Source organism: Xenopus laevis, chromosome 4L, assembly GCF_017654675.1.
Source record: "Xenopus laevis strain J_2021 chromosome 4L, Xenopus_laevis_v10.1, whole genome shotgun sequence".
NCBI classification, from domain to species: Eukaryota; Metazoa; Chordata; class Amphibia; order Anura; family Pipidae; genus Xenopus; species Xenopus laevis.
Genome location: NC_054377.1, coordinates 85,932,249 through 86,076,008, shown reverse-complemented (window position 1 = coordinate 86,076,008; position 143,760 = coordinate 85,932,249). Strand labels below are relative to the sequence as shown.

Genomic DNA, 143,760 nt, shown 5'->3' with positions numbered 1-143,760 from the left:
GTTATCCTTGATTATCCTTCATTTCTCATATCCAGTCACTTAAATGGGAACAATCATGAAAATCAAATTGTACAGATAGACAGATATGATGAAAAGAATAATATTCTCAAATATATTTAACAAAATGCTTGCTTTTTTATAAAATAAATAATATTACATACTGTTAGGAGCCTTTCTATATTTTTTCTGATACTAAGGTATCTGTTAAAGTTCTTTAAAGGAAAACTATACCCCCAAAATGAACACTTAAGCAACAGATAGTTTACATCACATTACATCTTACCAAACTGGTCTATATATTTAAGTAAATCTTGCCCTTTTACATGGCATGCCTCTACAACTCTTAACTCTAACAGGAAGAATTGTTGAAGCAAAAGACAGAACTCTGTCTGTTAATTGGCTCATGTGACCTAACCTGTATGGTTTGTTGGTATGTTTGTGTGCACCGTTAATTATACGATCCCAGGGGCGGCCCTTATTTTTTAAAATGACAATTTTCTATTTATGATTATCCAATGGCACATACTACTAGAAAAGTATATTAATATGAAAATAATTTATTTACACATGGGGTTTTCACATGAGCTGTTTTATGCAATATCTTTTTTATAGAGACCTACATTGTTTGGGGGGTATAGTTTTCCTTTAAGGGGGTTGTTCATCTTTGAGTTAACTTTTAGTATGATGTAGAAAGTAATATTCTGAGATAATTTGTATTGATTTTTTATGGGTTTTGAGTTATTCAGCAGCTCTCCAGTTTGCAATTTTAGCAATCTAGTTTCTATGGTCCAAATTACCCTAGCAACCATGCATTGATTTGAATAAAAGTCTGGACCATGAATATGAGAGGGCCTGAAGAGAAAGAGAGAGACAATAAAATACCAATACATTTTACCCTTGCAGAGCATTTGTTTTTTAGGTGGGGTCAGTGACCCCCATTTGAAAGATGGAACAATTCAGAAGATGGCAAGACATTTAAAAAGTATAAACAGAAAAAATGAAGACCAATTGAAAAGTTGCTTAGCACTGGTCATTCAGTAATATACTAAATGTTAACTTAAAGGTGAACCACCCCTTAAAAATAGCCTATAACTCATTGCTCATTATTGCTGTAATTTTGGCAGATGAAAATGAGCCCAACATCCTATGTTCTTATCCCTCTATAGCATATCATTCTAAAATGATATGTTGATACAACAGGTTAAAAAAACTTTTCCAGAAGCAGCCCAGCCCTTCCATTCTTCATGGGGTGTCGGCATCGGGTATATGTGCAATATTCTCACTTGCCCCAACCCCCCCCCCCCCCCCGGAAAAAAGAATGGGTTGGGTTTAAGAGGAAGGAGACTTTTTTTTTTTTTTGTTCAGAAACCATTTAAGGGAAAAGATCCATCGCCTTCGATATCTATCCATCGCCTTCGATATTTGTCCATCGTCTCATATAAGGCTAATGCCACACGAAAATAATCTCGAGAATCAGTCCCTGTGCTGGTATCAGCCTTCTTTCTTTGCCAGCCCCCAGAACCACTGTGTCGGCCAGATGCAGGCATTCAGTGGGTTTCAGCTCCAAAATGCAAACTGTAGCGTTTTAACAATGAAGTCTTCTATGTGTGTCTGGGTGCAGGCAAAGAAGAAGGCTGAGCAGCACAGGGGCTGTTTCTCAGCCTGCGGGTTTTCTGCATTCCAAGATTCAGCCCTGTGTAGCAATAGCCTTAATGTAACACTTAATGTAATCACCCTGAGCCATACCAAAGAGTAATCAGTATGGGTTTCCAGAGCCTTAGCAATAACTTAATTCTACCCTGATAGCTGCCTTGGGTTCAGAATAGTGATAGAAATTGGGAAATAAATATCTCTAGTTTATTATTCAGGCAAATCTTACTAAATAGGCGTTATTTTTATCATATGAGGTTGAATAGACAGTTGGCCTTGCATTTCAAGTGTCTCTGCACAGTCACAGACAAAAAGACACACACAGAGATACACAGAGACAGGCCCGGACTGGCAATCTTTGGGTTCTGGCAAATGCCAGAGGGGCTGCTGTGCGATGTCATAGACTATTTTGTGGGTCACTATTTAGTGGGCTTGTGGGCCTCTTTAAACTTGAAATGCCAGGGCCTATTTTGACTTACAGTCCAGACCCACAGAGACAGACAGACAGACACAACTACCTCTAGTCCACCCCCAAAACTTTGTGTAAAGTCAGCAGCATCAGTAGCTCTCCCTCCCTGACATATTCACAGAGAACTCCTGCTCTCCTTACCCCTCCCCCCCCAAAGCCGCATGTTAGCACCATGGCTCTGCTCTCTTCCAAAAGCATGTGTAAGGCTGGTGGCAGACATGGTGATTGTAGGTAGATTAGTCACCCAGCGACAAATCTCTTCTTCTTCTTCTTCTTCGGACAACTAATTTCCCCCGAATGCCTTCCTGCCGGCTAGAATGTAGATCGCCGGCGGAATGGCACTGATTGCTTTGGCTTTCCGAAGTCGCCCGAAGTTTCCTCGTGAAGCAATTTCGGAAAACTAAGGCATTCGTCGCCCCCAAGAAGAAGAAATTTGCCGCTGGGCGACTAATCTTCCCACAATCGCCACATCTGCCACCACCCTTAAGGCATCGTTGGTAGTTTAATGGCTTCAAAACTACTCTCTCTGTTCCGGACAGATTCATGCAAAACTCCTGCTTGTGCCTTCTTCAGCTTCCCCCTCCTCTCCCCCAGACTGTGTGAAAAGTCAAAATCAGTAACTCAGGAGCTCCACCCCCTTTTCGTGCCACACGTGTGCCTTTGTGTGATCACTGTAACTCGCAAGTACTTGGATCCGGTGCATGATCTGTAATGGGTCCCAGCATGGATCTTGGGGGTGGGGAAGATGTGTGGCTATTAGGCTTCTGCCCCTCCGTGAGCGAAAAAACTCTGATTTCCTCAGAGGTCCAATGGGGGTTCCTGTCCCTTTGTAAGTCTTTTGGCTGGAGGGGAACAGATAAAGGTACCCCCCTAGCCTTGTAGCAAAGGGGTATGAAGACCCTTGCCCCCCTGCCTGTGCCTTTCGTTCCGGGGGGGGGGGGTCAGGGATAAAGGCGAATGGGAGTCCGAAGATTCTATTTCATTGCGGGCCTTGTGGCCGGGTGACTTGCAAGTTTTTTGGTCTCTTTTCAGATGGGTCCACTGCACTGTGTGAGTTTTTAATTCACTTTGGGTGATTTTGAAGCATTGTTTGGGCTTCAATAAAAAAAATGTGCTACTAAAACTGAACTACTACTAAAATAACTAAGCTGGCTTTCCACAGTTCAAGAGTGACAGCCAATAAGAGTCATGCAAAATAACGCAACCCCAACCTCAGGAGCACTAGAGCAGCAGTAGCTGCCAGTGGGACTATGAAAATTTGAAAATTTCAAAAACTGTACAAAATTTATAATACTTTATATGTAAAGACTTTCATAATTTAATGTGATGATTAATTTCTGTGATTATTAATTTCATCCCATTTAATAAATCATGCCATATAAACCTAAGGAATATTTATAATCATTTATTATCCAAGATGCCACTAAAATTCTGATTCACTCTTTCATCATATCATGCATTAATAATCATTTATTATCCAAGATGCCACTAAAATTCTGATTCACTCTTTCATCATATCATGCATTAATTACTGTAACCAATAATTTGCCTTCCCATCCACAGGCTGTAACCTCTCCAGTGATGAACAATCTCTGTAACATATTTTACAACTGTGTTCCAATGTGGAGGTGTTTTTTGTGGAGGATGCTGCATGGAGATGCAGGAGTTATTTTACCCAAATTAGCTCTTTGGGGACTGCACCCACGGAAATGCATTGAAATGCTGAACACAGATAAAATACTGCTTGTTGCCTTTGACCTGCGTTTGGCGTTTCAGCTTGATTCTGTGGCCCATGTCCCCATAGAGATGAATGTGGGTCAGTTTACGGTTATGTTTCTTTGCCTTGGAATCACAAATATGCCACCGCATGGAAATGTAGTTGTTAATGCCCATATGTAAGGTCCCTAAAGTAGTGCATAAACATGTTAGCTCAAATGGATAAAGGATAATAACAGGTGCGTGCTTGCTAGGGTGAGTCATGCTATCTGTTTTTTAGGATCGCTTCTCGGCTTTTTGGCTAAGATCAAGTGTAGTACCTTCTTATGATCCTATGTGAGGAAGTGGAAACACTTGGTCTTTAGGCCACTAAGATCATGTGTAGTCAGATCCACTTGATCCACTGGAATAGACCGATGAAGTGGAAGCTTGACCAAAACGATGCATAGTGATCCTATATGGAGAAGTGCTTGATCCACTTTTTTTGGGTCTTGCATAATACACGTGCTTGCTTAATCTTGCTTCGCTTCCCATATCCCTGGCTGCTTGGCTAGGGGGGGAATCTTTTCTCCACTACTCCTTTCCTCTTCTTTCTTTTTGCCGGCCGCCAGCCAGAGCCCTAACAAGGCAATCAATGGCATTGCACCGCTCTCTCCAGCACCCTTTTCGTGTTTGGTTTGGCTGGACTCGCAGGGCATGACACGCCCTTGGGGAAGCTTCGGCAGAACCCAGGGTAGACGGGACTCCCCCTAGCTTCAGCGATGGGGAGTCCAAACGACCCCAAACCCCTTCAGGGGGCGGGGATGGTGGGCCCTCCCTAGCTTCGGCGAAGGGGGACCCCACCCACTCAAGCTGTCCGCGGGCGGTGCCTGGGACACTTGGGCAACGGAGCCCATGCCTTCGGGTAGGACTTGGAAGGATGATTCAATATCTGGTTTTTAGACTTGGTATTGACAAAGCTTTGTTTTAAGAGATGAAGTATGAAATTTAATTTTCTTTTTTCTCTGGTTAATATGGCATCACTTTACATGAGGGTTCTACCAAGCAATCTATGGGTGGGTCAATAAACACATAACAATTTCTGCCCAAAAAATAATAATCTTTTATTGTCCTGCCAACTGTACTGCTCTTAAAACTTCGCCTCAGATGTTGACCTCACATCCAACTGGTAATGTTTCAGAAAAGTTGCGAAAGAGCTCCACGTTGCAGCTTTGCATACTTAATCTGGTGAAATATCTGCCTCAATAGCCCATGAGGTACTTACAGCTCTGGTGGAGTGTGCCTTAATCCCCTCTGGCATCTGTTTTCCTTTTGCAGTATAAACTCTTTATATACTTAAGATGATCCATCTACTTATGGTAGAGACTGCCGCTGCCTGTCCCTTTCTTGCCCCTGAAGGTATTACAAATAGCTGTTGTGATTTCCTCCATTTAGCTGTTCTTTCCAGATAAATAGACAAACATCTGACTAGGTCAATTTTACTCCACTTTCTCTCTAGATCAGACTGAGGCTCTGGAAAAAATGTAGGTAATACAATCTCTGTATTTAGATGAAAAGGTGTCACTACCTTTGGAAGAAAAGACGGATTGGTTCTTAAAATGACCCTATCTGTCAACAGAACCGTGTAAGGCTGCTGGGCTGATAGCACCTGCAATTCACTACCCCTCTTTGCAGAAGTTAGTGCAGTTAATAACACAGTCTTATATGTCAGTATTGTCTCTGACACCTCCATCAAAGGTTCAAAAAAGCCTCCAACACCAAAGGTAAGTTCCAGGAAGGTGAAACATTCTTCCTTGGTGGTCTCAATCTTAATACTGCTGCCATAAACTTAACCATCTCTGGCTCTTGAGCCCATGCTCTTTCTGAAAAAGCAGATATAGCAGAGACCTGGGATCTCAAAGTTCTCATACTGAGGCCTTTGTCTAGACCCATCTGTAAGAAATTTTGAATTTCTGTAATCGTGAGATTCTTCAGTTGCATTCCAATTTTTTCCAGATATGCTACAAACACCCCCCAAGTCCTTTGGTATGACTTATTTGTGGATGTCTTTCTTGCATTCATCATGGTATCAATTATTGCTGTTGATAATCCTGCTACCTCTAGTCTCTCCCTTTCAAACGCCAAGCCTTGAGTGTTAACGTGTGCACCTGTGGATGTTCCACCGGACCCTGCATCAGTAACCATCCATCCACCATTCTAAGGCTGTCTTTACTCTCTTGGAAACAAATATCTCTTGGTCCCAATCCTGTCTCAAACTGTCCCATTGGGAAAGAAATTCTCTTTGTGGAATTCTCATGTTCCATCTCGCCCACTGAGTCATCGGTATTGTCAAAGTCAATAGTCCTATTAAACTCATGAACTGTCTTGCGAACAACTCGATGTTTCTCTTATCCATTCAATCTTTTCTCTTATTTTCTGTTTCTTTTCTTCTTTCATCGTAACTATTCCCTTGTTTGTTCAAAACCTTTCTCCTAGATATGTTAGATCTTGTGAAGGTGACAATTGGCTCTTCTCTATATTTATGACCCATCCATGTCTTTGAAGAAATATGATTACCTGGTCTCTGTAACTCATCAGAATGTGAGGATATCGTCCAGGTAATAATAAATGTTGATCTTTCTTTCTCAAGAAACTCTGGGTGATGTTGCCAGACCGAATGGCAGGCAAGTGAATTGGTAATGCTGTAGTGGACCTACTGTAAAATGAAGAAATCTCTGATGGGCTATTGCTATTGGTATATATGTAAATAGGCATCTTTTAGATCTATTGACAACATCCAGTCTCCTCGTATCACTTCTGGAATTATGGTGTACAATGACTCCATCTTGAATCTCTTTATTACCAGATGTTGATTCAACCGTCTGAGATCTAAAACTAGTCTGTAATCCCCTGTCTTTTTCCTCTCTGAATAGAATCCTGTCTTTCTCTGTGAATACGGTATCTCTGTTACTGCACCCTGTGCCTTTAACTGTTGTACATACTCTTGCATAATCTGTCTCATTTCTTAGCTTTGCCTATCTGTTGCAGGCTCTGCCAAACATTCTGGTCTACGATCCTGGGGTAAAAAGACACTTTTCCCCCCTGTCACTTTCTTTATTAACTCTTCTAGTTTCGATCCAAAATGCATGTCTCCTTCAAATGGCATATTGCACAAGTTTGTCTTGGATGCCTTATCTGCACTCCAGGATCTAAGCCATAGTGCTCTACGTGTTGATACCGATAGGGCTAACGCTCTAGATGATGTCTTTACCAGATCAATCGAAGCATCTGCCATGAAGTCAGCTGCAATCTTTAGTTCTGTTAACGATTTGATGATACTTTCACGTTCTATTCCCTGTTTTAATGACCTTTCCACATTGTGTACCCATGATTGCATGGCATGTGCCACCGATGTTAACGCTATGGCTGTTCTACATGTAGCTGCTGTAGCTAAATAATTATTCTTTAAAATAGTCTCCATCTTTTTATCCATTGGGTTAGCAAAAGAGGATATATCATCTACCGGTAACACTGTTCTCTGACAGTCTTGCCACAGCTGCATCCACCTTCGGTGGTCTCTCCCAAATCTTTTCCTGATCCGCAGCGAATGGATACAATCTCTGCATCCTGTTTTGTACTGTGAATCTCGCATCTACCTTTCCCCATTCGGTAGTAATTATTTCCTTGATGGCTTCATCCACTGGAAAAGTGGCCTTTTCCCTCTTTAGCATCTTAAAAAGATTACTTGTCAATGGCTGACTGTCCTGAATTTCCGACAGTTTTAATTCTTCTCTTACTGCATTAATTAATGGCTCTACAAAATTTAAATCAAACATTGCAAATTGCTCTGACAATTCTTCCTCTGATTCTCCTATTGACAATTCCCTCTCAGGAGAATCTTCACTGGTAAATGCTTCCCCCTGTGTAACTCGCTTCTGTACCTGCCTTGAGGTACTTGGTTCTGTTGCCTCTTTTATACCCTGTGCCACTCCTTTAATCCATGACATGATGTCTACTGAATCTGCTGATGATTGTCCAGAAAGTTTCTTTGCACAGCTCTGACAAAATTTTGAATGTCTTGCTGGAGGGTTGTCACATGAGCACACCTTGACCTCTCTTTGATTCTTACTGGGGAAGACACACTGCCAATGCATATTTTCCCTTTAGATTCTCTGACCAAAAAAACTGCTATCCTCTCTGCACATAGCTTTTGGGCTATGGGAATGTTGAATCTCTATCACTCCTTAGACTGTGAAGAGAAATACAACCATGAATATCATATTATGAAGCTTTTCCTAAGCTTCCTTAAACTATACATACCAATTTCGCCAACTGTAGCGCTTAGCAGACACGCAGCTGTCCGTGTAACACACTGCACACGCGTTACTGGTTTCCTTAAGCCGTTTCCCTGTGCGGCAAAACTCCTCCTCTTCCTGTGATGTCAGTACGCGCATCACAATGCGGAAATATTGTCTGTTGCGCTCCGCAACTAACACCCGTTACCTGCCATATCAGCCACCAGGTCTGGCCTACTGCAGATTTTCTTGCTGTTTTACCAAATCACCAGGTAAAGGTCTCTCACAGCCACTGCGTATCCGCAAAATATTCTACCCTGCTGAAAAGCCACCAGGCGTTCATTTGCTAGGGTCTTATGGAGTCTAAATACGAGACAATTTTCTAGTGGGCAGTTTAAAAGAAAAAAACACACTCCGCCAGTCATGAGAATGGCAGAGAGAAAAAAGACAAGGGGGAGGGGACCAGCTGATATAGACTACAGGTGAGGTTTTAATTGCTATGTGATGTGCTCTGTCCAGTCAGAGGTGGGGGCGGGAATTACCCTCTTGCAAAGTGATGCCATATTAACCAGAGAAAGACACCCAGCTCTACAAACCTTCACTTGTCTCTCCACCAGATCATTTACTCATTTGCATACCCATGATGCATTAGGAATGCCTGTGTTCGTACCCATGTCAGTAAATGCTGTTTTTGGTTGATATGATTCCTACTTCTTTCAAACTCTGCCTCTGAGGAAGCTTGTTCAGTTGTTGGCCTGCTCCTGTCAAAGGAACTCCATTTTGGGAGTTGAAGACAGGGGCCCTAATAGCTCTCAGCAACTTTGCGGCCGTCTACTTTGCAGGCAGCCTTTGACCTGGACTTAGTTTAGCATACTCTGGTTTCTTTTCATATCGAATAAATCTTTCGCCTTTTACTAAAGATTTCCGTGGAGAGGAACAATTATGAGTTTCATTTAATTTTTTGAGGCTTGGTTAACACCAGGCTATTGAGACAGTTACAAAAACAGACCATATGGAATGAGATAGTGATAGAGTGGTGTGTAAGAATCTATCAGCAGCCAAAAACTAAATCTCCTTCAAAGACAGACAGAGTAAAAGGAGTAGAGAGGGAGCATATGTGCTCTGAACTGGCCAAAAAAATACTACTTTTACAGGAGAACGGATAGTATTGTGGCTTCTCTGTAATTTAGCATAGAAAGTAGCTTGTTTGCTGGCAGACTGGCTCCAGGAGATGGAGGTGGGACAGGCACGACTGCTCGAGAAGCAGTCTTCCTGTGAGTCTTGCCTCCAGATAAACTCATTTGCATACCCATGGTGCATTAGGAGTACCTGGTTGTGGGACAGTAGGTGCTGTTTTTGGATCGTACGATTTTGTCTCCTTTCAAACTCTGTCTCGGAGGGAGCTCATGGCCATTCCCTATTTCTATGAGAACAAAGAGGCTAAATAGATGGAAAAATAGAGTACAGTATGTAAAGAAAAGAGACTAGGAGAATAGAGGCTGAGTGAGGAGAGGAAGAAAAATAGTACTAAGAGTGGGCCCCTGGTCTAAGATTATTTTGTGGGCCCCTAGTCAAAGGTTTTCGGGTGTGCCCTGGTGTCCCAATATGACACTGCTAGTGAAAAACTCAAACCTTCAAAACCTTATCCAGATCGTGTGTGTCCCAACGATTTTCGTACCATGGTGATCGGTCGTTCAGTCAATCGGACAGGTTAAAGGATTTATATTGGCTACCGATAAGATCTCTGCATGTATTGCCTATCTGACAATATCAATGGGTGACTGTCATTGCTCTTTGTCGGACATAACTTTCTTACATTTGCTGTCTGTCAATTAATGGCCAGAACATTGTCGGATTTGTTTTTTTTTTCCACTTTATTCAATCTGAGATTACAACATGCAGTCGTTCATCGAACATATGGATATATCTGTCTATGGCCAGCTCTACTTGCAAAAGGTTATCATTGTAGAACCCATATCTTTTCGGTCTGTATGCTACTTCTGTGGGCACTTCTGGTTTCAAGACAGGGATTTTTTGGGAGTAGCAGGTAGTGCTGGCATAAACCACACCATTTTTGCTGGTTTTTTTTTATTTTTATTTTTTTTAGGACTATATGGGGAGTAAATTACTACCCATATATTCCTTAAAAACAAAAGTGTGGTTTATGCCAGCACTACCTACTGGACACTCACACACTCTGTATTTGTCTTTAATGTAGAAGAAAATCTGCTCGCTTCCTGGCTGACACACTTGAGGAGGAGGCAGCAGGATAGACCGCCAGCTCTACAAATGTCGCTAGTCTCTCATCCAGATCATTTACTCATTTGCATACCCATGATGCATTAGGACTGCCTGTGTTCGTATCCATGTAAAATGCTGTTTTCGGCTTATATGAGTCCTACTCCTTTCAAACTCTGTCTCTGAGGAAGCTTGTTCAGTTGTTGGTATGCTCCTATCAAAGGAACTCTGCTTTGGGAGTTCAAGACAGGGGACCTATTAGCTCTCAGCAAGTGATGAGCACGTCTGCTTTGCAGGCAGCATTTGACCTGGGATTTTAGAAGACATACTCTGGTTTCTCTTCAAATCGAATAAATCTTTCGCCTTTTACTAAAGATTTCCGTGGAGAGGAACAACCATGAGTTTCATTGAATTTTTTGAGGCTTGGTACACACCAGGCTACTGAGACTGTTACAAAAATAGACCAAAAGGAGTGATAGACAGAAAGAGGGGTGTGCCAGAGTCTATCAGCAGCCAAAACTTTTATCTCATCCAAAGACAGGCAGGAGTAGAGAGAGAAGGGAGCATATGTGCTCTGAACTGTCCAAAAAAATTCTACTTTTACAGGAGCATGGATAGTATTGCTTCTCGTCTTCTCTGTAATTTAACAGTAAAGTAGCTTGTTTGCTGACAGACTGGCTCCAGGAGATGGAGGTGGGGCAGGCACAACGGCTCGAGAAGCAGTCTTCCTGTGAGTTTTGCCTCCAGATGAACTAATTTGCATACCCATGGTGCATTAGGAGCACCTTGTTGTGAGGCAGTAGGGGCTGTTTTCGAATCATAAGAGTTTATCTCCTTTCAAACTCTGTCTCGGAGGGAGCTTGTTGAGATATCTGCATGCTCCTGTCAAAGAAACCCTGTTTTGGGAGTTCATGAGTGGGGTCTTATCCACTCTCAACAAATGTACCTGCTTTGCAGCCAGCCTTTGATTTGGGACAATGCATAATACACTCTGGTTTCTCTTCATATTGAATAAATCTTTTGCCTTTTACTAAAGATTTCTGTGGAGAGGAACAACCATGAGTATCAATTAATTTTTTGAGGCTTGGTTCATACCAAGCTAATGATGTAGTTGAAAAGACAGTTAATGGGGAGAGCAGTGTCTAGTGCGAAGGGTTGGCTTAAAGCATTAGCCATGTTATGGTTAAGAAAAACTCAAACCTTCTAAATCTTATCCTGCACCTGACTCTTAAACTGGCCATAGACTTAAATATACAGTGGTACGATACAAATATTTGTATAATTTTCAGATATGCGTGGATTGTCCCGAAAATTTTCGTACCACGACAATCGGTCGTGCAGTCGGACAGATTAAAAAATTTACATTGGCTACCAATAAGAACTCTGTGTGTATAGCCTATCATAGCATATCATAGCGCCGACAAGATACGCAGTGTTTTACCTTAGTTATAACAAACAGGGAATAAATGGTAGATAAAAAACAAGGGTTTGCAGAGTACAATAGGATTAGAGGGCCCTACAAATTATGGTATACAAACTAAAGGTTAGGGTACAATTGAGACAGGATTTTAGAAACAATTTTGTGATTTATGATACAGCAATGATTGATTAAGGTACATTGAATAAGCTTCTTTAAACAGGTGGGTCTTTTGAAAGTTTGGAGAGAAGGAGAGAATCTGACAGCTCGATGCAGAGAGTTCCAGAGAAAATCAGAAGCCCGATAGAAGTCTTGTAGACAAGAATGGGCAGAAGTGATAAGAAGAGAGGCAAGGTCAGAAGCAGAGCAAAGGTTGCGTGAAGAAGTGTATTTGGAGATCAGAGATGAAATATAGGGAGGGGCTTCATTGTTAAGGGCCTTGAATGTGGGTGTTAGTAATTTGAATTTGATTCTTGAGGAGATTGGGAGCCAGTGAAGGGACATGCAAATGTTGAGCTGTGAGATAGATGAATGAGTCTAGCAGCCACATTTAGAACAGTTTGGAGTTGTGAAAGGCGACTTGTTGTAATACCTGCAAGGAGTAGATTGTAGTAATCAAGGCCGGAGATAAGAGACTGAATATGTGTTTTGGTTGATTCTGAACTGAGATATGGTTGTAATCGGGCAATGTTGCGCAGTTGAATACGAGAAGATTTTGCAAGTGTTTGGATATGTGGTGAAAAAGACAGATGCACGTCTAGTATAACTCCTAGGCAACATGCCTGTGTGGTGGAATGAAAGGTGGTGTTGTTTACTGTGAGTGATATCTAAGGGACAGGAGAGGATCTTGGAGGAAATACAATGAGTTCTGTTTTTGAAAGGTTCAATTTCAGGTGGCACTGTGAAATCCAGGAGGAGACAGCAGAGAGACGGTCTGTAACATGGGAAAGGACAGAAGGAGAGAGGTCAGGAGAAGACAATTAGAGTTGGGTGTCATCAGCATAAAGGTGATACTGACGTCCAAACGACTGAAGTGAAGTAGTATAGAGCGAGAACAGCAGAGGGCCCAGAACAGAGCCTTGAGGAACTCCAACAGAGAGAGAGGGAACATAGTAGAAGTAGAGTTAAGAGAAGGCAACTTTAAAGGAATGGTCAGACAGATAAGATGTAAACCATGAAAGAGCAGTGTCACGAATACCAGCTGAGTATAGGAGTGGGTGGTGAACTGTGTCAAAGGCTGCAGAGAGATCAAAAAGGATTAGTATGGAATAGTGTCCTTTACACTTCGCCAGTTGAAGATCATTGGTTACTTTGGTGAGTGCAGTTACAGTTGAGTGTGTTGGGCGGAAGCCAGATTGCATGGAGTCGAGAATGGAGTTATGAGTGAGATGCTGGATCAGGTGTTTGTAAACACGCCTTTCCAGTAAATTGGATGTGAATGGAAGAAGGGAAACCAGACGATAGTTAGCAGGAGAGCTGGGATCAAGGGAAGGTTTTTTGAGGATAGGAATAATTAGTGCTCGTTTGTATAAGGATGGAAAAGTACCAGTAGAGAGTGAAAGGTTAAATAGGTGGGTAAGTACAGGAGAGAGTGCATTAGAGATTGGATAAAGGAGGCGAGAGGGTATGGGGTCAAGAGAGCAGGTTGTGGGTTTTGAGCAGGCTAGAAGTTTATTAACTTCATCTAGTGTTGCAGGGGTGAAGGAGTGAAAAGTGGATGTGAGTGGACTGCACATTAGTCTGAGATTGTTGTCAGACGGTACGCTCAGTCTCAATGGGTAACTGTCACTACTCTTTGTCGGACATAACTTTTTTACAATTGTTGTCTGTCAATTAATGGCCAGGACATTGTCTGATTTGTTTGTTTTTTTTTACTACTTTATTCAATCTGAGTGGTTAGTTGTAGGTCGGGAAATTGCAATGTACGGTTCTTCGTCAGAAATAAGGATATATTTGCATGTCTATGGCCAGCTCTACTTGAAAACGTTGTCATTGTAGAACCCATATCTTTTCACTCTGTATGCTACTTCTGTGGGCACTTCTGGTTTCAAGACAGGGAGTTTTGGGAGCAACAGGTAGTGCTGGCGTTAACCATACCATTTTTGCTTTTTATTTATTTTTATGACTATATGGTGTGGGGGTTCACTCGCTGGTAGGCTGCAAATGAGGCGACTTCACGCACCAGGATCGGTTTAAGGGCTTCCTGCACGCGTTTATTTTTCAGCAGCTGCAGAAATTTTCCCTCGCAGGGGGAAGGTAACCGAAAAACAGCAGTTCAACAGAAATATGCAGCCTCCTGGCTAACACAAAATAAATGTTTTTCTTTCTCTCCTGAAGCTGAGCACTCCAGCAGTTTGTCTCACATACATTCAGCACTGCTGCTCAGCATCAAGTGTACTATATAGGGCATAGGGCCTCTTGAGGCCAGTAAGACCAGCAAAATTACAAAAACCTTGCAGAGAGACATAGGGGCAAATTCACTAAGATTCGTAGTTGCGCCAGTGTCCGCTTCGCCGCACTTCGCCAGGCGTATTTTCGCTAGCGCTACGCAAATTCACTAAGATCCGAAGTAGCGCTCAGGGGAAGTGTAAGGTTGCGAAGTTGCACTAGCGTTAATTCGCCAAGCAAAGCGAAGTTACGCTAGCGATGCTTAATTTGCATACGGCGCCAAATTAAAGTTACAATGGATATATGTAGCATCACTACACAAGCCTGGGAAACCTTCAAAACAGCAAATAAAATTTTTATTTTGCCCTACACATGTGCCCACTGTATAGTTACATGAGTTAGGAAATGTAGGGGGGAAGGAGGGTAGCCCCAAAAAAATTTTCAATCTTTTTCAGCCTATCACCCATAAAAAAAGAAAAAATGCACGCCAATTTTTAACTTTTTTTGGAGCAATCCCTATCTACTCTATTGCACTTCGCCTGGTCTGAGGTGGCGAAGGAAGTCTGGCGTAAAAGGTAGCGTTCAGAAAAATGCGCGCGTCAGTGAATTTGCGTAGTTACGTCCGTTGAGCAAATTCGCCAGGTGTAAGGGTGCGAAGTAACACTAGCGAATTTATGCCAGTGTCCGTTAGTGAATCGGCAAATTAACGAAAATGCGCTACAGTAGCGAATTAACGCTAGCGTTAAGCGCTTCGTCCTTTAGTGAATTTGCCCCATAGTGTTTCTCTGCTAACAGCATTACTGGTCTCACCTCACTAACAATATCTGAGAATCCATGGGGACCTTTTTTACTACCACAATGGGTAGTAAATTACTACCCATATATTCCTTAAAAAAAGTGTGGTTTATGCCAGCACTAGCTACTGGACAATCACACACTTTGTATGTGCCTGTAATGTAGCAGAAAATCTGCTCGCTTCCTGGCTGACAGACTTGAGGAGGAGGCGGCAGGATAGACCGCCAGCTCAACAAATGTCTCTGGTGTCTCCTTCAGATCATTTACTTATTTGCATACCCATGATGCATTAGGAATGCCTTTGTTCGTATCCATGTCAGTAAATGCTGTTTTCGGCTTATATGATTCCTACTTCTTTCAAACTCTATCTCTGAGGAAGCTTGTTCAGTTGTTGGTATGCTCCTATCAAAGGAACTCTGCTTTGGGAGTTCAAGACAGGGTACCTATTAGCTCTCAGCAAGTGATGAGCCCATCTGCTTTGCAGGCAGCATTTGACCTGGGATTACAGAAGACATACTCTGGTTTCTCTTCAAATCGAATAAATCTTTCGCCTTTTACTAAAGATTTCCGTGGAGAGGAACAACCATGAGTTTCATTGAATTTTTTGAGGCTTGGTTCATACCAAGCTATTGATACAGTTGAAAAGACAGACAAAAAAGGAGGAGTTAGAGAGGAGGCTTGTGTCCTGAATTGGCTGTAAAAGCACTTCCTGTTCAGGATCAAAAGTAATAATGTAGTAGAAAAAACAGCTTGCTTGCTGACTGACTCCAGTAGGAGGTGAGGTAGGCAAGACGGGGTTTGAGAATCTGCCATCCTGCTGAGTCTTGCCTCCAGATTAACTTATTTGCATACCCATGGTGCTCTAGGAACACCTGGCTGCATGGCGGTAGCTGCTTTGTTCGGATCATACAATTTCTACCGCTTTCAAATTGGAGGGAGCTTGTTCAGTTGTTGGCATGCTTTTGTTAAAGGAACTCTGCTTTGAGAGTTCAAGACAAGGGGACCTATTAGCTCTCAGCAAATGAGAGCCTGTCTGTTTTGCAGGCAGCATTTGACCTGGGATTATGAAAGGTATACTCTGGTTTCTCTTCAAATCGAATAAATCTTTCGCCTTTTACTAAAGATTTCCGTGGAGAGGAACAACCATGAGTTTCATAGAATTTTTTGAGGCTTGGTTCACATCAGGCTAATGATACAGTTGAAAAGACAGACATTTATGGAGAAGTAATATGGGACTTGTGGTTGTCCTGAACTGGGTATAGAAGCACTTGCTTTCAAGGAGCTAGGATAGTAATGTGTCAGAAAAGCAGCTTGCTTGCTTGCTGACTGACTGGCTCCTGTAGGAGGTGGGGCAGGAAACATGGGGCTTAAAAGAGAAGGAAGCCCCCTGGGTGCAAATCCCCCCCCCTCCCCTGTGTTGCTTCCCCTCCCCCCTGGCCTACCTGTCCCGCTGGGCAAATGCCCCTAACTTGTTACTCACCCCTCTGTGCAGGTCCTGTCCACGGAGTTCACAGTCGCCATCTTCTCCCACGCACGTCTTCTGGCGCATGCGCAGTAGTAACAGTTACCGGTATGGATCTACTGCGCATGCGCCGAATGTCACAAAGTTTTGCGATTTCACTTTGTGACATTCGGCACATGCGCAGTAGATCCATACCGGTAACTGTTCCTACTGCGCATGCGCCAGAAGACGTGCGTGGGAGAAGATGGCGACTGTGAACTCCGTGGACAGGACCTGTGCAGAGGGGTGAGTAACAAGTTAGGGGCCTTTTCCCAGCGGGACAGGTAGGCCAGGGGGGAGGAGGGAGGGGAAGCAACACAGGGGAGGGGGGGAGGGGATTTGCACCCAGGGGGCTTCCTTCTCCTTTAAGGCTTGGCTAACACCAGGCTATTGATACAGTTATAAAGACTGGCCAAAAGAGACGAGAGAGAGGGGATGTGTAAGTGTCAAGCAGCAGCCAAAATAAAAAGCCTGACAAGACATGTGTATAGGAACTAGAGAGAAGTAGAGTGTGTGACCTGAACTGGCCAAAAAATTACTGCTTTTACAGGAGCAAGTATGTGAGCTTAATCAAAGGTATGACAGAATCAACTACTTTAATCCAGGAATTTCTTGGATGGGGGGGTATAATGTATAATTCAACATTTCTTGGCATAGAATAATAGGGCTGGAATCTCAGCCTTGCATGGGTGGTATGCACTAGGTGCTTGACTACACCCTGTAGACTTACAATTGGAGATAGCACCTGTGGGAAGTCAAGGGTTGTTGCGAGGGAGGCCATTACCTGAGACCAATATGTGCTTATTACTGGGCAGGACCAGATCAGGTATATAAGATTGGCTGTTGGGGTTCTACACCTAGGACAGGTGTCATTGTCTCGTTTTCCCATAGCATTAAGTTTTAGCGAGGTTGTGTTAAGTTGATGGGAAAACTTTATACTGAATTAGTCTGTTTCTCACTAGTATTATGCTATTATACATAGTTTCTGTGGCCTCATCCCAGTCTTCTTGGGTGAGCTCTGGGATCTGCTCCTGCCATTTAGTTTGTGCTGTATGAAATGGAGGGGGAACACTGGCTAATAGGTTTTGGTAAAGTCTGGACACCAGCTTTGTAGGTTGTTCTATTGAGAGGGTGTCCTCTATTGCTTGTGTGGTCAAGGCTGGAGAGAGTGTACCAAACTGGGCCTTGAATACATGACAGATTTGAAAGTATCTAAACAGCGGGGCACATTTAGTTTTGAGCCCAGGATATGAGATAAATTTGTTGTTCTGTAGGAGGTCACCCAAGTATTTGATTCCTTTTTGTGGCCAATACAGAAAACCATCTAAGTTTCGGAAGTGTGGGAGCTTAGCATTTCCCCACAGCAGCAGGGAGGAGTTAAGACGTATAGGTCTTTTTTTGAGTGTTTTCAATCCTTGACACCATGCCATGTGGGGTTTAGTAATAGTAGATGGTATTTTGCCTGGATCTGAGAGTTTGCGGTAGGAAAGGTTCTTTAGGCCTACTAATAATCCTACTATGTTGGTTTGCAGTGTCATTGGGATTATATGGATCAGGGTGGTACCACCAGTGCAGATAGTACAGTATATCTGGGCCGCCAGGTAGTATAGTTGAAAGTTGGGTAAGGCTAGGCCTCTATCCTCTTTTATCAGCCGTCAGTTTCTCCCAGGCAATTCTCGGCACTTTGGGATTCCGTATAAATTGGAGAATCAGATGATTGATTTGTTTGAAAATATACTTGGGGATATGGGTTGGTGCAGGTGGTATAAAAATTTGGGGAGATACACCATCTTAATGAGATTGATTCTTTCCCACAGTGCGATGGGGAGATTGGGCCAAATTTAGAGATCGGATTCCGGTTTTGAAATTATAAGGCTAAGATTGCTCTGTACGAACTGAGAAGGGTTCGCTTGTATGTTGATCCCAAGGTATTTGAACTCCTGAACCCACTTTAGCGGAGTGGGGGGGGGGGGGCTGGTTATCTATGTGGATTTGTTCCAGTTTATCTTTAGGCCTGAGAATAATCCGAATTACTCTACTATATTAAGGAGTGTGGTCAGAGAGTTTTGAGTGTCTGCTAGGTATATTAACCAATCATCTGCATACAGAGATATTTTTTCTGTGAGTGGGCCAAGAGACAGCCCAGCAATTTGCTCCGAATCCCATGTAGCTATGGCCAAGGGTTCAATGGCTAATGCGAACAGAAAGGGTGATAGTGGGCAACCCTGGCAGGTGCCACGTCTTGGATAGAATGGGGTGGATATCAATCCATTAACTCTGACCCTTGCAGTTGGCTGATGATATAGCAGTTGCAGCTATTTGATAAATTGTTCCCCTAGGTTGAACCTGCACAGGGTCTCCCAGAGATAGGACCATTCAATGGAATCAAAGGCATTGGCGGAGTCTAGTGAGGCAACTACCCTGGTTCTCACCTGGTTGTGCTATATTTCTACATTGGTATGCAGTCCCCTGAGACTTATTTGTTGATCTGCCTGGCATGAATTGAGATTGGTCTGGATGAATCAGATCAATAAAGTAACGTTGGCGACGCGTGGCTAGACTTTTTGCGAGTAATTTGGCATCAGTGTTTACGAGAGAGATTGGCCTGTATAAGCTGCACTGATCGGGATCTTTGCCCGGTTTTGGAACCACTACAATGAGGGCTTCACTGAATGAAGGGGAGAGAGACCTTGCTACAAAGGAAGCTTGGAGGGTGGTCAGAAGGTGGGGGGGGGGGGGCAGTTGACCTGATAGTATTTTATATCAATTAGCTGGAAAACTTTTTAGTTGAAAATCTTTTCAAGCGATATCGTCCAGTAGCAGCCCCAAACTGGAAGAGGATATAACGTTTATGCTTTTGTTTAAACTGCTTTTCAATGAATGTTCCTTTTTGTTGCGTTTATTCGACGCAAGGAATCCAATGAGAATATTCGGAAGAATCGTTCGTGAAGATAAGCATATTTATGGATGATAGCAGGAGGGCTGCACTAGCTTTACTGCTATTAACCTTCATAAAGAAGAGGAAAAAAGAAAAGATCAATATGGAGCAAACAGTGGTTATTACACCGTCATAAATTTTCACATGTGGGACTTGTCAAAGAGCTGAAAGAAAATAATCCAGATGATTTCAGAAACTACCTACAGATGTGTGACTCAAATTTCTGCACAAATTCTAGGCCGAATCATTCTGTAGACATGTAATGCAATTATTGAGGCAATGAAGGCAGAATATCTAAAGGTAATTAATTAAAACACTTTATTTAAAACACTTTGTACTATAAGTGCAATGTTAACACAAATAACAATACAAACCAGTAAAAAGTAAAATAACACAGAATAATTTAATAAAAACATATACCAATAATAATAACTAATGATATAAGTGCAAAACATTCTTCTGGTGGTTATGTATGTAGTGGTTACAAATTTTCATATTGCATGCTTTCATGTGGTGTCGGTGGGGATTGAGAGGGGTTTGCCACTGGTGGGTAAAAACTGTGAGAAGGGGAGTACCAGGATGGTTGTGGGTATAGTATTGATGTCTGGTTATTTTCCATAAATGTGGTATAGTCTGATAGTTCTGTAACACTTGTGTGATCAGGCTTTCAGCGACCAAGCGATGTTCCTCTTCCATACGACTCAGTTTAGAGGGGACAGTAAAAGCAAATGCATCATGTTCATCTGTTTTTTTTTTGGATAATAGTGTAGCAGCATCAGTTATTAATTTCTTTGTGTTATCGGTTTGTAGTCTTCATTTTTTCCATTTTTGCCTAGGTGGGGTGTGTGTGAAACATCTGGAGTAGTGCTTGTCTGTTGTGGAGTTTCCAAAGAACATGTGGTGATAATTGTCTGCAACAAAAAATTGTACATGTTTTTCAGTTTCCGGAAACAGCTGAAGAATGGAAAGCCATAGCAAAGCAGTTTGAAGACTATTGGAATTTCCCAAACCGAGGAGTGGCCATTGATGGAAAACATGTACGAATACAACCTCCTGCCAACTCAGGATCCTACTATTATAATTATAAAGGATACTTTAGCATTGTGTTGTTGGCAAAAGTAAATGCCAAATATGAATTTATAATGGTGGATGTTGGGAAACATGGAAGAGTATCAGATGGAGGAGCCATAGAACAGACTGTCTTCTATCAGAAGCTAAAGCACTAAAAGTACAACTGCCTACAAATAATGAAACTACAGAAGGGCTAAACTTTGTATTTGTTGCAGATGAGGCCTGTGCACTGCAGGAACATATTCTAAAACTCGGTTGAAAATTCTCTGTAAAAAAACACTGACATAGCAAAGGAGAATATTTAATTACAGTCTTTCACTGGCAAGACATAGATATAGAGAATGCATTTGGAGTTCTTGCTAATCACTTTAGAATCTTCCATACAGCCATTACTCTGTCACCCGCCGAGGTAGAGCTTGTGGTTTTAACCTACTGTGTGCTACATAATTTCCTACGTCATACCAATGGAAATGTTTATATGCCAAATAACATGATGGACAGAGAAGACATTGAGTATTGCTCTTATTTATGGGACAGCGCACAATAGAAATGCGCAACTAGAGTGTGACTGTTTGTTTGTATGCCACTATGAGGCACCTACCATTTCCGGTCACTGCCATTACGTTCAGACTGCAGCAGGCAATGATGGAAGAGGAGAGAGACAGCAGGAAGGCAACGCTTATGAGCAAAACTGAAATTACCTATATGGTGGCTGCTTTTGACAGCCAAGACTGTGACTGCCGGCTGGCACATTACACAAGACCTAATACAAGGAAGAACACCATATTGGAGAAAGTTATAGAAGCAATGCAGAGATGATATGACATCACAAGATCCAAAGATCAGTTGAGGAAAAGATGGTCAGACCTGAAATTATTAGAGAAGGTCCAGCTGATAGGAATAAGAAAGCTCATTAAAAAAAAAGTAAGTTGTTATTTAGGTGCTATTATACTTACTTATATACTTTTTGTATATATGGGTGTGTGTGTCTATTTATATATATATATATATATATATATATATATATATATATATATATATATATATATATATATATATATATATATATATATATATATATATGTTCTTATATGTGTATACAAACAAACATTGTATACTCGTGAGGAAGATCCTTGTGGGGAATCGAAACGTTGAGCCACAATAAACATCTTTTTTGTTTTTGCAACTTTAAAAAACCTGTGAGTGTCGCTACTTTCTACTTTTGCATTTATCCCAAATAGGCAGGCACCCAGGTACTTTCACCTGTAAACGGTGTGCACCTTCAGACTACACACACACACACACACATATATATATATATATATATATATATATATATATATATATATCTCTATATATATATATATATATAGATATATATATATCTCGAAACAAAATGGAGTGGAGTGTGTACCCAGTCCGTGACTTAGTCCAAATAAGGACACAATTTATAATAAACAAAAAAGTCCAGACGACTTGTCTTGTAACCGAAAGAAAATTCTTTATCAAGCAAGAATATGCAACGTTTCGAAGCTCCCGCTTCTTTATCAAGCAATAAAGTTTACAATGATCTCACATCCTTAAAAAGGTTACAGCTCTAAACACACCCTCAAAGGGGTGGTATATATTTAAATGCAGTGTATGACCAATCTAAATGAAAGGAAAAGTACACCCTTGACATCAAGGTATTCATGTAGAAACAAATGACTGGTCAGTCAAAATGTATCACAGTACAAATGTATAAACAACACATTATAAAGATACAACATATATAAAGGATGTGTAATAGTATCATTGTCCCAACCTCTACCCTATATGCATAAGTTACCAAGTTTACTACACTATATGAAAGCATACAGGTCATACTCTCTATTTAACCCTTTAGGGTATAATGTTTGTAATGTATGTATCCAAAATTTTCTGTGATTGAACCTTCTGGGTACCTAGATCTGTCTTGACTAATCTATCTCTAAGATTCTTCGTACGTTTATAAGATAATAATGGTGGCCCCTGAAATTCTGGAATAGTGGGATAGGCCTTGTGTGATAATGGGCAATTTTTATATATGATATGGTGAATTTTACGAGTACATGGGTGATATGTATGAACAAACGGTATACGAGTCATTTTGGACATATGACGTGTCTTTTCCTGTATAGTGGAGTCACGATCCAATTCTCTCACTCTGGCTACCTCTTGGTCAAGTATCTGTCTAGGATAACCTCTCTGTGTAAACTTCGTGGTCATCTCATCCAACCGTGTAACGAGCTGTTCCTCCTCTGTGACTATGCGTTTAACTCGCAACATTTGTGATCTGGGGAGAGAGGAAATTTTAGCCCTCGGATGTGCACTGTCAAAGCATAATAGATTGTTGCGGTTAGTGGATTTGACAAATAAGTCTGTATACAGGCGTCTTCCCTTACGATACACGCTGGTGTCTAGGAATGTCACCCTTTCCTCACTATGACTGAGCGTAAACCCAATAGTGGGAACACATGTATCTATATGTGATTTGAACTCCATAAGGGATCCAACGTCACCCCTCCACAACACCAACAAATCGACGATTTAGCGCCATTTTAAGGAATGTTTCTTGTATAATTCATTGTCTTATACGAAATTGTGCTCAAAGTAATTCATAAATATGTTGGCGTAGGTAGGGGCGACGTTGGACCCCATGGCTGTCCCCTGTACCTGGAGGAAGAATGTGTCCTGGAACAAAAAATAATTTTTGAGGAACCAAAGCCAATAGTTCCATAAAGAAATCAATCTGTGTTGTGTTATAATGTGAACCTTCTAGGGTAAACCGCACTGCCACTGAGCCTAAGTCATGTGATATTGAAGTATACAAGCTGTTTACATCGAATGCTGCCAATAACACCATCCCTTCTCCCAGATCAATGTCACGAATCAGGCGTAAAAAATGAGAGGTATCCTTAACATATGACTCGCCTGATATAACAAAAGGCGCTAAAATCTTATCTAAGAAAATTGATAACGGGGATAAGATTGAGTTAACACCAGCCACTATAGGTCGTCCTGGTGGGGATTGTAAATTCTTATGTATCTTGGAAAGGGTGTAGAAAACAGGTATACATGGATATTTTTTCATAAGGTAATCTTTTAAACCATCAGTAACTACACCCTGTCCCTGATATTGAGACAATACCTCGGATATTAACCCTGCAATTTCATCTGTGGGGTCTTTACTGAGTTCTACATAGGTGTTTGCATTGCTCAATTGACTCACTATTTCCTGTACATAATACACTTTATCAAGAATGACCAATGCTCCCCCCTTACCTGCAGGTTTATATATCACATCCTTGTCCCCCATTAATGCCTTAAGGGAGTCCCGTTCAGTTTTAGTTAAATTATTATGATACCGCATATTGCTCAACCCCTTAGGATCTTGTATAAATTGATTTATGTCCCTAGACATAAGGGATATAACAGTCTCCACTGGATGGGACGAGGTAGGAGGAAGATATTTACTCTTTTTATGTAAATCAAATTGCTGTGGAGTTAATGCTCCAGTGTAAGTCTGTGTCCCTCTTATGTCCTTGTCCATGAACTGAACCTTTAAGCGCAAAAGTCTGAAAAACCATTGCAGGTCAATATCTAACGAAAAAGTATCAAACTTAGTTGATGGACAAAAAGATAGACCCTTCTGTAATAGATTCAGTTCAGGTTGTGTCAGTACCTTTTTAGAGATGTTGATCACGATTGAAGTCCCTTCATGAGTGCTGACTTGGTGACCCGCGTCTGTCATGGTTTGGTCGCAGCTGTTGCGCCAGACTCTGGGGCGCCCACTTCGCGTTCCCTGTTGCTGGAAGGAGCGCTGTCGTCACCTAAAAAACAAGAAGAACCGGAGGAATCCGTGGCTCGTTGTGAGGACGTCTCCCCCGAACTGCTGCGTGCGACCTCTTGCCGTCCTTCGCGGCTTGCCCCACGTGGCACACACGCCTGCGTCTTACGGCCCCGAAAGAAGGACGGAGTTGTGTATGTATATGTATATGTATATGTATATATATATATATATATATATATATATATATATATATATATGTTAATGTGTTAAGAGTAGGAAAAAAGCTAACACCTGTGTAACATAGAAAAAAACATGTGCATATATATATATATATATATATATATATATATATATATATATATATATATATATATATATATATATATATATATATATATATGTATGTATGTATGTATGTATATATATATATATATATATATATATATATATATATATATATATATATATACAGTTGCGAATAAAGTAACAAAAGTGAGTCTCTGAAAGCATGTGCTGTTTGCAACATTGTTTATAAAATACATATCCAATCTTCAGGATAAAAGTGCTGCTAGTTCCCACCGGTTGTTTAACTTTAAAAACAACGTGACAGACAAGCTCATCAGGTTATACAGGTTAAATTTGACCAAATTTATTTATGCACCACAGCTGGCCAGCGTCCCAGAACTTATTGTTTTTCTAGATGGTACTCCTTTTGTATATAGTCGGCTCTGTCATCTGGACCAGGAGTGGTTCACAAGGAGTATATCTGTGTATACGGGGTCATTAGACCCAATGAGGGAAATACATAGAAAAAATCTTGCCTCCTAGTTTGTTTTACTGCTCAACTATAGTTATTGCTGAACTATAACTAACAATGGGGTGCACACAGAGTAGTAGAGCACATGTAAAAGAGCTATTATGGAGAGTTCTTGCTGAACTATAACTCACAATATGGTGCACACAGAGTGGTAGAGCACTTATATGGCGTGGAGGGTCCTTGGCAGGCCTGTCTAGCCATCTCATGCCCCACTGTGACCCATGGTACACCTAGTACAATTTAGGGGTTGGTTCAGCTACTATGACAGGTCGCTCAATGCATGGACCACTCTCATGGCAAATTGGGTACACAACCGCTCATATAGACATAACCCACATCAGCCTAAAAAGGAGGTAGTCTTAACTGGGAATGGCTGGTTATCAGTGGTGTCAATGCTACACCTGAACTTGTGGGATCATAACTAGAATTTGTTATTTAGACCTGATGGGCTCCGGGGACATGACAAAATGAAAGGCAACACTTTACAGTGAACAATTAGCAAATATCACAAATGGAAAACCAAAAATAACAAAGAAAACACAGAACCGACGGTCCCCTGGGAAAATCAATATAGTACTGTAACTTTCTGTTATACGTATAAAAGTTATCAAGTACCTCAGTCAATCCAAGCGAGTGAAAGGAAAAGATTACCACAAAGAAAAGGGGAAGGATTAACATCACATGTTAGTCCATGCCCCAATAAGAGCACATTGTTTCATTAGGCCCCAAGACATGGCTATAATAGTCAGTGTTTCAAATAAAAATGGATAAAGGCAAATGTTCATTTAGGCCCCTAGGAGCTAGTGTGTCCAGTCTATAAATCCATCTGGATTCCAATCTCAGGAGTTCCAAATTTCTGTCACCACCCCATGTTTGGATTAAATCCTGTTTGAATTACTTAGACGGGGGCCCAGGGAATGTGCACTGATTAATTTGGCCAAGTCAGTAGCACTTCCATTATATTTTAATACATTTTCACTTAACCTTAGGAGTGCTCCCACAACCCCCCTTTTGTATTTGAAATGTAGCCTGAAGCTGTGGCTGAGCTTCATGTGGTTTGTAGCACCCCCATACCTACCCTGTTTAACTAATGGTGGCCCTATGTTTTTAACTTCATCTAGTAACACTTTTGCACCAATTTACACTTACTACACCTATTACTACACCTAATTTAGTTTGTCCTTTTTTACTTGTTTAGCTCACATCTATATTCTTACCTATACCCACACATATATACACACTTTCCAAGTGTGCACCTATACATACAATTTTACTTTGCCTTCACTATTTTTACATTACTACATTTTTTTTTAAAAAAAAGGGCATTGGTTTGGGCAATCACTCTCTCTTAAAAGCTGCAAGCTAGTGGCCGGGGAGGATCTAGCCCTCAGACTGAAACCAAGGTTCAGCAGACATTTACTTCAATTAATGCTACTATGCAGAGAGGCACAACTGCTTTTATACTATGACCAGAGGTAAACAAGTTAGGGACCACCATGTGGGGTTTACCTTGACGTGGTATGGTGGCTTAATGACAAGCAAAATTGGAGGAGAGAGAGGGGGCTTATGTGTGTCCTGAACTGGCTAAATAAATTGCTTCCTTTCAGAAGCAAGTGTAGTTATATAACAGTAAAACAGCTTGCTTGCTGAACGACTGGCTCCAGTAGGAGGCGGGGCAGGCAAGGTGGCTTGAGAAGCCGTTCTCCTGGTGAGTCTCGCCTCCAGATCGTTAACTAATTTGAATACCCATGGTGCATTAGGAGCGCCTGGTTGTGTGGCAGTATTTGCTGTTTTCAATTTCAACTCCTTTCAAACTCTGTCTTGGAGGGAGCTTGTCCAGTTATTTGCATGTTCCTGTCGAAGGAACTCTGTTTTGGAAATTCATGATAGGGGGGGGTCCTATTCACTCTCAGCAAGTGAACGTGCACCTGCTTTGCAGGCAGTCTTTGACCTGGGACGTATGATGGTATACTCTGGTTTCTCTTCAAATCGAATAAATCTTTCGCCTTTTACTAAAGATTTCCGTGGAGAGGAACAACCATGAGTTTCATTTAATTTTTTGAGGCTTGGTTAACACCAGGCTATTAATATGGTTCCAAAAACAGGCTTAAAGGGAAAAGCAAGGGTGCAGCAGCAGTCAATGATAAAACCCTGCTTATTCAGGAGTGAGGGTGCAAAAGTAAGTTTGCTCATTACAGGCTCCAGGAGGTGGGTCAGAGAAGAAGGCTTGAGAAGCCATCTTGCCTCCGGATCGCTTACTCATTTGCTTACCCATAGTGCAGTAGGAGCGACTGGTTGCAGGGCAGTAGGTGATTGTTCTGCCTTCAATAAGGATTAAATATTTCTTGGTGAAAAAAAGAAAAACATTAAATTATTTAATTGAAATGGAGTCTATGAGAGATGGCCTTCCTGTAACCTGGAGCTTTCTGGATATTGGATCCCATACCAATACATATCTTTGTATTTAGGTTCCTTCTATCATATTCCTCTCTTATTCCAGCCACTGCCAGTTGATATTGTAGTATGAAACCGCCACAAACTGCTAGAATTCTAAAATAGAGAGCTGCTGAACAAATATTGTTTTTAAGCTTATAAACTCGAAAAATTTGAGGTATTAATAAAAAATTTTTTTTTTTTTTTTTTTTTAGATTTGATTTATTCAAGTTTAATTATTAGTAAATTAGCCAAATTCATGGATGGGAGATAAGTCTAGTTTGTTTCTGGTAAAATGTGAGAGAAAAAATGAGTTTTAGTAAATAACCTCCCTAATCTCATGTAAATGTCAGTGCCCCTTTATACTAACTCAAAAAACATCTTTGTGATTGGGACAGTTTTCATATTAAAAATTACTAATATCAAGTAAGGTATGGTAGCCTTATTACTTTTAGTAAATCATTTTTTTTCTTTTTACCGTATTAGCAATTTTTATGGTTTGTGAATAATAATATTTTGTAAAAAAAAAAAACACCCTAAATGCATTATCCTTCCCTTCGGTTTCCTTTCTTACATTTGATTTGGTACAGGTTGTTTTTGTGATTGTTTTGTTAGCGAAGACCTGAAATAGGGTAACAGATATACTTTTTTTTGCTATATTTTCCTATCTATGAATGTGTTTTGTACCTTCTACTAACTGAAACTTGATGATGCAGTGTAAAAAAAATTTTTTTTATGAATTACATAATTTTGGGATAATGTCACAAAGTAACTGTCTAAAAAATTTACATATGTTTATTTTTTATGGTTGTATTTATTAATTGATACAAAAAAAAGTTTACAATAGAAAAGAAAACAGAAACAAGTTGATGTGTCACCTGAATACAAAGTTAGCACAGCAGTTGGAATTGGTAATGGATACTAAAAACATAGGTGTAGTCAAGTGTGAGTTTATTGTCATTTCATCCATATACGTTTGTACATTACACAGTGAAACAAAACAACGTTCCTCTAGGACCATGGTGCTACACACAACAGAGATGTACTGGACAACAGACAAAAAATGCAAGTGCAAAAATATGCAACTCCTGCAAGAAAGGACAGCATAGTGCAGGGACAGGACAAGACAGTAGATGTAATATGTTAAGTAAATAATGCTAAACATCAGACATGATGGGTGTATCATTGTGATATGATAGTAGTAAGAACATGATAAAGAACATGATAAATTGCAGGTGTGCTCATAGAGAACAATTGTATCCAATGGCTATTTATTAATACAATAAGGTCAGAGTGAGTGTGAGAGAGATCTGTCCGGTCCCTGAGTATTCAGGAGCCTTATATCTTGGGGGAAGAAACTGTTACACAGTCTGGTAGTGAGGGCCCTAATGCTTCGGTACCTTTTTCCAGATGGCAGGAGTGTGAGGGGTGTGTTGGATCAGCCACAATGCTGGTGGCTTTACGGATGCAGCGAGTGGTGTAAATGTCTGTGATGGAAGGAAGAGAGACACCTATGTTCTTCTCTGCTGTCTTCACTATCCTCTGTAGGCTCTTGCGCTCCATGACAGTGCAGTTCCCAGCCCAGACAGTGATACAGCTGCTCAGGATGCTCTCGATAGTCCCTCTGTAGAAGGTTTTGAGTATGGATGGTGGGAGATGGGATTTCCTCAGCTTGCGCAGGAAGTAGAGGCGCTGTTGGGCTTTCTTGGCTAAGTAGCTGGTGTTGTGGGACTAGGTGAGGTTCCCCGCCAGGTGGACACAAAGAAATTTGGTGCTTTTGTCGATCTCCACATTAGAGCCGTCGATGTACAGTGGCAGGTGGTCACTTCTAGTCTTCCTAAAGTCAACAACCATCTCCTTTGTTTTGTCTACATTGAGAGACAGGTTGTTGGTTCTGCACCAGTCTGTTAACCGCTGCACCTCCTCTCTTTATGGTGACTCGTTATTATTGCTGATGAGACCCAGTAAAGACTAGTTGAGGGATCCACATATGGAAATACATTTGTAGTAAGAGTTAAGGCACCAAATGGTGTCCAAAACAGAATCATCCTTCATGAGTCCTACTTGAAGGCATGAGCTCCGTTGCTCAAGTGTCCCAGGCCAAAGAACAGCATGAGCGGTTGGGTCCACCTTCGCCGAAGCTAGGGTGAGCCCCCATCATCCCCGCCCCCCCCAGGGGGTTTGGGGTCGTTGGATTCCCCTTTGCCTTGCAGCTAGAGGGAGTCCCGTCTACCATGGCTTCGTAATGCAAGCCCTTGTTCTTAAAAGGATTCTGTCCTGATATCTATGGTGTAGTTTTTATTTCTAAATTGCGTTGTTTACACTGCAAATAGTTCACTATACAATATTCTTGAACCAACAAGTGTATTTTTTTTGTTGTAATATTGGTGTGTAGCCATCTCAGATAATTTTACCTGGTCATGTGCTTTTAGAAAGAGCCAACACTACATGATAGAACTGCTTTCTGTCAAGCTAGTGTTTCTCCTACTCAGTAACTGAAGGAGTTGCAGTGGGACCTGGATGCTATTCTTAATTGTACCAGGGAACTGCTATCTATTTACCATCCCGTTGTTCTATTGTTAGGCTGCTTGGGGAGAAATGGGAGGTGGTGACATCACTCCAACATGCAGTGCAGCCGTATAGAGTGACTGGAGTTTAGCAGAGCACAAGTCACATGACTGCGGGCACCTGGAAAACATGTTTTTTTAAAGAAAAATGTTTTTCCTGTGACCATATCCCTTTACAATAACAGACTCTACAAGACAGGAACTTGCTTCTTGCTGTATTTCTTAGCACATACACGTAGGGGGTTATTTACTGAAGCTCGGTTTTTTTTTGTGGAAAATAACTTGTATTTTTTGAGATTTATTATACACGAAACTGCTAAAAGTCCGAATCTATCATCTCAAACCTGCCAAGCTCACGTGGAAGTCAATAGCACATGTCCCTTTTACAGTTTGAAGATAAAGTAATTTGTGCTAAATTTCATCCGATAATCCGAAAAAATTCTGAGACTTCGGGCGATAACCCAAAAAAAATCTAGTGATTTGGTTGTCAAATCAAAAAATTTTTGCTCAATTTTATTGTCTTTTCCCTCACCAAATTTGTCGAGTTATTTTATTAATAGATAAGTTAAAATTGTGGATGGGAGTTTGGTCAGCTTGGTTAAATAAAAAGATGAGATAAATTTAGTAAATAACCCCCTGAATCTCTTTAACCGTGTACATTTATATATTTTTTTGCAATGTTATGTCCCCCATTTGTTTTATTTCTGTATTTTAAAAATTTACAGAGCTAGGTAGTGCTAATTAAATATATATAAAATACATATATATTAATTAGTGCATTATTTTTCTTTCAGCTGTCCAACTTATTAAAGAGCTTATGAATACTGATGTTCGCCCAGCACTGCTAAAAGGATTAGTAGCACTTCTGAGACCCTCACAAAAAGAAAATAAGAAGTCTAAACCACAAATTTTAGAAGGTACATCCCACAAGACTATGTCTTTCACCTGTTTAATTTATTTTTCTAAATAAACCTTCTAAGCATCTTCCTTGTTGTTTAATAGCAATTCAGATACACATGAAGTAGGCGTTTCCTTCATTTGAGTGGCAATATTTGTAGCTTATTGACCTTAATCCATACTTCCAAATAAATCAAGTCAAAATGTTGTTATGCTACTAAACAAACAAAAAATGGTCACCAGTTTTTAGACTTATTTACTAACTGAAGCATTTACTTTTTCTAGATACAACTGTTGAACAACATTCAGGACCATTACCATCTTTCATTCAACAAGCAGCAGCAGTGAGGGCTATAGGGTAAGAATTTATACCTTTGTTCTTTTGTTTTCAACCTATAAACCAAAAACCTTGGTGTTGGTTTACTTAGTAATGTAAGAATCAATCACTGTTGTTGCCAAAAAACCCTTAGTAGCCAAAATGAACAGGGAGAAGAACAAGGAGACAATTCTGCCTTACAGTACAATGTAGAGCACTGTATGATGAATGTTTTTGCCATATGAGTATAGAGCAATGTGTGTCTGTGAAGAAAGTCTTTGCCATATGAGTGTATGGATTGGGGGGGGGAGCAAGTAGGGCACCCCAGGCGGCAATACTTTGTGGCCCGGCTCTGCAAAATTTGCTATTAGCTCTACCAAAGCCCCAAATTTCATACAGTGATAAGATGTGGGATATTTTGAATCACATGTATTACACATTTTTGAGTAACAGACATGTTATAAATGAATACATACATACAAAAGTTTAAGCAAACATTTACATTTTCAGCACATGATATTTGTTAATGCAAGCCATGCCAATACACACACTCCAACCTTCAATAAATAAAATATTTATTTTTCCGTTAGGGCTTTGTATGGAAGTAATACTGAGAAGATCAGATTATATACTCTCACCCAAAAATCAAACTACTCTTGGGTAGGTCCACCATATGTGGCCCATGGTGCCAGGAGTTGCACAACCTCAGAAACATTGTTTATTAGGTCCATGAAATATTTTTGCTAATTTGACTGGATACTAAATACCAGCAAAAGAGGACTTTGTAGCCTGCCTCTGATAGGACCGTATTAACCAAACGGGTTGTCTCACAGTTTACACCATTCTTTCTCAGTTAAATTAACTCCCAAGTTTTTGTCCCATGACTTAATATAAGTAAGATCTGTAACATTCTTGAGTGAAATCATATTGCGATAAAGAAGTGATATAGCTTTAGGAGGTGGCGTATTATTTGTGTACCAGCTCTCAAAGTATGTCTGTGTAGCTGCCTCTGGATTTCTCTGTTCCTATCAAATTGGTAAGTGCTACTGATTAACAAATTAACTACATGCATACAATATAGAGGGGGATTGATCAATGCACATTCTCTGGTCCCCTGTCTCGTAAGTAATCTAATATCATGTATTTACAAAAACAGGGGTTTTTAGTTACAAAACTGTGATCATAAAATTGGTAAGCCACCATACTATATCACATGGTGGTCCCTAACTATTTACCTCTGGTCATAGTATTCAAAGGTTGGCACCTCACTGCATGGTAGCACTTATTTGTACAAGTGTCTCCTGACCTGATTGGTTTGATTGGTTTTAGTCCGAGAGCTTAGTCCTCCCTTGCCATTATCTTTTAGAAGATTGAGATTCCCAAACCACAGCATTAGTGCCACAGGGTATAAAAACAAGTTGGAGTAGCTGGTAGCAACTTTACTTGCCATCACTGTGCCTAGTGTTGGAGATGCTTCCAGGACACTGGCTCCACAAAATGAACTGTACTTTAAATAGGATGGCAAACTGGTCACCAAAATGTCCATATATTCTGCTAAATTAGAGTTCACTGAACCCACTCCACAAATATGTCCTAGGAGCAGGGGCGCGCCGCCAATGAGGCGAGCTGAGCCGCTCGCCTCAGGCGGCAGCGCCTGAAAGGATTCCAGGGGCGGCAAAAAGCCGCTCCTGCACCTTTAAGAGCCGAATTTCCGGTTTTTGAACCGGAAAGTCGTCTGTACTATTGCGAGAGAGCGCAATTGCGCTCTCCGCAATAGAGTTTCTGCCTCCCCTCCCGACACGCAAGTTGGTGAGGGGGGGGCGGCATTGCAGGAGCCGCCTCAGGCGGCTCCTAAATCTGAATCGGCGCTGCCTAGGAGAGGTTGTCAGAATCTTGTAGATCTTGGGTTAGCAATAGAGATTCACGATCTTGGGGAATTTAATGTTAATCTATTCTTTTTCATGTTTGTTTAAAACTCCTTTTGTATATGCATGATCAACCAAATCATATATTTGGATGTAATATATTTAGTGGGATCCTTATTGAATTTTTTCATATTTCATTCAAATACCTGTCCAAAAAAGTATTCTACCCCCTTTATCAGCCGGTTTAATGATAATCAGTTTATTATTAGCTAGATCTGTCTTTGAAGAATCTGCATTTTTTTCCATTTCCTCTATATAATTTAATACTACTCATTATGTCCAACAGACTTGTTCTTTAAAGTGGTGTGCATACAGTAACTGTCCAGAGTTGTTGCTTCAGGCCAACACATAAAACATTTCTTTACACATAACTTCCACATTTATTTATGAATGTCCGGACAAACAAATTTTGAATCCACAATCCGTGTGAAGCATTAGCTAGTTGCTCAATCCAACAGTGATCTGGTTTTGCCACTTCCAGAAAAAGTGTATCGTATAGAAAAAAGGTTCACTGGAGAGCTGTAGTTTCAAGTGATTTATTTAAGTTGCAAGGCACAACATGTTTCAGACCTCTAGGGTCCTTCCTCTGGTGAAGTACTAAATACTTGAAACTACAGCTCTCCAGTGAACCTTTTTTCTATATTTATGAATGTCAACATAGGCGCTAAACATTTACATGTTGTCTATTGGTGCTACTTAAGTCCTTTTTCTGAAATCTCTGCCTCTGTGAACTAATATGAGCTGAGAATAAAGATGGATAACCCTTTCTGAAACCTCTCTCTATTTTCTTTTAATCGTTATTTTTTTTTTTTTTTTAAGGGGAATATTTTACCTTTTTTTCTATTTCTGTATAACATTTTCTTTTTTTCTCTTTGTGTGATATTTGTGGATAGGAGTATCTTGTTTCTTGTATATCTAACTGTCTATATCCTTTTAGTAAAAGAAAAAAAAAACTATAGTCTATGCCAGGACTTCAAACTAAGCAACGTTTAAAGAAAAATGAATTATCCTTTATCCCCTACTTTAAAAACCCCACTCTAACCCTTTTTAAATGATAATCCTTATTACATTTTGTTCCAAAAAAACTAGAGAGAATATATAGTGAATAAAGTACCCCCTTTTGTAAAATATAAGGATATTATAAGTTACCGAGGAGTTTCATGACCATATAAAAACACGAGGCCGAAGGTACAACTGGGGGTACTTTATTTATTATAATACACAAGTTTCGGTGAGTCATGTGACAGAAATGACATCAGAACTCACCGTTTATAACTGATGACATCAGAACTCACCGTTTATAAGGATATAATTTACAGGATATTCATGGCTTTTGTGTATTATACACAAATAACCTATCTATAATTCTTCAACCCTCTAATTTGCCCAGGGTGTCAGGTAGGCCAGGGGGGAGGAGGGAGGGGCCTATTTAGGGTAGGGGGAAGGGGGATGCAAATTAGGGGGTTGAATTCTCCTTTAAGATCTTAAAAAAGAATCATTCATTCAGCTGTAATATATACCACAGTGCTTATAAATATAAATACTTTAGGCTCCCTTAGGTTTTGTTAAAAGGTTTTAAGGGCATATACCATTGCCTATAATCTTGTAATATTTGGAGAGAGCACACTGCAACATTCCCTGTAGTTGTTATTCAGTTCCAATTGCAATGTGCATAAAGTAGGGATGCATCAAATCCATAATATTTGTATTTGGCTAAATACGAAACAATTACGGCAAATCCTGGACCAAATTAAAACTATGATCATCATATTCAGATATGAGAATCAAAAAAAATGTTACATAAGGTATCCCAACCCCAGATCAAACCCCATGGTCCAGGTCTGGACAGCCGCCTTTCGCTTTGGGAGGTGCTACTCAGCTACTCAGATGCCGCCAGTTCTTATAGTTAGAGGACCAAGGCGCGAGAGTTCTGGGCAGACAAAGAAACCAAACATGTGCAGGAATTACAGGGAACAAGGAACGTGGTTGAGGGACAGGACAGTCAGACAAAGAAGAACTAAATCAGGAGTCAGGGACTTAGTCGGGGTCACAGGCCGGGGTCAAAACCAACAGTAGAGAAGTACAGAAACAGGATCCAAAAGAATGACCAATAAACAGGCAGGTCAGTACAGACAGCAACACAGAAATGGTCAGAAGACAGGCAAGGGTCAGAAACACAAGATCAGACACAGAGCACACCCATGAACTCTAAAATACAGACCAATGTTGGGGAATGTGAATAGGGGCATGGTGTTTTTAAATATTTAAAATTTGCGGCAAGTGTGATGACATCAGACGCAGTGTGCCCGTCAAAACCCAGAAGTGGCGCGTTACATGCTAATCGGCATGCAACAGAAGAGGAAGTGGCAGGCATCCATGCCTCACCACTAGACTACCAGGTATTCTCACAATGAGTATTCAGTGAAGAAAATAATTATAGCATTCAGTTTTTCAGAGTTCACATGACTTTAAAGGTTCTGATCCAGTTCAGCTGAACTGATAGGATAAAGCCAAAGTACTAAGAGTTGGCTGAATCCTGGATTCAGTGCATCTCTTGCAAAAATAATGGTGACATTATACCAAAGCTGTCCTATACGTTCCCTTGTATCCTGTCCTAGATGTAAAGCTTCATGAATAATATTTGCTCTGCTTTGTAACTAGGTACAATTCAGCAACCGCATATTTGAGACTAGAATGTCATAAAATATATTACCTTATACTTTATTAAATTTACTGCCACGCTGCCTTAAAAATGTGTTTTGTTCTTTAGAATGGTGTCTCAGGAATCAACAGAACTATGTGAACAGTTAATACAACTGCGTTTAATACATCACTTGCTGTTTGTGATGGGGAACAGAGACCACAGTGAAAGTCAAAGGCAAGCTAGTCTTGTTTTAGAGGTGAGATATTTTTTTCCGGTAATTAAAGAGGACAGATGACTCACTGATACTGGTTATAATAAAAAATAATGTACCTCCTGCTGTAAAATGCATTCCATGATCCATATAAAAGAATTGGGCCTTTATATGGTTATGTAACTGTTCATCACAGTGTATGCAGTGCTTGTATGCAAGCTCAGCTTGCTGGAACTCCACCCCCCCCCATTTCTGGCGTTGACATTAAAATACCGTATATACTCGCGTATAAGCCGAGATTTTCAGCACCCAAAATGTGCTTGAAAATCCTACCTCGGCTTATACGCGGGTCATACGTCCTCAGACCGAGCAGGGCTTTCCCGGGGCCGCTGTCACAGCGCTTGGTGCAGGTTCCGTATCCGGAGGAAGCGGCCGGGGGACTGGGCAGCTCGGGCCAGTGGTTGTGGTTGGGATCCTGCTCCATGTTCTCCTCATCTTCCTCCTGCATCGCCGCTCCGCCCTCTCACCGCTCTCGAAACGCACACATCCCGAGTCTGTCAGGCCCGACATCCGGCAGCCACACCGGAAACTGCGCGGGGCATGACGGGAAAGTCCGGGCGCTGCTGGGAAATGTAGTTTAAGGCCCGGATGAGATACTCCCAGGCCGACATGGCGCCACTTTCACTCGCTGCCTCTCTCTGTTCTTTTGTCTCTCCCTGAGCGGAAATGACGCGCGCTGCTGCTGGGAGATGTAGTTTTTATTGCGCAGTGACCGCAGAGCAGTCGTGCCATGGTGTTAACGGGCAGTGTGGACGTGCCAGAGCAGGACCATCAGCGGTAATTATTTTCCCAGGTAGGGGGGTCAGCTTCAGCCCATATAACTGTTGGGGTCTGGGGGCCGTAATGGGACTGCTCATCTATTTGCTGTGATGCCACTTTGTACAATTTCTACTCTGTTGGGCTCTGGGTTGCCTCGATGTGTCATGGCTGCATTCATTGCTTTGATAAGGGTTTCTGGCGCAGCTCTAATGGCCCCTGGTGCTTCTGGATATCTGTGGGTATCACTGATGGGCACTGGTCCAGTTTGGAGTTGTAGTTGGGCACAATATGAAGTCACTGTGCCACTCTGGCTTCTTTGCTGTGCCTGCCACTTTTTATGTAGAGGGACATAAACTTTTGGCTGTGGGGCAGGTGTCCTGCCTTTCATCCATGTTATAGCAGCCACGTTAGATGCAAAGTAATAGCTTTCTGCTCTTCTGTCTGTCAGAACAGCTACAGGGGACCATGTCAGAACAGATGTGTACCACCCTCTGCCCTCCCTTCCATTCTGGCTGCTAGGCTTATACGCGAGTCAATACGTTTTTCTGGTTTTCATGGGTAAAATTAGGTACCTCGGCTTATACGCGGGTCGGCTTATACACGAGTATATACGGTAATGTGTGTGCCCAATTCTCTAAATGCAAGTTTGCTGTTTTAAATGGCTGTAGTTCCAGGGTTCCCCTGCGTCAATGGGTGTACGCAAAATTCAAAACGAGGCAAGATATATTTATTATAATCACTGGTCATTCTGTATGTTTTTTTTAAATGCTATCAAGTAACCTCTTTTTTTCTTGTTTAAATATTTTATATCTTTTTTTGTATATGGAATTTGGAATATGTCCACAACCCACTAATTACTGATCACTAAAATACTCTGTACAGTACATTTAATATTACATTTATTTTCATTTATTTGCATTGTCAATTTAATATTTTGTGGGCAGATTAGTTTTTTAAAGAACAGTCTCTCTTATAGAGAGAGCACCTACATTCATTGTTTTCAGACTTTTAGATCATACTCTGCCTCTCACCTGCAAACACACTTTCCAAATAAACAAACAGTCTCACAAATTCTCTCCTATTCCCATCCTCTACTGCATTCTTTTGTGGTGGCCTTTAGTTAGCCACACCTCCAGACCCGGAAACAAACAAGGCAGAGGACTTGGCATCTTGTGATCTGAGCAGTGTTGATTCCAGCTTATCTTCATATATTGTACCTTTCCTCACATTTGCCTCATCTTGCAAACGCCCATGAAATCTGTATATACACCTCTTTTGCATTATGCGTTGCACCCCCAGAACTCGCATTCCAATTGCTGGATGATTTCCAACCTAATTCCTACCATTCCTTTCTGCAGATAGCCCTGCAATAATCTTGGCAACATTCCCATTGCAACTGATAGGTCATCTGCTTCTTAATCTTACTTGGTCCTATTGGCTTATACGATGAACCTCAACTACATACCCTTGACCTTGTCTTACTCATCCCTGCTCTCTGTCTCAAACTCTCACCTAACCCATACATAGTTAAGTTCTGTTTAACCCTGTGAAAATCCTTTCCCAGTTAATATGTTGCCCTTATACTGGCAAATGTGCATGTCTTAAGTTTAGTGTTTTAGTTTCTCCCTTATAGAGTTGTGTCTGCAACATAATCTGAAAAAAAAAAAACATGTTATGATCACCCATGCAAATGCTAGATATTAGTTTAGTATTATTAGTTATTACCAGATCCAAAAGAGAGTCATTCCTAGTGGGTTCTTGAACTAGAGGAAATAAAAAGTTGTTATTAAGCACATTTGCAAACCCATTAGCTTTTTCTGACTTGGCAACCCCATTACCCCAGTCAATGTCTGGATAACTGAAGTCACACATAGTAATAACTTGACCTAGTTGTGAATCGGCCTCCATTTGAAATAGTAGTTGGGCCTCAATGTTGTCGCCTATACAAGGTGGTTTGTAGCATACACCAATGATAATTTTCTTTGCAGAAATGTCAACCAAAGGGATTCCACACCCTCCCTAGTGCCATCTATGGTTATTTCATTAGAGCAAGACTTTAATTCAGGTTTTACAGAAAGACAAACTCCTCCACCATTTTTAATCCCTCTGTCCCTCCTAAAAAGGGAATAACCATTTAAATTGACAGCCCAGTCACAGGTTTCATCCCACCAGGTCTCAGTGATACCAATTATATCATAGTTATTAGCACATGCAATTAACTCTAACACTAACATGCTCCCTTCATCACATTAAAGGGATACCGTCTTGGGGAAACTTGTTTTTTTCCAAAACAAATTAGTTAATATTGCTCCTCAAGCAGAATACTGTACTGAAATCCATTTTTACAAATCAGCAAATACATTTATTTACATTTAAAATAGAACTTTTACTTGAGGCAAACAATTTCCTTACATGACCAAGTCCCCTCAGCCTTGTGAATTGCATGCTCTGATGTCAAACCCCTTCCTCCTAGTAGCTGATAGCATGCAAACAAAGGTAAATCTGGTCATTATATACATACTACTTATATCTAGACTAACTTGACACTCACCACAACAATGGCCACCCCCACTTTATGTCTCACTCCCCTTCCCTTTTTAACTGTATGCTCTTTTGAGAAGGCCCTCCCCTATGATTAACACTGTGAATTCTATATTGTGTGTCTGCATCACGAAGATGCTATTTTTTGTATATGTAATTTATTTTTGTTTGTAGTGCTATATAAATAATTGTTTGTGGTGCTATATAAATAATATTAAAACTGTCTATTGAAAATGTTTTTCTTTTTTTTCAGTATTTTGTTATGTCTTTTCCTGTTGTTGAAGAACAAGTAAGAAAAACAATTGGTGATACTCTGTTCCAAATGCTAATGGTAAAATATTTTTGTCTATTTTATTACGTAGGTTATTTTGACCCCCAACTCACTTAAACATATATATGCATACCGATCAATACACATATGATAAACATATACACATACATATATTAATCTAACTGTAGATCTTCAGCTTACTGTAGCCTTGCATATTATGTTGCAACTCTTAAGGGGGTTATTTATCAAAGGTCAAGTTTGTGAGGTTTACCTCTAATAGACTCACCACTCGAATGTTTGCTTATTTATGAAAAAACCCAAATGTAAAAAAACTCGATTGAACGCAATTAGGGGGAAAACTTGAAAACCTGGAATTGATCAAGTTATCATTTTCGAGCTCAACCTTCTTAAAAAAAAAACATATTCAAATGGTTAAGGCACCTCTGCCATTAACTTTGACTTTGGTTTTAACTGGAGTATTTTCGGACTTGGGCTTTTAGCAGCTTCAGGGCCTAATACATTTTAAAAAATTTTTTTTTAGTGAAAATACCATCACATTTTTTGGGAAAACACAACTCAACCCTTAATAAATACCTCCTTTACTTATATCTGATTTGTACAATTTCTCTAAGCAATTTTCTGTTAATTTATATCCTGGACCCAAAAATGCACTACACACACAAGGTAAGGCCTTGATGAGGAAGAGGCAAAATTAAAATAAAGCCCTTTTTATACAGGACAGAACTTTTTAGAAATACACTGAAACTGCTTAGTGTTGTACAGTCCGTTATCCGCAAAAAATCCCAAATCCTTCTTAATTAAGGAGGCCCCCAACACACTGCTATTTAGTATCTAACTACCATTTATTTATTTATTTTACCTTGCATTTTTCAGCATTTAAACACATTTGCCACAAGTTCGGTTCTGCTAAAATAGACACAAAAGTATCTCTCTATGCAAATTAAATAATACATACAAATAATATAATAAAAAAATTAAAACACTTAAAAGATGTTCGGTACAGCTAAAAAGGAAAATAATTTCCAGGTCTTCTGCTTTCATTTAAAAAAAAAAAAATAATACTATGTTTTGTACATATTTTATAATTTTATAAAAAATGTTGGTAGCTAAATCGCTTTTGGGGGCCTGGACAATAACTTTACAGCACTGCCTAGGCTGCTGGCCAGCCAGCAGCCCTATTGGAACTTTAATAGCTGCTCCATGGCTACGTAGTAACTGACTTATACAAACTATAATAGAGGCTCGCATAGTGAGTGGAGATTGGGCAGTAGAGGTTAATGAGACAAGTTTGTCATAGTTAAGAGGGGACAGTAGGGGGCTGGTCTATAGCTAGTCCAAAGCAACAGATTTGCCATTTTGGGTGAAGTTGCTAAGGAGGACAGCTCTGAACTGGCATGTATGGAGCAGGTTGACTCTCAGAGCACCCTGGGAGGCAGCTTTTCTAATATGTGCAGTGGGGAAAATGCTTTAAAAAAAAAAAAAAAGCTAATATAAAGGAAATAAATATTCTAATCAAAAAGGTAGTTCACCTTTGAGTTAACTTTTAGTTTAATGTAGAGAGAATATTCTGAGACAATTTGCAATTGGTTTTAATTTTTTATTATTTAAGGTTTTTGAGTTATTTAGATTTGTATTCAGCAGCTCTTTAGTTTGCAATTTCAGTTGCTAGGAGAGGAGAGGACCTTGACTAGAAAGATGAGAAATAAAAATTAGCGATAACAATACATGTGTAGCCTTACAGAGCATTTGCTTTTTAAATGGGGTCAGCGACGCCCATTTGAAAGCTGTAAAGAGTCAGAAGGAAAAGGCAAATAATTCTAAAACTATAAAAAATAAATAATGAAAACCAACTGAAAAGTTGTTTAGAATTGGCCATTCTATAACATACTAAAAGTTAACTTAAAGGTGAACCACCCCTTTATGAACTCATGAATTACAGATTTCAGCACTTGAATTCTAAATAATTAATAAGCCCAAATGTAAATATTTGTCATCTAAAAAGCAGCTGAGTTCCTGTATACGTTAATAGGAGTTGTTCTTGGCAATATCAGCATTTTCAAGTTTTTAAAGTTTTTCACATTTTTTTGAGTTGGTAGATCCATTGAAAACAATGGGTAGAATACACATTTGCTGCATCCAAGTGTTTTTCACATATTTACACATTTCACAAGATTCATGTTTTTCATAAATAAGCACACATTCTAGTTTGGCATCGCTTAGAGTTACAAATATTCTTTTTTTTTTGTGTTATTGGTACTTTGACCTTTACAGTCATAAATGCTTTGTTTATTGTATTACATTATTTTTTATTAAAAAAAATATTTCACCTATAATATTGATCTCCTTAGGACAATGCTGAGTTATTGTATATGAAGATAGACTCGAGTCAAGCTGATCTTTTAGCAACCAATCAAATTAACATCCCCAGAGGCAAGTATTGCTAAAATTAAATGTTTGAATAGTAAATGTTGAATAGAGCTTCCGGTGCGAGCAGCCATGTTGTGTCACTTGCATGTGCCCAATGCTCATGAGACATCACGCACATGCGCATAACGAGCAATTCGGGGCACATTAACATTATGCGCATGCGAGTGACCGGACATGGCTCCTCTCACCGGGAGCTCCCTCCCGGTGCGGGTAGCGTAACGCTGGCGGGGGGCATTTTTCTTAAAAAAAACTACTGTTATCCCCAACCGAAATGCGAGCTCTATTAGCCCGTACCTTTGGTTTGGGATAACATTTTTACCCAAAAGTTGCCCTTTAATTAAAAACTGTTGCACAAATGACAAAAGTTGTAGGGTTTATGACTACATTCTAAATATACACACTATATACTGGGTGTCTTTACTCTAGAAACTGCAGGACATTCTCTGTGTGATACTGTCTCTACTAAAATAAAGGTTATAGTTCCTTTAGAAAAATGGTGAATGGAATCAAGACAAGATTAGTGTTTGCTATGACTGGCCACTTTGGATTTTTTAAATTCTCGTACATTTTCAGGAATGTACATAATACATGGATGACAGGTTTTAATATTATTATAAAGGTTTTTAGATCTACATCACTGTCAAGTTACCCAAAAACCTTTTGTATCTTAGCATATTTTTTGTGCGATCTGGGTAGTCGATTATTTTGCCTGTAAATTTTTAATAATTTAATTTTTTCAAATCACCCGCTTTATCATCAGGTTTTAAAAATTAGAGTATCTTGAAAAAAATGGACAACACTGTTTGCTGTATTAAACTAGCAAAACTATAATTCACTTAAGCAAATCTTACCCATATATAATTTTACGTTTGAAATTTCAAAGTTAGGTAGTGTGAAAAAAGACTATTATTTCAACAAAATGAGAAGGGCACTCAAAAACAACACAGGCTAAATAAAAGAAGCAAAAGATTTCTTGAACATCTCTGCTCTCAATCATAAGCTGCAATCACTGTAATCACAAACATTATTATTTGTCAACAGGTTATAATACTATTCATATTTTATTTTTCTGCAGCAAAAGAGGCTATCGACTGAAATTTGTCTAGACAATCATGACTCACGTGGACTTCAAAAAATATTCTACATTGTTATTTTTAGTGTGTCTCTGTCACATTTTGCTTTATCTTTTCATTCCTAGCTTTCTTTCTTTTTTTCAAGTTTTCTTGTAATTGTGTCCACTCTCATCAGCATGTATCTTATTGCACCTAGTTATACATGTTTTATGATGTTTCTATAATATGACATTATTATTCATGGTTGACTTCTTTATTGCACTTCCTTCTTAATAATTTTATAAAAAATCAAAAGAAATTCTAAGTATTGTGTGCTCAAGAACCAATGTCAAATAGAGGTGCAAATGTTTTTTAACTTCAAACATACCACATATATTATCACTCCAATCACCTGGTTCACCTGGAAAATGATGGACCAAACACAAAACCACTTGTGTATTCTTACTAAATCCATGAATGGTAACATTTCAAGAACACTGGATATCTTCCTTAAAGTTCTGAGCTATTTTTATCAATACATATACTTAAAAGTGATTGATACATATTTATTAAGTATGAGAGGCAGGTTTTTTTACTGAGCATTAACCCATGTTACATCCTGGCAAAAATTATATTGAGAGCTTCAGATTTACAAACTGTTTAGAAAAGAAGATTAACATAAAATAGATTTGTCATGTAATGTGTTTTACAAATGCACATATACCACATAGAGTCATTGTGGTGAAGCATTGTGTTCATGTATATGGAATTGATAGAGAACTGTGTATTAACTAGTAAATAAATTGTAAAAAAAAATTGTAAAAAAAAAAAAGTAAAGCAAAATAAATGTAAATAAAAAAAGAGGATGAGAAAGTATGGAAAGAAAGAGATATAGAAGACTTGGACCAGTTTCACCTGATAAATACATCCCACTAGACGGATGCAAAATAAAAAGGCAGATTCTGCAACACCATTCAGCTTTCATACAACAAAGTTGTTTGGAAAATGTATTGATTTTAGTTTTAAGATTGAGAGGTAATGTATTGCTAGAGCATTCCCAAACTGAGAATAAATTGTGGGTATATTTATCCTTTTGTAAAGACGCCTCCATTCATTCAATTTGAAAGGCATAAAACAACTTTTTCTGACAAAAAGTAAATGAAAGTGGGTTCTTGTACATCCACCATTGTAATATAGTCTTGTTTGCAACAACTGATTTGGTTGCCAAGAGCCTCTGTCAGCCTTTCCTAAGCTTTAATTGGTATTAGTTATGGTTTAAAAAATTGCCCACTCAGGGGACAGTTAAGATTATCTGTGACTGTTTCTGAATCCAAAAGTTACTGGGGACAGTCCCACAAACATTGAAACAGGCCCATCCACGTTGATGCACACTTTAGGCAACAGGACTAGTACTAAGGTAGAGTGTCTATATTGTGGAGATAGATAGCCTCTGTGTATGACATTTAGCATACATTCTGTGTAGGAGGCTGCATTAAAGATAGCAATGTGTTTTATGGTGGTAGTAGCTTTAGCCAGAATAAAATCATTGTCCTAGTCCAGAGCCACAAGGGTGGGAACCACATTAGATAAATACCTTTTAGATGATACAAATGCGCAAAGGGGAGTGGTGAACTCTCCTTTTCCAATAGTTAATCAGTTTACTTATCTGGGAGTGGTGATTAAGCTTCCCATCTCTGACTATTACAGTTCAAATGTTCTGCCTCTGTTGGAGACTGTGGAAAAGAAAATTAAAGCGTGGAAATCTCTGATGTTAAGCCCAATTGGTAGAATACAGCTCATAAAGATGATTCTTCTCCCTAAATTGACCTATGTCCTTCATGCCCCTATTTGGATCAAAAAAACATTTTTTACAAAAATTGTCTCTAGCTTTAGGCAACTGATATGGGTGGGCACCCGCTCTAGATTGAGTTTGAGTACGTTAACTAGAGATAAATCCCAAGGTGGCGTATCCTTCCCAAATATCTTCCTGTACTACTTAGCAGCTCAGCTAAGCCACCTTGTGGTGTGGTTTGAAGGGTCGTTTCACCAGACTCTTTACCTATTGCATGGGATACTATTGGGAGGTTCAGTTTCCCCATTCCATTGGCTTCTCATTAAAAAGCCGCAGGTAATGAAATACCCTAATCAGGTTTTGATGTTCATGCGCAGAATTTGGGGGAAAGCTTCACAAATTGCAATGATTAACAAAATATTACCTCAGACACCACTGTGGGACAACTATTGGTTTCCAGGTATTGCTAAGATGGGTAAGAACCATATATGGGCAAGATGTGGGATCCATTCTATATGGGAGGTCTGGCAAGAGGGTACAATGGTCCCCTTTGGTACACTGCAAGACAACTTTCACTTGCCCCCACACCAATGGTTACGGTACCCTCAAATAGAACGGAAACTGAAACAACAGAACAGTCAGCAGCCAATTCAGTTAGCCCAATACAGTGTGGTTGACTATCTTTCAAAGGTCTCATATCAAAACTCTATGCAGGTTTACATACTACACTTTTCCAAAAAAAGATTGCTAAGCCTAAGGGGACCTTCCCCATACGGACCGGTGCTTCAAGTATCTTACAATATGTGAATGGATGGTGGCCGTTAATCGCACATGCACTGGAAATTTTCCTTTAAAAAGGTAATAGTAGAGCTGAATCAACCAAGTTTACAAGTATGCCCCACCTCTATGCCTAAGGCATAAAGGAGGGGCAGACAATATTTGATTGACAGCTGAGATTATAAAATGATTAACATTTCTGATATACATTCTCAGTATTGTGTAATTTATTTTTTTTATCTAGAACTTGAAGGGGGAGGGAAAAGAAGAAAACAGAGAAGGGTGGGGGTTAAGGGAAGGGTTCAGTGGACAGCTCAGATTTTTAAATGAGCTTATAACAGCTATGAATGCTTTAATAAAAAATATAAATTGGATTTCATGTGTAATTTGAAAAGGACTTTTATTATACAGCTTTTTTTGTCTGGGTGACAGGTCCACATTAAAAAGTTAAGATTCACACAAAATTAAAACCCATTCTGCTATTCTAATAATGAATGACAACAGCACTCGGTCCGCATATTAATTTTCGTCCTTACAGATACATCAGTTGCTGCATACTTCCCAAATGTCCTGTTTTTAGAGGGACAGTCCCTCTTTTGACAGCTCAACCTGCAGTCCCTCATTTGTACTGGAAAGTCCAGTTTTTCTCTGCACTGAACAGCCAGAAAAAGAAACAAAGTTTCTAACTTAATTGGCTTTTGGCAGAGAGTCCAGAACAGCCACAGCAGCAGATAAGATACTATTGTAACAAATTCAAGATAAGCAAATAAGTAATTGTAACAATTTCAGATAACAGGTCCCTTAGGAAAAGTTAGAGCAATTCAACTTCATTAGCAAAACTGTAATAACTGGGGGGGGGGAGGAAACAGAAATATGTTCAAACTTTTATAACGCTCCAAATGTTGTAAAACGAACATGGTAATTATAGGGTGTGGCCACAAAAATGGTTGTGGTCAAAAATGTCACCACACTACACACTGCAACTTTTCTGTCCCTCAATTGTTATTTCCAAAATGTTGGGAGGTATGCTTACTGTACAAAAAAACTTCCCATGAAATAATTCCCAGTATTTCTCAAATAAACTAACTGCAGCTTCCACACTCATTTAATATGATTTCTGGTATCCCTGGCTGGTCAGTCAATGCATACAACACAAAGAAACTATCTGCTGCCGCTCTCTAGACTGTCCACTTCGGTATAGATCATGGAAAATCCCAGATACCTTCACACATACGTCTAACTGATGCGCCAAACTTCTCGCGGATTACGTTTTGAGCTTCGCTAAAGAACTTCCAGCGTAAAGGATTCTGGGTGATGTAGTTCTTTCTGTCACGCAGAATAGCGCGATGACGTTTATGTAGAGGCTGGCTCAGTTTAAAAAGTGGCGGCGGTTACAGTGTGTGGTGGTAATAATATTCGAACGTGAAGCTACCGTACAAAGTAACATCTTTGAGGGGTTTGGAACGGTAGTTTTTTTTCTGGCTGATTATCATCCTCTTCCTTCTGTCTCTTGCAAAAATATGGAGCGCCTCTTAGCAAACCGGCTGTTTACCGGTCTGGCTGTGAAAATAATGCGCAGTAACGGTGAGTTTCTTTTATGACGCTTGCGAAATGTTCTCTCTCTTGTACAATTATTCTGTTGCGGAGCTGCCTTTGCACATTAGCTGTGCCTGACTACGCTTTTCCTCGCGTGCGGTGTAGTCGTCGGGAAGGAGGTTACAATCTGGGGGTATTGTGAAATAAGAAATGTTCTTAATGACTTTGGGGCAGTGACTTTGACAATAAAAACTGCTGCTCGCTTATCCTCAAGTTTGCATTAGTGCTCGTTATTTTATGAGGCAAAAAAACCCTCTAAAACCCCACTTTTAGGTGACTGACAATGCCAAACGTTTGTCCTATACTGGATGTTGGTGTTTAGATGACAGTTGTGGTCAGGGCCGTGTTAATAATTGTCCAAAAAGGGCATACCTTCATATTAATCCACTGGGAGAGCTCGGCACTTAAATTCTGAATTAGTCACTCTCAAATTTTGTTTTCCCATTTTAAAATTATGGTTTTTCCGCTGCTGTCCAGGATGGTGTATTTGGACCCCACTTGTTCTTTGGTAAACACTGCTCATTTAGTTATTGCTTTTATTATTTTATTAAAACTCTGCTTGAGGGTAGCTAGAACACAAATCTTCGGCTATTCTAGGCACACCAGATGTCATTGCAGTCTAGGATGTCACAAAAAATAGAAGCATCAGGAATCCAGAATTTAATTGTGAGGGTGACTTGTTGCTGCTTGTGCTGTGTAAGGGCTAAAGGTGGTCACCTTGCCAAATGATCGGATTACAACGAAGGAAATGGGTGACGATGGGACATGGTCCGCATCAACTAGCTGATGCTGTCCTTGATCACCAAGAAAAAGCAAGCCTGCCTGATTGATATCTCGCTGATTTTTGGCCTGATATTGATTGATGAGACCCGTCGGAACGCCCCATATATGGACAGATAAGCTGCTGATTTTTGTCTAAAGAACCAATATCTGTAGTTTTAAGTCTACCCATGTATGGCTACCTTTAAAGGAGAACTAAACACCCTTGCTATTAAAAATCGCTTCTCCCTACCCTACATAGCCCCCTCTCTGCTCCCCCCCCAGCCTAGGTGTTACCTCCTTTAATTGCCCCTAATTCGTTACTTAATTCTTCTTGCAGAGTCAGCGCAGCGGAGCTCACAGGCACCATCTTCGCTTCTTCCGTCTTCAGGAACTGTGAGACATATCGGCGCATGCACAGTTGGAGCACTTTTCCATTTCGTTACAACTGCGCATGCGCCAAAGGGAAGGAAGGAGACCCAAAAAGAATGAAGAGCCAGAAGATGGCACCTGTGAGCTCCGCTGTGCTGACTCTGCAAGGAGAGTTAAGTAACGAAATGCGCAATAACAGGAGATAACACCTAGGCTGGGGGGAGCAGAGAGGGGGGCTATGTAGAGTAGCGATTCTGAATAGCAAGGGAGTTTAGTTCTTCTTTAAGGATGTAGTAAGCTGGACATTGTTTACTCTGGTACTGCAGCATGTCAGAGCCTCCGACGACTCCTAGCCCAGTAAGAATGACCATCATACAGCCCATCGATGGAAATGTGAGAAGCCAGAGTCCAGTGCAGTAACCTAGTGCTAAATCTTTCTGTAAATGTAAGTTTAATGCATTTCAAGGCATTTTACGGGGGTATGTACTTAGGATTAACCTTGTCAAGTGATTCTTGGACCTGAAATCCCTGAGCTTCCTAGAGCATTTGTACACCTCCCACTATGGATACAGATCACTTCAGAATGGAACAAAGTGAGGGAGGCTTTCTCTTATAAAACATTTATATTTTATATCTCTCGATGTTCAGATGGTGTTTATGCTTCAAACTCCATGAGCTTATATCAGAAAGTGGGTATATTTTTCTCCTTGCCACACCACTTTTCCACAGGATTTGTTTGCTATGTGCAGCAATAAGTTTTCTCCTATAGCATCAGTAATGCAATGAAAGTTCAATGTTTACACTTTTTTTTAGTATGTAAACATCCTTTCTTTTAAGGGTTTTTATCTTGTATCTTTGCCACAATATCTAAAGTAATCTTGTTTGTTTCAGGAGTAATACACAATGCAAACATAACATCCGTGAATATGGACAGGTCGTCAGTCAATGTTGAATGGAAAGAGGGAGAAGCAAGCAAAGGAAAAGAAGTGCGTTTCAAGCAATTTTGTAAACATTTCTGCATTTCTAGCTTTTACAATACTACGGGTTAGATAATTTTGGAAACATCATTTTCATCATATAGAGCAGTGCTGTCCAACTGATGCATGGGGCCCACGACCCCTCTTGTGTGACCCACGCATGAAAGTCTGCCTACTGTGTCTGCTTACCATGTGTAAACTTTAAAAGGTATCACTGCCGGGATTAACTGCCCCCTATATTGTGTACACCTCAAATTCACAAATCTATTGTTCACACCCCTCAAGCCCTATACTGTTCACACATCGGACTGAAACTGCCCACATTGTTCACATTTCATATGAAGGGGCAACAGTACTGTGTCACTGTATGTAGCACATCTTAGTGGTCTCCTGGTCAGTTCTGCCTTCCCAATGCTCCCTGTGCGTGCCATACTCTGCCCTATGCTCTGTGTGTGTGCAGTACTCTGCCTGCCCTATGCTCCTTGGGAGTGCCATACTCTGCCCTATGCTCCCTGTGTGTGCCATACTCTACCTGCCCTATGCTCCCTGGGTGTGCCATAGTCTGCCCTATGCTCCCTGTGTGTGCCATGCTCTGCCCGCCCTATGCTCCCTGTTTGTGCCATACTATGCCTGCCCTATTCTCGTATGTACCATACTCTGCCTGTGTGTTCCCTGCTTTGCCTGTGGAACATAAGCCTGTTAGGCATTTGTTATAGGGTTTTGAGCACAAGTGAATTAAAGTGAAAATTATATTCCCTGGTCTTCAATCCTTTTCCTAGGAATAGTAGTGTTTTTAAAATCCACTCCCATGTCTGGAAGGGCTGCAAAATGTATACCATATGATTTTTGAAACAGAGCCTTTTATCCATAGAACTTAGATTTAACAGTCTGTGGCAGTTAATTTGAGAGACTGAATTATAACCCTTTATGCATTTTAGCATATATTTTGGGGAAAAAAAATCTTTATAGGTCCCCTAAAAAGACTGCATCTACCCAAAATGTGATCTCTACCTTGTCAAAAAAAGCACTTTTCAGCAGTTTACAAACCATATATGGGTTTAGCATGTTTTCATTTGGGCAAAATTGAATCCATATACTACACAAAATTGATAGTTTTTCCAAAATGTTTACTCTGTGTATAATCTTATATTGATAAATTCTGTTAGCAGCATTAGTGGGTTGATTGCTGCCTAGTGTTCTTTATCCACATTAAGATTTAGAGGGAGAGTTTGAGAAGAATCATGGTTATTTGTTTAAAAAAAAACCATTTTACGTGTTCAAATTCTTTTAAATGCTTTAACATACAATGTTCATGTCTGTTAGAGAATTCTGTATGATTTTTAAAATGTTATATTTATGATAAGAATTCACAGGTCTCGTGTAGTCAGAATATTATTACCAAATACCAAAAGCTAAAGGCATATGGTTATAATGGAACTACCAGCCTAGTGTCTATGACTCTATTTAGTAAGAGGTTAAGGATGAGATTTGCTAAGATTAGCTGCTTGAAGTCTTTGAAAGAACAGAAGTGCTGAGATTGCTATATTTATCTTGCATTACAAGCTGAAGATTTCATGGTTTGCCATTTGAACAGACCGTTTTCTGAACTACAGTACTGTGGTGTTCATACAAATGGCCTGTAGATGTCACTGTGCTCATACTTAAACTTTGCATACTTCCTGGTAGCTTAAAAGTGAAAGTTACTGTTATGTAATGGCTGTCTGACTCTGCTAATAAAGCACTGTTATACTCACCTCATCCTCGGCTACCAAAACATAAAAATGGCGACAAGGATGGCTCTTCTACCTCTGCAGCAGCCTGCACCTTTTCTTCCAAACCCTGGTAAGCCTACTAAACCTTTTACTGATGGATCCGTATGTTTGAAAATTACATTATTGCTGCTGACCAAGGGGAGATTTCTGCTGCTAGAAGAAGTGCTTTACTTATTCACTGCCTGGGAGCAGAGGGACAGCGTATATTCTATACATTACCATTACCTGATGATACTTATGAAACTGCTCTTACTGCTATAAAGAACTTTTTCGTGCCAAGAGTAAATGTGGTTGTTGAAAGATATAAATTCCGCCAACGTGGACAACGTAATGGAAAATCCACAGAACAATTTGTAGCAACTTTGAGAGAGCTGGTTGTTGCCTGTGAATTTGGGAATCTAACAGATGAAATGCTAAGAGACCAAATAGTGGAAAAAACAAACTCACCTCGAATTAGAGAGCGACTCTTCTTAGAGCAGGATTTAACCCTTGCAAAGGCTATTACAGTTGCTAGCCAAATTGAAACAGCAGTGGCAGAGGCTAAAACTCTCAGTCAGGGAACTGCTGTGAATGTACAGATTGTGAATTCAACACTGTGGCCTAATAATGCACAGTCACAGGCAAAATACAGTGCTAAGGAAAGAGATTCACCTACACTGCAAAACCGTGCAGCAAAAACAAATAGAAAATACTGCTTTCGCCGTGGTTCAACACAACACACTACTACAAATGTTACAGTATTAAGTGTGGATAAAGCTGGTACATTTATTCCAGGCAAGTTTATATGCACAGTATGTCAGTACTGCTTCTGCTGACAAGGGACACTCCATTAACCTGATGCTTGATACAGATTCAGCTGTTTCTATACTACCAAAGGATATTTTATTGAAATACTTTGCAAAAGATCCACTTGTTGCACCTACCCTGAAACTGGTCAGTTACTTAAAGGATCCAATCCCTTTGCCTGGTTGCTTGCCAGTGACTGTACAATTTGAATCAAATACTGCAAAATGTGACTTTTACATTGTGAATAAGGGTACTGCTATACTTGGAAGGGATCTCTTTGCTGCATTAAACCTACAATTAGTCTCATTACTACAGCACCAGTGCCTGCCACACAGCCAGTGTCTAAAATTTCACCACAAAGCAACACTTCACTGGGTTGTGCAAAGAACTTTGTACACAAAGTTAAGTTGAGACCAGATGTAAAACCAGTACGCCAGAAATTGAGGCGATAGCCCCACTCTATAAGGGAGACTGTCTCACAGGAATTAAAGAAACTGTTAGAGCAAGATGTGATTGAAAAATCAGAATCCTCTGAATGGGTTTCACCAATTGTTGTAACAATGAAGAAAACTGGAGGTATTTGATTGTGTGTGTTGATCTCTGTGAACCTAATAAAGCAGTTGTTATGGATAATCATCCCTTGCCACACATTGAGGAAATATTTTCAGTACTCTGAGGAGCAAAATTCTTTTCTACTCTGGATCTTCAGAGTGCTTATCATCGAGTATTACTGCATTAGGAAAGCAGAGACCTCACTGCATTTATCACCCATGATGGTTTGTTTCAGTTCAAGCGTGTACCTTATCGACTGGCTTCAGCACAGAGTTGTTTTTAAAGACTGATGTCTTCTGTACTCTAAGGCATACCTGGTGTAGAATGCTACTTGGATGATATAATTGTCTACGCTCCAACTATGGATCTTCATGACAAGTACCTAGAAAAGGTTCTGAAATGCATTGATTCTGCTGGACTGAAACTGAACATTTCCAAATGCCACTTCAGACAAACTCAGCTGTCATTTCTGGGTCATATAATTTCACAAGATGGAAAACTGCCTGACCCTGACCATGTCAACGCTATTACACAAGCACCTACTCCATCTGATTTCCAGACCTTACGAGCTTTCTTAGGTCTTAATTCATGGTATTCTAAGTTTATTCCCAACTATGCTTCAGTTGTGGAGCCACTTAGTGCACTACTACGTGGAACTTTAAGTCTGGTGTGGTCAGAGTCTTCAACTGTTGAAAAAGAAGCTCTAGCATGTGTTTGGGCAACAGAAAAATGGAGAACCTACCTATGGGGTAGATAATTTACATTATGCACTGATCATAGCCCTTTAACTACACGGTTTACAACAAAGGGACTAGGAAGAGCTGGAATGTGTACAGCTAGATGGTCAGCAAGGCTTCTGAATTTCAACTACAAAATGCAATACGAACCAGGTTTGAAAAATGTTACTGCTGATTGGTTGTCACCTTTACCTGCAGCTTCTGATACACTGGATGAGGACATAGAATTTGTAGCATTGACTGACTTACTATCATCTACAGTTACAGCTGCTGATTTTAAGCAAGCTTGCCTCACGTAAAACTACGGAACATCTTACAATGCAAATGGCCAAATGCTGAGAAACTCTTCAACCTTACTACAGAATTAGACATGAACTGTCCTTAGTAGATGTTGTCCGTGGAGCTCATCATTTACTGGTACCAGAGACCTTGCGAGAAAAGCTCATACAACTTCACATGAGTCATCAAGGAATTGTAAGTACAAAACAAAGACTACGAGAACTATACTGGTGGCCAGCAATGGATTCTGATGTAGTAACTGCCTTTCATTCTTGTTACTTGTCAGAATCCTGACAACAGCTATCACACATACACCAACACTTCAGCCAGTACCATTCCCTGATTCAGCATGGGAAAAACTTGCTATTGATATGGTCGGTCCTTTTACAGATGCTCTATAGATGGTAGATTTGCTATAACCTTGATAGACTATTACAGTAAATGGCCTGAAATTGAATTTGTTTCTCATCACATCCGCTACAGTAATAACATTTCTGTCTACAGTCTTCAGCAGAGAAGATAATTCAAAGGAGTTGACAACAAACCACAGTTTGTCTCATATGAGTTTGAATCCTTTCTGAGAGAGCGGAATATAGTGTATAGGGAATTTTCAGTGTATTACCCACAAGCAAATAGAGAAATCGAGCGATTCAACAGAAGTTTGAAAGAAGCACTACAGACGGCTAATCTTACTGGGAAATCTTGGAAAGTATTTCCAACAGAGTTCCTACATAACTACAGAGCAATGAGCCATGCAACAACCCAATCATCTCCTGCTGAATTATTACATGGCAGACAGATGCGCACTAAGTTACATGTTGCCGACATCAAACTTCCACAAAATACTGTGCCCTACAAAATAATCTACTGCTGACATTGTGAAGCGTCAACAAGCCAAATGCAAGGCTTATACTGACAGAAAACGTGGTGCAAGAGAAGTTCACTTTCAGCCTGGATCTTTAGTCAGAATTAAGAAACCAGGAATACTGAAACAAGGATAATCTAAATTTACTAAACCACTTGAAGTGAGATGCCAGCGAGGACCATACACATATGAACCGTCTTGCTCCTGTTAGATATGACTTTGGAGAAGCTCCATTTGATGAAGGACATTTTCCTACTCCTGATGTCAACTGCAATAGGCCGAAAACTACCTGCATGGACCCAGGACTATGTGATGTGAATAATGTATATTATTGCTTTAAGATGTGTTATTGTTGCCCAAATGTTTTTCTACTATAGGGGGGAATATGTGGTGTTTATACAAATGGCCTGTAGATGTCACTGTGCTCATACTTATACTGTGCATACTTCCTGGTAGCTTAAAAGTGAAAGTTACTGTTATTTAATGGCTGTCTTACTCTGCTAATGAAGCACTGTTATACTCTCCTCATCCTTGGCTACCAACACATAAGTACATTCAACAAAGCACTAACTGGCTATGAATCCCTTCTTTATCGGACTCTGGTGATGGAACAGTATTGTTATTACAGGTTTGATTTTCCTTTTATATTGAAGTGCATTACTCTTTTTTTTTTTTAGGATTACTCTTAGGATTTGTGAGATATATAGATATATAGATATATATATAGATAGATAGATATATATCTATAGATATATCTATAGATATATCTATAGATATATCTATAGATATATCTATAGATATATCTATAGATATATCTATAGATATATCTATAGATATATCTATAGATATAGAGATATATATATAGATATAGAGATATATATATAGATATATATATATATATATATATATATATATATATATATATATATATATATATATATATATATATATATATATATATATATATATATATTATAGTGAATAAAGTACCCCCTCTTGTAAAATATAAGGAGATTATAAGTTACAGAGGAGTTTCATGACCATATAAAAACACGAGGCCAAAGGCCGAGTGTTTTTATACAGGTCATGGAACTCCGATTTTAGTGAGTCATGTGACACAAATTTTAGTGAGTCATGTGACAGAAATTACATCACTACTCACCGTTTATAACTGATGACATCACTACTCACCGTTTATAAGGATATAATTTACAAGATATTCATGGCTTTTGTGTATTATATCTATATCTATATCTATATCTCATGGTTTTTTTTTTTTTGGTTTTTTTTCCTCTCCCTTCAATATCTTCTAGATATCCTTTGCAGATGTAATTTCTGTAAACCCTGAGTTATTAGATGCTGTTTTGGTTCCACCAAATGTAAAAGAAAACATGCCAACGCAAAGGATTGTGTCTTCGCAGGTAGGTGTCTATAAACATATTCTTATTACAGATCTTGGATCTGTTATCCAGGGTGCTAGGGACCTGGGGTTTTCCAGGTTTTTTTTCCCTGTAATTTGGATCTCCATACTTGTCTGCTAAATTCTACTAAAATTAATTTAAACATTAAATACACCCAAAAGGATTATTTTGCCTCCAATATGGATAAACTATATCTTAGTTGGGATCAAGTGCAATGCTCTGTGTTCTTATTCCAGAAAAATGAAATGCCTTTTTAAAATATTAAATTAATTGTTTAAAGTGATACTGACACTAAAAAATGATTATTTAAAATATTAATGTACATCAAAAGTTACCTATAGCTCATGTTGATGATTTTTCACTGATAGGGCTGCTTTTGTAAGTGTTACTTGATGTTCTTACGCCTGACTCTTGTCAACCTGACTGTCACATGTCAGTTAGAGTTTCTAATGCTTACAGATTGCTGAAGCTCAAATATGGCAGCCCCCACATAGAGAAACATTGGGGATCAGATGAGTAATTTAAAAGAATCTGCAAATACATTTGTGGAAAAATTATAGATGTGTGTGTGTGTGTGTGTGTGTGTAAAAAAAAAAAAAAAAAAAAAAAATTAAAAAAGGTTTAATTTCTGGTGTCCATATCTCTTTAAATTAAACTCTATGGTATATGGCCTTCTGTAATTCTGGGCTTTCTGGATAACCAATCACATAGCTTTAGGGGGTAATTTAATTCATACAAATGTTTTTAAGGCATGTGTGGTATTGTTTCAGTTATCCTGTTGGATGGCATACAAAACTTTATAAACAATCATGGCAAACTTATAAGTGATGCAGATGATTTGCTCTGATGTATGAAATTTAGAATATACATTGTTAAATCTTAATTTATATTATTCATTCTACAACCTTTTGCCTTTTATATTTGAACTTTTTTTTTTTTTTTCATTTAAATCAACTTTCAGAATCATAAACGGAAAACTATATCTAAAATTCCTGCTCCCAAAGAAGGTAAGATGCAATTAATTTGATCACACCAATTTACAATCTATAGTTGAGATACTACTGTATTTCCAGGAAATGCTGCTTTATTCCGGGATTGTGGAAATTGCACTCATAGTGGTCTTTAGTGGCAGTACTCCTTTTACCAAAATAGCAGCAGGAAAAATTAAACATGGCACATTTACATACGGTATATTCATATACCGTTTATAATTAATTGCATAGATCAATTCATAATGTAAAACTCACTTTGACATGTTCTGTATAATAAAAAGTCAGTTACACTTGTAAACAGGAAAGTGTTCCATAGTTATAGACAGAGTTAAAGGGGATCTTGATTTTTCACTTGGCCTGATACGATTACCTTCTTTTTTGGTTTTTTTTTTATAAGCGCTTTGTGTTTATCATACTTTTCTGATCCAATTTCTCCAAATCCTTAGGCTATTTCTTATAATCATAACCTTGTTAGTGAATAGCAACAATAACTCTGCAATAGCAGCCCAATTCCCTGTCCCATGACTGCTCCATGTAGTGTTGCTTGGGCTGGCCTGAAACACATGGTTGGGCAGTGTTTTGATTTTCCTGGCAGTCCTAACTTTGACGTGACAGATGGGATTGGGGCTAAGGACAAATTCCTTCTAATACCCCCCCCCCCTCCTTTTGGCAGCCATCGCTTAATTACTGTATATACTCCCATATTCACACCCTCTCGAGGACATATTGTCCCATGAGCTAAAGTTCTGTTGTGTTCCCAGTATCGGCTGTAAGCTGTCATTCCAAGCACCATTATTTGCTTTTATTTGCAGATATTCCGCTGTCTATAACCAGCTCCAATAAAGCGGTAGCCTGCCAGCAACAAGCTTAGATTGAGTCAATTGAATCACTTCTGATGGGCCAACTCCTGATGTACTATTGTAACTAGACAGCCCTTCAGCTGTCACAAAACCGTTGGCTCCAGCCAATAGTGCATACAGTTCTTGTTCTGCTTGAGGACCGTCTGTTTATATGAAGAACATGTATTTTTCTAATTATCCAACAGCATATATCGGGCACTGGCCCTCTAGCTATGTTTGGTTAACTCTTCAGCCAGGGGTGCAGGCAGTTCTTGTTCTGTAACAGTTTAAGAGGAACCTGTACTTATCCAATAGCAAATATGAGATGGTGGCCCTCCAGCTGTCACTAAATGAATACTTCCCACCAAGTGTACAGGCAGTTCTCATTCTGTAACATCCAGGGGACCTGTTCACATGAAGGGTATGGTGTTCTTGTTTTAGGCAGGCACCAAAGCAAATTTTTTTTATCTGTGTTTCATATTGTCCTGATTTTTGTGCATACATTTTAATGATTGATCTATCTCCTGAAATTTTTCAATAAAATAAAAACTCTAGCTTCGAGAATTAGTATTAAACAAAAATGAGTACGTTCAGGTTGTCCTGGAACAAAAAAAAAAAATTTTTACTAGGTAAACTAAAACTACTGTATAAAATAGGATTTTTCTTGTGTTTTTTTTCCCCCTTCCTGTTGTGTTATTGTCTTTAATTGAAGTGTTAGAAGTATTAATTAAGAATTCACCTTTTTTCTTAGTTACTACAAAAAATTCTACTTTGCCAGAATGTGGAACACAGTCAGGTAAACCAGTCTGGATGTAGCTTTTTGTTTTTTTTCTGTTTCACAAACTTTTGCCAAGGTTTATCCAGAATTCTACTTCTACTATTAAATGGTCTGTTTTTTTTTTTATAAAGTATGTGTTGTCTTTTGTAGCGTTTTGGTTAGCATTAGGCAAACTTTTTTTTTTTTCACATCAGATTTCCATTGTCTCCCTTTTGTGCCATGAATACATTTTTTTTATTTAGTTTTCTCTGTAAAGTCTAAAATGAGTTCCAACCAAGTAAAACTCCCAGCTATTCTAAACCCTCTTTCATGCAGTTGTTTCTGTGGACATCCAAAATGTTATCTGCCAATAGGCAGATTAAACTGCTTTTGTGCTCTCTTGTCCACCACACTGGCCCAGTGGAGTCTTAATCTGCTCCTATTCGGTATCAAGGGTTCCCCATACAGCTGTGTAAATTCTGATACCGATTTGACACTTGTTTCCATCCAGTGCAAGGCCAAATATACTCCTTAGCACAAATATAGTTTATACAGATTATTGTGTAGACCTGGTGATAGCCATTCAAGTTAAACTAGGGCAGTAAGATGCATATTTTACAGTGATATGAAAAAGTTTGGGAACCCCTCTTAATTATTTGGAGTTTTGGCTGAGCTTTCAAAGTAGCAACTTCCTTTTAATATATAACATGCCTTATGGAAACATAAAGTTTATTGGATTAACAGAAAATATGCATCATTACAAAATTAGACAGGTGCATAAATTTGGGCACCCCAATAGAGATATTACATCAATACTTGAGCCTTCTTATGCAAATCAAACGGCCTAGACGCCTCCTATAGCTTTTGATGAGTGTCTGGACCATTTGACCATTTGTCCAAAAAAAAAATCTCCAGTTCAGTTAAATTTGATGGCTGGCAAGCATGGACAGCCTGCTTAAAATCATCCCATAAATTTTCGATGATATTCAAGTTGGGGGACTGACTGCCATTCCAGAATATGTACTTCTCCCTCTGCGTAAATGCCTTTGTAGATTTCGAAGTGTGTTGTTTAGGGTCATTGTCTTATTGGAATATCCAACCCCTGCATAACTTCAACTTTTGTGATTGATGCTTGAACGTTTTCCTGAAGAATTTGTTGAATTCATCCAACTCTCGACTTTAACAAGGCCCCAGTCCCTAAACTAGCCACACAGACCCATAGCATGATGGAACCTCCCCCTAATTTGACAGTAGGTAGCAGGTGTTCTTCTTCCGCCATGCAACACGCTTTTTTCCGTTGGAAAATCTATTTCTTCATTCAAGAAACACTACTGCCCTCCACAGTATTCACTTATTAAAATGTTTGCATTGGAAATTGTTGATATGATAAATTACTGTCCTTTTCAGAATGTTGCTTCTGGCCTCACTTTAGTATGTACCTTCACCATACAAAAAAGGTTTATATCTATTTTGTCATCTCCTGAAGTTATATTCTGTATAAATGTCTTGGCAATTTAAAAAATATTTACTTTTGCTTTTCACATACAAGTTTAGAAATATTTTTTCACATTATTGTTTTAATAGTATTTATAGGCCTCCACATTTAGTCTTTGTTAGGTAGAAAATACGAATCCCAGTAAACAATCTCTCCTCCCTCACTTTCTGTGACTGTTTAGTTAGCAGATGTTTTATCAGTTCTATTGTAAATCCGTTATCTATCTAGCAAAGACCAATTATTAGAGGCGTTTGTCTACCTGTTTGCCCTGTTTAGAAAATATAACGAATAACCTTTTTATATGGTGTATCAATATGTCCTAAAATAGTGCCTTATATTTCATATGGGGGTTAGTCTCTAAGTTTGCCCAGGAGCAGTAACCGATGGCAACCAATAAGATACTTGCATTTGAACAGGTGACTAGTAAATTCTACCTACTGATTGCCGTGTGTTACTGCTCCTGGACAAACTTAGTGCCTTTATTACATAAACCCATAAATATGGGGGCATGGCTTACTTAATACATACATCTTTACAGTATTATCTAAAGATGCAGAAAAAAGAAAGGGGGGAGAGAGAGATGTAATGCAATATAAGTTATGTTTTTATACCATATGTAAATTTAAACAAAACTAGGCAAAAATTCAGTATTTTCAACATCCCACACCCTCTGAACTCTGTTTTACACCTTTTGACTGATTTGTGTGTTTACAATGGCATACACAATCTGAGACGGAAGGGATAATCACTGGTTCAAAATGCTAGGAAATACGGTAGCTCTGGGTAACTTTTATAGTTGGTGAACTATGAGGCATATTTTTATGGCTATTTTCCCTGCTTCTTTCTAAGTAGACTTCTTCCTCTTCATGTTTGCCTTTATCATTATTGTTGGGGCCTGCTTTTTCTTCATGGCAGTATCTAAACATGGCTGTTTTTGTAAGGTTCTCCGTCTCTTAATTGTCTTTTTACCAAATAACAAACATCAGATATGTTTATCTCAAGTCCGTGTGCCACATATAAAACATGCACCGTAGTTGTTATAGTATATAAAATTTTATTTCTAGCCATTTTCATATGGTATTTCATGTCAAGTAATTAAAAAAAAAACGAAATCCACAGATACTTGGTTTTGTAATTTAAAGAGCACATTTTCTTTTGCAGTTGTCTGTTGATCACAGGGATACTGTTATTAATTAACCTTTTTTTTTTTTTTTTTTTTTTTTTTTTTAGAATACTACTCACTAGCTTAAAGTAGTAAAAAAAAATAGAAACATTTTCCTTATAGCGTCCCATTTTATCTGAAGTTAAATTTTCTGTATTACTGCTTGGAGAGAATTGTTTTTTGCTGTAACAAAGGAACATAACTAAGGTAGATCAAAAATTCACTGAGCTTCTAAACTACATTTAAAAATCAAAACCTTTACTGTGAATGGAGATAACCTAGGGCAAAAACACTTCTTGCAGCAAAGTATGCTTTTAAAACCCATATTCGATTTTTTTCATGATGGATGAATATATCAGATGAGTGGCATCATAACTTTGATGTGAATTTTAAAAGTTCTGTCTTGAAAAGTTTCTTATACTTACTTTCTTTTAGTGCTACGTGAGCGGTCCACCAGGATGACTGCTATCCATGAGACTCTGCCCTCTGAAAATGAGATGGAGGTAGAATCTACTCCGCTACCCATACAACAAAATTCTATCCAAGGTTCGTTGTTCATCTTGCTTGGTTATACACTCTTACGTTTACAAACCTTGTTTATTTGGATGCCAATTAATGCCATGTATCATTATTAATTATTTTTGAAACCAGGCCAAAGTTTGTAATAACTAAAAAGCATAAAGGAGTTCATGTGCATAATTCTTTGTAAAAAGTAACGTGCTGAGTTGTGCATGATAGTGTTAAATAGAAAATATCGCTGCATTCTAAGAAGATCAAATAACTCAAATTAAGTACCACTTATTTATTGTACAGTGCTGCAGAATTTGTTGGCATTTTATAAATACATGTTAATACAGGTGTGGCATCTGTTCTCCAAAATGCTCGGTACCTAGAGTTTTCCAGGTAACCAATCTGTCCCTACTTTGGATCATCATACCTAAAGTCTACTATACAATCATGTAAAAAAATTAAATAAACACAATTGGCTGGTTTTGCTTCCAATGAGTAATAATTATATCTTTGTTTGGATCAATTAAAAGGTACTGTTTTATTATTACAGAGAAAAAGTGGAGTCTGTTGGAGATGGTCTTTTCATAATTCAGCTCTTTTTGGATAATTAGTTTCCATATAACAGATCTCATACCTGTATTGGCTCTATTGTACACCTCTCCAGGATTCATTACAGGAGTTAAAACATAGTGTAAATGCTCCCTTTTATAATGAGGAGCTAGTTTTGTCAAAATGTTGTATGCTCCGATGCCATGATCAAATATCACAAACTTATATTGGTCTATGTTTAAATTCAGTTGCACGGTCTCGATCTACCAAAGCAAGTGTTGCTGGAGAGCCTAGGTTGCAGCTACGCATTAGTGAGATCGTAGAAGAATCTCTGCCCTCTGTCAAAAATAACCAAGGTAAAAAATTCCCTTTCCTATCACAAATTATTCAAGGTTTTTTTTGCACAGTCCACATGTAAAATTGTTTTAAAACTTTTTGGTTTTTTTTAGCTAGGAGAAAATCAAATATTGTTAAAGAAATAGAAAAAATGAAAAGCAAAAGGGAAGAACAGCGTGCCCAAAATACTGAACTGAGAATAAAACGTGCACAGGTGTGTATTAAGATCTTTTAAATGGTGCTGTATATACCCCCTAGTACACAAGTTAAATAAATCTGGCTTGCGAGGAGTGTACTTTTGTCTATTTTAATATAAGCTTTGTTATTGCACTTAACATGGCAGTGACTAAAATATTAAGTACTGTTTGCATTCTTAGTTCTGGGATTTTCAGAGGAACTGTGCAAAAGGGGTGATGGTAATTCATTAACTTGTCCACAGATTAATGCACAGAATATATTTTCAACACAAGCCCTAGTTATTATTCTTGTGTTGTTAACAGCTGTTTAGAAGTGTATCTGGCCCTTTTGAACATATGGAAAATGTAAATATTGTTAGCATGCATAATCGCTTGAAACAAATGGCTGAATGCAAAACATAGCAGATGGCAGATAAGCTCTGTAGAACATAATGGTGTTATCTGTTATCCACTATTTAACCTGTGCCATATAGCCTTTTTTAACTTCCATCATTGCTACACAGCAGCTTGTTTATATGAACCATAGTATTGTTTCTGATGCACACATCCGTTTTACCAGTGCAGAGCAACATTACATGATCTTTTCATTACTTTAAAACACTTTAATTATTTGGTGTTACTGTTCCTTTAAGTGATTCATTGATGCCACTGTTTCAGGCTTCATTCATTCATATATTCCTTGATCTTGCCTATGTTGCCTTTCACCTAAAACTCTAGCTAGTAATATCTGCTATGATTATGTTTTGCATAAGAAAACAATATAGAATGCTTAGCAAATTAAAGTACACAAAAGACTGATTGAATAGTACTTTAACATAGAAATAACAAAATGATTCTTAATTAAAGATTTGATGCAGTTTAGAGAATTAAAAGTTGTACTATGTTGTTTTGTCCATAACGTTAGAAAGCAAACTATGACCATAAACTTTTTAATAGAATTCTGTGAAATGTTAACTGTTGTAAAGCCTCTGTCACGCTGAAGGAAATGCCAATGTGTTAGATAAGCGATTAGTCACTAGAAAGCATGCTTTACCCTGTCCAGGGGCCATTGGTTTTAGGCTACCCTGCAGATGTGCCAAGCCTGAACTTTTACAGAGAATGCCTGGGAAGCCAGGGTAGATATCAAATGTTACTGGAAGGTACCTAACAAATCAGCCCCTTCGTTGATGTGCATCTTTTCCCTGAACACACATGCATAAATTTTTTTTTTTTTTTTATATTGGACTTTCTGCTTCTGCAATTTTGCTCTTTAACCTCCCCTTTCTTTCCACTTCTATCTACAGGCAGTCCCCGGGTTATGTATGAGATTGGGTCTGTAGGTTTTGTTCTTAAGTTGAACTTGTATATAAGTTGGAACAAATACATTTACTTTAGTGATGTGCGGGCCAGCCTGTTACCTGTGGGTCTGTCTGGTTCCGGCCAACCTCGCACCCCCATTTGCTCTCCCCGCCAGCCACCTTACACTGCCGGGTTCCTGTTTTATAGCCGCCCTTGCTCGCCCCGCCCCTTTTGTGACATGGTCGGTGCGGGTCTATGAAAGGAACCAGGACGTGGGTGGATATCGGAGGGGGTGCGGGTCAGGGAGGCAGGTGGTTTATTAAAGCTAAATTCTAATAAAAATCAAGCAAACCATAGTATGTTACTGTAATAGCCACTGTATGTAAGTGTGAGTCGGGTGTATGTAACTAGAGGACTGCCTGTATTTTGTTCTGCCCTTATCTCATCCCTTTGTTTCTTATTTGATTGTTGTAATATTAAGCTGTTAAACATTAAAACATAATTTTTTATTTTTTTGTGGACATAAAAGTTTATATTCTTCATTTTATACAGGACTATGACACCAGTGTACCAAATTGGCAGTTTGGCAAGATGATTAAGGAATTTAGAGCAACCATGGACTGTCATAGAATAAGTATGGCAGACCCAGTAAGTATGTTTGTAAATTTGCTGTTACTGTTAAAAATACATAAATACTACTGTGTATTGCCAAGGAAGGAAATCATGCATCTGGCATGACCTAGACCAAGACCCATCTTTCTTAAGAATTAAAAAAAAAAAAAAAAAGAGAGAAAAAAGTCTTGTTTATATAAACTGCGCCTTTGCACAAATATGTATTGACTGTCTAACTAATATTGCTCAGTTCCCTAGAATGTGCCTAGGATGTTCAGTGTTGCCATTAAAAGGAAATGTTGCAGTCTTCTAACTAGGAAAATTTAACTCGTCCCCATTGGAGTGCTTTCATGATTGTAGTGGGGATGGCTCGCTCAACCATATTCAGTGCGACTGTGGTGTAGCAAAACCATTTCTGAAAAGGTTTCAATACTGATGCCACAGATTATCCACTGCAGGTTAAATATATCCCTCGAATGCTTCCTGTGGGGAATGAGAATTCACTTTTTAAATTGTCGGTTCAACGTAAACTGATAATACACATGAGCACTCCTTGCAGCTAGCTGGAAAAAAAATAAAACATCCAATTATAGAAATGGATCAAGTCTGTGTAACAAGGGACTTTTGAATGACAGGACTTAGGAAGCATAACTGAAATGGTACACTTTGACCCAATACATAAACATCAATGCAACCCATACCCCCACTTGCAATGTAGACGCGTACATACCTCCTTCCTCCTTTTTAATTTTTTTTTTTTTACCTTCCTCCAAGATATTGTATTACCGGTTTTCATTCTGTAGTCCTGTAGAGAGCCATGAATGGTATTTGAACCCTGTCTTAACCTTGTAAGAACCAAGTCCTTTGTATTCTACAAAGCTTGTCTGCCATCTACTGTTTAAACTTGTGCCTTTTTTAGCTTTAGTGGCTGCCTTTAAATTGCTTATTTATATAAACTATAGTAGTTTCTTGTTCTAGTTGAATTACTTTAAAACCGTTAATTTTTGTTACTGTTTTAAAGAAAAACTAAAGATCGGCAAAAATGCTGTACCAGGCTAAATTCACCACAATGCTTTATTTTTCAGGCTGAAGAACATCGCATCTGTGTTTGTGTTCGTAAGCGACCTCTGAACAAGCAAGGTGAGACTGGAGTCTGTGAAAATGTGGTAGGGAATGTCTAAAAAGTCTATGGAAATACGACAGGAAATGTCTGAATTCAGTGATTTATCCAAAGTCCTCCTTTCACAGAGCTTTCAAAGAAGGAGATTGATATAATTTCTGTTCCAAGCAAGAACATTGTTCTTGTTCATGAGCCAAAGCTGAAGGTGGACTTGACAAAGTATTTGGAGAACCAGGCCTTTAGATTTGATTTTTCATTTGATGAGACTGCCACAAATGAGGTGGTGTACAGGTAAGCTACAATAACATTAAATCAGAAGCTAGAATACACAGTTGCAATAAATAACTATATGTTTATTAGAGAGTGGTAGCAAAATAGTTTCCCCTCTTTCTTTCGTATTCCAGTATGCATTGCTAACCGATACAATGTACTGTTCAAACAAGTATTCATTTTTTTTTTTTTTTTTTTTTTTATAAACAAGATTTAAAAAATCAAATCAAAGTGGGGCAAACAACTGCAGATTTGTCTAGAAAAGGCATTTCAGCACATTTACTTTAAATAAAAACAATTCCAAGCTGCAGACTCTGGTTCTATATACCAAACGAACAGCATAACTGATACAATTTCAACTAGTCCCTTTCAAAGCTGGAGCCCCATCCCATAAGCAATAAAAAAAAAAATAGCTAATATGATGTTTGAATATAAAAGTGGTCGGAATTAGGGGCCCAGCAGCAGAACAAATAGCTCACTGATGTGCATGGTCATCATTTTGGTATTTTACACACAGATTCACACTGGTCATGTCTTAATATTTATTTGCAGATTTACAGCAAGACCGCTGGTTCAATCTATTTTTGAAGGAGGGAAAGCAACTTGCTTTGCTTATGGGCAAACTGGAAGTGGAAAAACACATGTGGGTAAAATATATGACCAGGTTTTATAGATCACATGGGCCATGTAAAGAGTAATGGTTTAAAAAATGATTGGCACTTATTTATTTGGAAGGCTACTTTACCTTTTTTATTTGTTACTTTATTCCAATAAATAATATAAAAGGGACTGTCTTGGATATGTCTAGCCTTTGTTAAGACTTTATTGTAAAATGAATTGCCATAGCCCTTCTCTGGTGTAAAAGGCATTTTAATAGACCTGAGAGGAAAACTGCTCTAGTACCATTTGAAATTAGTCATAATAAATTTTCCCTTGTATTAAGTACAATGCGCAGGACCCTTGTCGAGTGGCTTTACATACATTACGCTTTTGTGTAGACCTATTTCTTCCCCATCCCCTCATATAGGCACCAAAAGGCCTCCCCTAGAAGCATGTGCTCTAAGGCCCTGCTTTTTTAATATCGGTTGCATGTATGTTTTTTAGACAATGGGAGGTGACTTCTCAGGCAAAAGTCAGAATGTTTCCAAAGGAGTCTACGCTTTTGCATGTAAGTGATTTGGCTGAAGTTTTCTCTTGCAGACACCATAAACCTGAACAGTGTTTCTTTTGTAAACTTGCTCTTTTGGTGGTTATCCTTCTAAACATACATACATACATACATACATACATACATACATACATACATACATACATACATACATACATACATACATACATACATACATACACATCTCATTCATTTTTATTTTCAGCACGGGATGTCTTTCTCCTTTTGGACCAACCTCGCTATAGACACTTAGACTTGGAAGTTTTTGTGACCTTTTTTGAAATCTATAATGGAAAGGTAAGGTTCTTAATTCGTTTTTAACCATTCCTTTAATTTGCTAGTGAATAACAGGATATTTTGAGTATTCGGTTTAGAAGAAAAACAATCTCATAATGTTAACATTAATTCTCTAATGCTCAAAGCTTGGCATTAACCGTACAGTGTACTAAATTCCAAAGAAACTAGTTAATTATAAGGGCTTCTATGATCTATAAGCTCCCCTTTAATAACACAGGTGCTAAATTGCTCAAATGCAGTTGCTAAAAGCAATCCACTTTGAACAGTCAAAGTCCCAAATTAGAAAATGGGAGCAAAGATATGCTTGCTATGGATAACCGTACCGGTGTGTTTGCTACTAAAGTTTGTACCAAAGAGGTTGTGGGTGCTATATTCTTATATAGGCAAACAAAAGGGAAGGGCCGCACTAGCTCACCGCTCTCCCCTCTATTCAGGTGCACAGTCAAACAGTGACCCCACTGTGTATACAACAAGACATTCGACGGTAGACGGCACTTCTGAAAAAAGAGTGGGTTTATTGGAAATCCTGCTGGAATACACCTCTGTGTATTCCAGCAGGATTTCCAATAAACCCACTCTTTTTTCAGAAGTGCCGTCTACCGTCGAATGTCTTGCTATATTCTTATATTAACGTGTCTTATAAGGAGTTAGCATATTCGTCTGTGCTGTATAATAGAAGGGGTGTATACATCAAATATTGATATTATATAGTGTGTGTACATACATATACACATATATATGTGGAAGCCGGCACAGCTCGTATATAGGTACAGGTTGCCTGGGTGCAACAAGCCCAAAATTGTAAAATAAAGGAAAAAAGCTTGCACTCACAGGTCTTATGAAGAGAATAAAGTGTTTAATGGATCAAAAACGAACAACTAACGTTTCGGCTAGCACTCTAGCCTTTCTCAAAGTGCACATACAAACAAACACCAACCTTTTAAACCCCCCAGTGGCGGGAAGAGGGGAGTGATGACGTCACACTGGCGTGTGGGTAGGGTGTATATCCATACAAAGTACGTTAAACAATCAAAAAACATAGTTAGAATACAATTACATTCATAGAAGTAAAGTTCAATGTGCTAATACATATAATTTGTCTCCATGTGTCAGTTACTTGGTCAAGTTGCAACAATGTTGTACAGGAAAAGTAAATACAAGTAGCGATTACAAAGCATTATCATTGTACAGGAAAAGTAAATACAAGTAGCGATTACAAAGCATTATCATTAAAAAACTTGCAGAGTGCTCAGCATACGGAACATACATGGTCCCATTAAGTTCTATGGTGTATAGCAAGTGCTGTTAATTACCAGTCTTTCAGAGCACGATCCCCTATATGGCTGTCTCTCTCGGCATTCAGAAAATCCTTGATAGTCACGGAAAGCCCAGCGGTCCCGAAGTTGTTGCGCTGGAATTACAGCGCTCCTCTGGCCAGGAAGTTATGTACTGCCGGACTGTGAACAGTAGGTGGGTCTGGCCGTCATTACAGGATCCCATACTATAACACCTAACAACAGAGGTTGTTAGGCAGTCAACCCTTAGCGACCCCTATCCAATAAATTGGAGCTCCCGCCTCCTCTTGCAGGGGGCTTCTTCCTCGTGTGTTTCTATGTCTTACGTAGGTCACACTTTCTGTACTATATATTGGTTGTAGCTCAATAAAGAAAACGTCTCTCAATCCCAATTGATTCGGTATTCGGCCGAATCTTTCAAAAAGTATTCGGTGGTTTGGCCGAATCCAAAATAGTGGATTCGGTGCATCCCTAATGAAGAGGTTATGTTTGGTTGGTAACCGTGTGTAGGATCTGTGTTCACTAGTTGGTCTCTCAAATTTTTGCCTCTCTTGTAGGCAATTTGCGGGGGAATTTGAAGGGTGGTGGGAGAGTTCTGTCTTTGTGCTATGGACCAGTGGTCGTGGATTGCTTTTGTGAAGGCTTTGGTGGAGGGAGAGTAGGTTGTCAAAAAAGTAAGTCTGTCCTCTGTTTCTGCTGTGGAGATGTTAGGGGATGAGCCCAGTAGTTCAATCTGTGTGTGCCTTGTGGCTCTCTGGCGGCTGTCAAGGAGTTCATGTAAGGGATAGCCTCGTTGGAGGAAGCGGTTCATGAGTTCATCCAGTTGGGTGTCCAATCTTGCTTGGTTCGTGTTGTTTCGTACTGTGAGAATCATCTGGGAGTACGGGATGCTTTTTAAGAAGATGTGGAGGATGACCAGATGTATGATGTAGCAGAGTATTCCTATCGGTAGTTTTACAATAAACCGTGGTAGCAAGCTGGGTATCTTGTTTTAGCAGTAAAATGTCCAGAAATGGGATTTCATCAGGATCAATGTGTGCTGTGAATTTTATTGGAGTCGGTAGTGCATTCAAGTCGTCAACCATCATGTTAAACTGGTCCCTTGGGCCAGTCCATAGGATCAGTAGATCGTCAATGAAGCGCCAAATCCTGTGGATATGGGTTCCGTACTTAGGAAGAATATAGTGTTCCTCAAAGTGTGCCATAAAGAGGTTGGCAAAGGCAGGTGCGAGGCTAGAGCCCATACTGGTTCCACTCGGTTGCAGATAATGACAGAGTTCAAACTTGAAATAATTGTGTTTTAAACAAAGTTCTAGCAGATCAATGAGGAATTCTGTTTTGGGACGAGTGGGATCTGGATGTTGCAGTAAGATTTCTCGGATTCGTTCAATGCCATCATCTGTGGGTATTACTGTATATAAAGAGGTGACGTCCATGGTGGCTAGGAAGGTGTGTGTTGGTTGGCAGTCACTCAATTTGACGAGAAGGTCACCGGTGTCTTTCAGGTACGTTGAAGTAATTTGTACGAGAGGCTGTAAAAAGTAATCTACATACATTGCCAGGGGTTGTAGGATGGAGTCCCGTACGCTCACTATCGGGCGTCCCGGAGGGTTGGATAAGGTCTTATGGATCTTGGGTAGAGTATTGGGGTGATTGGATGATCAGTGACCAGGAAGGCATGTGTAGATTCCGAAATGATCCCTTGTGATAGAGCCGAATGTAGTGTAGAATCAACCTTCTTTTTTGAAATTTGACGTAGGGTCAGAGTCAAGTTTTGTATATACAGTTGCATATCACTTGGCTGTTTCAGAATCCCAGATCTATAGTCCGAGTAATTTAGAATGACTACCCCACCTCCTTCGTTCGTTTTTGATCCATTAAACACTTTATTCTCTTCATAAGACCTGTGAGTGCAAGCTTTTTTCATATATCTCTATCTTGGTTGCCGTTAAAGGGGGCGTTCATCTTCAAGTTAACTTTTGGTATATCATAGAATGGCCATTTCTAAGCAACTTTTCAATTTGTCTTCTTGATTGATTTTTTTTTTTTTTTATACTTGTTGAATTATTTGCCTTCTCCTTCTGACTGTTTCCAGCTTTCAAATGGGGGTAACTTATCCCATCTAAAAAAACAAATGCTCTGGTATTGTTATTGGTACTTTTTATTACTCCCCTTTCTATTGAGACCCTCTCCTATTCATTTTCTAGTCTTTTATTCAAATCAATGCATGGTTGGCATTTTTAATTTGGACCCTAGGAACCAGATTGTGAAATTGCAAACTGAGCTGCAGAATAAAAAGCTTAACTCAAAAATAATGAAAAATGAAAACCAATTGCAAATTGTCTCAGAATATCACTCTCTACATCATACTAAACGTTAACTCAAAGGTGAACAACCCCTTTAACCTAAATTGCTATAAGTCTATAGTGCAGTGTTTCAGTGGAATGTCTATATTTTACAAAATGTAGTTTATATAATTGTGTGTGTTTTGGTATTGCAATATTAACCTATGTTTATTTGTAGACGTATATTGATATAATTTTTTTCTTTGTCTTCTGATCTATACAAGTTGGTACTCTCCATAAAACTACACACATTTTTATATTTGGCATGCTTTTGGCAGCAGGGGCTTTCAAACAAAATTGTGGTCATGCATATAAAAGCATGTTATTTCTCTCTACTCTGGAAAATTTGTCTGTTTCCTGTCAAATTAACTGGCAGAGTTAAAAGGAAGTAATTCTCTGTTCTGCCATTTTGTAGGTGTTTGATCTGTTGAACAAAAAGACAAAGCTGCGTGTATTGGAAGATGCAAAGCAAGAAGTTCAGGTTGTTGGGTTGTTGGAAAAACAAGTTACTTCTGCAGATGATGTCTTTAAAATGATTGAAATTGGCAGTGCTTGCAGGTAAAGCTAGGGGTGTGTGGTGGTTTTTCTGGCATATTCCTGTCTTGTGGCATTTTGTCAACTGTGGACTAATAAACTTTTGCATCAACAGAACTTCTGGCCAGACTTTTGCCAATACTAGCTCCTCACGTTCCCATGCCTGTTTGCAAATAATTTTGCGAAGGGGGCGTAAGCTTCATGGCAAGTTTTCCCTTGTGGACTTGGCTGGCAATGAAAGAGGTGCTGATACAGCCAGTGCTGATCGTATTACTCGCATGGAAGGAGCAGAAATAAATAGGAGTTTGCTTGCATTAAAGGTAATCCACCTGTTTTTTTGTTTTTTTTTCTCTGCTGTAATGCCATCAGTTGTGTTCAGTTTTTATAAAGTGCTACAAGGATATGCAGCACTAAACAACCCTACAATGTGTGGATAGTGTTTTAAAAAAAAAAAAACCTCCTGGCTCTCCTGAAAACACTCAAAATTTCCAGACTTCAAGGTGAAAATGGATGGAATTTATTATTTTTTTTTTAATAAAAAATAAATCGGTATCACACTAGACAAACCTGTTAAGGAAAATATGGCAACCATAAATCGATTAGATATGGAGGGACATACTTCATTTTAAAGCTGTTCAGCAGAGAGAGGCCATGCTTTCCCTTCCACTTTTTTCTTTTCTGAAATGAATATATTGTTTTAAATCTTTGCATCTTTTATTATATATCTTCTATGTAACCCCATCTTGTATTTTTACATTATTATGATATTGCACAAAATTTCCTTCAAATACACTCTGAATGTGTGCAAGAGGGCAGGGGTGTTGATTATGGGCACAACTGCAATGTGGCTGCAGAGGGTCATGGGTGTTGATTTTGACTGAGGGTTAGTAGAGTGGGTAGTGTACAAAGAGGGGTCTGTCAACAACTGCCCATCCAGAGAGGTGGTGGAACAGCTGAATTGCATGTACCTCAAGAAAAGTAGGGAGGTGTAGAGATTAATTTAAAGTGGCAATGAGGAGAAAGCAGGGTGCCTCCTCCATCCCACATCTTGAAAAGATAAAATATAAGGAGCGCTCATGTGACTTAATAAATGGCAAAATCAAAAACTGTCTGATATTTTGGTGAACCTTCATCAAGCAGGTATTTAAACTGAAATACTCACTTTATTGACATTATCCGATGACTTAAACTATTTAAACAGCAATTTATGGGGAGGGATGCAGTCAGGGCTATGTCATGTAAGCTTCAGACATCCTTTCTTGTTGAAATAACTTTTTTTTTTTATTCTCTCTGTTAGGAATGCATACGTGCTTTGGGACAGAATAAATCTCACACCCCTTTCCGGGAAAGTAAACTTACTCAAATTCTTCGAGATTCCTTCATAGGAGAGAATTCAAGAACATGTATGGTAATTATCACTCACAACATAAATTTAATGAATTTAGATATGCTAGTATAGTGAAATGTTTTCAATGGTAGCATAAGCCACTTCCCTTGGTAACGACTTACAGCTTAAGTAAACCACCAGCTGTTTCTCCCTTGCTGCTGTGCTTTGTCACATAGATGCACAAATTCCATACATTGAAGCATCGGTTTGCACCAGAAAGGGCATGAAGTAGTATAGGGAAACTAAAACAGAATTGCTGAGAGCATTCTTGAAGGCTTCTCTTCACTCTGGGGCCCAGGTTGCAATGCTGGGCTGTTTCTTAGGAGTCAAATCAATCAAGGCCTTGGCCATGCACTGTAAGAAGAAACACTTTTCTGTAACTACCAGCTACCTCCCAAAAGCTACTTTTTTGGGGTGATGGGGAGGTTTGTCCACTTCCCACCCTATGCCCTAATTAAAGAACTTCTACTATGACAAGGTAACCATTATCAGGCTTAATGATGCACAGTTCTAGATGGATGAAGGGCTGTAGGTCTTACGTGTAATGTGTTCCCTTGTCTGACTGAAAATTGTAATGTCATCTAGATAGGCCTATGTATAGTCCTATTACCCACTCAGAACCTTACCTACTAGCCTTTGAAAAGTTTTTCTTGACCTACACATCACTGGTGTGGTTCCTCTTGGTATTTACAGGCATACAGCAAATTGCCATAATATGTATAGCCCCTCTGCATAAAATACCTGCTGTTTTTGCTGTTATATCTATGGAAATAACATAATTATTTGGTCCTAGTTGATGTAGTACCTGATCAGGCCACTCCAGGCAGCTTGTGCTGCCTTGCTGGGGATAGTAGCATAACTTTATGTCCTACCTCAAATCTCTCATCTGTGCCCCATGATCATATTTTTCTGCCTCTACTGTGCAATTTCCATATATGATATTCCAAATCCCATTAATTGTTTCAGCCAATGCCTCCTCAATCACCTCCTGCACTAAAGAAACTGTTTTTACAAATGCTGATAGGACTGTGCGCTTCCACAAACAGTGCACAGTCCTATTGGCTTTGGTATGAAGTGGCCTACTCTGTGCACAATGTGTGATTGGATGTTTCTTAATACCACCTATTTGGCAGAAAAGGCTAATTTGAACATGTGTTCAGTGAAAATAGGGCTTGTGTATATACTTTTTGCCTATTGATTTAATTAGGATACATCTATTTTTTTTTTTTTTTTTTCTGTATTTCATGCACTGAACAGGGCAAATTTAAAAATCAAATCCACATTCTACTTCCTGATCCCAATGAACAAACAGGCAGTCCAGTGAGTGTCCATGAGTTGCAGCCTTTTATTTTAGGGATCTACCAAATCCAGGGTTCAGTTTGGTTAAACGGGCCTTATCGACAGGATTCCATCAAATCCAATTCTGGCTGAACCGAATCCTTAAAGCAGAACTAAAGCTTAACTGACGAAATCGCCAGAAATGTTGTACATTATGTTTGTGGCTTCTATACAACCTCAAGGGAACCACAGCCCTTTAGCAGTAAAGATCTGTGCCTTCAAAGAATCTCATGTAACTCCCTATCTTTTCTGCTGATTTACTGCACATGCTCTGTTGTGCTTCTGTGGGTCACTGAGCTTGGGGACTGACTTACAAGATAGTGTGTCAGGAAAAGTAACGCCAACAAAATTAGTATTTAAAAGTAATGAAAATATCATGTATCGTTGCCCAGCACTGGTAAAACTGATTTATTTGCTTTAGAAACACTACTATAGTTCATATAAACAAGCTGCTGTGTATCAATGGTGGAAATTGAAAAAAGGCTATATGGCACAGGTTAAATAGTGGATAACGGATGACACCATTATGTTTTTCAGAGCTTATCTGCTGTATAACCGGAGCCTTTTCTCATTCGAATGGCTGCCCCCATTGCTACGATCCACAATGATCCTCTTGCCCCCTCCTCTCCTGTAATTTATGCCCAGTGCTGGTTAGAGAGGTCGGCACCTCTCCCACTTTGAAGATCCGTAATAGATACCAGACACAGAATGGCTAGTGTAGCGGGGGTAACACCTGCATGTTTATTGCGTCAGTGATGTAACATTTCGGGGCATGCCCCTTTGTCAGCGATGCAGAACATCCCACACAGTGTGCTTTATATCGCAAACTATTAACATGTCATTATAAGTGATAAATTCAGTACGTGTAATATATACCTGTAAAATTTTATTTGAGTTTTGAAATATTACATGTATTGAATGTATCATTTACAATGACATGTTTGTTTGCGATATAAAGCACACTGTGTGGGATGTTCTGCAAGTCTGACGAAGGGGCACACCCCCGAAACATTACATCACTGACGCAATAAATGTGCAGGGGTTACCCCCGCTGCACTAGCCTTTGTGTCTGATATTTATTAAGAATGCCCCCATTGCTACACAGCAGCTTAAAGGGGAACTCCACACAAAGATAACTTAAAGGGATACTGTCATGGGGGAAAAAAATGAATCCGCTAATAGTGCTGCTCCAGCAGAATTCTGCACTGAAATCCATTTCTCAAACAGATTTTTTTTTTTTTTTTTTATATATTCAATTTTGAAATCTGACATGGGGCTAGACATATTGTCAATTTCCCAGCTGCCCCAAGTCATGTGATTTGAGCCTGCACTTTAGGAGAGAAATGCTTTCTGGCAGGCTGTGCAAAATAAAAAACATTTATAATATAGTTAGTTAGGCAAAAATGTAATGTATAAAGACTGGAGTGACTGGATGTGTAAGATAATAGCCAGAACACTACTTCCTGCTTTTCAGCTCTATAACTCTCAGCTGGTCAGCGACTTGAAGGGGGGGGCACATGGTACATTTCTGTTCAGTGAGTTTGCAATTGATCTTCAGCATTCAACTCCGATTCTAAAGCAACAGATTTCACCCATGTGACCCCCCTCAAGTCACTGATTGGTTGCTGCTTGGTAACCTGGGTAACCAGTCAGTGGAAGCCAAGAGAGGTGAAAAGCAGGAAGTCGTGTTGTAGCTGTTATATTAGACATCCAATCACTCCAGCCTTGATACATTACATTTGTGGCTAACTATATTAGAAACATTTTTTATTTTGCACAGCCGATCTATATACACTTTTTATTTTTATACTGAACAATTCCTTTAAGCAAAAAGCGCCATCCCTGTTCATTATACATGGCCCCATTTTTTCTAGGAGTTTTGTGCTCTGCCAAATGACCCTGAACTTACAGTGGGGTAACCGCCATTGTTGCAAGCATTATCGAGCGTTATATTTTATTTAGTGTTTGACTTCTCTTCAATTTGCAGATTGCTATGCTTTCGCCTGGATTTAATTCCTGTGAATATACCCTCAATACTCTAAGATATGCAGACAGGTAAAAGCAAATGTTTTTGTTTATCTTATGTCCGTTCATTTGAGAATTTGTATTTTATGTATGTAAAGACTTAGGGGCAGATTTATCAAGGGACGAAGTGAATTTGAGGGAATTTTCGAAGTAAAAAATTCGAAATTCTAAGTAATTTTTTGGATACTTCGACCATCGAATAGGATACTACGACTTCAAATTTGATTTCAAGTAAAATACTTCGAATATTCGATAATCAAAGTACTATCTCTTTAAAAAAAAAACGTTGACTTCAATACTTTGCCAAATTAAACCTGCTGAAGTGCTATGTTAGCCTATGGGGACCTTCTAGAGCAGTTTTTTGAAGTCAAAGAAAAATCGTTCGATCAGTGAAATCCTTCGAATCGATTGAACGATTTTACTTCGACCGCTAATGGGCAAATTCGATGAAAAAAAAAACTTTGACTTCGATATTCGAAGTTGAAGTAATTCAATTCGATGGTTGAATTTCAAAGTATTTTTAACTTCGAAATTTGACCCTTGATAAATCTGCCCTTTAACGTGGCATTTTTTGTTTTGCCCCTTCTGACACTTGCCTTTAAAGGGCTTCACCATTGAATAAATGTTTACCATTTTGTAATTGGGTTTAAATTTTTTTTTTTTTTTTTTCAGTTAACCTCTTTGTTTAGCAGTTCTTTAGTTTGGAATTTAGCAGCTATATGTTTGCTAGGGTCTTGTTTACCTTGGCAACCAGGCAGAAAAAGGATTGGGACTGAATTGGAAAATAAGTTTATACAAAGTACTGATCATAATAGAATTGTAGACTCACAAAGCAATAGTTTTGGCTGTCTGGCTCAGTGACACATTTGAAGGCTAGAAAGATTTAAAAGTGGAAACCAAATAATTTGAAAACTATAAAAAAAAAAATATATACTGTGTATGTATATATGTCTTTCTTTCTTTCTTTCTTTCTTTCTTTCTTTCTTTCTTTCTTTCTTTCTTTCTTTCTTTCTTTCTTTCTTTCTTTCTTTCTTTCTTTCTTTCTTTCTTTCTTTCTTTCTTTCTTTCTTTCCCTCTCTCTCCTCTCTCTCTCTCTCTCTCTAAGAATGCCGGCACATCACGTCTGGGAGTGTATGTTGCCTGGGTGCAAAGCTATGACAATAGCCTTTATATCAAAGACTTTGATAAAGGCTATTGTCTTAGCCGAAACGTTAGTTTCTATTTTTGCTTAATAAACATTTTATCATGCATTCTATAACAATTTGTTGTTGGGTTTTTTTAAGCTGTAGTATTGGCTATTGTTTCTCCTACTCATTGTAACTGAATGGGGTCACAGTGGGACGTTTTTTTTTTTTACTATTGAGTGCTGTTCTTATATCTACCAGGGAGCTGTTATCTCATTACTTCCCATTGTTCTGATGCTGGGGAGGGGGGGAAGGGTGTGGGTGATTTCACTCTAACATGCAGTGTAGCAGTAAAGAGTGACTGAAGCTTATCAGAGCACAAGTCACATGACTAGGGGCACCTTGGAAACTGACAATATATCTAGCCTCATGTCAAATTTCAAAATTAAATATTAAAAAAATCAGCAGTTTGATCTTTTGAAAAACTGATTTTAGTGCAAAAGTCTGCTGAAGCAGCACTATTAACTGATGTATTTTTTTTTTAAAAAAAACATGGTTTCCCATGACAGTATCCCTTTAACCTAAATATGAATCACCCCTTTAATTTACCTGTGTAGCATACAAGTTGCTTAGAAGAACTTCACTTCTATCTTTTATTATGCAGAGTCAAAGAGCTGAGTCCACAAAATGCTGAAACTAATGATGATAATCTGCAGATGGACACAGAGGATAGTGATGAATCACATGCTTCCATAGGAGGATTAGAGCTGCAGGATGATGTATGTATTTGTGGACACTGCTCAATAAAATATTTGCTACTGCTAAATTGTCATTCAATTATGTAATGTCACCAGGTCTAATTTCTCTAGAATATCTGCATGTACAATGCCACTATGTTTGACCAAATCCAATAACAATGAAATCATGTTTTACTCTAGACCCGGCCCTTCCTGTCAGTGCAGACGCTATGGGTTAAGTATCCACCTCCGGAGGCAGGACAGAAGAAAGAAAGCTTCAGCTCCACCCCCTTCAGTATATGCTGATGCTTCTCCCGTTCCCTTCAGTTTTTTTCTTCTGTCCTGCTGGAGGTAAACTTATTTCATTAAAGGAAAACTATACTCCCCAAACAATGTAGGTTTCTATAAAAAGATATTGCATAAAACAGCTCATATGTAAAATCCTGCTTCATGTAAATAAACCATTTTCATAATATACTTTTCTAGTAGTATGTGCCATTGGGTAATCATAAATAGAAAATTGCCATTTTAAAAAATAAGGGCCGCCCCCTGGGATCATAGGATTCACTGTACTCACAAATATATCAACAAACCATACATGTTAGGTCACATGAGCCAATTAACAGACAGAGTTGTGTCTTTTGCTTCCTCACTTCTTCCCAGGCCCGGACTGATAACCTGTCTAAACGGGCAAATGCCCGTGGGGCCGCTCTGTTTTTTATTAAGTGGGCCGCTCCTGATCTTATTGTCGGGGACTTGTAACTCAGCACTTTTAGAAAACCGACCAAGTTCCCTTCCCCCAGCCCTTAGTACTGACTTTGTGGAGCAAAGTTTTCTGCAGCTGTGCTGTCTCCTGTGCGTCTCCTAACAATCGGCTCTCGGCTAGCAGGCTGCAGTACAAACAGCAGACATGATCAGTGGATTGCAGAGTGAGCACCACATTGCACCGTATGCTGTTTGCAGCCTGTCAGCTGAGAGCCGATTGTTAGGAGAAGTACAGGAGACAGCACAGCTGCAGAAATATGTTTTAGTGAGTGGACTATCATGAAATGCAAAGGCCCCTGCCTGTGTCATGTGGTGTTTGTCATTTGTCTGGATGTTGGTAATAGGGCAGTTTCTGGGCAGAAGGAATATGGGGGGTCAGGGAATGATTGTGGGGGGACTGACCTCTTCATGAGAATTACAGGGATTTCAGCTGGAATGTATCATTTGTGTGTTATAGACTGGGCTGAGGATTATTAGTCTGCTTCCATGGCTGCCCTTTTCTGTTTCCTTATTCTACAACTGCCAGTTTAGCTCTGTGTGTGTTTGGGGGGGGGGGTCGTCTGACCCCTTCTCCCCCCCAGCTGTCTTGGGGTTGCTTGTCCTCCCGGGTCACTCACTTGACAGTCACCTGTGCTGTCTAGAGTCACTTGAGATAGGGACAAGTTCATTATAATTGATAAGAAGAAAATTACCGGCACTCAGGACTCCATGCAAGCGGGCCATGCCTTGCGTGTTTATTAAACGTAACATTTCAGGGGCGTACCCATTTGTTAGACTGACTAAGGGGTACGCCCCCTGAAACATTCATTTAATAAGCACGCAGTGCCTGGCCCGCTTGCATTGAGTCCTGAGTGCCAGTAATTTTCTTTTTATCACTTATTGCTGAGGGTGCCAATGCCCTTTTTTTTACTGAGCACCGAACCAATTTTGGCATGAGAGGCCAGGGTGTGCTGGTGGGTTTTGGAATTGGGCAGAACTATAGGTTCCATGCAGGATGCTGCCACTTTGCACAGTCATTTGTCTAAACTGGAAAACTGGGCAGCAAACTGGAAAATGAGGTTCAATGTTGATAAATGCAGGTTATGCACTTTGGCAAAAATAATATAAATGCAAGTTATACACTAAATGGCAGTGTGTATGGAGTTTCCTTAAATGAGAAGGATCTTGGGGTCTTTGTAGATAACACGTTGTCTAATTCTGGGCAGTGTCATTCTGTGGCTACTAAAGCAAATAAAGTTCTGTCTTGTATAAAAAAGAGCATTAACTCAAGGGATGAAAACATAATTATGTCTCTTTATAGGTCCCTGGTGAGGCCTCATCTGGAGTATGGGGGCAGTTTTGGACTCTAGTCTTTAAAGGATAATTCAACCCATTTGCAAAAAAAACCCGTATCCCCCCACCCCACGTAGACCTCCCTCCCTCCCTCCTCCCCCCAGGCTAACTCCCCCCCCCCGGGGGAAATGTCCCATACTTTATACTTACCCCTCGGTGCAGATTCTGGCAGCGGACTTCATGGCATCCATCTTTCTGGTCCTCTGTAAGCTGACTGGGAGACCCGCATTTTAGGCCCATGTGCAGTTGGAGCTGTTTGCCGGTTTGGACAACTGCGCATGCGCCAAATTCAACGGAAATTGCCGAATCGCTAGAAGATGGAAGATGGATGCCGTGAAGTCCACTGCCTGAATCTGTGCAGAGGGGTAAGTATAAAGTATTGGGCATTTCCCCGGGGGGGGCAATTAGCCTGGAGGGAGGGGGGTCTTCGTGGGGTGGGGGGTACGGGGTTTTATAAATGAGCTGGAGAGAGTGCAAAGACTAAGTGCAGCTAAACTGGTTAGAGGAAGGGAAGAGTTAAATTATGAGGGGAGACTGACAAGGTTGGGGTTGTTTTCTCTGGAAAAAAGGCGCTTGCGAGGGGACATGATTAGACTTTACAAGTACATTAGAGGACATTATAGACAAATAGCAGGGGACCTTTTTACCCATAAAGAGGATCACCGTACCAGAGGCCTCCCCTTTAGACTAGAAGAAAAGAACTTTCATTTAAAGGAACAGAGTAGGGGGTTCTTCACAGTCAGGACAGTGAGGTTGGGGAATGCACTGCCGGGTGATGTTTTGATGCTGATTCAGTTAATGACTATAAGAGGGACTTGGATGATTTATTGGACAGACATAATACAAAGGCTATTGTGATACTAAACTCTATAGTTAGTATAGATATGGGTATATATCATTTATGTGACAGTAGGGAGGGGTGTGTGTATGGGGCTGGGTTTTCATTTGGAGGGGTTGGACGTGATGGACTTTGTCTTTTTTCAACCTGATCTAACTCTGTAACAGACCAAAAGGCAGGATGGTACTTCCCTAATTTGCAGATTCCCTTTCTCCCCCCCCCCCCAACAATCAGTGCAGATGAATGCTGGATACAAATCCCCCTTAATTTCTTACTTTACTATGTTCAGTTCCCCAAAATTCCCTTATCAAAACTGTTGCAAGGATTTGGCTGGCTTTTCCTCTGTTTTCCCACTGTGACACCATTCACCCTTTTCTTCCCTTAAATAGCCATTCTGATTTTTAACTATCAAAAAAATAGGACTGATATACACGGAATTGTTTTTGTGCCATCTTCCTATGAGTTCTGGGGTATTATACTCGGAAATGCCTTTGTGCCATCTGTTATGAGTTTTGGGGTACATTATACATTATATGTGTGGATGAGTACAAAACCATTGTGTGTTTACATGTGGGCTGCTTTGATTTTTTTGCCCGGGCTGCTTTTTACTCCCAGTCCGGCCCTGCTTCTTCCTGTTACAGTTAGAGTTGTAGTATTTCTGGTCAGGTGATCTCTGAGACAGCACACAGACCATCACGAAATGGTGGCTCAAGGCAAGAGATGTAAAAGGGCAATATTTACTTTAATTTATATTCCAGTTTGGTAAGATTCTTAAATATGCCACTTAATATGATATGAACTATCTGTTGCTTAAGTGTTCATTTTGGGGGTATAGTTTTCCTTTAAGTTTTCATTAGCCCTTATACCACTCCACAGAGTTGGTCGTGGCACAGGAACACAAATTCATTGTTTTTTTTTTTTTTCTCCTAAAACACAATAAAGTCTCTTCAGAGACAACTATTGTGACCGGCTACCAGACGCCAAGACCCGGATCTCAAGAGGCCCCTGGTCAATCCGGTAGATCAGTTGGGAAGTGTACGGAGCTTACTCAGCTGCCGCACCTTCGGTTTCTCCGACTTTCACCAGCTAGCGCCAAGTACTAGCCGCACTTTTGGGTTTCAAGCTTGGCGCCAACTGGGCGTAAGACGCGCACACGCTACGCTGCCGCCATTTTGTCTGTTCTACGCTGAAAAAAGGCTCCTCTCACGGGTGCTTCATTCTTAGCACTGCTGAAGACATGTGCACTAAAGGAACAACACAACAACCCGATACTCCTAAACTACAAAGGGGGTTATTATTAAGCTGGGCAAGGTGGAGCAGATTACAGTATACAGCCTGTAGGCTAATATTATACTGAGGAACCTTTACTCTACTACTAGAGTACCCATGAGTCCTTTTTCTTATGCCTGGAATATTTTATAAGTTACTGCTTAATACTATTGAGGAAGCTACTGTATTGCACACAGTTTATAAACCTCATTCTAGATACAGACATATTTCTTATCTGTCACACAGATCCATCATTTTACAAGTATGGATTGTGACAATGTGTTGGAGGACCTCAGAAAGGCTATGAATAATACCATTTCAACACCTAAAACCAAAAAGGCCACAGCTAAACGGGCCCATACCCAATTTAAGAAATGCAAAAAATGTAAACATACATTACGCGAAGGAGAACAGGGAATGTGCCTAGACTGCGCAGAACCACCAGATTCTGCACCGGTTCTTTCACCACGTCCAATCCTATCTCAGGATATAGTGGAGATTCCTCAGATTAATCAACCACGAGCAAAATCCCTCCACTTCGGGGAAAAAACACCTCAACTAGAGGAATTATTTGACTGGATCAAATCCACAATTCAGTCATCAGTTAACAAGACACCAGCCCATAGTAAAAAGAGGAAGCCACAACTTCTACATACAGTTCAGGTCGGGGAAAGGTGGGGGGCCGCCTTCATGATTTTTTTCAAGTTTGGCAAACACACATACAGGACAACTGGGTTCTCTCTATCATCAACGAAGGTTACAGAATCCCATTCGACACATTACCCCCCGCACTTTCAAGCGATCATCCATGCCAAAAAATCCCATCAAACTATAAACTCTCATCACCATAGTCAATGATCTGCTAAGCAACAACGTAATTACAACTGTACCCTTAGAAGAGCGTTACAAGGGTTTCTACTCAAATTTGTTCCTAGTAACAAAAAAAGAGGGCTCCTTCAGGTCAGTGCTCAATCTGAAACCTCTAAATCAGTTTGTCTCCAAACAAATTCCGCATGGAATCGGTTTGATCAGTCCTAATGTTCATGACGGATCACTGTTGCATGACAAAAGTGGATCTACAGAATGTTTACCTGCATATCCCCATCAGAAAAATATCCCAACAGTATTTCAGATTCACAAACCTCGAGCGACACAATCAGTTCAGAGCCCTCCCTTTCAGCTTGTGTACAACCCCCAGAGTATTCACAAAAGTTCTCAGTCCTTTCATTGCGTACCTCAGATGCCAAGGGATCATGCTTTCTCCATACTAAGACGATCTTTGATAAGGTCGACATCATACGATCAAGGGAAACACAAATTTGTGTCGGCATGCTCCAACAGCACGGCTGGCTCATAAACCACAAAAAGAGCCAACTCAGACCGTCAAAGTGTATCCAGTTCCTAGGAATGTGGTTCGACTCCTCACTCCAAACAATTTCACGGACACCAGAGAAAATCCAAAAGTTCTCACTCACAGCTCAACAAGTCTGCCTCCAACCCGCAGTGTCTGCGGAACTCTGCCTGCGACTATTGGGCTACATGGTAACTGCATTGGAGGCCCTGCCCTTTGGCAGGTTTCACATGAGAACTTTCCAAAATCATTTCTTATACCACTGGAACAAGGATCACTTGGCTAGTGGTCACCACAGATGCCAGTCTAAAGGGCTGGGGGGCAACCCTTCCGCCCGCAATTGCCAGGGAGTCTGGTCACTAGAGGAGTCTAAGTTGCCAATCAATGTGCTTGAAATCGGTGATACGGAATGCCATCCTTCATTGGTCACAGGAACTGACGGGTCAACCTCTCAGAATTCAGTCAGACAATGCCACAGCAGTGGCCTACTTAAACAAGCAGGGAGGTACTCTCAGCACTCGAGCAATGAAAGAGGTAGCTCAGATACTCAGCTGGGCAGAGTCCCACGTCCCAGCCATCTCTGCAGTATTCATACCAGGAAAACTAAATTGGGAGGCCAAGGAGAGTGGGAACTCCATTCTGAAATTTTCCAATAAAACGTGTCCAGATGGGGAGTACATAGACATGTTGGCATCAAGACAAAATGTCAAGGTACCTACATACTGTGCCAGGTCTCAAGACCCGGGGGCAGCATTTGTGGATGCCTTAGTCATACAATGGACTTTCAACAGAGTTTATGCCTTTCCACCTCTGGCCCTGTTACCAAGGATCATCTGCAAGATCCGACAGGAAAGGACACAAACCATCTTCATCGCCCCGCATTGGCCGAGGAGGCCATGGTACCTGCCCCTCAGACAGGATTTGCTGACTCAGTGACCAATAAAATGACAATTTACAAGGTCTACATTTGACGGCATGGCTATTGAATCCGACATATGGTGTTCCAAAGGGTTCTCAAAACAAGCCACAGATATACTGCTAAAAGCCAGAAAACAGTCCACAACTAAAGTTTACCATATGACTTGGAGTGGTGTGATGCCAAGGTTTCGCCATGGCGCCAAGCTTCCATACAAGCCATTGTAGAGTTTCTCACTCAGGGTTTTCAATTAGGAATCTCCTTAGTCACTTTGAAAAGTTTCAGCTCTTTCTCTCCTTCTTCAACACCAATGGGCGACAGAAGCAGACCTTATGCAGTTTCTACAAGCAGTAGTGAGGCATAAGTGATTATCTGCACCCACCCAAATTGGGGGACCAGCTTTTGGGCGTCCACATAGCGTCTGCACTGACAGGAAGGGCCGGTCTAAAGAAATAAGGATTTTCAACTTACCGGAAAATCTTTTTCTAGACAGCTTGGACTGTCAGTGCAGTAAGCCCCACCCTGAAATAAGATTGGGTTACGTTATATGTTAACATGTTATGATAAAGTTATATTGTGCATGACTTACTAATTCTCCTCCAAACCAAGCTGACCAACACAAACTGAAGGGAACGGGAGGAGCATCAGCATAGATTGAAGGGGGTGGAGCTGAAGCTTTCTTTCTACTGTCCTGCCTCCGGAGGTGGATACTTAACCCAATAGCGTCTGCACTGACAGTCCAGGCCGTCTAGAAAAAGATTTTCCGGTAAGTTGAAAATCCTTATTTATCTATCTATATCTGTATATGAAAGTAATTTCTTCACTTGCATTAGACCAAACGCTGTCCTACCTTTTTGTATATGTAATCTTACATTGTGAGTTAACCTTAAGTATTTTGTTGTAATAGAAAGATGAAGAGCTGTCCACACATAACAGTTTTCAGGATGCCCTGCACCGTGTTGGTGAGCTAGAAGATAAAGCTGTAGATGAATTGAGAGAACTTGTGCAGGTAAAAATTTCCATTTGTTTGTGTTTTGCAAAGTTTACGCTAAGCTCTCTTTTTCGTGGCTGGGGACATTGACAACCCCACCACCAGATAGCATTTTAAATTGAAATTTGTAAAAAGCAGAAGATAAAGGCCAATATTTTTAAAACTCTTTATAAAAAGAAAAAAAAAACACAATGACCAGTTGAAATGTTGTTAAGCATGGGAGATTTACTCGCACTGTAAGAGTGATGAACTATGCTTGTATTAATGTAGTTCAGCAACTCCTGCAAGCTTTGATTAGTGTAATAATAAGTCAGACTGCTAGACTGCTTTGAGCAATTGAACATCACTCTTCTGTTGGTTGATAGAAAGTTAACAAACACTGATTTTAACTTTAAATAGCATCTTTTATAATTTGGGCAAAAAAGGCTAAGAAATCTTAACCCTGACATATTTCAAAGCCATGAACACAAAGGTTAGTAAATCTGCCCTATATTAAATCTAAAATTAAAATAGACTAGACTGGACGATTGTTTTGTTTTTTGTTTTTTTTGTTTTTCTAATAAAAATCTAGTCAATATGGTAGAGCAGTTCTTCGGTATGTCTCAAAACAGGACTTCAGTCTATGGAGGGACCAAGAATACAAATAAAAGAAAATGTTATTTTCTGGTGTCAGTATCTCTTTAAATCATCATCCTGAGTTGTTTCAGTCACTTTGGGCTGGGGGCAGCTTGATCCCTCACATAGGCTGAAGGCCTGTTTTAATAGTAATTCACCTATGGAGGAATCGCGCTGCCCCCAGCCCAGTGTGACTGAAACAACTCGGGAAGATGATTTAATGGTGTCTGAGGGTCGCCATTACTAAGGTTCACTTGGGGGCTGCTTATATTTCACGTGCAGGTTCTTTTCACTGATACCGACACGTTCCTATTTTTATAGAAATGTGTCCGTATCACTTTAAAGCCTTTAAGTGTGTGCTTCAATGATTTATTGGACAAGCATAATATCATAGGCTATTGTGATACTAAAATCTAAAATTGTGCACTAGGGTTCATTTGTAGACGTTTAACTTGATGGACTTGTTTCATCCAAATGTATCTATGTAACTTATAGCACCCTACCATGAGCAGTACTTACAACTAAACACAAGTGTGCAAGATGCCTTAAAGGATAATGAAAGGCTATATACAATGAGTGAAGTATAAAAAGAACGCTTCCTGCAAGTCATTGTAGCTCTTGAGATGTAAAAGGGCAATATTTACTAAAATAAATATATATACCAGTTTGGTAAGATTCTTTAATGTGTGACTTAATATGATATAAACTCTGTTGCTTAAGTGTTCATTTTGGGGGTATAGTTTTCCTTTAAGTGTTTTTGTTTTGGTGCTTTACCCTCCATGAAGACCTGTGAATAAGCAGAATTTTTTCTTTCCTATCTGCCAAACAGAGAGAACCAGAATGGACAAACTTGTTGCAGATGACTGAGCAGCCCGATTATGACCTAGAGAACTTTGTAATGCAAGCAGAATACCTCATCCAGGAGCGCTCTAAAGTTTTAATTGCTTTGGGAGGTAAGAAAGGGGGTGCCATGTTGCTATGAGGTCAAAGTGACTATACTTTCTATATCACTTGGGATGCTACACTAGTAGTGGCAGTGTAATCACTATTGGCCTACTCAATTGTATATGAAATGTCTGCACATGAATAAATCAGCTGGAAATGCTTGAGTTGCTGAAGAGTAAATGAAACTAAATGTATCCAAGATTGAAAAGAAACTCCAAAAGTGGAACAAGTGTAGATAAAACTCTTTTATTTAAAGAAATGCAATCCCATTAAGAGCCTTATATGTATTGTGCCTGAAGGGCATTTAATCATAGGCCTATCTGCTATATATAATGTAATGTCTGGGACAACAGCAGAATTGTTAAATAGCTGTTTTACATAATTTACCCTAGGTCACTATTTTGTGATCTGCACTCTCATAGATGACATAAGCTTGTGCCAAAAAAGCAGATTTTAACTTGAATAGGAGCTAGTGTTGTGGTAGTCTGAGCGACCATCAATGTTTGACTTTTTCTGGATCGTTTCTAATGAACGTTTTCCTAAATATATGGTTTTCCGAAATATATGTTTACCAAATCATGTGACTTATCTAGGATTGCATTTCATTTACATGCAAACCCAGCCACTTGTATATCTCTAATTTTTAAATTGATCTGGTAACTTTAGTACCAATTTCTTTCTGGAACCACACTTGAGTGGATATAACTTTCATTGTAATTTGCTTCTCCCTCATGTCCCATATTACAGTCATATATTTGATTCTCTTGCTTTGCAGATAGCATAAATTCCCTGCGTCTTGCCTTGCAAGTGGAGGAACGGGCCAGCAAGCAAATAAGTAAAAAGAGAAGATTCAATAAATAACTTAAAAACTTACCATTTCTGTTAATTTTATAAATAACTTTGATTTTAATTGTATCTATTTTTACTCTCTACTTGTATTTGTTAAAATCGAGTACTTTAAATAAAGTGTACTTTAAATAAAGTGTGTTTCTATAGCATATCTTGTAGTTAACACAACATTTCAGAGTTCACATTTTTATATGCATGGCTGGGGAAGGGGTAATAAACTATCTTAAATTTGTTAGGAGTCCTGCGCAGAACCAATTTTTGAAACCCAGACCTGCAACCTGCAATTTTGCCTGACCTGCAACTTCCATACCCATAACCTCATCCACGACCCGCTTACCAGAAGAAAGAGATGGTGCCGTTTCTGTAAACAACAACATGACAACATCATAAGTGGACAGGGTAGAAACATGTTCCTAATGGGAGAGCTTATTTGTTCTTTAGTGAAGAATGAGATTTATCAGATTAACAGGCAGTTTTACAGTTTGTTTATGCCCCAGATTCTATTAATGCTACTAGCTAGCCTTCGACATGTGCCTCTGACTATATTGTGGGGAAAAAAAATCAACAAGAATATACTTTATATTTTTACGTATATTCATATCACGGATTGTTTCTACCCTTGCCCAACCTCATTATGTCCAGTTCCAAGTACTCTGCAGTTTCCACACCTTTTCCTTATTTGCAAGGCACGCTGCTTCAATTTCACATTTAAGCCCGCATTTTAAAAATTTTGCCTTTCTGTTTGACATTAACATTTACACAAAGAACACGTATTTTTTGATTATTTATCTAGTCGTATAAAAAAGTTGGAGAACCCCTCTTAAAAGGAAAACTATACCCCCCCCAAACAATGTAGGGCTCTAAAGAAAGATATTGCATAAACCATTTTCATAATAATATAACTTCTAGTAGTTGTTGCCATTGGGTAATCCTAAATAGAAAATCCTGTTACAGTTAGAGTAGTATTTCTGTTCAGGTGATCTCTGAGGCAGCACACAGATTGGTAAGATTCTTTAATATGTGACTTAATATGATATAAACTCTGTTGCACCCTCTTGATTGCATTTTGGACAATTGCTATGTTGCCATATTTTTAGTTTGTATAATTTTAGAGTGGAGTAGTAGGAACAGTAACACTTTAAAAAACAAAAAACTTTCTCTATAAGAAGGCATGGGGAGTGCAGTGCTCCAATGATGTACATCCTGTCTGTCTGTTAACTATTGTGTCCATTTTCCCCACTCCCTCCTTTCTTTTAGTATAGTTGTATAGTTCAAAATTTCTATTATAATATTGTAATGGGAAACCGAACCTGGTTAGGATGAGAAGGGCTGAAAGGAGCCAAAAAGCCCTTCGCAAGCAATTACATGCAAAGTAAAGCCTTCTGAAATCAAGAGAGGCCTTAATGCAGGGTCCACACAAGGTAGACCCAAGGGCTTCCAGTTGGACAGCACTGCCCTAGTGTAAAGAATTGGAACCAAAAGTACCTTAATGACGACATCAGTGACCATAAACATATTAGCCTAAGGAATCGTAATACTTAGTGTATAATACATAAAGCTGCATAAATCCAGGTGAAAAAAAAAACAAGTGAGGTGTCTAAGCAACTTTTCAACTGGCAGACTCTTTCCAGCTTTTAAATAGGGGTCACTAATTCCATCTAAAAAACAAATGCTCTGTAAGGCTACACATTTATGGTTATTGCTACTTATCTTTCTATTCGGGCCTCTCCAATTCATATTTTAGTCTCTTCAAATCAATGCATGGTTGCTAGAGTAATTTGGAACCTAGCACCCAGATTGTTGGAATTCCAAACCAGAGAGCTGCTCAATAAAATGCTAAATAACTCAAAAACAATATAAATAAAAAATGAAGACTAATTATAAATTATCTCAGAATATCATGCTCTACATTATACTAAAAGCTAATTTAAAGGTGATACAGAATTTTTTTAATTCAACTTTTTGTGATTTACCTTACATTTTTGCAGTGATGGCCATGGCATGATATATATAGAGATATAGAGATATAGAGATATATATATAGAGAGATATATATATATATATATATATATATATATATATATATATATATATATATATATATATATATATATATATATATATATATATATATATATATATATATTAAATAAATAAATAAAATTAAATAAATATTTTTCCCCCAAGTAATATAAAGAGGAAGATTTGGGAAAAAAGTAAACCTGTAGCCTCAAAAAAACGGACAATTCATAAAGAAAGAAATATGAACCAATAAAAGTCTGACTTGATTTTGATCGACTTCTATAGGACCTCAACCTCTCTTACCAGGAAGTTTTGTATTAGTGGTTTTCTTAGTTTTTACACTTAATAAATATTGAATTTTCAGAGCTTTTTAAAATAACGAGAAAACTACACATTTTTTGAGATTGTGGAAAAAAATATAAATCCAGTTGTTGGTAAATGACCCCCTTAATGTCAGTACTCGGACTTGTATAACATTTTGGCAACAGGAATTAAATTAAACCCTTGAATAAAAGACTTAGGAAAGTATTCAGGGTGGGTCTAACAAATGTTCTATACATTTGAGTCAGGTTTTAACTCAATGGTATTTAGTCCCAAAATGAGTTCATGAGATGTTTTCATCCCAATCACCCTTGTGTTTTCGAAATTGTGGTGAAGGAAAAGTGGGTCATTATGGTGGCAATGTCCCCTGGTACAATGCTTCTGGTCTAGTTTTTGGTATGATTGTGTCATTCATAGTTACCTTAGGAAAGACCCTTGGATATACTTATTTAATTGTGGATACCAAATATTAAAGTAACCATAGAAAACAAATTAGTTTCATATTTACAGCTGCAAAGCAGCTACTAGCTATATCATGGTTTACTATTCTCGATTACCCACTTGAATGTGCATATTACTGCAATCATGATTAATTATAGCTTGGTGCATACCCGTGACATTTTAGTGCTGTGCTGACAAGTCTACCACCCTAAAATACTAGGTCTTGTATTTACACTCTCCTTAAAAAAAATTACCATTTTAATTGAAAAAATGTGTTTATTATATAGTATTAATATATTATTAAAATTATATTCATAAAATATATAAAAAATTAAACTTTACATAAATCTGTTCCCCCATCCACTTCCTTCCCACCTCCCATAACTTTTACAGTCAAAAGAATCGGTATAGTGGAGAATTACTTAAACAGGGGGTCTCACTACTGGGAATATATTGGGTAAAACACACTTTATTTATTCCAAATTTAAAATACACATACATATTAAAAAAGTGGACAAAGCAGCAATGTGTTAGGTGTGGCATCAATCCATTTGTTTCATTAAAGGTAAAGATAACACTTTTAATTGTATGGGAATCTTTTTTGAATCCTTAACAGTATCCGACTCCTCTTTACCTTTAGTGAAACAGCTTTGGGATATTTTTTTTCTTAGGTTGAAATAAAATTCTAGACCGTAATAAAGCTACGGCGGGGATAGGAAGTGGACGGGGGAAAGGGTAGTGTAGATACATAATGAGGGGAGGATCTTTTCCTAGAGGCTGTCTCTGATGTAGTCTATTTGCAGGGCAGGTAGTGAATAAGGCTATTCCTGGAAAACCACAAAATATCCTTAAAACTTAAAAAAGGTTATAAAGGTGCCAGGCTTCCAGCATTGACCCTTCCTTATGGGTGCCTTGAAACGGTGCCGTGTTTCCTGGATTAGCCAGGCCCCCCTTGAGTCACGCCAAAGTAGGAGCCAAGCCAACAAAAGGAGTCGAGGAAGAAGAATGGTAAATTCCACTCAACACCAATGTGTTTTTTTTAAATGTTAAAGGGGGACCATGCAGCCCTTCAAAATACCGGGCTCTCTGGGTCAAAATCGGACAGGTAGCAACCACATCTTCAAGTGTTTGTTCTTGTCGTGTGAGACCCACTGATCTCATTCTATTAAATGATGGTGATGCCATTTCCTATTCATCTCACAAATAGTCACAATATAATGTGCCTTGGATGCTACTGATAGTGTACACCAGCAGCACCATTAAAAATAATTTTAAAGGGGTGGTTAACCTTTCAGCTAACTTTTAGTATGTTATAGATTGGCCAATTCTAAGCAACTTTTCAATTGGTCATCTTTATTTCTTTTTCATAGTTTTTAAAAAATTTTTGCCTTCTTCTGACTCTTTGCAGCTTTCAAATGGGGGTAAAAGCAAATGCTCTTTTATTGTTATTGCTAATTTTTATTGCTTCTCTTTTTATTCAGGCCCTCTCCTGTTCATATTTCTCTTATTCGAATCAGTGCATGGTTTTTATTGTAATTTGGAACCTAGCAACAAAATTGCTGAAATTGCAAACTGGAGAGCTGCTGAATAAAAAGCTAAATAACTTAAAAAAAAGAAGTAATGAAAACCAATTGCAAATGGTTTCAGAATATCACTCTCTAAGTCATACTAAAAGTATACTTTAAGCAATTTGTGTAAAATCTGTAGTAAAAAAATCTAAGCGCTATCTTAAAGAGAGAGGAAACACTAATTTAGTCTTTACTTCTGCACAGTACTGTTTGAAATTTGATAACATGAAAGTCTAATAGCCCATATATAAAAATCAATCATCTTACAGCCTTTACTCATTAAAAGAGGATATAACGCAGGCATGTCCAAAGTCAGGCCTGTTTTCAAATTTACACTGGCCCTCAGCCTCCATCATGAAATTAATAATAATGCGGCCCGCCAGCACAGTGTGATCAGGAATTGTGTAGCCGTAACAGTAATATTAAGGCACATTAGTGAAATGATCTGCCACTTGGTCTATACTGCTGCCTGTGTGCTGAAGGCAGGGCCGCCATCAGGGGGGGACAAGTGGCCCGGGCATGAAGGGGGGCCCGGCAGTGCTGCAGTTTTGAAAGAGCCGGGCCCCCTTATGAGCGCCGAAGCCTGCTTCCATCTTCGAAGTTCCGAACAGCTGAAATGCGGAAGTGCCGAACTCCAGAATCGGCGAAAAGACCCTAAGCTACGAAAATAGCCGAAGCCCCAATTTTTTTTAACTTGTAAGGGGGGCCCTGGCGCCAATGGTATTTTTTAACATATAAGGGGGTTCTGACCATCAATAGCTTTTTATAACTTGTGTGTGTGGGGGGGGGGGTTTTTTTTACTATTTTAGCGCTGATGTCTGTGTGGTCTTTTAACTGTGATGTGGAGTGGGATCTGGGGTGGGGCTCGGCCGCACAGGGGGCCCTGAAAATGTTGTTGTACAAGGCCCCGTGATTTCTAATGGCGGCACTGGCTGAAAGTGTTAGCAATAGACACGTACTGGCACGTAGTGACGCACCACTCTTGCATACTTCTTTAGTTTACTGTACTGGCACGTCAGTAAGTCTATTGACACCTTCAGCCCTAAAGAAGTATGTGAGAGTTGCGCATCACTATGTTCCAGTACGTGTCTATTGCTAACACCTTCAGCACACAGGCAGCAGTATAGACGATCATCAGTAGCGCAACTAGAGGGGGGCGGGCCCAGGGGCGCGACGTGTAGCCGGGCCCCCACCCCCCCTTTCCGTAAGCCCCAATTAGTAAAAAACTCAGTGGTGCGCGATCTACCGGGGGCCCTGGCCCAATCGCACCCCCTGCTCCCCAAGTAGTTACGCCACTGACGATCATTTCACTAACTGTGCAAAATATTACAGCTATTCATTAATTTAATGTTAATGGTTCGGCCCCCACACATTTTCACCTCACCAAATCTGGCCTTGTCGCAAAAATTTTGGACACCCCTGATATAACGTGTGTTTTAGTGCAATACGCAAATGCAATGACACGTCGACATTTAATTAATTTCAACACGTGTATTGCGTAAAACAGAAGCATAAAGTTTGACAACTGCCGCTCATAATTTACGAGGAGACAGTCAGGGTGACTTAAGACAGAAAACAACAAAAACTCTAGCTACGCGTATAATATTGGAACTCTTTCAGCATCGCTTGAACCAGAAACAAAACAATCCCGAAGCAAGCGCAATTTTTTTTTATGACGTTTGCAATCTCGCGAGATTGTAGAAGTAACAAACTTTCCCGAAATCCTTTGCGTTTCCTCTTTCCAGCCTGCGCCTGAGAATGGGTAAGTCATGGCCGCTGTGCTGTCTGTGAAAGCGCGAGTTAAAATCTACATCCATCTCCCCGGGTGTCGAACATCAGCTGGTCGTTTGTCGTGGGGAATTATAGTTGGGATTTCACTAAACCCTGAGCCGTGCAAATTGGGATAAAACATCATCTCTGATCCGTCGCTTGCTAAACTCTTGCGAGAGAGTGTCGCTGTGAGTTTTTTGTCATGGCGGGCATCGTTGAATCGAGTGTTACATTGAAATGCACAGTTTTTTTCATTAACTTTGGACTAGTTTCTTTCCGTACTGCCAGCATGTGCATTAAAGCGACAGCTAATATGCTTGTAAGGCCTTTACTTCACTATTAAACCCCATAAGCGTTTTTTGTTTTCTATTCCTTTGCTTCTGTGATTTCTGTCATCATAAATATTCGGCTTCTATTTTACTAAAGAGATCCCTGTGCAGACCATGCTAACTGCTGCCTATAGACTATTTTACTTATCTAGTCATGGTGCTGCAGGATTGAGCCCATGATGATGGCAGCTTCTCATGCCATTATGACAAACCACTTGTTGAATATAAACGTTTTCCCTCTTGAATGGAATTCTGATCTTTATACACAGGTATCTCAAGGGACAACTGGCACAAGCGCCGCAAGACTGGCGGTAAAAGGAAGCCTTACCACAAAAAGAGAAAGTATGAACTTGGCCGTCCTGCCGCTAACACCAAGGTTAGACTAAAAATGCACAAAGCACTCTGTTGCAAGAATGGCACTGGTTTGGTTGTATCATGTTGTGCTGCACAATACTGGTGATAGTGTATTAGGTTATGCACGAAATGCTGTCTACCTGTGACTTCAGTGCCATTAGCATTATTATTGTGTACATTGCAGCAATTCTAGTAGAATAGTGTGTAAAACTATAAGGGAACCTTGGATCTATAAAACTGGTCATGTTTACGGCAATCTGTGATGAAACACTGTCCTTAGGCTTGCAGCTCAGGCCGTTTTGGCCATGTTTTTGCTGCCAGCCAGTGATAGGCCTGTCATAGTTACACTGATGAATTGCCTTTAGCTTTATATATAAAAAAAAGCTTCTGTAGGTTAATATTTCGATTAACTTTTTGCTGTCAAAATATTTTAGATCGGCCCTCGCCGTATCCACACTGTGAGAGTCCGCGGTGGTAACAAAAAATATCGTGCTCTGAGGTTGGATGCAGGCAACTTTTCATGGGGATCAGAGTGTAAGTTAAAATCTGTTGCTTTTTAACACTGATGTTTTTAAAGCTTTCCTTAAAGGGCCTACTTATATTAAAATGTGCATTTACCAATTTTGCTAGTCTGAACTCTTGAAAGATCTGTATTTGCAAACCTTTATAGTAGGGATGCACCGAATCCTTTGTGAAAGATACGGCTGAATCCGAACCCTAATTTGCATATGTAAATTAGGGGTGCGAAGGCGGAATTTTTTTCCCTTGTTTTGTGACGAAAAATCTCGTGATTTACCTTCCCACCCCTAATTTGCATATGCGGATTCGGCTGGGCAGAAGGATTCGGCAGAATCCTGGATTCGGTGCATCCCTGCTTTATAGGTACTGTATTTCAAAATGAAGCAATGACTCCATAAGGCTGTTTTGTTTATGCAAAGTATTGTCTTCAGAGATCACATTAGCAAACAAAGCAAAACTTCAATAATTGCTGCACCAGCTTATCGGAAGTTCCCCTGGTCCGTGCATTTTTCCCAAAGAGCATGGTCTACTGGGTAGTTAGGGAAGTGGAATGCTTAAAGAGCTGGTTCACCTTCAGCTTTAACGTTTAGTATGATGTAGACAGTGATATTCTGACATAAATTGCAATTAGTCTTAATTTTTTTTTTTTTAGTACCTCTCCAGTTTTGAATTTCAGCAGTTTATCTGGTTACTAGGCTCCAATTTACCCTAGCAGCCAGGTAATGGTGTAAAGCCCAGTTGAAAAGTTGCTAAGAATATGTTGTTCTTAAACATGCTGAAAGTTAACTCAAAGGGATTTGTATGGCTTCTCTAGGCTGTGGGTGAACTTAGCGGCCCTCAGGACAAGGCACAGGCATGATACGATCCCCTCTCGGGAAGTCTTTAATTTAATTGTAACTGATTAAATGAAGAATGTTAGCATGGATAGTAGTGAGGAATGGACTACATCAGGCATTAATCTTGGGGACCCAAGTGAGGGCTTGCGATAACATTTTCATACATAATTACTTTTTGGGACCTAGTGTTTAGCCAGTTTTTTAAAAAGCTTATTGCAAATTTTTTTTTTTCAGCTGTTACATGTATGTATGTATGTTCTCAGCAGTGCTAATGATGACAACTTTAGCCTTATGGGAGCTTTCTATGATCTTTTGGTCTTGAATCTCTCTGTGTTAGGAAAGTCATAGTTACTCTGACTGCACTGCATTTTTAAGAACTTAGGAGCCGGGCTGAGAGGACCTGTGCAAAAACACCTGTATATTTCAGCGTGGATTAAAAACATTCCCCTCAAATGTCTTCAGAAAGGATTTGCAACATTTTGTTATGCAGAGATTTACAGGAAGCTAATTAAAAGTTCTGGATGTTGCATGCTGAATAACAAAGTTCCTCCTAAAAACAACTTTATATCTGACTTTTTTACTTTATTTTAATGTATTTATCTAAAGGTTGCACACGTAAAACTAGAATCATTGATGTGGTGTACAATGCTTCTAACAATGAACTGGTTCGAACCAAAACCCTTGTGAAGAATTGCATTCTCCTGGTTGACAGCACTCCTTTCAGACAATGGTTTGAGGCCCATAATGCTTTGCCACTAGGACGCAAGAAGGGAGCCAAACTTGTAAGTGTTTAAGTTTAACACGGCTTTGTTTTGCTTTTTTTTGGTTTGTGTGTGTCTGAAGGGTAGTAATTTATAGGTTTTAGTAACCCTTGAGTGCAAACATTCTGCAGTGCTGTAGAATCAACCAAATAATGGTCCTTCACAAAAGACTTTGCTAAATACGGCATCTGTACCCTATTTGCACACCATTATCTGAACAGTCATTTTAGATTTAGATTGTCTAGAGCTTTTAAAGTGTCTTGACTTTATGGGTTCAGGTTTGGCTGAGCACTTAAGATCTGGCTGAATCTAAATCCTGTAAAAGGTATTGCATTGAGGTGAATCCCGAACTGAAAGGCTTTGGTGTATCTAGTGTTTACATCAAACTTGCACTAATTAAATCCAAATACAGATTGACGACTCCATGGTCGCTGTGTTTGTGCTCTCGTATTTTCAGGGTCATTGATTTCCCTTTTCTACATTTTGGGGTTTATAGTTGCAAAGTACTGTTCCTTCAGACATCCAAATGCACGGTCTATCAATAAGGTCAGTGTCTTAACTTTCCAGTCAATTTGGGCTTTCTCCAAACAGAGGCTGGAATAGATCTCACTTTTTATGGGTAGAATCAAACCACTCTGGTGCAAATGAATGTTTTCACAGGTCTTTAAAAATGAATAGCCCTTAAAGCTGCCGCACTTTACATATGTGACTTGCCATCGGGTATTTGCTAAAGGCATTTAAAGGCTTTTCTTTTTTTTTTTTTTAACCTATTATGATGCACTGTATGGCAAATGTTTTCACCAATATGTTCCAAAGAAAAGGGTGTTACTTTTTGTGGTTTGATAACCTTTTTCTCTTCTAGGCAGGGTTTTGCCTTCTATTCATTCACAAGTGTTCGGGAGTTTGAGCACCCCCTGTGGATTGACCTTTTTTGTGTAGGACATGTCCATATACTTAGCAATAATATGTATGTTAAATGTTAAATTTATTATTTATAGTAAAAATTTCAAATTTTAGATTTATTTTTTAACATTTGATGTTTTAGACCCCTGAAGAGGAAGAAATCCTGAACAAGAAACGATCCAAGAAAACACAGAAGAAATATGAGGAGAGGAAAAAGACAGCAAAAATAAGCCCACTTTTGGAAGAACAGTTCCAGCAAGGCAAACTGCTTGGTGAGTTTTAAACATCAAGGTTATGAATTTAAGGTAACATTTGAATGCAATTTCTGTAAAAATCTGTAGCATACAGGGTGTTTCTATTGGCCTCAATCTTCAACTTGTTTCAGTTAAATCACACATTCCAGAACTAATCTTGGTGGTAAGGAATTCTTTCATAATCTTTTAGACTGACTTTCTCACCTTCTGGTGCATATTCATAGGCCTATACAGACACTAGCAGGAGCTAAATGTTTCATGCTACAGGAATATGAAATAAACAATATTATTTACAAGTGGAGGTATGCAAAAAAATGGGGATCTCCCCATGTAAAACATCCAGCTTAATAATGAAATAATGCATTTTCTGCTATTAAGCTGGATCTCTGCATGTAAGATCCCCATTCAAGTCTGTAATCTTTATAGTTAAAAGTGCTTCTGAGGAGCCCACAATTAGAATCTATAGCTTGTGATAACACTGAGGCCTTACTGACCAAACAGACATTGGCCTGCAGAGAAACGCAGGCTGAGCATCCAGTCCTCTTCTGCCACTGTCTTGATCATGGAAGCATTGGGAAGCATTGTCTCGGGTGCTTAGTTCCTTGTTTATATTTGGACATTGGTGAATGCTTCAGTGGAGTTGACGGTATAAGGTCATACAGTAATATAGATGAAATGACACTTTTCAGAGTTCAACCTTTTTGAAGGACCTATCCCAACTACTAGTTAATCCGGAAGAATGCGAAAACTCTTTTGGAAGATGGCAACCCCTTGACCATATTTGCGCCAAGAGCTCATTTCTGTAACCCTGCATTTTCTTCCTTGCTAAAATACTCTTAACCCCTTCTTGTAGCTACCTACTATACATACATCTTACAGCCACTTCATGGAGAAAATTCCACAACAACACATCTTTGTAATAAAACCTATATTCTGTATTAATATGGAACCTCATTTCTTCTAATCTCGGCAGATGCTGTTGTCTGCTGAAAGGTCCTTTGGTGAATAAAGCATCAATGTTTTAATGTTTAGCCCCATTATATATTTATGCATAGTTATCTTTTACCCTTTGAGCACCCCTTCTCCTGTGTAAACATTCCCAACTTAGCCAGCCTTTATAACCGAGACAGTCCTTCAGCTTTATTGGCATAGTTGTTGTTCTTGGGCTATCTCTGGCCTTTAGAGACTGGATAATGTAGTGCTTTAAAAAAAAAGCTAAAATACCCCCTCTCACAAATCTATACCTTAAAGGGGTTTTTCACCTTCCAAACACTTTTTCAATTCATTTTTTTTTTTTTTTTTTTTTTTTTTTAGATTGTTCCCCAGAAATCTAAATTTAAAGTTGAATGTTCATGTCTGGTGTTTGAGACTGTCCGCTCAGTAATTCAGGTGCAGACTCTAAACTGTTACAATTTTGCAACATTTAGTTGATACATTTCTCAGCAGCATCTCTGGAGTATTGGCAACTATTGTCCATTACAACAGCTGCCTGTAATGAAACCCAGAGATTCTGCTCAGCAGGGACAAAAATAAGAAATGTATCAACTAAATGTATCATTTTAGAACAGTTCACACAGTTATTGGGAAGTCGTTATTTCTGGTGATCTATCTGAAAACAACTTGTTGTTTGAAGGTGAACCACACCTTTAAAGGAACAGTAACACCAAAAACTGAATGTTTATCAAAGTAATTGAAATATAATTTACTGTTGCTCTGCACTGGTAAAAATGGTGTTTGCATCAGAAAGACTACTATAGTTTATATAAACAAGCTTTTGTGTTAGCCATGGTGGCAGCCATTCAATCTAAACTATAGTAGTCTTTCTGAAGCAAACACACCAGTTTTTTACAAGTACTTACTAACAGTATAATGTTTACTTTAAAATGCTTTTATTATTTCTGGTGTTACTGTACCTTTAAGTTTATTATCCACAAATATCCCCTGGGTGGTTCTCCATTAAAGGACAGTGAAAGCCTATTCTGCAGTTTGTACTTCATTAATGAATATGTGGCTGAGCTTAAACTACCACGAAAGGTTAATAAACAGTTTGAAAACAAAGGGGTTCTGTGTAAGCACCTACTGCACAGAGCAGAGTCTGTCTTTAAACAGACTTCCTACACAGATTCCCAAAGTTGGGTTATGTAGTCAAAATTTCTTATTGTTCTTAACCTGCTGTCTCTGCACTGAAGTGCCTCATTACACTGTATCCTGTGAATGTGCATGCTAGTAATCAGAATCTCCCTTCTCTTCTTGTCTGACGTGCTCTTATCTTTATATGCCTGCCCCCTCTAGCCAACAGGAGCCCAAAGCGTTTTGTCACTATGACAAAGCTCTATTGGTTCGTGTCCATTACTGAGCTGCGGGCAGGATCGTAGCAAGCAGAGCACAGCGAGGTTTAAATTAGGATCAGGATTTTAGCCGAAGCAGAGAACAGCGAGGGGCTTTCATATTAAATCAGCCTGCTTGTTCTGTACATATCCTGTTCTCTCAAACGTTTTTACCCAAAATAAAAAATCTTTTTGCAGCCTTCTTGCTCCTGTCCCCTACTTCCCCTTTAACAGAGCTGTCTACCTCTTAATGCTCACTGGGATAACTGCTCCAAGATCATAATGTGACTGCACCTTGGGTGGCAATTGGAAATATGAAACTGGTTTCATACTACTGAATATCAAATGTTATTGTGGAATGCATTTTTTGTGCAGGAGCACAAATCTAAATCTGTTAATTCTTTGGGTTAATATGCACATGTCTGAAGTGAGTGCTGGTAAAATAGACTGTGTGCCTTCCAATAGAATGTTGACACACTCCAGCATGAACTCCAGTCTTTTTTTTATTTTTTTTTATTTCCAACTTGGTATTTCTGATTTAACCTTCCTGATATCACAATGTAAAGTAAATGTTCACTTCTGTGGTGCATTGAGTGACTGTCTAGGTGTGCTGCAGTATTTCTTGTCATTTGCCCTGTAGCATGTTGTGTTAAAGGGGTTGTTCGCCTTCAAACCCTTTTTTCAGTTCAGTTGGTTTCAGATTGTTCACCAGAGACTTTTTCCAATCACTTTTTTATTAGTTTTTCTAATATTGAAGTGCAATCAGCTCTGGGAGGGGGGATGTTCTAAATTGATACATTTGGTTATCTTTGTCCCTGTTGAGCAGAATTTGATACAATAGTTACTAATATTCCAAATATACTGCCAAAAAATGTATCCAATAAATGTTGCAATTAAATGTAGCAAATTGTAACCGTTCAAAATCTGCTCCTGGATCACTGAGCTGTCTTACTGAAACCTCAGACACAAACCTTAAACTTACAGCTTCAGTTTTCGTAAAAACAGTAAAAAATAAAAGATGGAAAGCAATTGAAAAAGTCTTATTTATGGTTAACTATCTGAACACAAGTCAAAATAAAGTGTTTGGAAGGTGAACAACCCTATTAATGGGGGAATATTTCTCTTATGTAAAGGCTGCAGAACAAACTGTACATTTATCCTTGTAGCTCTGTATACAGGAGCCACACCTTTTGCTACCTGAGTCTCCGGTTTAGAGGTAATGTGTCTATTATACACGTTTTACTAGTAAGGGTAATTAAAGGGGTTGTTCACCTTTGAGTTAACTTTTAGTATGATGTGTAGAGTGATGTTCTGAGACAATTTGCAATTGGTTTTCTTTTTTTTTTTGTAGTTACGGAGTGATGTAGCGCTTTATTCAGCAGCTCTCCAGTTTGCTGTTTCAGCAGTCTTGTTGCTAAGATCCAAATAACCCTAGCAACCATGCATTGATTTGTATAATAGACTGGAATATGAGTAGGAGAGGGTCTGAATAGAAAGATGCATAACAAAAAGTAGCAATAACAATAATTTTGTAGCCTTACAGAGCATTTGTATTTTAGATGGGGTTATTGAACCCCCCATTTGAAAGCTGGAAAGAGTCAGAAGGCAAATCATTCAAAAACTATACAAAATAATGAAGACCAACTGAAAAGTTGCTAGGAATTAGTAATTCTATAACATACTAAAAGTGAGCTCAAAGGTGAACCACCCCTTTAACTGCTATGTCTGCCTCAGTTGTCAAAAGTGCATTGCGCTGATCAGTACAAGAATATATAATGTTCAATGCAAGCTGAATTACAAGTGAATATAGTGCTTACCTTGTCCATGCATGGTATGCCTGTGTTTGCTTTTATAACCATTTGGTTTTGTTCTTTTTCAGCATGCATAGCATCCAGACCAGGTCAGTGCGGTAGAGCTGATGGTTATGTACTCGAAGGGAAGGAGTTGGAGTTCTACCTGAGAAAGATCAAGGCCAAAAAGGGCAAATAAACATGTTAATACCCATATAAAATAAATGTTGTTAAAACAAGTTAATTATATTGTGTATCTTGTGTTTTCTCCATAATATCCTTAACTAATGACATGTCTGACTTTAAACAAGGGGGATCACTATATACTGACTGAAAAACATGGGTGAATTTACTTTTTTGTAGCATTTTTGTGGTTGCTTGTATTCTCTACATTGGGGATGGATATACAAAATTATTTCCAAGTGTTCTAGGTTTGATCATTTTTCAGAGCAGTTAACATCAATTAGCAGATATGACTGAACAGTGTTATAAAACATGGTTTAGAATAGGACCTCTGGCTAATTTGTCTTGCATTTTGTCAGATTTTCTATTGAATTGTTTCAATTTCAGGATAAATTACATAACTTCCATGTGATAAAAGGCAGTTTGCCTGGGTACTATAGAAAACCTATTTTGCTTTTTAAGTATTATACTTTTATATATTTTTTTTGCAAATTGCAGGTATGATTCACTACAGCAAGATTACTGCAAGTGTCAATATTCAGTATAATTTTCAGTACATTAATTCTATGGTGTGGTGATCTTGTCTAAAAATATTGTTGTTTGTTGCTCTGTCAAACCTGCAGTAAAGTCTGAATACTTTCTGATAAAATCATTTGAAAATAGTATTACTGAAAATTCTCTAGACCACAATGAAATCTGCCTTTTCTGTGTTCTTAAACCAAGGATGAATTTTGGCCCAGTGCAGCACTAGTCATTGGCCTGGCAACCGCATCCCCCTCTTTACCAATTGGTGCATGTTCAGTATCCTCTCAGTTCCACCTCCTGATTTAGCCACAAGTTCATCAGTGGGCTAAGGGATTTTGAGACGCGCGCGTGTGTGTGTGTGCGCATGTGTGTCCAATTGCATAAAGACCGCCTCGCCAAGCTATTGTGTATGCAACATTCAACAGTGCACAAAATATATTATGTACCTGGAAGCAGAAGGAATCCGGTGTGCCTTTAAGTTTTGCATGAGACACACATTATAGTGGTCACACTTGACTCTGTTAAGTATCCATTTTTGCAACAGAGTTAATGGTTTGTGCTTGCATTTCTGGATAATCTCTTCCTACTTTTAGCACCAAGTATCTTGGATGTATCCAGATAAAAAAAATTATGGGACAATTTAATTCCCATCCAGCGACTCCAGATTACCACCATGCTTCCTTAATCAGGTGAGTTTTTAAATACTTTCTATTGAGCCCCTTATAATGGTAACATAATTTAGTATGATGCTGGGTATTGGGTTTAACTGCCATTGTATAGAATTTGAGGTGTCTTCTACTGATGATAACTTTGTCCAGTTCTGCTACTGAAACAATACGATATTTTTTTAATCTGAAGACATCATAATTAAGTACCCAACTCTAATGCTCATAAGTTTGTTTTACAGTTTTTTTTTTTTTTTTTTTCTCTTCCTCCCTCCAGATTAACAAACAAGTGAGAACAGCTGCTTGCTAAGTCTCCTGCCCTATGGGGTGAGTGCTGTTTTAATTTGCAATAAATGTAATGCTTAAATGGGTTAGACTGATGTGTCTGCTCTTTGCAACCTGTTAAACTAAAGAAGTAACAGTGCATGGTGTTTGCTATAGTACATAACCTATCGTTTAGAGCTGCATCATCCTGATGGATGTCTGGTGCTGCTACTTTGTAGGTTTATGGCATACAGGGGTATTTGCCCCCCTGCAGGAAATCTACACTACCCATGAATGACTAATATTCTGAAAATACCTTTGCAAAATACCTTTCCATTGGTGCTTGTGGCAACCTCTTATGCTAAAACATGAATTGTGTTATCACTGGTATAGGCAAGATGAGGCTTTCCTACAATTTGTATGTTTAGCATGGCAAAATAATCTGTGTCCCACTACCCTTTGCTGCAATTGAATAGCTAGATAAGTGCGCACTGATGAATATCTTCTGGTCCTTTCCTTGACTTTGGAGTTTATTTCAGTGCAAGAATAAAATTCCTTCTTGCAGAAAGATCAGGTTGTAATGTAGCCTGACCTTTCCGAGAGTTGGATACATTTTATTTGTAGTTTGTCAGTGCAGTTTGTCACCTATAACCAAGCAGACTGCCAATAATCAACTGGGCATGTAAATTGAATCTAGTGCCCGACCCCCTAGTATCGGCCCATGCTGAATCAAAATTTTCATGCCTCAAATGTCGACCTAACACAAAACATTCCATCTTGCCATATCATTCGATTTCCTCTCTGTTAAACAAAATACTTTGGTATTAACCAATTTATGGTCAAATTTTCTTTTGCATTCTATTTCAGAGCGGAGTGTTACTTTGTCAAGTAAATATGATCCAACCAACTCTACGGTGGAGTACAGAATTTTTAAGCCATGTAATATGGTGGCGTTCGGAGGGCTGCTGGTGAGTGTATCAATTTATTTTTTAGTTCAGTGGAATTTAGAGACAATGGATTATCTCCTGTTACGGTATTAACATGCATTTGTAAAATGCCAACATTCTGCAGTGCTGTACAGTAAATGGGTGTATACAAGAGGTAAAGAGGGCCCTGTCCAAAGTTTAATTACACCTCCCATGCTGTGTCCATGAGGGGCGATGTAGAACCTTGATGGTTGCATGCTAGATGTCCATCAGTTTTCATTTTGTTCACATTGAGCATATGGCCTACCTACAGTGCATCGGCTAATTTTAAATTAGTCCCTCTAATCTCTTCTAATCCAGAGTGTATATGATGTAAAATGATGCAAAACTTAATTTGCTGTGTGGAAAACAACCTTGGAGAACTGAGCACTCTTGTTTAACACATGGATATTGTTGGTGCCTGCTAAAAGGTACTTTTCTGAAGTATTTACATTTTGCTTGTAGATCTGATTCTAATGTGGAGGTGAGATGAAATTATCATGGATCCAGCTTACGCGCCGCTCAGCCAGTCCCCCTCATATAGTATTTATTGGTTGATAGGCAGCATCATGAATTCAGAAACAACCAGAATGATTGGAGCAACTTGGACAAGTAAAGAAGAGCACATAGAATAGAGGTGCGTTCAGATTGTTGTTGATGAGGACATTATTTTTCTTTAATAATGAGCTGCTGAGTGACAGTCCTTCCCCTCTGCTAATAAAATCAATGAATAAATGGACAATGCAGTCATTGTGATTGCTTATCCCTCCCTAACAGCCATTTTATTTAATTTGTCTTCTGCTGATAACTTTGTCCAGTTCTGCTTCTGAAACTATTTTAAGATGTTTATTAATCTGAAAGTGACAACTTGATCGTAAGTTTGATCATAAATAGGTTTTGGATCTGTCTCTTTAGCCTTTTTGTTCCCAAACCATAATGCTCATGTTTTGTTTTTCCCCCTCCCCTCTTCCTCACTCCAGATGACTGACAATTAAACAAGCTGCGTTTTGGGCTATTTGACTAAGGGGTAAGTATGCTGCTTTAATTAAAAATAAATGTAATGCTTAAATGAGTGGTTGATTACTTTGGTTTAAGTGCCATTGCATCTAAGTTATGGAGTTGTCTTTTGCTGATGATAACCTTGTCCAGTTCTGCTACTGAAACTATGTGATTTTTTTTTTAATCTGAAGACAACCTGATTGTAAATACGTTAATGATTTGTCTCTCGGTGTAACACCATTTTTTTTTCTCCCTCCAGATAAGCAACTAAATAAGTGGAGAATGCCTACTCAATCTTTTTGTCCTATGGGGTGAGTATGCTTTGAGTTTTTAAAGTATATCAAGTCCCCTGTAATGGTAACATCATTAAGTATGATACTGGGTATTAGTTTTAACTGTCATTGTATCTAATTTGCAGAGTCTTCTACTGATGATAACTTTGTCCAGTTCTGCTACTGAAACTATGCGATGATATATTTTTTAATCTGAAGAAGACCACTTTATTGCAAATGATGAAGTGACTGTTTTGGGTCTGACTTTTTTTTAGCCTTTGTACCCAACTCTATTGCTCATTAGTGTTTGTTTTTTCTTTTTCCCCTATTCCGCCCTCCAGATTAACAAACAAGTGAAAACAGCTGCTCGTTAACTCTCTTGACCTATCGGGTGAGTGTGCGGTTTTAATTTGCAATAAATGTAATGCTTAATCGAGGGTTAGACTACTTAATCTGTGTCCCGCTACCCTTTGCTGCAATTGTATAGCTAGATAAGTGTGCACTGATAAATATCTTCTGGTCCTTTCCTTGACTTTGGAGTTTTATTCCAGTGCAAGAATAAAATTCCTTCTTGCAGAAAGATCAGGTTGTACTGTAGCCTGACCTTTCCGAAAGTTGGATACATTTTATTAGTTAGTGCACTTAGTTTGTCACTTATAACCAAGAAGATTGCTAATGATTGACTGGGCATGTACATTGACTGAGTTGTTTCATTCTTCTGTTCACTAGGGATGGTGCCCACCCCCTAGTATTCGCCCATGCTGAAAAACTTATGCCCCAAATGTAGACTTACCACAAAACCTTCCATCTTGCTATATCCTTTCTGTAATGTGTCCTATTTCTACAGACAAGAATATGGCACTGTAAAATATAAAGCAAAAGATTTTGGCATTAACTCATTTATGCTCACCATTTATTTTCTTTTTTTTTCTCTTTTGCATTCAGAACAGAATGTTGCTCTGTCAAATATGAATAAAGTTCATGCACAACTGCAACTTTATTGGCAATGCACACGTGAGCCAAACAATTCAGCAGTGTAGTACAAAGTTTTGAAGCCATTTAATATGGCGGAGTTCGCAGGGCTGCTGGTGAGTGTATCAATGTGTTAATTTTGTTTTTTTTTTTAGTTGAGTGGAATTTAGAGACATGGGGTAAATGATGCATGTGTAAAATGTCAGACTGAAATAGCAGGGACAGATTTTCTTGGCTTATGTAGATATTTTAGAAATGGTTCTGAGATATGCAAGCAATGGGTCATCTCCTGTTATTAACATGCATTTGTAGGGGCCGATATACTGTAAATGGGTGTATACAAGCGGTAAAGTTTAATTACAGCTATAATGCTGTGTCCAAGAGGGGCAAAGTAGAACTTGAGGGTTGCATGCTAGATGTCATACTTTTCATTTTGTTCATAGTGGGGATATGGCCTACCTACAGTGCTTCGACTCATTATCTTTAAATTAGTCCCTCTCTTCTCATCCAGAGTGTATATGATGTAAAATGCTGCAAAACTTAAATTACGGTGTGGAAAACAACCTTGGAGAACTGAGCACTCTGTTTTTAACTCATGTATATTGTTGGCACCTGCCAAAATGTACTTTTCTGAAATATTATTTATATTTTGCTTGTAGATCTGATTCCAATATGGGGTTGAGATGAAATTATCGTCAATCCAGTGTACTCACAATTCAGCCAGTCCCTCTGTTATGTGTCTTCGTAGTATTGTTGGTTTGATAGGCATCTTGAATTCAAAAACAAGCATGATTGGACAAGTAAAGAAGAGCACATAGAAAAGAGGTGAGTTCAGATTTTTGTTGATTAGGACATTGGTTAGCTTTAATAATTGGCTGCTGATTGTCAGTCCCTTCCCCTCTGCTAATAAAAGGAATGAATGAAGGGGCAATGCAGTCATTGTGATTGCTCATCCCTCCCTAACTGCCATTTTATTAAAATTTGTCTTCTGCTGATGATAACTTTGTCCAGTTCTGCTTCTGAAACTATAAGATGTTGTTTATTAATCTGAAGGTGACAAACTTGATCATAAGTTTGATCATAGGTTTTGGATCTGTGTCTCTTTAGCCTTTTTGTTAACAAACCATAATTCTCATGTTTTGTTTTCTCCCCTCTTCCTCACTCCAGATGAGTCAAACAAGCTGCTTATTGTACTATTTCCCTAAGGGGTAAGTATGCTGCTTTAATTAAAAATAATGCTTAAATTAGGTTTGATTACTTTGGTTTAAAAAAGGAACAGTTCAGTGTAAAAATAAAAACTGGATAACTAGATCGGCTGTGCAAAATAAAAATGTTCTAATATAGTTTGCCAAAAATGTAATGTATAAATGCTGGAGTGACTGGATGTTTAACATAATAGCCAGAACACTACTCCCTGCTTTTCAGCTCTGAGGTAGTCCGCGACTTGAAGGGGGGGCCACATGGGACTTAACTGTTCAGTGAGTTTGCCATTGATCCTCGGCATTCAGCTCAGATTCAAAAACAGATATATGACACTCCCCCCTCAAGTCACCAATTGGTTATTGCCTTCTAACCAATCGGTGGAAAGCAAGAGCTGCAAAATAGGTGTAGAAGTAGTGTTCTGCCAATTCTGTGGTCAATCCAGCCTTTATAGATTACATTTGTGGCTAACTATATATTAGAAACAGCTTCTGCTTTGCACAGCCTATCTATTTACCCAGTTTTTATTTTTACACTGTACAATTCCTTTAAGTGCCATTGCATCTAACTTGTGAAGTTGTCTTCTGCTGATGATAACCTTGTCCAGTTCTGCTACTGAAACTATACGATGATATTTTTCAATCTGAAGGAGACCACCTGATCGTAAATATGTAAATGATTAGTCTCTCAGTGTAATCATAATCATATTTTTTTTTTTTTTTTTCCCTCCATCCAGATAAGTAACAACTAAAGTGGAAAATGCCTACTCTCCTATGGGGTGATTATGCTTTGTGTTTTTAAATACTTTATATTGAGTCCCCTGTAATGGTAATATAATTTAGTATGATATTGGGTATTGGCTTTAACTGTCATTGTATCTAATTTGCGGCGTCTTCTACTGATAACTTTGTCCAGTTCTGCTACTGAAACTATACGATATTTTTTTTTAACCTGAAGACCACTATATCACTAAGATAATGAAGTGCAGGTTTTGGGTCTGACTTTGTTTAGCCTTTGTACATAAGTGTTTTACTTTTTTTTTTTTTTTTTCTCCCTCCAGATAAACAAACAAGTGAACACAGCTGCTCGTTTAGTCTCTTGTCCTATGAGGTGCGTATGCAGTGTTTTAATTTGCAATAAATGTAATGCTTAAATGAGGGGTAGACTGTGGTGATTGTATTCTTTGCAACTTTTTAAGATAAAAAATTAACAGTACATAGTTGCTATAGTACATAACCTATTTACAGCTGCACCATCCTGCTGAACGTCTGGTGCTGCTACTTTGTAGGGTTATAGCGTACAGGGGTATTTGTCCCCTGCAGGAAATCTGTACTACCCATGGTTGACTAATCTCCTGAAAATACTTTTGCATTAGTGCTAGTGGCAACCTCTTGTGCTAAAACATAATGTAATCAGTGGTATAAGCAAGATGAGGCTTTCCTACGATTTGTATTTTTTGGCATGGCAAAATCTGTGTCCCACTACCCTTTGCTGCAATTGAATAGCTAGATAAGTGCGCACTGATGAATATCTTATGGTCCTTTCCTTGACTTTGGAGTTTATTTCAGTGCAAGAATAAAATTCCTTCTTGCAGAAAGATCAGGTTGTAATGTAGCCTGACCTTTCCGAGAGTTGGATACATTGTATTTGTAAGTGCACAGAGTGTCATCTATAACAAAGAAGATTGCAAATAGTCGACTGGGCATGTACATTGAATATTTGAGTTTTGGTTTAGTCTATTCACTAGGGCACTGTAAAGAAAAACACTTTGGCATTAACTCTGTTATACTCACAATTTTTCTTTTGCATCCAGAGCGGAACGTTACTCAAGTAAATATGAACAAAGTTCAGGCACAACTGTATGCAAATGCTCATGTGGGGCCAATCAATTCTGCGGTGGAGTACAAAATTTTGTAGCCATTTAATATGGTGGAGTTTGCATGGCTGCTGGTGAGTGTATCAATGTTACTTTTTGTAGTTCAGTGGAGTTTAGAGACAACGGGTGAAGGATGCACGTGTAGAGGGAGGCTGAAAGAGCAGGGACAGATTTTCTTGGTTTATGTAGGATATTTTAGAAATGGTTCAGGTGTATCCAAACTATGGGTTAGCTCCTGTTAACATACATTTGTAAAGCGACCGCATATTCCGTGGCGTTGTACAGTAAATGGGTGTATACAAGCGGTAAAGAGGGCCCTATCCAAAGTTTAATTACACTTCCCATGCTGTGTCCACGAGGGAGATGTAGAACTTGAGGGTTGCTTGCTAGATGTCCTTGGTTTTCATTTTGTTCACGTTATAGTGGGGTTATGGCCTACCTGCAGTGCATCAGCTCATTATCTTTAAATTAGTCCCTCTGTTCTCTTCTAATCCAGAGTGTAAATGATGTAAAATGCTGCAAAACTTAATTTGCTGTGTGGAAAACAACCTTGGAGAACTGAGCACTCTGTTTTTAATATACTGTTATTGGTGCCTGCCAAAAGCTACTTTTCTGAAGTATTTACATTTTGCTTGTAGATCTGATTCTAATGTGGGGGTGAGATGAAATTATCATGGATCCAGCTTACTCACCGCCCAGCCAGTCCCCCTCATAGTATTTGTTGGTTGATGGGCAGCATCATGAATTCAGAAACAACCAGAATGATTGGCGCAACTTGGACAAGTAAAGAGCACATAGAATAAAGGTGCGTTCAGATTGTTGTTGATGAGGACATTGGTTTTATTTAATAATGAGCTGCTGAGTGAGTCCTTCCCCTCTGCTAATAAAATCAATGAATAAAGGGACAATGCAGTCATTGCAACATTTTGTTGTCTTTTGCTGTTTGTTAATCTAAAGGAGACAACTTGATCATAAGTTTGATTTGGATCTGTGTCTCTTTATCCTTTGTTCCCAAACCCATAATGCTTGTTTTTTTCCCCCTCCCCTCTTCCTCACTCCAGATGACAATTAAACAAGCTGCATTTTGGGCTATTTCACTAAGGGGTAAGTATGCTGCTTTAATTAAAAATAAATGCAATGCTTAAATGAGGGGTTGATTACTTTGGTTTAAGTGCCATTGCATCTAACTTATGGAGTTGTCTTTTGCTGATGATAACCTTGTCCAGTTCTGCTACTGAAACTGTGATATTTTTTTTTTTTAATCTGAAGACAACCTGATTGTAAATACGTTAATGATTTGTCTCTCAGTGTAACACCATTTTTTTTTCTCCCTCCAGATAAGCAACTAAATAAGTGGAGAATGCCTACTCAATCTTTTTGTCCTATGGGGTGAGTATGCTTTGAGTTTTTAAAGTATGTCAAGTCCCCTGTAATGGTAACATCATTAAGTATGATACTGGGTATTAGTTTTAACTGTCATTGTATCTAATTTGCGGCGTCTTCTACTGATGATAACTTTGTCCAGTTCTGCTACTGAAACTATGCGATGATATATTTTTTAATCTGAAGAAGACCACTTCATTGTAAATGATGAAGTGAAGGTTTTGGGTCTGACTTTTTTTTTTTTTTTTTTTAGCCTTTGTACCCAACTTTATTGCTCATTAGTGTTTTTTTTTTTTTTTCCCCCCTTTTCCACCCTCCAGATTAACAAACAAGTGAGAACAGCTGCTCGTTAACTCTCTTGACCTATGGGGTGAGTGTGCGGTTTTAATTTGCAATAAATGTAATGCTTAAACGAGGATTAGACTATATAATCTGTGTCCCGCTACCCTTTGCTTCAATTGTATAGCTAGATAAGTGTGCACTGATAAAAAAACTTCTGGTCCTTTCCTTGACTTTGGCGTTTTATTTCAGTGCAAGAATAAAATTCCTTCTTGCAGAAAGATCAGGTTGTACTGTAGCCTGACCTTTCCGAAAGTTGGATACATTTTATTTATTAGTCAGTGCTCTTAGTTTCACCTATAACCAAGAAGATTGCTAATTATTGTCTGGGCATGTACATTGACTGAGTTTTTGTATCATTCTTCTGTTCACTAGGGATGGTGCCCACCCCCTAGTATTCGCCCATGCTGAAAAACTTATGCCCCAAATGTAGACTTACCGCAAAACCTTCCATCTTGCTATATCCTTTCTGATATGTGTCCTATTTCTACAGACAAGTGTATGGCACTGTAAAGCAAAAGATTTCGGCATCAACTCATTTATGCTCACTTTTTTTTTCTTTTGCATTCAGAACTGAACGTTACTCTGTCAAATAAATATGAACAATGAATGTTAATACACGGTTATTATTGGTGCCTGCCAAAAGGTACTTTTCTGAAGTATTCTTTACATTTTGCTTGTAGATCTGATTCTAATGTCGAGGTGAGATGCAATTATCATGGATCCAGCAAATCACAGTTCAGCCAGTCTCCCTCCGTTATGTGCCTTTATATAGTATTGTTGGTTTGATAGGCAGCATCATCAATTCAAACAACCAGAATGATTGGAGCAACTTGGACAAGTAAAGAAGAACACATAGAATAGAGGTGCGTTCAGATGATGCTGTTGAGAGTGTTGAGTGGTTTTCTTTAATAATTAGCTGCTGAGTGGCAGTCCCTTCCCCTCTGCTAATAAAAGGAATGAATGCAGGGGCAATGCAGTCATTGTGATTGCTCATCCCTCCCTAAAGCTGGCCATAGACGCAAAGATTTTACCTCTATCGGATGAACGAACGTATGTCCTCATCTTCCGACCTGCCACTAACCATTCAGACTAAATAAATCCGTAAAAGAACAGATCAGCCGATAGTTTGTCAGTCCAAGCTGGTGAGTCTCCCACTGAAAATCGTCCAATCGACAATACATGTAGAGATATGATTAGCAGCCGACAAATTTTCTAACCTGTTTAATTGGCTGAGCGACTGATCTGCATGGCATGATAAGTGTTGGGACACTCCACACCCTATCCTAAAATTGTACGAATCGGGGATACGTGCGATCGAATCTGTGCGTCTTTGGCCAGCTTAACTGCCATTTTATTTAATTAGTTGTCTTCTGCTGATGATAACCTTGTCCAGTTCTGCTACTGAAATTATACGATGATATTTCTCAATCTGAAGAAGACAACCTGATAGTAAATGTTAATGATTTGAGTCTCAGTGTAATCCATTTTTTTTTTTAACTTATTTTAACTTTTTTTCCGCCCTCCAGATAAGTTAACTGAACACCTACTTGTTGATCTGTCCTATGAGGTGAGTATGCTTTTTTTGAGTGGGTTTATTACTGAGCATTTAAGTTTTAAACTTTGGCCCTGGCTGTATTTTTATGTCATATGTTAATTACTTTATAATAAAGTCCCTAATTTAATTTCAATGTTTGAGAGAAGCTAAAGGGATACTGTCATGGGAAAACTAGTTTGTTTTTTCTTTTCAAAATGCAGCAGTTATGCTCCAGCAGACTTCTGCATTGAAATCCGTTTTTCAAGAGCAACGGATTTATTTATTTTTTTTCATATTAAATTTTGAAATCTGACATGGGGCTTGACATATTGTCAGTTTCCCAGGTGCTCCCAGTCATGTGACTTGTGCTCTGTAACTTCGTCATACTGCAAGTTGGTGTGATATCATCTCCCCCCCTGATCAGCCCAACAGAACAATGGGAAGGTAACCAGATAGCGGCTCCCTAACATAAAAGAACAGCTCCCTGGTAGATCTAAGAACAGCACTTGGTAGTAAAAAATCCCGGTCCCACTGCGACACCTGTCAGAAAGCGGTTCCATAGTGCAGCACTGGCTCTTTCTGAAAGCACATGACCAGGCAAAATGACCGAAGATGACTGCCAACACACCAATATCATGACTAAAAAATACACTTGGTTCAGGAATGAAATTTTATGGTAGAGAACTATTTGCAGTGTAATTTAGAAATAAAAAACATCATAAAGATCATGACAGAATCCTAAGTACAAGGCATTTTATCACTGCCAAACTCAAATATAAACCATATCCTTTGGTAATTCTAAAAATCAAACTTAAAGCAACTTGTATATTAATTGAACCTGGCATATAGCTGTAGAATAGCTGTTAAAATACAATCCAACATGAATTAAAGTATTTCTAAAACAGAATTGCTTCTGCCATATCCTCCTCCATAGAAGCTCTTAAATCTGATTTGATTATTTTCAGTGCTTATATTTAAAGTTATTTGAAGTCTGTACATTTTTGGTGACTTGACTCCAGATACCTCCAAAATCAACCATTGAATATATGTAAAAAGTGAAGGACAAAACGGTTTGTGCCTTTAAGCCTTACATATCACATAAATGGCAGTGGATGATTTTTTTTTTTTAGCAATCTCATTTGGCTTAGTATGATTTTTTGGATTGGGTTTAGTTGCCTATGTATCGAATAGTCGGACACTGTCTTCTGCTGATGATAACCATGTCCAGTTCTGCTACTGAAACTATGCGATGATATTTCTCAATCTGAAGAAGACCACTTGATCATAAATATTTTAATGTTTACTAGGGTTTACTAGGGTTTGGGTTTTTAACACTTTTTTTTTTATTCTCTCCCCTCCCCCAACCTCCCTCCAGGTAACTAACCGCCAAACGAAAAGGACTCCTGGAGTAACTGTTTTTAAGATGCAATAAATGTACTAAACCAACTTGGCTGTGTCTTTTTATTTCCCTCATGCTTAGTGGTAAACTACTTGTTTGATATGCCATTTTTTGTTTTGGTAAGCTGACTAACTGTTGTGTAAAGTTGCTTTTTGTAAACCCAACAATTGTTGCTGATGCATTGCCCTGCTGGCTGCCTGGTGCTACTTTTTGGCCTCAATTGTATCTGTAAATGTTTGTGCACTGACAAGTGTCTTCATGATCCTTTCCTTGATCTTGGAGTCTCATTCCAGTGCAAGAATAAGATTCCTTCTTGCAGAAAGGTCAGGTTGTAATGTAGCCTGACCTTTCCTAGAGTTGGATACATTGTCTGGACATGTATCTAGGTTTTCTACTGTAGGTATTCTGCAATGGAGTTTTTTTTTTTATGCATTTTATATTTAATCCATTACTTAGCCTAAGTTTTGTCACAAATAGCCAAGAAGAGAGCCAATATATAGCTATTTGGAAATAGAAAATCCATTTTATTGCTGGTGATTGGGCCTAAACCTAGCATCCAGAGAATGTAGGCTGAAGATTTTTGCTCTATTATGCTGCTGCAAATTGTAAAACAGTGAAACCTCCATTTTACATTCCCTGATTTTAGTTTTCCCTCATTTTACATTGTTTTGTGGCCCTACCTATATATTATGCATAATACATTTCCCTGATTTTACATTGTCCTGGATTTTATAGGATTTTTTTTGGTTCCCTGGAAAATATAAAATGGGGGTTCTACTGTATCAACATAGGGCATGTGTTGTCTAAATGATCATCACAGGTATGTATTAACCAGGAATTTTGATTTAAAAATAAAACATTATCCATCTTTTCTGTTTGAGATTCTTGATAGAACATAGAGCAATGTATACATTTAGTGCCATCACAATCATGCTGGTGCTGGGTTGTAATGAGTGGTGGTGTTTAAATAAAAAATAAGAGAGCCAATATACTTTAATTACAAAAATGTCTATTTTTATAAGACACCTGTATGCAGTGAAATTCCCCCTTCATTTTACTTGCTCTGACAGCTGAAGATAGGAAACTTCAAAAGTCCCTAACTGCTCTGCAGGGAAACTATCAAACTTTAAAATGGCAGGAGGGAGCCCCCACCTTACTTCCCAGAAATTGAGCAGCTTTTTTTCCCCCTTTAGAGCAGCCAGTGACCGTGTAGAGATTTGTAGCCGCAGACTGTATATTCTGATTATTAATCAGTCTTGCTGTATCGGCTTCTATGGCAGAAATTATTTGACTTGTGCTGTTTTGATTTAATGATCCCTAACCTTAACCTTCCAACTGATGCCTAGACTGCACTGAGCATGTCAGTCTTGGTCTTGTAGAGATGTGCAACCATTCCAAGATGACAGCCTAAATCATTTGTTTAATTAGGTTTCTGGTGCTGTAAGTCTATATTTAGTATACAAAATACAGCATTTCTAGCATTATTGTATTTTAGACTTTAGTTTAAATATAATATACCTTGCACTGTTAAAAATTAGTTTGATTTGGTTTTAGAAGTACTACAGTAGTTTATAAATAAAAGGGGTGGTTCACCTTAAGCTAAGTTTTGGTATGTTATAGAATAACCAATGCCAAGCAACCTTTCCATTTATCTTAATTATTTGTTAGTTTTTTTAGTTATTTGCCTTCAACGCTTTCCAGTTTTCAAATGAGGGTCACTGACCCCATCTGAACACATGCTAGGTTAAGGCTCAACCCCTTAGGGCCAAGGGCGACTGAGGCCATCGCCCGTCCATTCCGAACCACGCTCGCCCATCTCTTAGGACTGACTGACCCATGTTCAACTGCTGGATCAACCCCTTTGATGTTAAATCTGGCAAAAAAAAAAAGCGCGGGGGATAGCACAATCATCCACAACTAGTGGCGCGTGAGCAACATGTTTCTCACCAACCCCCTTTGAGGTTTCCATGCTCCCATTATCTGACTTGTTACCAAGCTTTGGATGCCTACTGTGAAAACCGAGCCTTCTGTAGACTATTAAATAACTAATCAGAATTTATGCACCCCTAGGAACATTTTTTTTTATTAAAGGCAAGTGTTTACTAAAAATTATGAATTATTGCAAGTGTTTGCACAGATGTGGTCAACAGAACATTGCAAGGTCAAATTACATTTCTAATAGTACATCATTTTTTATATTTAAATATCCCTAATAAATAAAAATAGCAGATAAGCTGTATAGAACGCAGTTGCTTACATTGCAAGATAAATGAATTAAAAGCCTCCGCAGAACTATGTGCCAGGTAGCACTTGTGGGGGGAACTTTCATGCGAAAACATTTCCAAAATACATCCGCTAATTGTGCTGCTCCAGCAGACTTCTGCACTGAAGTACCTTTTTCAAAAGAAAAGCTTTTTTGAAATCTGAAATGGGGCTAGACATATTGCCAGGTGACACCAGTCATGTGACTTGTGCTCTGATAAATTTTAGTCTCATGACTAGTGATGTCAAAAAAAACAAACCCCTAGCAGAACAATGGGAAGGTAATTGATAACAGCTCCCTGGTTAGGGTTGCCACCTTTTCTGGAAAAAATACCAGCTTTTCCTATATATTTATATTAAGAACATTGGGATCAACCATCATTTTTACCGGCCAGGTGGCAACCCTCCCTGGTAGATCTAAGAATAGCACTCAATTGTAAAAATCCAGGTCCAACTGCCACTCCTTTAGTTACATTGAGTAGGAGAAACAATAGCAGTCAGAAAGCAGTTCCATAGTGCAGCACTGGCTCTTTCTGAAAGCACCAGGCAAATTGACCTGAGATGGCTGCCTACTAGGGATGCACCGAATCCACTATTTTGGATTTGGCCGAATACCGAGCCGAATCCTAATTTGCATATGCATAGGGGTGGGAAAGGAAAAAGTGGAAACAATTTGTTTGCTTCCTTGTTTTGTAACAAAGTTATGTGAAATCCCGCCCTCTCCACAATTTGCAAATGAAAATTCGGTTCGGCCAGGCACAAGGATTTGGCCAAATCCTGCTGAAAAAGGCAGAATCCTGGATTCGGTGCATCCCTTTTGCCTACACACCAATATTACAACTAAAACACTTGGTTAGGAATAACATTTTATATGAGAGTGAAATATGTGAAAAGTAAGTGTAATTTAGAAATAAAAACTGCACCATAAAAATCGTTCCAATCCTTTTAAACTGAATGTGTCGCAGTGGGACCTGGCTTTTACTATTGCGTGCTGTTCTTATATCTACCAGGGAGCTGTTATCTTGTATTAGAGAGCTGCTATCTGGTTACCTTCTCATTGTTCTGTTGTTAGGCTGATGGGGGGGATGGAGGTGATATCACTCCAACTTGCAGTAAAGAGTGACTGAAGATTATCAGAACACAAGTCACATGACTTGGGCAGCTGGGAAACTGACAATATGTCTAGCCCCATGTTAGCTTTTAAAATTAAATAAAACAAAGCGCTAGTGACTTGATGTCTTAGCAGAACAACGCACAACACAACTTCCCTCCTTTTCAGCTCTCTAACTCTGAATTAGCAAGTCAGTAACTTGAAGGGAGGCCACATGGGACATAACTGTTCAGTGAGTTTGCAATTGTTCCTAGGCATTCAGCTCAGATTCAAAAGCAACAGTTATGACCCATGTGGCCCCCCTCAAGTCACTGATTGGTAACTGCCATGGAAAATGAGAGCTGCAAAACAGGAAGTAGTGTTCTGGCTATTATGTTAGACATCCAGTCACTCCAGCCTTTATACATTACATTTTTGGCTAACTATATGTTATTATTATATTATAAAACATGTTTTATTAAGCGCAGTTTTTATTTTTATACTGAACAATTCCTTTAACTGTTCTGGAAAAAAAATTCCCATGACGGTATCCCTTTAAGTGCAAAATTGTGCACCTTAATTGTTGCAAGCAAACGCATATGTGCTCATACACACAATGGAAGCAGAAACCTATTTTTAGGGTCATGTTAGTGGTATAACTCAAAGATACTAGGCTGTGCATCAACATTATTATTGGGTCCCTTGCTATGATCATCTGACATAAACAGGTCCATTTTTTATGCTTTTGGTCTTAAAATTACATTGTGTTTCGATCTAAACCAGCATTGAAACTGCTGGGATGCATCCAAATGTGGAATTATCTTACAATATATTTACAGAAATGTCTCTTTTTTTCCCCCTGCAATAGGCATATCCACTTTTATTTTCATACACTGGCCTTAACAAAGTATATATATATATATATATATATATATATATATATATATATATATATATATATAATGGGCATATCCACTTTTATTTTCATACACTGGCCTTAACAAAGTATATATATATATTTTGTTAAGGCCAGTGTATGAAAATAAAAGTGGATATGCCTATTGCAGGGGAAAAAAAAAAAAGACATTTCTGTAAATATACATATATATATATATATATATATATATATATATATATATATACATATATATACATATATATATATATATATATATATATATTTATATATATATTATTGCAAGTTTCAGTGTCTGCTACATCCTTATAAAGTATTGTGAATGTTACAACATATCTAAAACCACTGGATGTTCTTCCAGAAAGCAGTTGCAAAGTTTATACCGCTGTTACAGAATACAGTTTAGGAGCATATTTCATTGCAGCAAATATTTCCTTAAAGGGTCTCTTACACCATCCATACTCCTAATTTCTTCACTGGTGCTCTTTGACAAGCAGCTCTTCTGTCCCATGTAATGGTCAGGGTTAGCACTCTGCTGGATCTGTATTCAGGCTCTCATCTGAGGGCTCATCAACGATAATGACCAAAGGAGGTGGCTTGGGCTGCTCCCTCTTTTTCTGTTGATCTGAGGCCTCTAGCCTGTGAGGTACCCTCAATGTTACCTTTGGAGTAGGAGGCTCGCTTGCCCTGCTTTCCTGCTCATCCCCAGTTTCTTCCTCATCAATGCGACCCACAGAATCATATTCTAGATCACTGTTGCGGGAGTTGGGATTAGGAGAGGGGTAGCCATCCCCTCTGAATCGTACAAGATGGTGACCTCGTGCCCCACGACCCATAAAGTTCTTCAAGCTTATTGCAGGTGAAGGGGCAGAAGAGAGAAAACGGCTTAGCATTGGGGTTCGAGCCCTTGGCATATTCGGGGTCACAGCCACTTGTTGGCTCTGATCTGAATCACCTAAAAATCTGATAAATAATTATTCAAAAACAGGTTTAGTTTTTGAATAGTAAAAACACACTAATGAATGTACATTATATAATGAATGCACATTATATGCCCAATATACTGATAAACAATTACCGTGCTTGTGTTTTGTCTTAAAATAACAATACACTCTAACAATGAGAAGACACCAAAAAAAAATTTTATGTAATATCTACATATACAAAGGTAAAACATCCTTAATATAATTGGAAGAAAAGGCATCAAACCTTTTCTTGAATCTTATCTAATGCATGTGCCAGCACAACTGCTTCAGGATTAGGATTCCACATCTTGACAGCTCTTTCTGTAAATGGAATCTTTCTTCTAATCTGAAAGTATGCCCTTCTGCTGCAAGGACCTACTGTTGAATGTGTTTGGACATGTCTGCAGTGAAGTAATATGCTGGATTCTTTAAGGTTAGTATAAAGTAGCAGTGTGAGCTCTGACAAGTATAGTTCCAGATATATCATTGTTTGAAGATGTATAATTTTCCTTAATGGGGTAGTTCACTAGTTGTTTTCAGATAGATTACCAGAAATAACAACTTTTTCCAATTACTTTCTTTTTTCTATGTGTCACCATTTTTCTAATATTGAAGTGTCATTTTTCACCTTCTAAAGCAGCTCTGGGAGGGGGGGTCACCAACCCTATAAACTTTTCTAAATTGATACATTTAGTTGATACACTTTTACATGATACATTTCTTTGTCCCTGCTGAGCAGAATCTCTGGGTTTCATTACAGGCAGCTGTTAGAATTGATACAATAGTTGCTAAGGGCTCTTACACATGAGCGTTCTGACCTGCGTTCCGTTTTTTGGCGTTCAGCCGCAGGGGAGCGCAGGAATAGACGCAAGTCATTATTTGAAATGGGGCTGTACTCACTCAGGCGCGTGTAGGCGCCGAACGCAGGAAAAATGCAGCATGTTGCGTCTGAACCTGCGTTCGGCGCCTACACGCGCCTGAGTGAGTACAGCCCCATTTCAAATAATGATTTGCGTCTATTCCTGCGCTCCCCTGCGGCTGAACACCAAAAAAACGGAACGCAGGGGAGCGCAGGTCAGAACGCTCATGTGTAAGAGCCCTAATACTCCAGAGATGCTTCTGAGAAATGTATCAATGAAATGTTGCAAAATTGTAAAAGTTTAGCACCTGAATTACTGAGCTGCCAGACAGAACAGGAACATTCAAATTTAAACTTAGATTTTGGGAAAAACAGTAAAAAATAAATAATGGAAAGTCATTGAAAAAGTCTTTATTTCTGGGGAACAATCTGAAAACAACTGAACTGAAAAAAGTGTTTGGAAGGTGAACAACCCCTTTATAGAGCAGAAATCAAGAAGTTTGCTTACCGCATGTCAAAAGCAGATCCCATGAATGATGGTTTCAGAGTTTCAGCTGCAGTTGCCAAGGTGTATGGGGGAGCTGCAGTCTGATCATCCCAGTATTTGTCCTTTTCTAAGGGGGGAAGATTCTGATACATGTCATCTACAGATAACAAGGAAACCTGTGATTGAGAGAATTTGTGATAAGTAATAGGCAAGAATTAATGCTCATATATACACATTTTTGATAAGCGGAACATATATATATATAAGATATTACGGATTTCTCTGCCACGATTTCCAAAGTATAAAATATTGTACTTTATTTAATCCATTGCAATTTGTCAGCTAAAGTACAGTGCATATGAATCAACACTCAATCAAGTGTTGATTCATATGCACTGTACCATAGCTGACAAATTGTAATGGATTAAATAAAGTACAATATTTTATACTTTGGAAATCGTGTCAGAGAAATCTGTAATATCTTGTATGAAGTGATTCCTTGGCCGGGAACCCGGATTATGTGACACGTGATGTCCGGAGCCAACCAGAGATCCCCCACACTGAAGTGAATTTTTGTTCTAATATATATATACTGTATATATATATATATATATTCACAACAAAAAGTATAGCACGCCTTGTAAATGGTGCAGTGATGTCATCAGTTATAACCAGTGCTTAAGCTTAGTGATGTAATTTCTGTCACATGATTCCTAAATACTGTACCCCTAGCTGTAAAATAAGATGATATTAGAAATCACATTCGAGTGTAATGGCCTGTATAAAAGCATTTTAGTCTGTGGTTTCATGCTTTAATATGTTATGGTACTCCTCATGACTCCTCCAATCTACCAATAAGCTCTGAACTACCTTTGTGTCTCTGGCTCCTACTACTGCAGCCTTCTGCCTCAAGATCTATATCGGCATCCACAACCTCTCTAGGAACAATAGGAACATACTCCTACCACAAGGCCAGGGCTGGATTCCGCTGTCTGATTTCAGCCCTACCGGAGGCAATAGCGTCCTCTCTTTTCTGCATTTGTAAGTGTTGAACTGGCATCGATGCAAACAGACTAAGGATTTCAGCAAAGAACCACAAGTCTCTACAATTTCAGCCAAAATCCGATGAAGTTTATCGCCGCTTCAGATTCAATATTTTTGAATGTGGAAAAAAGAGGCTATGTATGGCTGATATCAGTCAGCAGATTTCAGTTAGCTGACTTCTGGCCCTTTTTGGCCCTAGCTAAAGCATAGGTTACACTGTCTAGTATTTCCCACACAGTAGGGGGTCTTTAAAACCTTATAGTTACACATTGGAAACCCGACATGAGAACTATATGGATTTCTTACCTGCAAGTTCCTGTCTATTAACCTGTTGGTTTCAAAATCATCATCATCCTCTCCAAAAGGATTAATGATTTGTTGGGCGACCTGGAATTGTTGCAAAGTGATGGGATTACTGAATGGAAGACAATGATATAAATATTTATATATATATATATACAGTATAAAGAATAATCAGTAAACAGAAACTATTAACAGTTGAGCAATGTCCCTAAGCAAAGGTTACATTGGTCCCTCTGTTCATGTAAAATGGCCACACAAATATTCATGATTTTTATCATGTAGTTTTTATTTCTTAATTACACTGCAAATAACTCACAACATAAAATGTAATTCCTGAACCAGCAAGTTTATTTTTTATAGTTGTAATATTGTTTTATCGGCAGCCATCTCAGGTCATTTTGCCTGGTCATGTGTTTTCAGAAAGAGCCAGCACTTTAGGATGGAACTGCTTTCTGGCAGGCTGTTGTTTCTTTTACTCGTTGTTACTCAATCTATCACATTGGAACCTGGATTTTACAATTGAGTGCTGTTCCTAACACTGCCACTTGAACCCTAAGGGTAGCTGGTTTCAATCCCATATGAAACCCCTCCAGAAGGAACTGCAGAATCTGAGGAACAGAGGCCATATGCAGATCAATAGAGTGATCTCTGCACCAGAAAGAAAATCTTTTACAAATTCTACAATAGATCTTATTGGTTCCCTTTTCTGTTGTGAACCATAACGGCAAAAATTCGGTTGACAACCCCTGCTGCATGCTATTCAGGATCCACACTGACAGAGCTAGTCTGCTGGGGTCCAGATGGTGCACTGGCCCTTGGTGAAGCAGAGTTTTGCTGGAGCCCAACAATAGATGGTCCACCTCTGACCAATTCCAACAGAAGAGAATAACCAGTACGCAGGGCCGGAACTAGGGGTAGGCAGAGTAGGCACGTGCCTAGGGCACAAAGCTGGAGGGGCGCCAGGCATGCATCTTCTCCTAGTCCGGTCCCTGCTCTGGCGGATGCTCGCATAACTTTCGTTCACGCATGCGCACTTGTATTTTTTTTGCGCATGCCCACTCGCGTATTGGGCGCTTTGCCGGGCCAGGCTGCCAGTACGGAACCACCATGACTCTGGCTTTGTCCAGCTTGATCTTCAGAATGCTGGTTATCATCAGAAGTGGAGGAAATATGTATCCCAGACTGCCTTTCCAATAGTGAAGCATGGTATATATTGCTGCTGGTCTGTCCTGAGGAAACAGGGAATAGAATCTGTTTAGTTTGGCATTTTCTCTTGTAGCTATGAGATTCGTAGTCTGCCCCACCGTTGACTCAGCATTTTCAATAGCCAGTCTTCCAGATAAGGAACGATCGGAATATTTTGGGTTCTCAGAAAGGCTACTTCCACCACCACCAAGACTTTGGTGAAAATGCGACCGGATGATGACAGATTGAAAAGCAGAGCCGCTAACTGATAATGACTTGTCTTGTGCTGATCTCTGATAGCAATTCTCAGGAACTGTTGATGTCCCTCCCAGATTATGGAGGTAGGCGTCCTAAAGATCGATTGTCGCCATGAAATCTCCTTCTTGCAAGATTGAACCTGCTGATCTGAAATTAATCTTTTTCATGAAAGCATTCAGATAAACTAAATTGATTATCATACGAAACTTGCCTGACTGTTTGAGGACCTAAAAACTGAAGAATAGATTCCCTTCCTCTCTTCACCTCGAGGAACAGGAACCAAAACATGGGACTGCACAAATTCCTGAAATCCCTTGAGAAGATATGTTCTCTCTGGGAACTCTTGTGCAAAGAAATCAAGGTTCTAGGTAAGAGGCCAGCTCGAGCCTGTACCCTTCACTGATGATACTTAGAACCCAAGGATCGCTGGTGATCCTTGTCCATTCGTGAAATAAATAACGAAGTCTTCCCCCTACCAGTCTGAATAAGTTAGCGAGATGCTTCTCACCTATTTTCCCCCCTTCTGAGGTTTACTTGGTCTGCCACAGATGGAACTAAAAAAAGGTCTTCTTCCTCTCTCTAGGTCTTTTGGACTGATTTGACGGCGGAAACAATTCCTTTGAGGAAAAAGCCATTTGTCCTGAGGCAATAACTTTTTTGTTTCTCCTAACTTAGAAACCAAAGCTGCCCAATGTTTAAGCCACAGTGCACGCCTACCAGCTACTTCCAAAGCAGAAGATCTAGCTGCCATTCTAATGCTTTCCACCAAAGCATCACACAAGTAGTTTGCCGCCAGTTTAATAATTTCCATGGAAAAACTTCATATCCTCACGGGAGATCCCATCTTCCATGTCTTGATCCAGCTGAGTGAGTCAAAGCCTAATAGACTGGCTGACACTAGCTGTGGCCACTCCTGGCCTAAACCCTGCCGTAGAAAATTCCAAAAGTCTTTTGAAAGCAGCATCAACTTAACAATCCATAGGATCTATAAAATTAGAATTTCTTACGACCCAAAAACATCATATCCTGTTTAGAGCATTTAAGATCCATTGAAGATGATCTATATTTTTAGAGCATTTAAGATCCATTGAAGATGATCTATATTTTCTACTGGAAACACGTAAGCATCCTCTCTCATATCATTATTAGATGAATCCATCAATACATCATGTATCCACCTGGCTAGCTGCAGAAATATTTGCTTGTGGCTGAGATTGAGCAGAAGCTTTAAACGTAGGTCTGTTGCATATTGGACTTGAAACAGGACATGAATTGAGACATAGATTCAGGCACTTCTTGTTGAAGATTTTCCTTAAAACAATGTGGACAAATCCTCTTTGGAAAATCACGAGGAAGCCTGGCCTTGCACATCTCTTAGATCTTTCTCTCTCCTGGTCTCTAGCTTCAGAGTGGGAGGACACGGCTATATGAAAAGATAAAAAGGTTGCAGAATTAATAACTCCAGTAGTAACGCAAGGCTAACTTACCAGAATCGATAATAAATTTCACAGCAGCCGCATTGTAGACTGCAGATTTTGGCTTTTTAAATTTGCTGCCGGGCCGTCGTGACGGCCACAACCCGGAAATAAAGGAGCCCACAGCGCAAACCAGCGCTGGTGCAAGACCTTGACGCACCAGCCCCATCATATACTAGCAGGGAAGAGGGGACCTGACCGATCAAAGAACAAGTGCAGGTAATGTCAGTCCTCTCTCTACCACACTGACTCCTCCAATAGCCGCACAAGCCTGACCTCCCCCCTACAGCACCGGCTGGAGCCTACAGAAAGGGGGGGAGAGAGGAAGGCCACCATCAATCCACAGCTAGGGGTGAACGGTTAAGAGGACGGTAGTTACCTGTCCTGCCAACTCCATAAGGGTAAGGCCACACTGGGCGTTTTGGGAAGATTTGGTCGCCTGGTGACTAATTGCCTCGTCTTTGCGGCAACCAATCTCCCCAAACGCCTTCCCTCACTCTGCGCTGGCTTAAAATGAAAAATCGCCGGCAGTAATCACATGCGGCGATTGGTTTTCCAAAGTCGCCTGAAGTTTCCTCGTGAGGCGACTTCGGAAAACGAATCGCTGCATGTGACTTTCCTACACCTTGAAGCAGGTCACTCGGTGTGGCCATATCTGGTGTAGGTTGCTGTCATTGAACATGAGGGGAGACTTGCAGTATTTTTCCTCTCCCTTGGTGCAATACTGGAAATCTGCCCAAAAAATTAGATTGGATTAGTCAGCCAAAGGCTTATTTCTACATATGGTTTAATTCAACACAATTTAACACAAAACAGGTGAACATTTTATTGGAGGTTGAGACAACTGAAAACTGAAAACTTGAGAGCGGGTGTTTCACTGTTTAGTAGAGTCCATGGAATACAGATGTAAGTAATACTAACCTTCAGCCAACCAGAGTAAAAGAAGAACTGCAGCAATGTGAAGATGGGGACATACAAATCCATATTTGGTTTCTCTTCTCCCAATTCAGGCTCCAGAAACTGTCTTCCAATGATGCAAACACCAAAGAACGAATAGACTGCAATCGTAACTACCTGTAGTGTCAGAGACAAATCAGAAGAGAAAGGGCAATCTAAATATCAATTGGAAACCAAAATATGAAACTGGTAGCATGCATTTAACCTGCATTCAGCAGTTCTATATGGCCCAGTCAGTACAGTCTTTTTTGGAATGAATGTGCTCCGTTAACTCATGTGTTCCCTTTTGGTGGACTTCATAAAAAAAACACTGCAGGGGAACACATGAGTGACCATTTGTGTGTAAGTCAGAGCCCTAATGGAGTTATGCAGCTCCTCAGATGGGATCCAATGCTTAAATTTAGTGAGGGGTTCTGCAAGGTGTTTGTTATGTTTTTGTAGCCGAGGATGAGTAGTATAGTATAACAGTGCTTTTATTAGCAGTCTCTCACGCAGCCATTACACAACAGTAAGCTTTCACTTTTAAGCTACCAGGAAGTATGCACAGTATAAGTATGAGCACAGTGACATCTACAGGCCATTTGTATAAACACCACATATTCCCCCTATAGTAGGAAAGCATTTGGACAACTATAATAACAGCAACAATTAAACAGTATGCATTTTAAAACAATGTTATACATTCTTCACTTCACAAAGTCCTTGGTCCATGCAGGTTGTTTTCTGATTCTCTCAGTATGCCTTATAGGTTCACTTTCTTCAGGCCTATTGCAGTTGACATCAGTAGTAGGAAAATGTCCTTCATCAAATGGAGCTTCTCCAAAGTCATATCTAACAGGAGTAAGACGACTTGCATTCCATATGCATCCATCAGACAGTTCATATGTGTATGGTCCTCGCTGGCATCTCACTTCAAGTGGTGTAGTAAATTTATATTGTCCTTGTTTCAGTATTCCTGGTTTCTTAATTCTGACTAAAGATCCAGGCTGAAAGTTTACTTCTCTGGCACCACGTTTTTTTTCCAGTATAAGCCTTGCATTTGGCTTGTTGACGTTTCACAATGTCAGCAGTAGATGATTTTGTAGGCACAGTATTTTGTGGAAGTTTGATGTCTGCAACATGTAACTCAGTGCGCATCTGTCTGCCATGTAATAATTCAACAGGAGCTGATTGGGTTGTTGCTCTGTAGTTATGTAGGAACTCTGTTGTAAATACTCCAAGATTTCCCAGTAAGATTTGCTGTCTGTAGTACTTCTTTCAGACTTCTGTTGAATCGCTCGATTTCTCCATTTGCTTGTGGGTAATACACAATATGCACAATATTCCTCTCTCTCAGAAAGGATTCAAACTCATATGAGACAAACTGTGGTCCGTTGTCTGATATTAACTCCTTTGGATTACCTTCTCTGCCAAAGACTGTAGACAGAAATGTTATTTCTGTAGCTGATGTTATACGTGAAACAAATGCAATTTCAGGCCATGTACTGTAATAATCTATCAAGGTTATAGCAAATCTACAATCTATACGAGCATCTGTAAAAGGACCGACAATATCAATAGCAAGTTTTTCCCATGCTGAATCAGGAAATGGTACTGGTTGAAGTGGTGGTGTATGTGTGATAGCTGTTTTGTCATGATTCTGACAAGTAACACAAGAATGAATGGCAGTTACCACATCAGCATCCATTGCTGACCACCAGTTTAGTTCTTGTAGTCTTTGTTTTGTACGTACAATTCCTTGATGACTCTCATGTGCAAGTTGTGTGAGCTTTTCCTCGCAAGGTCTCTAGTACTAGTAATCGGTGAGCTCCACGGACAACATAGCCATCTACTAAGGACAGTTCATGTCTAATTCTGTAGTAAGGTTGAAGATCAGGACTGAGTTTCTTCTCAGCATTTGGCCATTTGCTTTGTAAGATGTCCCGTAGTTTTACTTGAATTGGACATGTGAGGCAAGCTTGCTAAAAAATCAGCAGCTGTAACTGTAGATGATAGTAAATCAGTCAGTGCTACAACTTCTATGTCCTCATCCAGTGTATCAGAAGCTGCAGGTAAAGGTAAACGTGACAAACAATCAGCACTAACATTTTTAAAACCTGATTTCTCTTGAATTTTGTAGTTGAAATTCAGTAGCCTTGCTGACCATCTAGCTATACGCATTCCAGCTCTTCTAGTCCCTTTGTTGTAAGCAGTGTAGTTAAAGGACTATGATCTGTGCATAAGGTAAATTCTCCACCCCATAGGTAGGTTCTCCATTTTTCTGTTGCCCAAACACATGCTAGAGCTTCTTTTTCAACAGCTGAATACTTACGCTCTGTCTCTGTAATTGTTCTGGATGCAAATGCAACAGTTTCCGCTGTATGATCAGCATGGATCTGTGTGAGAACTGCACCAAAGCCATAGTCTGAAGCATCTGTAGTAACCATAATGGGTAGTGCAGGATCAAATAAAGCTAGCGCTGGACTGTTCACAATTAGCTGCTTCACTATTTCAAAGCTAGGTTGAGCAGACTCTGACCACACCAGACTTAGAGTTCCACGTAGTAGTGCTCTAAGTGGCTCCACAACTGAAGCATAGTTGGGAATAAACTTAGAATACCATGAAGTAAGACCTAAGAAAGCTTGTAAGGTCTGGAAATCAGATTGAGTAGGTGCTTGTGTAACAGCGTTGACAGGGTCAGGCAGTTACCCATCTTGTGAAATTATATGACCCAGAAATGACAGCTGAGTTTGTCTGAAGTGGCATTTGGAAAGGTTCAGTTTCAGTCTTGCAGAATCAATGCATTTCAGAACCTTTTCCAGGTACTTGTCATGAAGATTCATAGTTGGAGCGTAGATAATTATATCATCCAAGTAGCATTCTACACCAGGTATGCCATGGAGTATAGAAGACTTCAATCTTTGAAAACAACTCGGTGCTGAAGCCAGTCCATAAGGTACACGCTCAAAAAAAAAAACCCATCATGGATGATAAATGCAGTGAGGTCTCTGCTGTCCTCTTGCAGTAATACTTGATGATAAGCACTCTGAAGATCCAGAGAAGAAAAGACTTTTGCGCCTCGGAGTTCTGAAAATATTTCCTCTGTGTGTGGCAAGGGATGATTATGCATAACAACTGCTTTATTAGGTTCATGGAGATCAACACACACAATCAAATACCTCCAGTTTTCTTCATTGTTACAACAATTGGTGAAACCCATTCAGAAAAATTAAGATTTTTCAATCACATCTTGCTCTACCAGTTTATTTAGTTCCTGTGAGACTTAGAGTAGGAGTAATCACCTCAATTTCTGGCTTACTGGTTTTACATCTGGTCTCAACTTAACTTTGTGTGCAAAGTTCTTTTACACAACCCAGTGAAGTATTGCTTTGTGGTGAAATTTTAGACACTGGCTGTGTGGCAGGCACTGGTGCTGTAGTAATGAGACCATCAACTAATTGTAGGTTTAATGCAGCAAAGAGATCCCTTCCAAGTATAGCAGAATGGTAAGTAACAAGTTAGGGGCATTTGCCCAGTGGGACAGGTAGGCCAGGGGGGAGGAGGGAGGGTGGGCAACACATGGGAGGGGGGGAGGGTTTTTGCGCCGACTAGGTTTCCTTCTCCTTTAAGTAACTGACCAGTTTCAGGGCAGGTGCAACAAGCGGATCTTTTGCAAATTATTTCAAGAAAACAGAAACAGCTGTACCTGTATCAAGCATCAGGTTAATGGAGTGTCCCTTGTCAGCAGAAGCAGTACTGACACTGACAGTGCATATAAACTTGTCTTGAATAAATGTACTAGCTTTATCCACACTTAATACTGTGATATTTGTAGTAGTGACTTCAACATCTTTAGCAGAACTACGGAAGATCTTAGTTAAATGTCCTACCTTTGTGCATCTGCGGCACCGTATAGCCTTTGCAGGACTTGTAACATGATTTGCAGTGTGTTGTGTTGAACCGCAGCAAAAGCAGTATTTTTTATTTGTATTTGCTGCATGGTTTTGCAGTGTAGGTGAATCTCTTTCCTTAGCACTGTATTTTGCCTGTGACTGTGCATTATTAGGCCACAGTGTTGAATTCACAATCTGTACATTCCCAGCAGTTCCCTGACTGACAGTTTTAGCCTCTGCTAGTGCTGTTTCAATTTGGCTAGCAACTGTAATAGCCTTTGCAATGGTTAAATCCTGCTCTAGGAGCAGTCTCTCTCTAATGAGAGGTGAGTTTGTTTTTTTCCACTATTTGGTCTCTTAGCATTTCATCTGTTAGATTCCCAAACTCACAGGTAACAACCAGCTCTCTCAAAGCTACTACAAATTGTTCTGTGGATTTGCCATTACGTTGTCCACGTTGGCAGAATTTACATCTTTCAGAAACCACATTTACTCTTAGCACGAAAAAGTTCTTTATAGCAGTAAGAGCAGTTTCATAAGTATCATCAGGTAATAGTAATGTATAGAATATACGCTGTCCCTCTGCTCCCAGGCAGTGAATAATTAAAGCACGCTTTCTAGCAGCAGAAATCTCCCCTTGGTCAGCAGCAATAATGTAATTTTCAAACATATGGATCCAAGCAGTAAAAGGTATTGTAGGCTCACCAGGGTTTGAAAGAAAAGGAGCAGGCTGCTGCAGAGGTAGAAGGGCCATTCTTGTCGCCATTTGTTATGTTTTGGTAGCCGAGGATACGTAGAGTATAACAGTGCTTTTATTAGCAGGCTCTTGTGCAGCCAATACACAACAGTAAGCTTTCACTTTTAAGCCACCAGGAAGTATGCACAGTATAAGTATGAGCACAGGGACATCTACAGGCCATTTGCATGAACACCACAGTGTTGTTTATTCACCCATGCCTTCATTGGTTTCCTTTGGGTACCTCTGTTCCCTCCAGTGGCAGAACTGCTGGGGGAGCAGGGGGTGCGAGCGGGCCAGGGCCCCCTCAGGGCCCGGCAGCTCCCGCTCCACTGTAATCAGGCCTGAAAATCGCGTACGGAGGGGGGCAGGGGGCCGGCTGCGCATCACGCACCAGGGCCCGCCCCCCCCTCTAGCTACGTTACTGGTTCCCTCTTACATGCCAAAAAATACAGGCAGCTAACCATGGTGTGGAAATGTAATAGGGACCTTATAGGGGAATATAATACAAGATATTAAATAAAATCTGCATGTGTTTGCAGTATTTCTTAGTCAAAGCTATATAAACAACATTTATGTGGGGGGCTGGTGCTGGGGATTGTTATAAAAGTATTGGTATTTGTGCACAAGTATAAAGGTGTTCTTATGGAGGCTATTCACACATCCAGATAGGGTAATGGATAGGCAATAAAAATGAGCGCAGAGGGGATTGGGGATGTCATGATGATGATGATGGACAAGCAGCTTGATATCTCAGAAGAAAGATTCAGAGTAAGTGAAATGTATGGGGATTAGGGATGTCGCGGACTGTTCGCCCGCGAACTAATTCGCGCGAACATCGACCGTTCGCGTCCGCTGAATGTTCGCAAACGTTGCGCAACGTTCGCCAATTTGGGTTCGCCTTAGCTGGCGCTTTTTTTTGCCATTTCTCCCCCAGACCAGCAGATACATGGCAGCCAATCAGGAAGCTCTCCCTCCTGGACCACCCCCACACCCCCTGGACCACTCCCCTTCCATATATAAACTGAAGCCCTGCAGCGTTTTTTCATTCTGCCTGTGTGTGCTTGGAAGAGCTAGTGTAGGGAGAGAGCTGTTAGTGATTTGAGGGACAGTTGATAGTAACTTTGCTGGCTAGTAATCTACTTGATACTGCTCTGTATTGTAGGGACAGAAGTCTGCAGGGATTTGAGGGACATTTTAGGTTAGGTAGCTTTGCTGGCTAGTAATGCCACCTAGCTGTGTGAGCTTGTTCACATTCTGTCTAAATAATAACAATAATAATTCCGTGTCCGTAAACACCACCTGAGTGACGTTTTTCAAGCAGCAATAATATATTCCGTATCCACTGCTGTAGTAGTGTATACGTTGACCTTGCAGGCATTGTTTGCCCAGTCTTTAACCAAGTGCCACCTAGCTGTGTGAGCTTTTTCACATTCCGTGTCCAGAAACACCACCTGAGTGACGTAGTGTGATTTCTGCCCTTTACAGCACAAAACGCAGCGCTGTGTCAACAATGGATTTTTCAGATACATTTTTGCCCTTGATACCCCTCTGGCGTGCCACTGTCCAGGTCGTTGCACCCTTTAAACAACTTTAAAATCATTTTTCTGGCCAGAAATGTCTTTTCTAGCTTTTAAAATTCGCCTTCCCATTGAAGTCTATGGGGTTCGCGACGTTCGCGAACCGTTCGCATTTTTGTCCGGACGTTCGCGAACATGTTCGCGAACATTTTTTCCGACGTTCGCTACATCCCTAATGGGGATATCAAGTAAGTGAGTTGCTCTGGAAGTTGTACATAAAAGTGAAGATGCTGGGAGTTGTGCCTGACCATAAAGTAGAACTAGTTGTTTATGTGTGTGATAGCAGCACTGCGTTTAATGAAACTTGGGGAAAATAGAAATTTCAGACTTGTTCATAGAATAGTGCAATATAGTCTTTCATTTTCTAAAGGAATGTTTTATTAGAAATTAATAAAATAATAAAATTTGTTAGGCTTTTAGAAGTCACCACTGAGTACCGTGATTCTTTATACAGTATAAGCATGAGGCTAAATGCCTTGGTGGTGACTTCTATGCTCTGTGGCAGAGCACAGACAGAGACTGGTGGCCACCCCCATGAATACAGGGTTGCCCTTAGTGCTCTTGCATGTCTGTGGTCATATTAAATCACCATGACAGAATACTTATGTTTCATGCAGCACATTTACTCCTTTCATTAAGCCATGTGTCGGAGGGGTCCCCATCGCAAGTGCAGAGAGCAGAATTGTGCTCCTTGCACTAGAAGATCCAAATTTGCGGTTTATTATGCAGAAATTCACCCCTTAAAGTTACCAGGAGCATTTTTTTGCCTTGCAGGCAGGTGCATTCCTGTAGATGGCACAGACAGCTGTATGCAGTGGCCATGCCTATAAAAGTAAACTCAAGTACGCTGTAAAATGAATACAGACAGATGTATCTACTTTTTTTTTATCTACATTCATCATTGTAGAAATAAGTTATATGTTGTTTTTGCTGTTGGTAGGAATACATTAAACACACACTGCATCAAACCTAGGGCAAACTGCCTATCCTAGTAATGCTATAGATATAAAAGTTAAAAAATAAAGTTAAAATGACCTGACCTGAGTATACACTAGTGGGACACTGATCCAGTCATAGTGAAAGAGCATGCTGCACTTTGCACGGTACTTATTCAGCTCCTGCAAATACATGAAACAAACAGCTTCAGAGATTCTACAAAACTCTTAATAAATATAGCACAAGTTTTTATACAAAACAACAGGGGGACAAATGACCAAGAAATGAAACATGGAAGGATTTTTGAAAAGCCAGACACATGAGAAACAGTAATGCCTACTAGCAGCAGAAGGCAAGGTGACTAGTGATGGGTGAATTAATTGGGCAGTCACAAATTTGTGGTTAATTTATGCGTTTCGATGCCATCAAATAAATTCGTTAAAAATCCTCAGAGACAAAAAAAAATTATTGCACGTCAGAATAGTCGCGCGCATAAAATTTACGCGCGTCAAAATTATTCGGATGCCCATTGACTTTAATGCATTTGAACAAAATAGTCGCGCGTATAAAAAATTGTCACTCGCGTCCAATTTTTCGCACGTCAAAATGATTTTGACGCCCATTGACTTCAATGTGTTTTGAGAATTTTTCGCCATTTCGCAAATTTTTGGGAAAATTCACAATTTTTTCAGCAAAGCAAAATGGCACCGATTCACCCATCACTAAAGGTGACCTTTTCCAGTGGAATATTAATGTTTTGGGTAGTGTGCCTTTTACTCTCTTAAAATGTAAGAATTGCAAATGTGCTACAGTGCATTTGTCACTGTTACATCATTAATTAGGTCCTGACTCAGAGAAGGGGGATAGTCAGGAGAAAGAAAGAAGGCTGGTCTGTTGTTCCTCTGGTAAGGAAAGATTAATCTGACTGAGGTTTATAATGTTTTTCCTAATCAGAAGAATATAAATATAAAGACCCATATATAGATGGCACAAACTCATCGCAGTTTTGCAAGTATGGGTGACAGATACATCAAGATTCTAGCAGACAATTGTAACAGATTTCTGAACAAAGAGCAATAAAGCAGTAACACAAAGGGCAATATCAAGGGTTGAGATTCTTTGTAAGAAATATTGATTGGTTGATAGCCCATGCATATTAAGATGCAAGTTAGAAAATCAGGCAGGAATATTCATCCTTTGCATCAAATCAGCAAACTGCAAAATAACGGACAAGCATAACAAGGCTTAAGTACTATAGTTAATTGACTAGTGCATTTCTGTGCTGATATTTAAGCCTAGAGCCTAGTCTTGCAATTTAAAGTAGCTTATTATCCTTTGTTTGAGTCAAACCTATAAAAATTTTGACCAACTAATGACCCAGTAATAAAAGGGCCAACATTCATGGTATACGTTTATAATACAGGCTGTTATTTATTACCTGGAATAGTTGTTACCTGGGTTTTTTTCTAAAAGAATCTTTTTGCAATATGGATCACCATACCTCCTCTCTAAAAACAGTTAAACATGAAATAAACCCAATTGTACAAGATACAATAGATATTTATGTCTGAGTAAATTAGTAAATTATTAGAATTATCTGTTTATGGGAGATGGTTGTACCACTTTATGGATATCAAACCTTTATAAATGACATTATAATGAAGTTATACATTATAGCTACATAGGTTTAATCTCAATCAAAGGTACTATCTGTTTGGTTGATCTCCCTGTTTTTTTGTGTGGGTGTTTCACCCACCTAGGCTATGTGGACCCTGGCTTCCACAATACCAACACTCTGGTTAATATTCCCAATGTAGATTAAATATACACCTTGTGGGAAAACAAGTAGGTACTTACAACCATTTAAAATCCTGATATTTACCTTAAATAATTTTATTTTTTAGATAAAATTTACACATTCATACACCAAACTCCATTCAGATTCAGTACTTTTGGTTCAGATTTGTGACATTAAAATTGCTTTATAAAATATCTCTCCTTAATGTCTGCATTAAAAACTAGGGATGTGTCGAATCCAGAATTCAGTTCAGTATTCAGCCAGGATTCAGCCTTTTTCAGCAGAATTCAGCTGAATCCATGTGCATGTCCAAACCGAATTTGAATCCTTAAAATCCCGTGACTTTCCTTGCAGGAAGCAAAATAATTTGTAACCACTTGTGCAGCCCCATGGATCTCTTTCACCCTTTCTGGCCCTAACTTGCATATGTAAGTTTGCATTTGGTTCAGTGTTTGCCCGAATCTTTCACAAAGCATTCAAGACTCTGCCAAATCCCAAAATAGTGGATTTGGTGCATCCCTATTGAAAATTATACTTGTGATGAACCATAAGAATAGAGAAATACTGCATTATATTAAAAATTTGTTGTATTGGTCTTCTCCATGGCTATTTGAGCACTGGCTCTTCCTTTCAAATTTGGCAAACATATTCACAGAGGAGAACAGGCTTATTTGAGCTGGCAAGGAGAGAACTAAAGAGACTCTGGTGGGAACACTAAACTCTTTTTGCTATGTGGATCCTGATTAAACTGACCCCAATGTGACTGTGACAGCAGGGACGTTAGATGCAAGTTGCGATGGGCGTATAAATTTGCCAGCCGCAAATTCTCGGCTAATCTCCGCATTTCTCCACCAGCGAATAAATTCACGAAACTGTGGAGAAAATTTGCTGCTGCAATAATCCACTGCGTTAAAACATTTGAGCACATGTCAGAATAGTCGCATGCATAAAAATTGTCGCGCCTCAAAATTATTTGGACAAAATAGGCACGCGTATAAAAATTGTCGCGCATGAAAATTATTCGGACACCCATTGACTTGAATGCATTTGGACAAAATAGGCGCACGTATAAAACTGGTCACAGGCGTCAAAATTGACGTGTGTCAAAATAATTTTGACGCCCATTGACTACAATGTGTTTCGCAAATTTTTCGTTTTGGCGAAACTGGAAAAATTCGCCGATCACTATGTACAATGAGCCAGTGGTATATAAAGGGCATTACACAATAATTATAACATACATCCATTAGTAATTTCAGAGCCACATCATCCCTCACTCGCCCATCTCTTCTAGCTTGTGCTGCCAGGTTGGTAAACCACACACAGGGGATCCAGTACTTGTTATAATCTGAGAAGAGACACTCATATTTCTTTAGTTCCTCGCGGGTCATAAAACCTGAGACAGAAAGGAGAAACACAAAGAAAACCTAAAGAACATTGAATGATCAAGGTAATTAAAGGAATGTTTGAAAGAAACATATTGATTCTGGTACATGGTTCATTATATTTTCTCTTGGATCATTTCAGATCAGTCTGAATCTGGCGTTAAGGGGGGGCACATGGGACATAACTGTTACTCATGTCTAATGCTGAACAAAGCTGTGGTAAATTTCATAACATACCATATAATCACAGGCATAGACATAGGGCCTTATTTACTAAGCAGGATTATATACAAAAACCACTGCAACTGGCCATGTTTTTATCCCCAATGCATAATTTTTACCCTGTATACCAGAGCAGTTGTAGAGAGAGTGAGTAATAAGTCCCAGCATAACAGAATCATGGTGTGCCCCATGGTACATTTCTGTATGCTGTTTTTATAGAAGCACCACATGGCTGTTTGATAAATGAAACCCACAGTGTTCATGAATTGTGTTTCATGCACAGTTTCAAACATTTTGGCAAAATGCTAAGAGGTAAGCATACATTTGCAAATGCAATTTATGCAATATTGTCTTCCCCTAAGAAAATAACTACTTGGCTGTTTTATATCTAGGCAAGTGCTAATTTAAAAGACAAGGAAAGTGCAATAAAGAATTTATCTCCATTGAGAGGCATACCTCTGCTGGTGTCATGCTTTTGCTCAAGCCTGCTGGTTTTGCAGCCATTTCTTTGATCAGCAGCCTTGTTCATGAAGTTCACTAAGAGAAATTCCCATAATCCCATGCTCCTGCACCAAGACCAAGACTGCAGAATGTGTGCAGTTGTTGGGACCAGAAGGCAGTGCATGCACATTTAAAACTACTCTTAAGTGCACTTCCATAGAATGTCCACGGAGCAGTTACCCACATTGATCAGCTATAGCCCTCCCAAATTGATGCATGCACCAATAGCAGCTCTCCAACATGCTTGCTCTGGTAACTCACAAACCAAGGGGGGACTATACACACTGATCTCCTGTCTCTTACAATTTATTCTAATGCTCAGACAATCAGTGTGTTTCTCCCTCTGCCTCCTCAATTGTTGTGCATCATGACTAGCGCAGAGATCCTGTCAGCATTCACAAAGTTTCTCTGCTTATTCATGGCTGGCATCTGCTTTCATTTTTATTATCATGCCCAGGGGGAGGAACAACTTTGGTGCATGCGCTTTTAGTTCACCGGCACCATGTTACATACATCACTTCATACATTAACTTCAGGTGGACAGTACTGGAGAATTTTTTTTAAAAAATTATTTCAGCGATTATTTTATGTAATTATTTTATGTACACACACAGGGGCCCTCTATTACATACTATCAAAATGATTAAAATCCTTCCCTTGTCCTTTAAGTTGGCCACAATATGCATTCATCATTGAGCAGGCTCAGAAGAATAATTGGATTTACAGCCACTATCTCTGCAACTGCTCCAAACTAGAGAAATGTGTAAAAGGTATGCATAGTGACAAAACAGCCTTTTGGAACAAGCAATTTTGTTCCTATGAATTTGTTCACACTTCAGATATAAATAATATGTCTTTCATCATGTAGTTTGTCTGAATTTTCAATTATAGTTAGTGATGTATTGAAGCCATGATATTTAGACCTGACAGAATACCAAATTGTCTCTAAAAGATTTTTCAGAACACCAAACCAAATTGGAACCTTAATTTACAAAATAAAATTTTGTTGCAAACAAAAAAATGCATAAGTTGCAGACAAGACAAAGCAGCATCCAGTTGTCCAGAGCTTTAAATTCCCATGACTTCGGTTGGACATGGTTTTTTTTTTTTTTTTTGGTTCAGTTGAACACTAAGGGGCCAATTTAAGATTACTTTTGCCTTTTGGCTGACAAAGTTTTTCTTCATTTCAAAAGCCCACTTGGGTAAAATGACATAGATTAACAAGGTTTGCTTGGCACAAAATCCTGCATGATTAGTAAACTCAAGCAATCAAGGCATGAGCAATCATAATTTGGCCCCAAAGTATTCCCAAACCAAATCCTGGATTTGGTGCAATCGTTAGATGAATAAAGCATGCTGATTTAATTTACCTGCTTCAACAATGTGCTCCATGGTTGGAAATCTCTTGAGCACCCTCGTACTGACCGATCTCAGAATAAGAACTGAAGATAGATTAGCATATCTCATCATGGTACGTCTCAACAAGCGCCCTCTTTCATCCCCACCATGGACATTGCTGGATACTACACACATGAGCTGATCAGGGAGGGGAATATTTGTGTATTGAGCCCACCAACGGTTCACAATCAGAGTAACATAGAAACCCAGCACAAATGAAACAGGAATCAACTCCGTGTATTGGTTACAGTATCGAGCCAGCTGAGCAAAGTCACTCTTCTGCTTTTCATTTAAAAAGCACCTATAAGCAAAATTACAATTAATATTCTGCCTTTCATTCATTAAAGGTATACTGTCATGGGAATTTTTTTTTTCAAAACCAGGTCCCACTGTGACACATTTGAGTAACAGCCTGACAGAAAGCAGTTCCATCCTAAAGTGCTGGCTCTTTCTGAAAGCACATGATTAGGCAAAATGACCTGAGATGGCTGCCTACACACCAATATTACAACTAAAAATAATATACTTGCTGGTACAGGAATACAATTTTATATGGAGTGAATTATTTGCAGTGTAATTTAGAAATAAAAATATATTATAAAAATCATGACAGAATCCTTTTTAAGAACCTATAAATGAAGCTACAATAAATATTCTCATAAAAAAACCTTCAGTATTAATCACAAATATTATAAATTTTCATGAAACATATTTTGTTTATCATTTCCTATGCAAATGGTAAGTTCTGCTTTCGAAATATACGAAATATACAGTATCTGTACATAGTATGTGTTTTAGGAAGTCTGTTCTGAAGTTTCTAGATATTTTCATTGGCCTTCCTTTCCCTTTTCCAGGGAAATAGCCAGGCTACACACAGATGGTTGTATACCTCTCTGATACATTTTTCCCCAGTGCTTTTTTCCGGGAAAAGAAAAGAAATAGGGATTTGATTTACTTGGCAGTGTCTAACATATTGGTACACCATTTAAAAGGCAGATTCAGACAAAATTAAGCAGATCAACTTGGTCAGTCATGTTTTCTGGAGTGGTAAGCTGCCTCATATAATAATGTCATAAATCAGTATCGCTCTACGCAGGGTGCAAACAAACTCAGCACACTGTTCCTGTTTCTACTTAATTTTTTAACCTTCTCATTTTTAATATTTGCAAGAACTACCAGTAGTGGATATTCATCATTTTAGGAAAGACGGATAAACTACAGGATAATTGTCTGGAATGTATTTAAATACAGCCATTCTTTCAGTACATGTCTAGAATAGTGGGCCAAAAATGTCTGAGATTTTGTAAAATACATTACATGTTATTAAAATAAATAAACAACTTACCTGTATGTAACACTCAGCATGGCATAGAGACAACAAAAGACGATAAACTCTTTGTATAGCAACTTATAGATACTCCCTTTCCACCTGAAGAGCAACTTGAAGAAGCACCCAAAGCTGGCATTGGCCACTTTTAATGTGTAGGACACAGTCATAATGGATACTGAGAGGAATAGTCACGGATCAGCAAGATAACAAGGGTGGTTCACAAAGGAACTATGCATAGAAACAAAGTATAACAATGAGTCGTTACATTAGCCATTACATAAGGCAGGTCCCGACCTCTGTTTCCCCCAGCTTTCACTGCCTCTTTCCATTATTTAAAATGTACCCAGTAAAAAATTGCCCCAAAATACGATTTTAAATCCAAACATTCACACAAAAACACAGGCCAATTTATGAATTGGTGATCACAATTTTCTTTTCTCCATAGAATCTAAAACCCTCTGTTGAAATAAACTGCATTTCAAAACATGGTCACTTATATACTGATCAGCTACTCAATCACTTTGCTATACCAGTAGGGTTTTAAAATACTGGTGCTTACTATATTTTGATCAATATTTGGTCAAATATGTGTAAATTCAAAAAACGACAATGCACCCCCTTCCAGAACTTATCTAATTTATACATTTATAAAAATTGCCCCCCTTAGCCCACTGCTAGTAAATAAAACTTCCAACACTGTGTACTAATGGAATATGTACTATTCAGGAAGGACTGAAATCTCTTCCATGTTAGGGACAATATATTTCATTTGATCCCTTTTGAAAGAAGAATGTTGGTAATTATACATATATACTAATTGGCGTTAATGTTCATATCATCTGAATACTGTGCACCTTATTTTGCTAGGGGTTACTGCATTAAGGCATGCCTTCCCAGTGTTAGTAAATTAAAGGGGTTGTTCACGTTAAATGAACCTTTAGTATGATGAGATAGAGAGTAATATTTTGAGACAATTTGCAATTGGTTTTCTTTCCTTTTTTTATTATGTGTAGTTTTTGAGTTTTTAGCTTTTAATTCAGCAGTTCTCCAGTTTGCAACGTCAGCAATCTGGTTGTTAGAGTCCAAAATTGCACTTGCAACCTTGCAATGATTGGAATAAGAGACTGATTTATGAATAAGAGAGGGGCTGAATAGAAAGATGAGTAATAAAAATTAGCTATAACAATACATTTGTAGCCTTTCAGAGAATTCAATTTTTTAGATGGGTTCAGTGACCCCCATTTAAAAACTGGAAAGGGTAATCAGAAGAAGGCAAATAATTCAAAAACTATATAAAAAAAAATGAAGGCCAATTGAAAAGTTGCTTAGAACTGGCTGTTCTATAACATACCCAAAGTTGAACCACTCTCTCAACCATAGTATCTAAAATGAATACAAATGATAATTCACAATGACTAAACAGTTTTCTTCAAAATACATCACTAATTATTTTAAAATACAGTTCTAGCTCCTAATTGTGCAGTGACATCTTTAGCACTAATTTACAAGGACTCAATCAGGCTGCTGCATGCAAGGACTCTTACCTGTTACCTGTGAGCAAGCAGTCTAAATGGGAAAAGCAGCCTACTGACAGCTCTGAGGTTTATATACTATGGATAGGGATGTGCTAACCTTTTGATTTATTACCTAGCCATAATAACTGCAAATTGAGCCCTGTATATATTCCCATTAAACTCTCTGTTAAACTGCCAAATACACATATAGTAACAACAGGAACACATTCTAAAAATACATTAAAGCTCTGTATGTAAGCTGCTGCAGTATGGCAAGCACTATGGCATCAGTACCTGTGCTGTTTCAGCATTTTAGCAACTTGTGGATTGCAGCAAATATATTTTATCACCTGCAGTGAATATATGTTTTTATACATATATGTCGAAGTGATAAAATAGTTGCAGCTTACAACCACTGAATACATCCACCCTTGTGGGAACCTTGACTGCACCTGTATATATATGTAAAACAAATAATCTTTCCAAGATCTTATAGGTTTCACAAAAGATTTAGATGTGGAGCCCAGTAACCTTCACTTACAACGCTACATTGTTGTTAAAAACTGAGCATGCAGTTTATATTAGATGTTCATTATATTTACTTCTTGAAATGAAATCATTTATGTCATGCGGCACAATTAAACAGAATAATGGGGAGGGGCAGTTCTTTTGGCATGCGTGAGCAGAAAATTTGGTTTATGTCTTTGGTTTATGCAGAACACCCTTAATGATTCAATATAATCACATCAGACATAAATCCATAAATCACTGCATTGCAATAGGCAGCTAATTAAGTAAACGTGTCCCACAGATATGACAAATAAAGGTCCTGTCTTATGCTGTTGGCCAGAGAGACTATCAGCAGGAATGTGGCATCCATCTAAGTTCTGTGTGCCCTGCATTTTGTAACTTTACCTTATTTCCTATACTTCTTGCCCTTCTGGCATGGTGCTTGGCAGTTGCTTCTTCCAAAGTGCATGCACATTGGTACATTTGGTGCTTCTTTCATGTTTTCCTTCTTTTTCTCAGTAGTTTGTGACACGCTAAGATTGTAAAATAATTTATTAGCATCCACATATGCCTGGTGGAGTTTCCAATAATGATACACTTTAAGGGGCACATTTACTAAGGGTCGAATATCGTGGTTTAATAAACCCTCGAATTCGACCCTCAAAGTAAAATCCTTCGAATTCTAATATCGAATTTGAAGGATTTTGCGCAAATCCTTTGATCGATCGATCAAAGTAGAAATTGTTCGATCGAACGATAAAATCCTTCAAATCGAACGATTCGAAGGATTTTAATCGATCGATCTAAGGATTTTTCTGTGATCAAAAAAAGCTTAGAAAAGTGATGGGGAAGGTCCCCATAGGCTAACATTGTACCTCGGTAGGTTTAAACTGGCAAGTATGTAGTCAAAGTTTTTCTTACAGAGACAGTACTTCGACTATCGAATGGTCGAATAGTCGGACGATTTTTCGTTCGAGTCGAAGGTCATAGTAGCCTATTCGATGGTCGATGCACCCAAAAAAAAAACTTAGAAATTCGAAGTATTTTTCAGTCGAATCCTTCACTCGAGCTTAGTAAATGTGCCCCTAAGTGAAGGAGAACTTAGTAACACAAATACAGCTATTTTATATTTCAGCTTTGGCGGTGCAGTCTCTTCTTCAGTTACACGATGGGCATGGCATTGTTTGAATGTCCATATGTGTACTATGTTGTTACTCTTTTCTGTTCTGTTGGCGCCTTTAGATTTTTTTGTATTCTATTTTGAAAAGGCT

General features: G+C 39.1%; 4 protein-coding genes, 1 long non-coding RNA gene, 22 other non-coding genes and 1 pseudogene across 35 annotated transcripts in view; 27 read left to right on the top strand and 1 right to left on the bottom strand.

Annotated features, from left to right (window-relative positions):
* Positions 1-44,304, top strand: part of armh1.L (armadillo like helical domain containing 1 L homeolog) — a 59,756-nt gene extending 15,452 nt beyond the window's left edge. For 4 of the 5 annotated variants that reach the window (XM_018256317.2, XM_018256315.2, XM_018256316.2 and 1 more), the window contains exons 7-12: positions 30,880-31,002; positions 31,268-31,340; positions 35,994-36,123; positions 39,692-39,769; positions 42,079-42,160; positions 43,233-44,304. In XM_018256317.2, coding sequence (XP_018111806.1) covers positions 30,880-31,002; positions 31,268-31,340; positions 35,994-36,123; positions 39,692-39,769; positions 42,079-42,160; positions 43,233-43,252 — 506 coding nt within the window. In that variant the 3' untranslated portion in view covers positions 43,253-44,304. 5 annotated transcript variants of the gene reach the window in all.
* LOC121403500 lies at positions 8,980-9,094 on the top strand. The gene has a single exon (XR_005967326.1). It is a non-coding gene; the product is annotated as a U5 spliceosomal RNA (small nuclear RNA).
* LOC121403502 lies at positions 10,673-10,787 on the top strand. The gene has a single exon (XR_005967328.1). It is a non-coding gene; the product is annotated as a U5 spliceosomal RNA (small nuclear RNA).
* On the top strand, positions 11,334-11,448 carry LOC121403504. The gene has a single exon (XR_005967330.1). It is a non-coding gene; the product is annotated as a U5 spliceosomal RNA (small nuclear RNA).
* Positions 15,461-15,575, top strand: LOC121403498. Its single transcript, XR_005967324.1, has one exon. It is a non-coding gene; the product is annotated as a U5 spliceosomal RNA (small nuclear RNA).
* LOC121403503 lies at positions 16,021-16,135 on the top strand. The gene has a single exon (XR_005967329.1). It is a non-coding gene; the product is annotated as a U5 spliceosomal RNA (small nuclear RNA).
* On the top strand, positions 27,054-27,168 carry LOC121403499. Its single transcript, XR_005967325.1, has one exon. It is a non-coding gene; the product is annotated as a U5 spliceosomal RNA (small nuclear RNA).
* Positions 44,305-47,136: 2,832 nt separating the features above from the next.
* Positions 47,137-88,265, top strand: kif2c.L (kinesin family member 2C L homeolog). Of its 4 annotated transcripts, XM_018258349.2 has the most exons (22): positions 47,139-47,362; positions 49,397-49,491; positions 55,787-55,894; positions 56,856-56,901; positions 58,477-58,521; positions 61,575-61,685; positions 62,447-62,554; positions 62,648-62,748; positions 64,562-64,657; positions 65,707-65,761; positions 65,870-66,032; positions 66,564-66,654; positions 67,116-67,179; positions 67,385-67,476; positions 71,532-71,674; positions 71,766-71,970; positions 72,948-73,058; positions 76,363-76,430; positions 78,189-78,303; positions 85,640-85,741; positions 87,168-87,291; positions 88,059-88,265. In XM_018258349.2, exons 1-22 carry the CDS (start codon positions 47,299-47,301, stop codon positions 88,142-88,144), a joined length of 2,193 nt encoding a protein of 730 aa, XP_018113838.1. In that variant the 5' UTR covers positions 47,139-47,298; the 3' UTR covers positions 88,145-88,265. The 4 variants fall into 4 exon arrangements, with proteins under 4 accessions (XP_041446366.1, XP_018113839.1, XP_018113838.1 ...); XM_018258350.2 differs by lacking the exon at positions 58,477-58,521 and having other exon boundaries at positions 47,138-47,362; XM_041590433.1 differs by lacking the exons at positions 47,139-47,362; positions 49,397-49,491 and adding an exon at positions 54,782-55,101.
* Positions 88,266-94,232: 5,967 nt separating this feature from the next.
* Positions 94,233-102,571, top strand: rps8.L (ribosomal protein S8 L homeolog). The gene is made up of 6 exons (NM_001093012.2): positions 94,233-94,246; positions 94,853-94,959; positions 95,372-95,471; positions 96,899-97,074; positions 98,099-98,228; positions 102,417-102,571. Exons 1-6 carry the CDS (start codon positions 94,243-94,245, stop codon positions 102,524-102,526), a joined length of 627 nt encoding a protein of 208 aa, NP_001086481.1. The 5' UTR covers positions 94,233-94,242; the 3' UTR covers positions 102,527-102,571.
* LOC121403537 lies at positions 95,189-95,297 on the top strand. Its single transcript, XR_005967388.1, has one exon. It is a non-coding gene; the product is annotated as a small nucleolar RNA SNORD46 (small nucleolar RNA).
* A 1,258-nt stretch (positions 102,572-103,829) lies between the features above and the next one.
* On the top strand, positions 103,830-103,894 carry LOC121403534 (annotated as a pseudogene).
* Positions 103,895-104,450: 556 nt separating this feature from the next.
* LOC121403553 lies at positions 104,451-104,579 on the top strand. Its single transcript, XR_005967404.1, has one exon. It is a non-coding gene; the product is annotated as a small nucleolar RNA SNORA35 (small nucleolar RNA).
* LOC121403049 lies at positions 104,451-115,774 on the top strand. Of its 2 annotated transcripts, XR_005967008.1 has the most exons (19): positions 104,451-104,932; positions 105,395-105,413; positions 105,491-105,566; positions 105,910-105,956; positions 106,188-106,239; positions 106,542-106,591; positions 107,146-107,288; positions 107,832-107,997; positions 108,340-108,380; positions 109,109-109,150; positions 109,433-109,482; positions 110,186-110,322; positions 110,887-111,053; positions 111,310-111,352; positions 111,586-111,637; positions 111,952-112,001; positions 112,654-112,836; positions 113,500-113,540; positions 114,883-115,774. It is a non-coding gene; the product is annotated as an uncharacterized LOC121403049 (long non-coding RNA). The 2 variants fall into 2 exon arrangements; XR_005967007.1 differs by having other exon boundaries at positions 104,452-104,932; positions 105,395-105,566.
* On the top strand, positions 105,251-105,323 carry LOC121403522. The gene has a single exon (XR_005967373.1). It is a non-coding gene; the product is annotated as a small nucleolar RNA SNORD55/SNORD39 (small nucleolar RNA).
* LOC121403532 lies at positions 106,054-106,122 on the top strand. The gene has a single exon (XR_005967384.1). It is a non-coding gene; the product is annotated as a small nucleolar RNA SNORD38 (small nucleolar RNA).
* On the top strand, positions 106,350-106,422 carry LOC121403528. The gene has a single exon (XR_005967380.1). It is a non-coding gene; the product is annotated as a small nucleolar RNA SNORD38 (small nucleolar RNA).
* LOC121403550 lies at positions 106,698-106,827 on the top strand. Its single transcript, XR_005967401.1, has one exon. It is a non-coding gene; the product is annotated as a small nucleolar RNA SNORA35 (small nucleolar RNA).
* On the top strand, positions 107,684-107,756 carry LOC121403521. Its single transcript, XR_005967372.1, has one exon. It is a non-coding gene; the product is annotated as a small nucleolar RNA SNORD55/SNORD39 (small nucleolar RNA).
* On the top strand, positions 108,955-109,024 carry LOC121403533. The gene has a single exon (XR_005967385.1). It is a non-coding gene; the product is annotated as a small nucleolar RNA SNORD38 (small nucleolar RNA).
* Positions 109,888-110,016, top strand: LOC121403554. The gene has a single exon (XR_005967405.1). It is a non-coding gene; the product is annotated as a small nucleolar RNA SNORA35 (small nucleolar RNA).
* LOC121403520 lies at positions 110,745-110,817 on the top strand. The gene has a single exon (XR_005967371.1). It is a non-coding gene; the product is annotated as a small nucleolar RNA SNORD55/SNORD39 (small nucleolar RNA).
* LOC121403536 lies at positions 111,450-111,520 on the top strand. Its single transcript, XR_005967387.1, has one exon. It is a non-coding gene; the product is annotated as a small nucleolar RNA SNORD38 (small nucleolar RNA).
* LOC121403527 lies at positions 111,748-111,820 on the top strand. Its single transcript, XR_005967379.1, has one exon. It is a non-coding gene; the product is annotated as a small nucleolar RNA SNORD38 (small nucleolar RNA).
* LOC121403552 lies at positions 112,108-112,238 on the top strand. The gene has a single exon (XR_005967403.1). It is a non-coding gene; the product is annotated as a small nucleolar RNA SNORA35 (small nucleolar RNA).
* Positions 113,341-113,411, top strand: LOC121403531. The gene has a single exon (XR_005967383.1). It is a non-coding gene; the product is annotated as a small nucleolar RNA SNORD38 (small nucleolar RNA).
* LOC121403530 lies at positions 114,710-114,780 on the top strand. Its single transcript, XR_005967382.1, has one exon. It is a non-coding gene; the product is annotated as a small nucleolar RNA SNORD38 (small nucleolar RNA).
* LOC121403551 lies at positions 115,145-115,275 on the top strand. Its single transcript, XR_005967402.1, has one exon. It is a non-coding gene; the product is annotated as a small nucleolar RNA SNORA35 (small nucleolar RNA).
* Positions 115,775-119,473: 3,699 nt separating the features above from the next.
* Positions 119,474-142,044, bottom strand: best4.L (bestrophin 4 L homeolog). Its single transcript, XM_018258347.2, has 9 exons — positions 142,010-142,044; positions 140,481-140,693; positions 139,108-139,436; positions 136,871-137,025; positions 133,936-134,013; positions 126,672-126,824; positions 122,836-122,916; positions 121,507-121,661; positions 119,474-120,137 (listed from the first exon to the last, which is right to left on the bottom strand). Exons 2-9 carry the CDS (start codon positions 140,630-140,632, stop codon positions 119,699-119,701), a joined length of 1,542 nt encoding a protein of 513 aa, XP_018113836.1. The 5' UTR covers positions 140,633-140,693; positions 142,010-142,044; the 3' UTR covers positions 119,474-119,698.
* Positions 142,045-143,760: the final 1,716 nt, after the last annotated feature.

Bases quoted from the DNA above. Each gene is read 5' to 3' on its own strand.
- rps8.L (NM_001093012.2), top strand. The intron at 94,960-95,371 runs GTTAGACTAAAA...AAAATATTTTAG, and splicing joins GTCCTGCCGCTAACACCAAG to ATCGGCCCTCGCCGTATCCA. The intron at 95,472-96,898 runs GTAAGTTAAAAT...ATTTATCTAAAG, and splicing joins CTTTTCATGGGGATCAGAGT to GTTGCACACGTAAAACTAGA.
- best4.L (XM_018258347.2), bottom strand. From the start codon at position 140,632: ATGACTGTGTCCTACACATTAAAAGTGGCCAATGCCAGCTTTGGGTGC. The intron at 137,026-139,107 runs GTAAATTAAATC...TTTCTGTCTCAG, and splicing joins GGAGCACATTGTTGAAGCAG to GTTTTATGACCCGCGAGGAA. The intron at 126,825-133,935 runs GTCAGGTCATTT...CTGACACTACAG, and splicing joins TCCCACTAGTGTATACTCAG to GTAGTTACGATTGCAGTCTA.
- kif2c.L (XM_018258349.2), top strand. From the start codon at position 47,299: ATGGAGCGCCTCTTAGCAAACCGGCTGTTTACCGGTCTGGCTGTGAAA. The intron at 49,492-55,786 runs GTGCGTTTCAAG...AATATCTTCTAG, and splicing joins AAGCAAGCAAAGGAAAAGAA to ATATCCTTTGCAGATGTAAT. The intron at 78,304-85,639 runs GTATGTATTTGT...TTGTTGTAATAG, and splicing joins GATTAGAGCTGCAGGATGAT to AAAGATGAAGAGCTGTCCAC.